Source organism: Podarcis gaigeae (genome assembly GCF_964106915.1).
Source record: "Podarcis gaigeae genome assembly, chromosome: 13".
Classification (NCBI taxonomy): domain Eukaryota; kingdom Metazoa; phylum Chordata; class Lepidosauria; order Squamata; family Lacertidae; genus Podarcis; species Podarcis gaigeae.
In genome coordinates, this window is record NC_139689.1 from 5,405,929 (window position 1) to 5,514,602 (window position 108,674).

Consider the following 108,674-nt stretch of genomic DNA (forward strand, 5'->3'; position numbering starts at 1 on the left):
TCCAAGTTCGCCCAATTCACATGGGGTGATTTTCGAGTTCCCCGGGTGCAGACAGGACCCACGGTGATACTAGTTTTTCCAGGTTTGTTCCCAACAGGGGTCACCTCACCCTCCTCCTCCGGAGCCAAGCTCTCCACCGCTCCAGATTTGGCCGGCCCCTCCTCCCAATCTTCTTCCTGCTGCTGTATCATGTGAACAGCAGGTGTGGAGGTAAGGACGGTGGACTTTTTCCCAGCCAACTGGGGACATGCTGCTTTCATGTGCCCCGGTTTTTTGCAAAAGAAACACAGTCCAGAACTCGGGGGCACTTTAGCACGCTCTCCCCCAGCTGCAACAGAGTCTTTAGCAGGTGTAGACAATCCCTTGCTGGATTCTTTAATGGGGGGGCGGTCCTTCCCGATGACGCTGTAGCTTTATACATATTACTCTGTCCTTTATTAACAAGATGGGTGCGGTTCAGCCAAAAAGATTCGGCAAGAGCAGTAGCTTCTGCTAGTGTCTTTGGTTTTTTATCAGCCACCAGGCTAACAATTTCAGGGGGCAGGGAGCGCATTAGTTGTTCAATCAGCATCAGCTGTTTGATTTCTTTCACATCCTCCACCCCTTCAGCCGCCAGCCACAGTTCGAAATTTTGGGCCATTTTTGCAGAAAAAACCGCAATGTTGTCAGTAAGCCCCCCCTTTTCCACTTTCCTGAAAGCTTTACGATAATGTTCAGGGTGCAAGCCATGCCGCTGCATGACTAGCCTCTTGAAGCTTTCATAGTCATTTATTTCTTCCAAAGGGAGATGTCCCATAAGTTCTGACAAATCACCACAAACTAGGGGCCGAAGCACAGCCATGTAAAGTTCTGGGGCTACACCCATGTCCCGGCACGTCACCTCGAACAAATTTAGGTAACTAAGGACATCAGTGGGGGGGTGGTATTTCTGGAACACCTTCCAGTTGAGATTACTTAAAGTCAGTCCTGGAGGGGACCGTTGGTTTTGATCTCCCCCCCTCCTCGGGACCAGTCCATACCTCGGCGCAGGCACAGGAGGCGGTTGCCCCTCGGCACGTAGCTGCTCCGCTGCCGTTGTTGCGTATCCACGCAGGGGTCTCTGGAAGTACTCCTCCTCCTCCTCCTCTGCCACGTAACTTCGCGCCGGCACGCGCACCTCTCGAGCCGCAACCGGCGAGTAGACTCTGCCTGGGCTGAATGAGCGCTGTCTCACCTTCCGACGGGCGTCAGGCGCAAGCTGTTCCCGACGGCAGTCTCCCACAGTCACATCCTGGAACTGCTGTGGCAATTCTTGATAGTCAGGTGCCATCCGGCTAACTCTTGGTCTCATGAAGTAGCCCATCTGGGGAAACTTCTCCCGGCAGCGGAATCCACCGTTCACCGGATCACGAACCCACTCAACATCATAACTCTCCGAGACATCCATCTCTCTGGGTTCTGCATAAACAGAATAGTTCTTCCTAGGACGGGTGGAGGCCCTCACCGCCTCCACCTCCTCACGAGGAGATAACTTTTGTTTACCGGGAGTGCCCCTCCCTCCGTCCACAATGCAGGACTCTCTCTGACCCTTCCGGATCACGCTGGCATCCACCAGTTCTTCCTCTGACCCTGTTTCCGAGTCATTTGAAAACCAGGAAGCGGATTTCACTCCAGGACTCACAGCTTTAGGGGGTTCGGTTTCCACCGGGAGAGAGCTGTCTTCTCCCTCTCCTCCCCATTGATCTAAAGTTTGCAACGATTGCTGCTGCGAAGTTGCGGAACTGTCCTCCATGCTCCTAACTATCACTATCCAAAAAAAACAAACCACCTGTAACCCACAAAAGATTCGTGCCAAGTTTAAAAAATCAAAGTGCCTTTCCACGGGAAGTCCAATCCCACCACGCTGCCAACATGTAGTAATGCTCGTCCCCCAACCTCTTGCCCCTCCCTTCTCCTGTCTCTGCTCTCCGGCCAGACCAGGACGCCCAGGACAGGGTTGGCGGACGAACATACGTTTTTGCAAAACAGAACAAACAAAACCCGGTAGGGCTGCCACCACTCCCTCTAATCCAGGGGATCCAGAATCACAACCCAGGGAGAAGGCCGTGACCCATTAGCCTGGCTGTCCCCTTCTCTACCAGCTGTATCCACAGACTTGCAGGCAGAAGTTCTACGGTATAGCGTAACCAAGCGTAAGGCTAGGACTTAGCTATTCCCTTTTGGAAAGGCACACAACTAAAACAGTTTCATCTTTAAAATGTTTATTTTAAAATAACATAAGAAACATGCTAAAATAGCAGGCACATCTTTTAGAACGTTACAGGTAAGAAAACAACAAAGCTACATAGACTAACTAAGATTACATACTTACAACTCTAACACAAAGATAGGATAGTTAATGTTCTTTAAGCCTCTGCAAGTAGAAGACGATCGAAGATCTCCATTTCAAAAGATGAATAGCGGCCTATAAAGCTGGAACCATAGAGCCGGGCATCTTTGCGATTTGCAGGGCAAAGGCAGAGAGGCCAAGAGCAGAGGATTCTCTGATCTTTTATTTCCAATTCGCAACCTGCGTCGTAACTTTCAAGCCAATCATAAACTCAAATTATTTTTTGAACGCACCAATGATCGGCTTGCTAGTCTATCAATTTACCTCTTGACAGCTGGGCCAATTTGGAATTCAAACTTTTAAATCAAAGGGTTTCCTCCCTTCTGCCAGAGACACATTCCCAGGCAATTCAAGGGCTGATAACAACACTGGGAGGGGGGATGTTTACATCATTGAACTCAGGTGTTAGATCCTTCATTAATCAAGACATCCTGGGTTCTAATAAACCTTTCAGCTGAGGAGTCAGTTGTCTAGAATTTTAAAGATACACAATTCCTTTCCCAGGGTCCTTGTGGCTGATGAAACTCCCACAAGGCCTCACTCTCTTTTGCTTGGCCAAAGAATAATTTTCTAAATATTCCTACTTTACTACAGATACGCTTCGAGATTCAGATTGTGGGAAGCCATAATTTCAAGATTATAATTTGGAAGACAATTTGATTTTTTTATTTTAGTTTTTTTTAGTTTTATTGGATTGTGATTTGATATGTTAATTGGATGGGTTTTTTTGGGAAAATTAATAACCGCTCTAACAAAAAAAATACATAATGTGTTGTGTGAGCAAGTCGTGGATTTGCACTAATTATATGTCATCGGAACCATTGGCTTCCAAAGATGTGTGTAATGCCTATGCAATTCTAAACCATTTAAGAGATTATTAATCCCCAGTTTGGTGAGGGTGGATGAGGTCCCATTGAGCAATCCCATTAACCTCCCCCTCTCCAACAAGAATGGTCTTGCCTGGTGGGGGCGAGTTTTGAACACCGCAGGACTGTTGTTGCGGCTGTTTCTTGGTGATTTCCACACTTCAGGCCTGCTCTTCGTACCCTCTGAGCTTTGAATCTATGCATTTTCCTGTTCTGAATGGTTGAGAAGAATGAGCGAGACCTCAGATTCGGTGCTGGTCCCGAGGGTTAACCGTGCGGCGAGGTCCGAGTCCAGTCCGAGGTCGAGGGTGCGGTATGGAGGCTGTCCGTCAAAGCTGTAGCTGGGTCCAAGGCAGGGAGTCATGTGAGGTCAGGAACTCTGGCAGAAGAGCAGGACAGGGTGCAGACAGGAACTGGCTACCAACAATGTTGCTCCCGCAACCTGGGACTGGGGCTGGCTGGCTTTTATCTGCCCTGAGGCATAGGGTGGCCCCGGTCCACAGGTGACTCGCCTCTCCTGGCCTGGAGGCAAGCACTCCTCCTGCAGGAACTTAGTTCCCTCCGCCTCTCTGCCCTGAGCCTCTGCAGCTCAGGAGAGGCTGGAGGGTTACTGGACCCAGAGGCAACCTCAGCTTCCTCTGACGGGGCTGAGAGTGGAGCACCTGCAGGCAATGGGTCCTCCATCATCTCAGGAGCCAGAGCAGACTCAGCTGGTGTCTGTACCTGAGGATCCAGCACAGGTGAGGACCCTTCAGGCTCAAGCCCCAGCCCCAGCTCAGCTGGTTCTGGAGGCAGGGACTCCTGTGCAGGCTGGGATTCCTCAGGTTCAGCCTCTGAGTCCGAATCCCAGGCTACCACAGATTCCTTCTTTGAGAGGGACTATTTATTTGTCCATTCTGATTGGCAATGTCTGCACCGACAGCCAGGACGTCTTCAGTCCCTCAGACTGGGAGTCTCTCTGCCTGGAGATGCTTGGAATTTGAACCTGGAACATTTCTGAAGGTATAGGAGATGTTGCACCTCTGAGCTGTGGTTCTTCCTCAAGAAGATGACCTAAAACCATAGGAAACTGCTTTACACTGGCTAGACCCCTGGTCCACTTGGCTCAGTATTGCCTACACTAACAGGTCCGTATAGCTAAAGCCATGGTTTTCCCAGTAGTGATGTATGGAAGTGAGAGCTGGACCATAAAGAAGGCTGATCGCGGAAGAATGGATGCTTTTGAATTCTGGTGCTGGAGGAGACTCTTGAGATTGCCATGGACTGCAAGAAGATCAAACCTCTCCATTCTGAAGGAAATCAGCCCTGAGTGCTCACTGGAAGGACAGATCGTGAAGCTGAGGCTCCAAGACTTTGGCCACCTCATGAGAAGAGAAGGCTTCCTGGAGAAGACCCTGATGTTGGGAAAGATGGAGGGCACAAGGAGAAGGGGACGACGGAGGACGAGGTGGTGGGACAGTGTTCTCAAAGCTACCAGCATGAGTCTGACCAAACCGCGGGAGGCAGTGGAAGACAGGCGTGCCTGGTGTGCTCTGGTCCAGGGGGTCATGAAGAGGCGGACATGACTAAACGACTAAACAACAACAACAGGCAGCAAAAATTTCCAGGATTTTTTCAGGCCAGGGTCTCTCCCAGACCTAGCTGGAGATGCTGGGAATTCAAACCTGGGACCTTCTCATGTAATGCAGGAAACTGTAGCCCCTTGCTCTCAACCTGGAGGGTCTGTGTGGCCAGTATAACTGGAGAAGCATGTGTAGGATGGGCTAATTCTCCATGGATTTATCAAATTCCTAGTTAAATCCATCGAGGCTATTGCCCATCACATCTTTGTGGGCTGTGGATTCCATCACCTGATGGCGAGTTGTGTGCAGAAATCCCTCCCTTTCGCCTTCCCTGATTTTCATTTCCTGATCAGCCAAAAGGACCTCTTGTATTCCTCCTTTTCCAACCAACAAGGACCTTGAACAAATTCAGATTCTTAGTCTGGGACTGCCAGGGTGATTTTGGGATGGCTGTTAATCTGTCAATGTCAGGTCTCTCAATTCCTCAATCTTAATTTCAGTTCTGCAGCAATTTGATATATATATATTTTTATTCTCATGAAAATTTGCTGGCATCTTAGTGTTTATTTCTCCTGATAAATGCATTTTTAAAAAAACTAACACAGCCGTACCTTGGTTTTCAAACAGCTTAGTTCTCAAAGGTTTTGGCTCCCGAACACCGCAAACCCAGAAGCAAGTATTCTGGTTTGCAAAAGTTCTTTCGGAAGCCGAATGTCCGACGGGGCTTCCGCAGTTTCTGAATGTTTTGGGAGTTGAACGGACTTCCGGAACGGATTCCGAGGTATGACTGTATACTTATTTTTGCAAAGCTATCCCCTCCAATGTAACACACTTCCCCCTAAAATAAACATGTTTGTTCTTGCTGGAAAACTGCCTTGCAAAATGTGGAGAGGTGCAAATTTCAAAGGCTAAATGTGTTTCGGTTTGGCGTACTGGCTCGAGAAGTTTGGATGAGGTGGTTTCTCATCAAAATGCAAACAAAATCAATTTTTTCCTCCACACCCACCGATGTTTTGGAACCCAGTCCCCCTAGGTCCTGTCTCAGGCTGCCCACAGAGGAAACCTGTGCAAAATATGAGCAAGCCAGGGCCGAACTGATATTACCCTTGCTGGTACCTTTCCCGGGAGAATCAGAGGCTCACTATGTCAGGTTCCTATTGGCAGTGGCGTAGCGTGGGGGGTGCAGGGGGGGCCGGCTGCACCGGGCGCAACATCTGGGGGTTAGGGTTAGGGGGCGCAAATCCATGGGTTAGGGGGTGCAAATTACTTGCCTTGCCCTGGGTGCTGACAACCCACACTACGCCGCTGCCTATTGGAAGACCGGACAAATGCTAGAACATTAGCAGTGGCCAAGTTTTTATCGGCGGTTGCAAGAACCAATGATCCTTATATTCTGAACGAAATGCTTGTTTAACCTGGAGGTAGGCTGTATGAATTGTGTATTGCTTTGTAACGATTTGCTGGGTCTCTGGACCGTAATAAAGGTTGTTGATGATGGAAACCTCTGGTGCAAAGTCAAGGAGAGACAGCAGAGAAGGATTTGGGCATCCTTCCTGGGAAGACTTTATTGTGGGAAACTTGTTTTACAGCCACCATTCCAAAAGGCACATAAGCATCTTGAGACGTTTATTAGCATGAAGCCACGTTAGCACTGTGCATCCTGCAGGCAAAACAAGCAGATGAAGGAGCGGAAACAGATAAATCGAAATGAAAACTTTGTAACACTAGAGTATTTTTTAAAGTTTTCCATCGGTTTCTCCCCCTGCCTCTCCCCCCATCTCTGTAAGCAGACATGTGAATTTTTTTTAAAGGACACCAAGGAGTTAAGCCCACCCTAAAGAAGAATAAAAGCTCCCCAAAATGTGAAGGTTGCAGGAAGGGGCAGAGGGTTTAGATGTTACTCCATTCTTCTCTGTGCCGTGCACAATGTTGTGCTGACCCAAGAGACTTTTACATTTGCTTAAAAAGGAAAAGCGCCTAGCCCTCATGAAACAAAACTGGAAATGTTTGAGCAGCGATGGAAGTAAATGTTCAGAACCAACCTGGGCTCGGCTTCCAGGAATCAAAGAGCACAGATTTTGTGTACCACCTTTTGCAAAAACCTTTCTCTGATATCCCCTAAACCAGGCATCCCTCCAGCTGTTTTGGGACTACAGTTCCCATCATCCCTGACCACTGGTCTTGTTAGCTAGGGATGATGGGAGTTGTAGTGCCAAACAGCTGGAGGGCCGAGTTTGGGGGTGCCTGACCTAAACTGCTTTGTCACCTGCACTGCACCCCTGCAGCTCAACCACCACCCTCTTTCGTGAAATCAGCAGGTTGCAAATTAAGCAGCGCTCAAGTCTCTTTTTTTAATGATAATATATTCAGACTGCAGACATTTGGCTTCCTGCTCCGGCCTTCCAAGTCGGCAGTCATGAGGGAAGCCTTTTTCCGGCTTGCGAAAGGTGCGTGAGAGATGGAGGTTATATGGAGACGCTGTTCTGGGCTTCGGCGGGATTCATGTAGAGGTACCCGATGGGGAGGGTCTTGTTCCTGGCCTCGATTTCCTTCGAGATCTCGGCCAGGCGTTCCTGGAAGGCGGCGATAAGCTTCCTCGGTGCTTCCTCTGTGAAATGTTCCTCAGGGTAGTAGCCCAGGGGTCTCTGAGGGAGAAAATTGTGGAGTACACATTACTAGGAACACAATAGGCAGACCTTACCTGGAGCCCTGGCTCAGCTAACACAGTATTTACTGCACTAGTTCAAAAGGAAAAAGAAAAAAGGAAGGCAACCTTTTTTTCCAGTCAAGGGCCACATTGCCCCAAAGTTAGCCTGCCCAGGGCCACATATTGGCAGGGGCAGGGGCTGAAGCAAAGATAGGCTTGTGGCTGCAACCTGCTCTGTTTTTGTCACCCTGCTTCCTCTCAAGGGGTGTTCACACATTACATTCAACAAATGGGCACACAATCATGCATGGAGACAGCTGACCTGGGTTCAGTCCACCGTGTGAACGGGCCTTCTGTCACCCCCCTTTCTCTCTATATGCCACCCCCTCAGTGCCGGGTTTACGTATAAGCTAAACAAGCTATAGTTTAGGGCCCCACTCTCTTGGCCCCCCCCCCAAAAAAAAATTAAAGGAAAAAACCTGGATGTACATTTTCAAAATATAAGATAAAAAACAAATGAAATAAAACCTACATACAGAAACGGCGTTTCTGTGCGCTGCTCTGGTTCGGCGGAAGCGGCTTAGTCATGCTGGCCACATGACCCGGAAGCTGTACGCCGGCTGAGCGCCGCAACCCCAGAGTTGTTCATGACTGGACCTAACTAGTTCATGACTGGCCAGGGGTCCCTTTACCTTTACCTTTACAGCAACAGTGTTTTGTGTTCTGTAGGCTCCTATGATGTAAGTCATGGGCCCCGCCTGCTAGCCTGCTCCCTAAAATATCACTGGTTTGCTCCTTTCTATATATAGGGTGCCTACATTCTGCTATTTATAATTGTTAGTAGTTTGCATCATATATTTACATCTATTATTATTTCATGTTACAGCAAGTTTCTAGAGACTAGATAATGAGTCTTTGTAAATGGTGTTTCTAAAGGAACATTTGTTATTGCCTAATGACAATGTGTTTGCATTATTAAGTTTGTTATGAATAAAAATCATTTTAAGTTAGAGCTTAATCATTATTTCACTATTAATATATTTCTTCTTAATTGCATTCACTCTTCATATACTTCTTCTTAACTGTCTTCCAGTTCAGCAATTACTTTGATAAAATACATATTTTGTTATGTGCAATTGGCTTTCGAGACCTATGAGGTCCATAAATGACCATAGAGGATATATTCGACACAAAAGTGACAATTTGTTGTTGACAAAGGACAGCTGGACATATAAAGGGCCCCGTTACCTTCAGTAACTTAGGGCATCAAGCCTAAATCTGGCCTTGTACCCCCTTAACACAACATACTGGTGAAGAGATATAGCAAGGTTGTGGCCACTGGGATGGGCGTTGTTGGATAATATTCCTGCAGGGGGTTGGACTAGATGATCCTTGGGGTCCCTCCCAACTGTGTAATTCTGTGTAGCATTATACTAGGGGGAACATGGAACTGCCATGATAATTCCACTTCCAGCCCCTTGTGGCAATGCCTTAGTCCTAGCATGGAAGCTCCATTTTGAACATTGTTTATTTACGCCGGCTGTCTAATTTAGCTTTGCAGCCTCTGATTCCCTGATTACAGGTAAAGGGACCCCTGACCATTAAGTCCAGTCGTGGCCGACTCTGGGGTTGCGGCGCTCATCTCGCTTTACTGGCGGAAGGAGCCAGCGTACAGCTTCCGGGTCCTGTGGCCAGCATGACTAAGCCACTTCTGGCGGACCAGAGCAGCGCATGGAAACACTGTTTACCTTCCTGCCGGAGTGGTACCTATTTATCTACTTGCACTTTGACGTGCTTTCGAACTGCTAGGTTGGCAGGAGCAGGGACTGAGCAACGGGAGCTCACCCCATCGCGGGGATTCGAACCGCCGACCTTCTGATTGGCAAGTCCTAGGCTCTGTGGTTTAAACCACAGCACCACCCACGTCCCTTGATTAAAAACCATTTAATCACTGCATTTTATCTCCGTCGCTCCCTGTTTCTCCTTTCCATTTGCTCTGCCCCCAGCACACTCACCAGGTCGCCTGGCTCATAGCTCACGATGGAGAGCAGCGTCAGCAGAGCGCAGGAGGAGTTGACTTCGGGAAGCGTGGCCAAGATGCTCTCCAAAGTCGCGGAGCCCTTCACCTTGGGCGGGGGCTGGCGCAAGGTGGCCGGCGTGTTGGGCATCCAGGCGGCAAAATCAAACTGTCGTGCGGTAGAAAAAATGGCAGCGTCAAGGAGGTGGGAGAAAATAGGTGGAGTCCAGGAAAGAGCAGGTGAGAAACCCAATGATAAAAGAATCGGTGTGGGAATTTGTCATGCGCCACAGAGACCGGTTGTGGGTGTGTTTTAGCCAGCCTGGTCTGGTTGTGGCCCCATTTCTTCAGAGGGCAAAATGATGTCTTTGGCAGAATCTACTATACGTTTTGATCACTGCAGATGGTGACAGCAGTCACGAAATTAAAAGACGCCTGCTTCTTGGGAGAAAAGCAATGACCAACCTAGACAGCATTCTAAAAAGCAGAGACATCACCTTGCCAACAAAGGTCCGTATAGTGAAAGCTCTGGTTTTCCCAGTAGTGATGTATGGAAGCGAGAGCTGGACCATAAAGAAGGCTGATCGCCGAAGAATGGATGCTTTTGAATTCTGGTGCTGGAGGAGACTCTTGAGAGTCCCATGGACTGCAAGAAGATCAAACCTCTCCATTCTGAAGGAAATCAGCCCTGAGTGCTCACTGGAAGGACAGATCCTGAAGCTGAGGCTCCACCAATGCCACCTCATGAGAAGAGAAGACTCATGCACCCTCTTGCAGTTCCTTGAAATTTTGCCTCTCACCCTTGTGCTGGACGTATTGCCACCACAGGGAAAGAGACACAGTCCAATTCAGAATTGGGTTTAAGGAAAGGGATGGGGAGAAAGAGGATCAGGTGAGGTCACATACCTGTCCGCTGTTGACAGCAGCATGCCTTGCAGAGGAGCAGAAGATGATCATGGTGAGGAACTTGATGAGCTCAGCTTTGGTTTCCAAGGTGGAAGGAACGCCTGTTGGGACGGACAGGAAGTTTAAGCTATTCTGCAACATGAAGCCGTGTCCTATAGGGATGGTCTGTGGGCAGTTCTGTCTATGGTTAGAGATGTGATGGAGCAGAGGGGATTGTGGAGAGGAAACAGGATGAAAGAGAGGGAGGGGAAGTTTGTAGGTGATGATGCTTTCAAAGCAAAGCCCTGTAACTGCTCGGCAACTCTTATGAGAATTATAACGTTTAAGATACAAAATGAATGTTCATAAATGCACCAGGCAAACACATACATAAATATATAAACCACATGTCTGAAACAGTACAGGAAAACGGTCCTAAAGCCATTTTGACTCTTTCAGTGACTTCAAATATTCCTCTGCTGTTTGGATGGAAGTGGGAAAAGTCTCCCTATTGTCTCTGTGCTCACAAATCCTGCCTTAAGGACACATTTGGGTATGAATAGGGTGAGCCTGTGACCTGGGCTCAGGAATAAAGTATTTACCATCACAAAAGAATGGCCGGGCTGCCCAGGTAAACCCATTAACAGGTTTCCTGCCAGACAGGATTCTGCTGTAGACCGCCCCTTCTGTCATGTATGTATGATGTTTTGGGGGTCGTCTACAGGGGATGTGGGTGGCGCTGTGGGTTAAACCACAGAGCCTAGGGCTTGCTGATCAGAAGGTTGGTGGTTCGAATCCCCGTGACGGGGTGACCTCCCGTTGCTCGGTCCCTGCTCCTGCCAACCTAGCAGTTCGAAAGCACGCTAGTCAAAGTAGATAAATAGGTACCGCTCCAGCGGGAAGGTAAACGGCGTTTCCGTGCGCTGCTCTGGTTCGCCAGAAGCGGCTTAGTCATGCTGGCCACAGGACCCGGAAGCTGTACGCTGGCCCCCTTGGCCAGTAAAGTGAGAAGAGTGCTGCAACCCCAGAGTCGGCCACAACTGGACCTAATGGTCTGGGGTCCCTTTACCTTTACCTTGGGCTACAGGGTGGGCAATTTCTAGAGTCTATATAAGGGCTTGTGCACCATTTTTCAGGGTTCTCCTCCCTTCTGCATGTGGTGTGTGGGGGACCCTGTTGCAACAGTTCCTCGAATAAAGATCAGGCTTACTAGCTGCTTTGCTTCTCAATATTCTCTGGTTTGCCTCTGTTATTTTCTCCTACCAATAGAGAACCTACATAAGGACTCCCTATGGGGAAAGGAACAGTTTTTTCTTATACCAGCAACCACAAAGTTCCTTCCTTCCCTTCCTTCGCCAGGAAGACCTGGAGGCACAACTGGGGGGTGCCCATGGCAATCACCCTTTCGGGCTGGCAAGGCACTTCCTGTTTCAGGCCCGGCTTCCTGGACCGTTGTCCTGTCTTGTCTGGCAAAGGGACCATGAACTATGTTGCCGGTATGTACTGAGTTGAATAGGATCCAAAATGCAGCTGTCTGATTGGGTCCTAGAACAATAGGATTCAGAATGCAGCAGTCTGATTGGTCCTAGAACAATAGGCTCCAGAATGCAGCAGTCTGATTGGTCCACAGGAGCCACCCAATCCAGCTCCAGGTGGAAGTGAATCCGTAACCTGATTGGCCTACAGGTGAATCCCGGAATTAGCCAATCACGTGGGGCCCATTGTGTAAATAATGTATATAAAGCAGACATTCTGGGGGAACTTCCATTCCTCCTCACCACTATGAGCTGAAGAAAGAGCATAAAATCCACTCTCGACTCTGAGTATATTTCAAACTAGTTGGACACAGAGAGGAGGGTTACCTGATTCCTTCCTGCCCAGGAAAGCTTCAGTGAAGATCTCATGAACCCAGGCTTGCAGTTCGGGGTCTCCCTTCACAGATGAGTTACATCTGTAGTAGAGACTGACGATTCCAGAGACGAACCTGGAAAGCGGAAGAATTCGAGACATTCATGAACCTACTAATAGGAGGAAATTGGCGCAGCACCTGGGAATTTGACACATGCTCTGGTTCAACAGTAAAGGGTTGGTTTTCCTGGGGGACAAGTGTGGGCTAAGAAAAGCTCCACCTGTTGATTTTCTGCCTTTCATGTGCATTTTAGAGGCACAGGGACCCTGAAAGTAGGGGAAACAGGGGGCAACAGGGAGCCCTAAGAGAGCATCAGAAAACCAGAAAATTGTACAGTGGGAATGGGGCACAAGGGTCATCTAGCCCAACCCCACTGCAACGCAGGAATCTTTCGCCCAACGTGGGGTTCGAACCCACGGCCCTGAGCTTAAGGGTCTCGTGCTCCACGGACTGAGCTTTTCCCTCACCCAGAGCACCTTGTCGCAAAGGTTTCTCCCAGACCATCTCAGGGAAAAGGCTTTGACAGAGATTCCTTTCAAATTGGCTGGAGGTTTTGGCCTCCTTTCAAGCCTAACACCTGCTCTCATCTTAATCATCACCCTTGATCCTTAATTAAGAGTGGATCTACTTTCCAGCTTTTGCTGAAGGCAATCACTTAAGCTGAACTAGTCTAAACAAATCTAAAAAGGTGTGTGTGTGTGTGTGGGGGAGGAATGTGATTTTAATACCTAATTTGCTTTCCGCAGTTAACTACTTCCTTTCCCTTCTCAGAGAATGAGGCCATCTGTCAATTCCCTCTGTTTCAGGGTTTATTGCGGGGGCAGAGTGCGTGAACAGATTGTTTCGGGATTCGAATCGGACCCAGAAAAACCTTCATCATGCAATTTGTCTCTAATATTCTCCTTGCTTCTGCTGCTTCTGAACCTACCTTCCTCATTTTGCCACATTAGGAAGAACTTCCTGGTCATGAGAACTATCAGACATTTTTTGTTTTTTTTAAATTATTATTATTATTATTATTATTATTATTATTATTATTATTACCCTGCCCATCTGGCTGGGTTTCCCCAGCCACTCTGGGCGGTTTCCAACAGAAAATTAAAAACACGATACAGTGGTACCTCAGGTTAAGTACTTAATTTGTTCTGGAGGTCCGTTCTTAACCTGAAACTGTTCTTAACCTGAAGCACCACTTTAGCTAATGGGGCTTCCTGCTGCCGCTGCGCCGCTGGAGCACAATTTCTGTTCTCATCCTGAAGCAAAGTTCTTAACCTGAAGCACTTTTTTTGGGTTAGCAGAGTCTGTAACCTGAAGCGTATGTAACCTGAAGCGTATGTAACCCGAGGTACCACTGTAAATACATCAAACATTAAAAGCTTCCCCAAACAGGGCTGTCTTCAGATGTCTTCTAAATGTCAGGTAGTTGTTTATTTCCTTGACATCTGATGGGAGGGCGTTCCACAGGGCGGCTGCCACCACCAAGAAGGCCCTCTGGCTGGTTCCCTGTAGCTTTGCTTCTCGCAATGAGGGAACCGCCAGAAGGCCCTCAGCGCTGGACCTCAGCGTCTGGGCAGAACGATGGAGGTGGAGACGCTCCTTCAGGTATACACATCCAGCCCCTTCTGTGCCCAGATCCCAGGCCCCAACCCGCAAAGGCTCACGTCTCTATGGCCTTCCAAATCTTCATCCCATCATCCCTGTAGTAGTAATTGGGCAAGGAGGCAACTCCTCTTTCTTGCAGGTCATCCGGGAGGCAGAGGGAGCTGTACGTAGAGGCCTCCGCACCTTTCGCAAGCAGCTTTATCATCCCGTCCCGTCCCGTCGCTGTTGCCTGCAGACCAACAGGGGGAAATGCAAGGATCACAAAGGCAAATTCCCTCTGGGGAATTGTATGGAAATGTAATTATGCACGCTACAACATCAGCAAGAATGGTACTTGCCCCGAAGTGGAAAGAAGTCCCAGTAAAGGAAGAATGGATACAAAAACTTTTTGGAATATGCAGAAAAATGTCAGAACTTACCAGAAGAATAAGAAATCAAGATAAAAAACTTTTAATAAAAGAATGGAAATGGTTAACTGAATATTTGCAGATAGATTGCAAACAGATGAAAACATTGGCAGGATTATTGTAATAACCTGCAGTTTCGTAAGAGTTTATATTTAAAGTAGATAATTAAAGGTGCAAATTAAATGAATTTGGATATGCAGAAGATATTTTTAAAAATTAATTTAAGGAACCGCAGAAAGAGGGGGAAGAAAGTCAAACTCTGAATGTTAAATTGATTGTGAAACGAGTGAAATGTATGAATTTGAAAAGTATAAATAAAAAACCTAAAAAATAAATAAAGGCAGATTCCCACTAACTGGAAGCACTTGCGGGCAGACACAGCCAACCGGACGCCCTGAGCCCAGCTGAGAACCGCCGTCCAAAGTGCCTAAAGGGTTCCAAGCGGCTGGTGAAGGCTGCCTAAAAGCCTCAACCAATAAGGATCGATGGGACCACCAACTGAACCATAGCTGTCAACTTACAGATTTGAAAATAAGGGACCAGCAGCCTCGAAAATAAGGGACCAGCAGCCAAAATAAGGGATTTTCCAAGCACAGGCATGTTCGACTTCTGAGCCCCTCTAAGCCAAAGGCAGAAAGCCCAGCCAGCAGCCAAACGAAGCCTCAGGCGGTGGTTCCCACAGCGCAGCAACCGGGCAAAGGGGATGCAGCAAGGAAAACCACCATCACCTCTCCGCTGGGAAGCGCTGAGCAAAGGCGAGTCCCCAGGCAACACGGCTGATTTGATTGGCACAAGGCATGCAAGCTCCACCCCCCAGTCGTTCTCAGGCTCCTTATTGGGTGAGCAACGCAGCCAAGCAACCCAGTTGGAGCCTCCCTCCTCCCTGGCCGGCAGGGAGGGAGGGAGAGGAGCTGCTTCCTTTGAAACCCGGGAAATTTAAGGGACATCATCAATAAGGGACGGCAGCGGGACACGGCGCTGGGATAAGGGAGTTTCCCGCCAAATAAGGGACGGTTGAAAGCTATGGACGGAACTACCCTCTGCTCCCAGTGTTGCAAAATGAAAACTCTGCTTTTGGACTCCAGTTTTGGGACCTTCAGATTTTTGGCAGGCCTTCGCTGTGTTTCCAGAACTGTGGTTAGCTCCCAGCCTGGTATCTGGATTGGCTGGGGCAAATTTGGGGTTGGCTTTTACTGAGTCCTCCAAGGGACTCAGTATCCAGTCCATGATCAGTCAGAGAAGGATGGGTGGAGGCAGGAACTAGTCAAAGCAAGGCAGATCTTTATTTTTCTGTTGCAACAAGGTTGTCCCCATCCTTACCCCCGTTGCAAGGAGGTGAGGACCCAGACAGGGCCGGATTTAGGTTTGATGAGGCCCTCAGCTACTGAAGGTAATGGGGCCCTTTATATGTCCAGCTGTCCTTTGTCAACAACAAATTGTCCCTGTTTTTTGTGTTGAATATATGCTATATGGTCGTTTACAGACCTAATAGGTATCTAAAGCCATTCACACATGCAGAATGTAGGCACCCTATATATAGAAATGAGCAAACCAGTGATATTTTAGGGAGCAGGCTAGCAGGCGGGGCCCATGACTTACATCACAGGAGCCTACACAACACACAACACTGTTGCTGTAGGTAGGTTTTGTTTTATTTGTTTTTTATTTTATATTTTGGAAATGTACATCCAGGTTTTTTTCTTCTTTAAATTTTTTGGGGCCCCCAAGAGAGTGGGACCCTAAGCTATAGCTTGTTTAGCTTATATGGCACTGGACCCAGCGCAAAAGTGTGTAACCGCTTGTAAAGATTTTAGAAATTACCCGACCCCTTAGTCATACCCGTTTCACAGTAAGAGGCGGTCTACAACAGAAATTTGAGAGTATTGCTTTTCTCCTGTCAAAATATCCTAAGATGCTTGCTAAATGCCTTTTCCTGTCCAGTTTGGGCCATTCTTTCGGGATGGTAAATATCCTAGTTCTTGAATCCATTGTCACAGACCTACCCCATTCATGTGAGAGGTTTATCCATTTACAGTCAAACCTCGGAATTTGAATGGCTCCATTGCCAAACATTTCAGTTCCCGAAGGCCAAAAACCCGGAAGTAAGTATTCTGGTTTTTGAATGTTCCTGTACAGGTTTTGGAGGGTTCTGCAAGTGAAAAGAACTATTGGGAAAGGTTTCCCCAAGATTTGTCTACTTCAGATAACATATCTGGAGTCGTCAAGAGAGTCAAGATAGCTTTGGGATTGCTCTGTGAACTCAGATAACATGTCTATTGGGGGGAAGGGATATTTCCTAATTTTGACGGTGGGAGGGTTGGTTTTCTGTGAAGTGTATGCCCCCTCTGTGTGCACCTTAAAATTTGTGTAATGGCTGTGACTGTTATTACGGGTTTCCATCTCTGAAGGACCTGGACATTCCACTGACTTCCTGCCAACATGGCGGCACTTCCTGTCCACCAGGATGCAGCTTTTTCCGACTCCTCTTCCTACATCTGTGGCAGCCTACCTGGGACGCCCAGCTGTCCCTCAGCTGCCATGGCCCACAAGCATCATTTTGGACACAAACCCATCCTGACTCGTTAAGGGGTCTCAGCCCAGCTCCAGCCACCCACCTCACTCCAGGTCCCAACTTATGGGGGTTGTTTCTGGCCGCTGGCTAGACACCTGATGTGGGACCAGGACCCAGGACTTTCTCCTCCTTTTGCAAATCTCTCTTACCTGATCAAATACCCCTCCTGGTTGGATAAGACTGGTACGGGCAAGGGTGTTGATGTGCAGAGTATAACGGGTGTGGGGTATCAGGAGCTGTGAGAAAGCGAGGAGGAGAAGAAACATGGGTTTAAGACGGGAAGGGAAGCATCTCCTGACGTCCTCCTCACACTCAAATGCAAACATTTCAGGTTCTCAAGTTTTTTTGCCATATTTCTGCCATTTTCTGCTAGGTTATGCATCTGTTCCGATTCACACATAAATCAAAGAATCATAGAGTTGGAAAGGACCCCTAGAGTCATCTAGTCCAACCCTTTGCAAAGCGGGAATCTCAACTAAAGCATCCATGGCAGAAAGCCATCTGGCCTCTGCTTAAAAACCTCCAAGGAAGGAGCAACAACAACCTCCCAAGGGAGACCGTTCCACTGTCAAACTGCTCTTACTGCCAGAAAGTTCTTCCTGATGTTGAGTCGGAATCTCCTTCCTTGTAACTTGAGGCCATGGGTTCGAGTCCTGAATTCCAGAGCAGGAGAAAGCAAGCTTGCTCCATCCTCCAAGTGAAAGCCCTTTAGATATCTGAAGATGGCTAAGGGAAGTAACAGTGCCACTGTATTCTGCTCTGGTCAGACCTCACCTGGAGTACTGTGTCCAGTTCTGGGCACCACAGTTCAAGAAGGACACTGACAAACTGGAACGTGTCCAGAGGAGGGCAACCAAAATGGTCAAAGGCCTGGAAACGATGCCTTATGAGGAACGGCTAAGGGAGCTGGGCATGTTTAGCCTGGAGAAGAGGAGGTTAAGGGGTGATATGATAGCCATGTTCAAATATATAAAAGGATGTCACATAGAGGAGGGAGAAAGGTTGTTTTCTGCTGCTCCAGAGAAGCGGACACGGAGCAATGGATCCAAACTACAAGAAAGAAGATTCCACCTAAACATTAGGAAGAACTTCCTGACAGTAAGAGCTGTTCGACAGTGGAATTTGCTGCCAAGGAGTGTGGTGGAGTCTCCTTCTTTGGAGGTCTTTAAGCAGAGGCTTGACAACCATATGTCAGGAGTGCTCTGGTGGTGTTTCTTGCTTGGCAGGGGGTTGGACTCGATGGCCCTTGGGGTCTCTTCCAACTCTATGATTCTATGATTCTATGATCTCCTCTCAGTCTCCTCTTTTCCAGGCTAAACAGATCCAGCTCCTTCAACCGTTCCTCATCAGGCTTGGTTTCCAGACCCTCATCATCTTGGCTCCCCTCCTCTGGGCAACTCCCAGCTGGTCAACATCCTTCTTAAATTATGGCACCCATGTTCAGTGTCGTAACATAGGCTTTTTAAAGAGATAGGATTTTTCAGTAAAATGAAGCTAGGAGACCTAGTCTTCCAAAGACGTCGTTGTTGTGTTATCCTATAAAAATGAGGACTAGGACCTTGATTTTTTTAAAGAGAGAGAGCAAAATGCTAGTTCTTCACAGTCACCTAAGGAGACTCCGTAGCTCATATGAAACCACCCTAGTACTCCTTTCCCCTTATGGGGTAGCCAAGAGCCTGCAGAGAGTCCTTATGTAGGTTCTCTGTAAGTAGGAGAAAAAAACAGAGACCAACCAGAGTATATATTGAGAAGCAAAGCAGCTAGTAAGCCTGATCTTTATTAAACTGTTGCAACAGGATCCCCACTCCCCACACGCAGGAGGGAGGAGGAACCCAGAACATTGGTGTGCAAGCTCTTATATAGACTTTTGAAACTGCCGACCCTGTAGCCAGACCCCCCAACCCCCCCATCATAATACATGACAGAAGGAGGCATCTACAGCAGAAATCCTGTCTGCCAGGAAACCTGATAATGGTCACTGATTGCGCTACCTGGGCAGCCTGGCCATTCTTTTGTGATGGTAAACGCTTTAATTCCTGAAACCAGATCACAGGCTCACCCTGTGCATTCGCAAATATGTCCCTCAGACAGGTAAGCAAAACACAACAGAGAGGCTTTCCTCATTTCCTTCCTCCTTGCAGACAAATGTTTGAGGTCAATTTGGGAGAGTCCAAATGGTTTCAGGAATGCTCTCTTGTACTCTTTCAGATATCAGGGGTGCGGGTGGCGCTGTGGTCTAAACCACAGAGCCTAGGGCTTGCCGATCGGAAGGTCAGCAGTTCGAATCCCTGCGACGGGGTGAGCTCCTGTTGCTCGGTCCCTGCTCCTGCCAACCTAGCAGTTCGAAAGCACACCAATGCAGGTAGATAAATATGTACCACTCCGGCGGGAAGGTAAATGGCGTTTCCGTGCGCTGCTGTTAGTCATGCTGGCCACAGGACCCGGAAGCTGTCTGCGGACAAACGCCAGCTCCCTCGACCTATAGAGCATAGCTGTCAACTTTCCCCCCTTTTTTGAGGGAAATTCCCTTATTCCGAATAGGATTCCTCGCAAGAAAAGGAAAAAGTTGACAGCTATGCTATAGTGCGAGATGAGCGTGCAACCCCAGAGTCGTCTGCGACTGGACCTAATGGTCAGGGATACCTTTACCTTTACTATTTTAGACATGTGGTATACATACATGTGTTTGCCTAGTAAATTTATGAACATATGCTTTATGTATACAGTGGTACCTCGGGTTAAGTACTTAATTCGTTCCGGAGGTCCGTTCTTAACCTGAAAATGTTCTTAACCTGAAGCACCACTTTAGCTAATGGGGCCTCCTGCTGCTGCCGTGCCACCAGAGCATGATTTCTATTCTCATCCTGAGGCAAAGTTCTTAACCCGAGGTACTATTTCTGTTAAGTTGTGGATGAACATATCCGACGACGCAGCGATTCTTCAAACAGCTCTTGTTTATTCACAGGCCAGAACAGAACTGAACTGAAGGGTTCAGCCAGCCTGCTTATACAGAGCTCCACTAGAACGCAACAGTAACCATTTTCTGTAACTATCCAATCAGTGAACGTCACTTTTGATCCCTTATTTGCATATGTGGACCAGAGTGAAAACTATCTACAGTATCCCCCTGCTGGCCCAGGGTGAGAACTTCAGTACATAACAATTTCTGGGTTAGTGGAGTCTGTAACCTGAAGCGTATGTAACCCGAGGTACCACTGTCTATGTGAGACCTTAGAATTCGTATGACACTAGTAGGGCACTGGGTTGTTCAGCTGTTAACAGGCCCCCATCGCAGAGGGCACCCTCATGTCTGACCACCCGCTGGGAGACTATCCCCTCAAGACCCCTTACCTTGTACAGAGGATGACACATTGGCAGTTGGCGAAGGGTGGCCATGCTGTAGACCTCACAATGGAAGTGCGCTTCGAGGAGGTGAGTGTTGACCTCGTGGACGTGGAAGTTGGACATCCTCACCCAGATCTTGGCAAGCGTCCAGTCCCACTTGGAGTCCGTGGGCAAGAAAATGGGGTTCTCCGGGCCTGGGGTCTGGTTAAGCTACCGGGAAAGAACCAGGGAGAAGAGGAGATCAGAGAGGACGTTGTCCTGTTTTATATACACCTGCAAGGCCGGGAACTGCCAGCAGAGGACAGCAAGCGGCAGGAGGGATCATAGATTCGTAACGGTGGAAGGGATCCCCCAGGGGTCATCTAGTCCAACCCCCTGCAATGCAGGAATCGAAGACGCCAACAGCTCCATGGGGGAGGAGAGGGCTTCCCTAGGGGGGAAGGGAGGGTTATAAATGAATGTTTTGATGTTGAATCCTGACAAGACAGAAGTACTGTTTTGGAGGGACAGGAGGTGGGTGGGTGTGGAGGACTTCCTAGTCCTGAATGGGGTAACTGTGCCCCTGAAGGACCAGGTGTGCAGCCTGGGAGTCATTTTGGACTCACCACTGTCCATGGAGGCACAGGTCAGTTCTGTGTCCAGGGCAGCTGTCTGCCAGCTCCATCTGGTACACAGGATGAGACCCTCCCTGCCCGCAGACTGTCTCGCCAGAGTGGTGCATGCTCTGGTTATCTCCCGCTTAGACTACTGCCATGCGCTCTATGTGGGGCTACCTTTGAAGGTGACCCGGAAACTACAACTAATCCAGAATGTGGCAGCTAGACTGGTGACTGGGGGCGGCCGCCGAGACCACATATCACCGGTCTTGAAAGACCTACATCGGCTCCCAGTATGTTTCCGAGCACAATTCAAAGTGTTGGTGTTGACCTTTAAAGCCCTAAAGGGCCTCGGCCCAGTATACCTGGAGGAGTGTCTCCACCCCCATTGTTCAGCCCGGCCCCTGAGGTCCAGTTGTGAGGGCGAGAAGTGTCCTGTTACCTGAATGGCTAAGGGCATCATCTGGCCTTTGGGGTTGAGGTGCAGCAGGCAGAGGGGGGCTGCCAGATACTGGCGCTTCCCGTTCAGTTTGCAGGTGGGGATGCCCTCAAGGATCTTGTAGTCGGTGATGAAGATGTTTCCTTTCTGTGGGAGAGGCAGAGAAAGAGATGGACTGGGTTGAGCGAGACGCAGTGAATCAATCAGTTATGTCCTGAGTTGAATAGGATCCAAAATGCAGCAGTCTGATTGGCCCTAGAACAATAGGATTCAGAATGCAGCAGTCTGATTGGCCCTAGAACAACAGGATTCAGAATGCAGCAGTCTGATTGGCCCTAGAACAATAGGATTCAGAATGCAGCAGTCTGATTGGTCCTAGAACAATAGGATTCAAAATGCAGCAGTCTGATTGGTCCTAGAACAATAGGATTCAGAATACAGCAGTCTGATTGGCCCTAGAACAATAGGATTCAGAATGCAGCAGTTTGATTGGCCCTAGAACAATAGAATTCAGAATACAGCAGTCTGATTGGCCCTAGACTAATAAGATTCAGAATGCAGCAGTCTGATTGGCCCTAGAACAATAGGATTCAGAATGCAGCAGTCTGATTGGTCCTAGAACAATAGGATTCAAAATGTAGCAGTCTGATTGGTCCTAGAACAATAGGATTCAGAATACAGCAGTCTGATTGGCCCTAGAACAATAGGATTCAGAATGCAGCAGTTTGATTGGCCCTAGAACAATAGGATTCAGAATGCAGCAGTCTGATTGGCCCTAGAACAAAAGGATTCAGAATGCAGCAGTCTGATTGGCCCTAGAACAATAGGATTCAGAATGCAGCAGTCTGATTGGTCCTAGAACAATAGGATTCAGAGAATCAATCAGTTATGTCCTGAGTTGAATAGGATCCAAAATGCAGCAGTTTGATTGGCCCTAGAACGGACTTCCGGGTCGGCGCCATCGCCGAATGGCGGGCTCCCTCCGAGCTCTGGAGGGAGCCGGCTTGGCAGGGGCTGGGTCCTACCGCACCGGCGATGCGGGGACCCTTAAAAACCACGGCCAGATTGAGGCCGTGGACATGGAGACTCGGCTGGCACCGTTAGCGCCCTCCCGACTCGTGAAGGAGCCTTTTTAAAGGCTACGGATCGGGTGCCGGGGAGAAGCGTGGTGCTTTGAGTTCTCTGCTATCCCTGCCGAGCGCAGCCGCATGCCATCCGGCGGAGAGCGCTGACTTCTTCTATTGAAAATTCGGCTCTAAAGAAGAACCCGTGAGTAATTGGAATATGGACTAAAAAAAAGGGATAAATTTTTAAAATTCGGAGCGAACGGGGGAGGTGGAAAAAAGGAAGTCAGCCTACCCCTAAATTGTAGAAGAGCCAAAACAAAGGACTGGACAACTAAGATCGAGTGTAACCTTATCTTGCCGAATCAGCAACTTCGCGAGGGAAAATTATAAGATTGAGCTGGAGGAGAAAAGTGGAATTGTTTTAAAAAAAAGCAACCCCCCCGGAATCCCTGGAGCGATTCGTGAAACTGCCTGGAGAAAAGTGATGGAGGTTTTGACAGCTGTCAAAGAGCTGTCAAAAAGGAAGATTAAAATAGAGACTTTGTTATGAGGACTTTGCCGGTTATATTTGTTACAAATTGAATACAAACTGTTTTAAATATCGGTCAACAAGCTACTTGGTCTGGTGGATGTGATTCTGGAAGGGAACTTTGTTACTGCAATCCACCTAGAGGAGCCGAGGGACATTGCATGTGTTTTTCACAGGAAATGTGAACAGTTGAATGGAACTTTCAATCTCCTGGGAAACTGCAGGAATGGAACACTATTTTGTCTACAGAGGTCTACACACTACAGGAAACAATGGAACTATTTGTTGGAAAATGAAAGGAACATGATATAATGCTTTGCTTCAAGAATAACAAACCTCTGCAGAGACACTAGAAACTTTTGGAAAAAGAACATTTCTGTGGGAGAACAGAGAAATAAAAAGGAGGAGAATGATTGATAAGAACAAGGAAACAACAAGAACTGGACAGAACTGGGGGAACATTTGGGATATTCAGGTTTGACAAGCTTATGGATACAAAATTGGAGTTTTTACTCCTGGATATAAAAACCTGGATAGAAGAAATGGGCCCTTATTTGATAGACTCCTTCTACGATTGGACATCCGTAATTAAAGACTGGCAAAGAATCGGAGGGATATAGTGTAATGTGGGAACTCCAGGAAGATATTAGAAGTGGAGGGATAGGGGAAACGCAAAGGGGAAAGAGGGGAGGGAAAATTGGAATCCAAAGGCTGTAAAATTATTATTTACATTTATCTTATTTTTATCTGTACTATGTTTGAAAGGGGGAAACCCGTGGAAGGGTATAGATCGATCTTAGGGGACGAGAATTTGGATAAATTGGGTTATTGACGAAGAGTGTAATTTGGGGATAAGAATTTGTTGAATTTAATTGCTTATTTGGAAGATTTGGAACACAAGAGGGGGTAGGGAGGGGAAGTCCTAGTTATTGGCAATAGATTGGATTTAATTTGCTTTGATTTGTTCTAATTTGGAAAACCTTAATAAAAATTATTATAAAAAAAAAAAATGATTGGCCCTAGAACAATAGGATTCAGAATGCAGTAGTCTGATTGGCCCTAGAACAATAGGATTCAGAATACAGCAGTCTGATTGGCCCTAGAACAATAGGATTCAGAATGCAGCAGTCTGATTGGTCCTAGAACAATAGGATTCAGAGAATCAATCAGTTATGTACTGAGTTGAATAGGATTCAGAATGCAGCAGTTTGATTGGCCCTAGAACAATAGAATTCAGAATACAGCAGTCTGATTGGTCCTAGAACAATAGGATTCAGAATGCAGCAGTCTGATTGGCCCTAGAACAATAGGATTCAGAATGCAGCAGTCTGATTGGTCCTAGAACAATAGGATTCAAAATGCAGCAGTCTGATTGGTCCTAGAACAATAGGATTCAGAATACAGCAGTCTGATTGGCCCTAGAACAATAGGATTCAGAATGCAGCAGTTTGATTGGCCCTAGAACAATAGGATTCAGAATGCAGCAGTCTGATTGGTCCTAGAACAATAGGATTCAGAGAATCAATCAGTTATGTACTGAGTTGAATAGGATCCAAAATGCAGCAGTTTGATTGGTCCTAGAACAATAGGATTCAGAATGCAGCATTCTGATTGGCCCTAGAACAATAGTATTCAGAATGCAGCAGTCTGATTGGTCCTAGAACAATGCAGCAGTATGATTGGTCTGCAGGAGCCACCCAGTCTGACTCCAGGTGGAAGTGAATCCACAACCTGATTGGCCTACAGGAGAATTCCGGAATTGGCCAATCACGTGCAGCACATTGTGTAAATAATGTATATAAAGCAGACATTCTGGGGGAACTTCCATTCTTCCTCACTACTATGAGCTGAATAAAGAGCATGAAATCCACTCTTGACTCCGAGTATATTTCACAATCCTACAGCTAGCTGTTACAGTGAAAATATTCGTGTTGCATTTCCCCCCTAACCATAGGCAGAATCATAGAATTGGAAGGGACCCTGATGGTAATCCAGTCCAACCCCCAGCAAAGCAGAAATATTGTTGCCAGCATGGGTATATACCGTATTTTTCCATCTATAAGACGCCCCCATGTATAAGACGCCCCTTATTTTGGGGGACTCGGATTTAAGAAAATGGGGGAGATGTATTCATGTATAAGACGCCACCTAATTTTTGACATTATTTTAAGGGAGGAAACCTAGTCTTATACATGAAAAAATACAGTATATATAATTTTTTATTGATTTTCCTGTTTTACAATTTAGAATACTCCTTTAAACATCCTTAAAATACCAATGACTTCCCTTCTTCACTTTCCAGGGTTCATTTTGCATATCATAAATCCTTGCATATTTTACAAAAACTAAACCGCTCAGTATTCCATTATTCCATCCATCAAAACTTATTTACACTCTTGAATTTATCTTAATGCTGCCAGCGTTTTCACGTGTACACAATTCCCCCCCCCCCATGTATTCGATAAACATTTTCCAATGTTCTTCTTGTTCTCTTATTCTATATGTTAAGTCTGCAAGCTGTCCATATTTCATCAGCTTAAGTTGTTATTCTTCTTTAGTTGGGATCTCGCTCCTTTTCCATTTTTGGGGCTAACAAAACACAGGCCGCAGTAGTGGCATACATGCTTTTTTGACACCTGGGAATTTCCATCTGAATTATCCCCAACAAAAAGGACTCTCTGGTTGTACTTTTAAACATTTTCTTCAATTCATTATGGATTATTTCCCAATACTCTTTTACCCTTTTACAGGTCCACCACATATGAAAGAACATTCCGCCCAGCGTAGCTCTTGAACCCGTGACCCGGAGATTAAGAGCCTTCCTTCCCTCCCTTTTTATGAAGATTACCCGCTCTGGGATCCCACAGCTAATTCTCACCTGGTCTCCTCACTGGCCCAGATAGGACTAATTTAGCCAGCTAGCCCTGGTGATCATCTAATGTTTATTGGATGGATTTCCCCCAAAACTGATTTTTGAATTCTGAAATTATTGTTACTCATGTATTTTATGCTGTTTTTTGTTGCATCAATTAAGTGTTTTAAATTTGTTGAGCCCGCTTTTCTGAACCGGGAAGGGCGGGGTATAAATAAATTATTATTATTATTATTATTATTATTCTCTACCAAATGAGCTATCTTGCTGAGGTCACTGTCATTTCAGTCTTACACCAGGGAAAACCAAGCCTGAAAGGCTTTCTCAAGGCCGCAGAGCGAAAAGGCAGGACTTGAACGCAGCTCTTACAGATCCAAAGTTCCATCCACCATTTTGCAGGGGCAGGTGGTCTTTTGCGATGATCAAACATGAGTGTTTACCTTCAGCTCCTCCTGGAGGCTGGTCGATTTCCCCAGGCTTCCAGCCACCATCTCCGGGGTCACTGGAAAGTTATCAGGGATCGCGGGGCAGTTCTTGATCACGACCGGATTCACACCGTTCAGATACTGGTAGCCAAAGAATTCATCGTCCATCCAGTGCTCTGTGACGTACTCTGAGGCAGAGTAAAAACTATTGATTATTGATTATCTAATTTGTATACTGCTTAACGTAATTTTTAAAAATCTTACCTGGTATGCCCCGCGGAGGACCGTAAGGTCCACAAATGACAACATTTTGGAGGTCCCAGGTCGCAAGATTGGTCTCAACTAGGGCCAGGGCCTTTTCAGTACTGGCCCCGACTTGGTGAAACACTCTGTCACAAGAGACCAGGGCCCTGCGGGACTTGACATCTTTCCTCAGGGCCTGCAAGACAGAGCTGTTCTGTCTGGCCTTTGGTTTGGACTCAGCCTCAAAACCTCCCCTTTTGGTTTTGATCTATGGGCTACTTTTAAAATGAGGCTGCATTTTAAATTGCATTTTAACCTGTATTTTAAATTGGTTCCCTCCCCCCCTATTATGTTTTTACTGTAATTTTACTGTGTTAGCTGCCCTGAGCCCGGCTCTGGCCAGGGAGGGAGGGGTATAAATAAATTTATTATTATTATTATTATTATTATTATTATTATTATTATTATTATCAGGTTAGGCAGCTTTAAAGGATTAGACAATTCAGGGAGGAGGGGGTCTGCCAATGGCTATTAGTCATTAAGGCTAAATAGAACCTGCTACTTTAGACGCAGTCTACCTTTCCATAACAGCTTCTGGGAAACGACAGCAGGAGAGGGCTATTGTCTCACGCCACTTGCCTGGGGACTTCTGAGCGGCCACTGCGGGTACAGGATGAGGGCATAGCTAGGCCTTTGGCCTGATCTACCAGGACTCTTCATGCAATCTCAGCTCTGTTCCTTTTTTATTTATTTAAAGGAATGTACGTACAAGGTAGACACATCACCTTGCCAACAAAGGTCCGTACAGTAAAAGCTCTGGTTTTCCCAGTAGTGATGTATGGAAGTGAGAGCTGGACCATAAAGAAGGCTGATCGCCGAAGAATGGATGCTTTTGAATTCTGGTGCTGGAGGAGACTCTTGAGAGTCCCATGGACTGCAAAAAGATCAAACCTCTCCATTCGGAAGGAAATCAGCCCTGAAGGACAGATCCTGAAGCTGAGGCTCCAAGACTTTGGCCACCTCATGAGAAGAGAAGACTCCCTCGGAAAGACCCTGATGTTGGGAAAGATGGAGGGCACAAGGAGAAGGGGACGACAGAGGACGAGATGGTGGGACAGGGTTCTTGAAGCTACCAGCATGAGTTTGACCAAACTGCAGGAGGCAGTGGAAGACAGGAGTGCCTGGCGTGCTCTGGTCCAGGGAGTCACGAAGAGTCAGACAAGACTAAACGACTCAACAACAACAACAACGTAGAAGGTGTGACCGGAAAGTTCGGTGAACGGTCACAGAAACCGGACAGCAGGAAATATTCGAAAACATACAATTGGCATTGGAAACCCACATAATGCTCACAATTGTGCAGGGAGATGAAGCTGTAATTCGAACATGGTTTCTGTGAAGGGTGGCAAACGTTGACAGAGTTTGTGACATATTGATGCGGGATCAGCGTTTCTGCGTCCGAATGATGGCGGAAGAATGGCATATTCCACGTGAAATTGCTACTGAGGTTACTGAGTTGTCCCACCCTCCATATTCGTCCAATCCGGCCCCACCAGATTTATTTCTTTTTCCAAAACTGAAATCTGCATGGAAAGGGCACAGATTTCCCAACATTTCACACATCTAAGCTGCTGTGACGAGAGAACTGAAAGCAGTACGAATAGAGGACTTCTCCAGAAGTTTCCAACAGTTCTACAAACATTGTCAACGGTGCATTGTCTCAGAGGGGGCTAGTCTGTAAGGTTGTACACTGGTACCTTGGTTTTCGAACAGCTTAGTTCATAAACAACTTGGAACCCGAATGCTGCAAAACCGGAAGTAGGTGTTCCAGTTTTTGAACTTATTTTGGAAGCCAAACATGCTCTGTTTTGCATCCCCCTGCATTTCCTGTTGCGCTGCTAATTTGCGTCCCTCCATTGTAATTCAAGCCTTCCGTTTCCAATTGCAGTGTTCTAAGGTGATATGTTCTAAGGGGACGCGGGTGGCGCTGTGGGTTAAAGCCTCAGCGCCTAGGACTTGCCGATCGAAAGGTCGGTGGTTCGAATCCCCGCTGCGGGGTGCGCTCCCGTTGCTCGGTCCCAGCGCCTGCCAACCTAGCAGTTCGAAAGCACCCCCGGGTGCAAGTAGATAAATAGGGACCGCTTACCAGCGGGAAGGTAAACGGCGTTTCCGTGTGCGGCTCTGGCTCGCCAGAGCAGCGATGTCACGCTGGCCACGTGACCCGGAAGTGTCTTCGGACAGCACTGGCCCCTGGCCTCTTAAGTGAGATGGGCGCACAACCCCAGAGTCTGTCAAGACTGGCCCGTACGGGCAGGGGTACCTTTACCTTTAAGGTGATATGTGGAGCTTATATTTGGTGCTTTAGTTTTTGCTATTTTGCTATTTTGCTATTGAGGCTTTTTCAGTTAATGTGTTTTTGTGACTGTGTGGATCCCAGTTCAGCTATTGATTGATTGATTGATTGATTGATTGACTGACTGCAGAAATGGATAAAAGCCCCCCATCCAAACAATGACTATCATCAGTGCAGGTAAGAATTTATTTTTGATTTTAATTTTTATCATCTACAATACTGTTTTATTTATTTTATAGTACAGTAATTAATTATTGCTTTCATTTTATAGATCAGTGGTCTCGTTAGATAGTAAAATTCATGTTCAATTGCTGTTTTAGGGGTTGTTTTTAAAAGCCTGGAACGGATTAATCTGTTTTGCGTGACTTTCTATGGGAAAGCGCGCCTTGGTTTTGGAACGCTTTGGTTTTGCAACGAACTTCCGGAACGGATTAAGTTTGAGAACCAAGGTACCACTGTATGTTCAAATATTTCTCATTTTCCGATTTCTGTGACCATTCACCGAGCTTTCCGGTCACACCTTGTATATTTAAAAGGAGTGCCGTGCATATTTAAATCCTCGAGTTAAATTATCCTTAGGCAGCGAGTGGCGGGAGTGGTGGCCAGGGAGAATGGTGCATTAGAAGTGCATCATTTATTGTCCACTTTTGGTCGGATCCAGCTGCTTTTTCCTGCTCAGGGCAGGGAGGAGACCCACCTGTGACAGGTGTTTTCATGAACCAGAAGACTCTGCGAATGTCATCCAGGTTCTTCCACGACTCCGCCAGGTTGTTGAAGCCTTTCAGCCGCATCTCGAGTTCCCTGAGGGGAAGGAGCACAATCAATGAGGGGGACAGCTTCGAAATCTAACAATGGCACCCTGCTTTTCTCCAACAATTGCACCCTACTTTTCTCCATATGGGGATGTGGGTAGCGCTGTGGGTTAAACCACAGAGCCTAGGACTTGCCGATCAGAAGGTCGGCGGTTCGAATCCCCGCAACAGGGTGAGCTCCTTTTTGTCAGTCCCTGCTCCTGCCAACCTAGCAGTTCGAAAGCATGTCAAAGTGCAAATAGATAAATAGGTACCGCTCCGGCGGGAAGGTAAACGGCATTTCCGTGCGCTGCTCTGGTTCGCCAGGAGCGGCTTAGTCATGCTGGCCACATGACCCGGAAGCTGTACGCCGGCTCCCTCGGCCCATAAAGCGAGATGAGCGCCGCAACCCCAGAGTCGGCCACGACTGGACCTAATGGTCAGGAGTCCCTTTACCTTTTCTCCATATGAGTCAACCACATCTTGCATGCTGTGCCCTATTTAATTCCCAGGAAACGCCAGCAGGTGGCGTTACTGAACAAAGCCAGGAGGGCGCAGGCATGCATTTGATTGGTCAGAAAATCTGTGATGCTTTCCTTAAAGCTGGATAATTCAATGTCTGTGGAAATGGAAGGGACTTATTTATAGGCATCTCTCAGTGGGCAGTTATGCCAGCGTGAACCATCAGAAAGTTTGGTATGTGGGGTTCGGCTAGCAATATGTCTTATTACCTGTATCTAACGATAAAATTTATTTATTCCTATTTATTTATTTATTTGATTTATCATAAGATCTCGGAGTGGTTCACAAGATAAAAATACAAGATAAAAGCACCGATAAATAGCTAAACCAGAAGCGGCAAAACACCACCCCTTCTCCCACAAACACATTTAGAAGTCTATAGAACAGTAATCAGCCAAAGGCCTGCATTTTTCACTAATAAAAATCATCGTTTTTTTCATGCACCAGTGCAAAAATCATATTGTCCTTTATTTCATGTGGTGAAGAAAAATGAACCCAAGAATATTAGAGGCTTTGTTTCTCTATTGCATTAATATCCCCATCTTTTCCTCCATCTCAAGGTGGTATACATGGTTCTTCTCCCACTCATTTAATCTCCACAACAACCCTATGAGGTAGGTTAGGCTTCACCCAGTAGACTGAGAGGCAGTGACTGGTTTCGGCCTCGGCCCAGTATACCTGGAGGAGCATCTCCACCTCCATCGTTCTGCCCGGACACTGAGGTCCAGCTCCAAGAGCCTTCTGGCGGTTCCCTCCCTGCGAGAAGTAAAGTCAGTGACGTAGTGTAGGTTGTCAGCACCCGGGGCAAGGCAAGTAATTTGACCCCCTAACCCGTGGATTTGTGCCCCCTAACCCGTGGATTTGCGCGCCCTAACCCTAACCCCCAGATGTTGCGCCCGGTGCGGCCGGCCCCCCCCCTGCACCCCCACGCTACGCCACTGAGTGAAGCTACAGGGAACCAGGCAGAGGGCCTTCTCGGTGGTGGCTCCCTCCCTGTGGAACGCCCTCCCGTCAGATGTCAAGGAAATAAACAACTATCTGACTTTTAGAAGACATCTGAAGGCAGCCCTGTTCAGGGAAGTTTTTAATGTGTGACATTTTAATGTATTTTGAATCTTTGTTGGAAGCCGCCCAGAATGGCTGGGGAACCCAGCCAGATGGGCGGGGTACAAATAATAAATTATTATTATTATTATTCACAGCCAAGTGGGGATTTGAACCCTGGTCTCTTCCCAGGTCCTAGGCCAGCGCTCTAACCACTACACCACCACCAAGTCTTTAAGTCTGTGGTGTCTAAAACTACCCATCTGTATTGTGTTTCCCTCCTCAAAGCAGCCTGGTCTCCTAAATTCACTGCCCAGAGTGTTGGAAATTATGAAGAGAGTGAAGGAGGCACAGAGCGCGGGGGCAGGAATTCCTCTCGGCGTTTTGCCGCTGTGAACCCTGAAAATTTCCTGAAAGGTGGGAGGAAAACTGCAGGTGGCTCAGCCAAGTCTCCATTTCCAAACCTCTCTGACCCAGGTGGACAGGTTAGGCAAGAGGCACTGATGGCTTCGCTGCTCTCAGGCAGGGCTGCCTATGCAGTGTGGGTTGAAAAAAGCGGAGGTGCCCTGGGATTGTGAAATGTGGCGCTCCTGGGGAACGGGATGGTTCACCTGTTTGCTTGGGATGGTGTGAGACGGTAGGAAGGAGCCTGCCGACTCCATAACAGCTCAGAGGCCTTGGCATGATCAAAGCACACAATGGGACGCAGCTCAAAGAGCAGTACAGTGGTTCCTTGGTTCTCAAACGCCTTGGTTCCCAAATACCGAAAACCCGGAAGTAAGTGTTCCGGTTTTTGAAAGTTTTTCGGAAGTTGAACGTCCGATGTGGTTGTCAGCTACAGTGGTACCTCGGGTTCAGTACTTAATTCGTTCCGGAGGTCCGTACTTAACCTGAAACTGTTCTTAACCTGAAGCACCACTTTAGCTAATGGGGCCTCCTGCTGCCAGTGCACCGCCACTGCACGATTTCTGTTCTCATCCTGAAGCAAAGTTCTTAACCTGAAGCACTATTTCTGGGTTAGCGGAGTCTGTAACCTGAAGCGTATGTAACCTGAGGTACCACTCTATTTTTTCTGGGGCGCCTGCACCAATCAGAAGCTGCGCTTTGGTTTTCGAACATTTCGGAAGTCAAACGGACTTCCGGAACGGATTAAGTTTGGCGTTTTGTGATTGCTATTTATTTTGCGTTTTTGTTTTTAGCCTTTTTCGGTTCATTTGTTTTTGTGACTGTGTGGAACCCAGTTCAGCTAGTGATTGATTGATTGATTGTGTGGCTGCGGAAATGGATAAAAGCCCCCCATCCAAACAATGACCATCATCAGTGCAGGTAAGAATTTTTTTAAATTTTAATTTTTATCATCTACAATACTGTCTCATTTATTTTATAGTAGAGTACATTGATTACTGCTTTCATTTTATAGATCAGTGGTCTCGTTAAATAGTAAAATTCATGTTAAATTTTTGTTGTAGGGGTTGTTTTTAAAAGTCTGGAACGGATTAATCTGTTTTGCATTACTTTGTATGAGAAAGCACGCCTTGGTTTTGGAATGCTTTGATTTTGGAATAGACTTCTGGAACGGATTAATTTTGAGAACCAAGGTACCACTGTATCTGTGCTACAAATCGGTTTCTGGTCCCCATTTTTTTTTTACTTTAGTTTTTTTTAACTAGTGGGGAGCACTTGGAACTTCTTTAGAAAACAAGGAATATTGGTATTTTTAAATGGGTAGCGTAATTTGTGAATTTGGACCAGCCGTGCCTAAAATCGGGTGAAGTTAGGTCAACGTCACGGTTTATTCCACCAAAGGGCACACGGCAGCGAAATATCCACGACTGCCCTGAGAACCCTCATGCCACATTTGGTGGGTATATCTCGATAGGCCGCTGAACCAGGGCAAAAAGTGGGGGATGCCATGCCAAAGTCAAGGTTCTGTCCGCCATCTTGAATCAAAATGGCCGCCAGCATCAAAAACATCGACAAGGAACACCACCCCACCTTGGAAATTATCGTGCTGAGTTTGGAGACAATATCTCGAGAGGTGTCTGAACCTGCACCAAAAACATGGATGACGCCATACTAAAAGTGATGTTTTGGTCCGCCATCTGAATTTAATTTCCGGCTTCTGACAAATTTGAGAGTGAAATCACGGCCCTCTCTCTCTCTCTCTCTCCAAATTATGAGAAAATTGAGCTCCCCTGCTCCCGATCCAAGCAAGCCCCACAGCCAAAGCAACTCACGATTTGACGGTGCGCATGGCAAAGACAGAGGACTTGGTGAACAAGTACTTCGAATTGGAATCCAGATCATCAGTGCTTTTCGCGTCGACGCACCTCGGCCAACCTGGGGCATACTCCTTCCAGCTGCAGCAAACAAAGAACAGCCCAGGGAGGGGAGGAGGGGGGTCACCCAGAAGGAAGTCCATCTTTGATCAACTCAGAAGTCAGCTATGGTAGGATCCTCGTGGCTCATAAGTGGAAATTACAGGAGACCCCAAGGGTAATGGAGTAGCAGGCTAAATTTTTTGAGTATACAGAATTAGCTAAAATGACTTATAAAAGTCGAGACCAAAAAGGGACAAAGTTTGAAGAAGAGTGGGGTAAATTTGTTGCATACATAAGAATTAACTGTAGAAGTCTGAAAACTGTAGCAGGGTTAACATAAATCCTGTGATGTGTATAGAAGGTAAATAAGAATCTGCAAGAGAAGATATATATTAAGAAAACCGAAGAAGGGGAGGGAGGAAGTCTGGGCGTGCATATACGCAGTGTAAATAAGATGACATAAAATGATGACTGTAAAAGATCAAGTTTTATTTATGTTTGTGAAAAATTCAATAAAAAGCATTTTTTTTAAAAAAAGTCAGCTATGGAACTCATTGCCACAGGATTATCGAAATGGACTTTTAGCCCTGCTGAGCTAATGGTATGATTCCAAGTCCGCGTGGCAGTTCATTGTGGACTTGGTCCTGTTCGCGTGTGCAAGCTTTCCGCGGTGCTCACGTAAAACCGTCTGCCTCAGAATGCCATCCCATCTTATTTATGGAGCAATTACCATTTCTGTGGAGAACCCAGTAGATTAAAAAACAAGAAGCATGGACTCAATAAATCCTGCCAGGGAAAAGCTCTCAATGAGCTTTTCTGCTGCTCCAGAGAAGCGGACACGGAGCAATGGTTCCAAACTACAAGAAAGAAGATTCCACCTAAACATTAGGAAGAACTTCCTGACAGTAAGAGCTGTTTGACAGTGGAATTTGCTGCCAAGGAGTGTGGTGGAGTCTCCTTCTTTGGAGGTCTTTAAGCAGAGGCTTGACAACCATATGTCAGGAGTGCTCTGATGGGGTTTCCTGCTTGGCAGGGGGTTGGACTCGATGGCCCTTGTGGTCTCTTCCAACTCTAGGATTCTAAGGTGGCCGCCAGGGCCAGTAAGGGATGCAACGTAGGAGAGAGGTCATGTCTTGTGGAGGGAGTTCTAGGAGCCACAAAGAGAGGCATTGGAGGGCCGCATGCGTTTCCCGAGGGCCAGAGGTTCCCTGCCCCCACCTCAGCCTAAAGGGATGTGATTTACTGACCCATAGGATTCCTGCCGTTTCTTTAGCTCTTCCTTGCGATGCTCCACGAGTTGGGGGTTTCCTTTGTCATCGGAAACCGTTTTGGCTGGAGGGGCAGAGATAGAGAGAGAGAGAAAAGGAGACCAGGTAAATGGTAATTAATCTAATGAGCCAAGTGAGAAGGGGGAGATACTCTTTGCTAGCAAATCCCTGCCACTAACATGCTGTAAAGGTAAAGGGACCCCTGACCATTAGGTCCAGTCGCGGACGACTCTGGGGTTGCGGCGCTCATCTCGCTTTATTGGCCGAGGGAGCCGGCATACAGCTTCCGGGTCATGTGGCCAGCATGACTAAGCCGCTTCTGGCGAACCAGAGCAGCGCACGGAAACGCTGTTTACCTTCCCGCCAGAGCGGTACCTATTTATCTACTTGCACTTTGACGTGCTTTTGAACTGCTAGGTTGGCAGGAGCAGGGACCAAGCAACGGGAGCTCACCCCATCGCAGGGATTCGAACCGCCAACCTTCTGATCGGCAAGTCCTAGGCTCTGTGGTTTCACCCACAGAGCCACCAGAGTCCCTACATGCTGTAGTTACTCCTGAATGATGTGCCCTCTCTACATGCCCAGAGATAACCATTCCAATTACACAGTTTCCATGGATGAATCCATGACGATTCTATGAACGTGTGTTTGTGCGCAAGAGAAAGCGAGGGAGAGCAAGATCTCTCATGCCTGGGAAGAAATTCATTCCCATTCACACATAAAGGCAGATTTTTTGTCTGATTTGCCCTTTCCTAAGTACAAACTGATGCGCAGTCGCCCTTCGAAATTTGCACTTCTCCGAGCTTTTGCAATGCAGTCAAGCAATGTATCCAAAAATGCACGTGTCAGAGAAAACAGCGTTGCGGAACTGTCCGTACAAGGCGAAACCATATCTACAGAGGGAGTATTTCACATTAACGTGAGTTTTCATGAGGTCTTGCATTCTTGCCCTAACTTGCAAACTGGAAGTTTGGAAATGTGGAGGGGCTGAACTTAAACCTGGAAAAATGAGAAAGCAAGCAAAATTGACATAGTCTCCCATCACGGATCGAGCTCCTCATTTGCCTGCTAGCTATAGTTCTAGTTGGGACGCGAATGGCGCTGTGGGCTAAACCACAGAGCCTAGGACTTGCCGATCAGAAGGTCGGCGGTTCGAATCCCCATTACGGGGTGAGCTCCCGTTGCTCGGTCCCTGCTCCTGCCAACCTAGCAGTTCGAAAGTGCAAGTAGATAAATAGGTACCGCTCCGGCGGGAAGGTAAACGGCGTTTCAATGTGCTGCTCTGGTTCGCCAGAAGCGGCTTAGTCATGCTGGCCACATGACTCGGAAGCTGTACGCCGGTTCCCTCGGCCAATAAAGCGAGATGACTGCTGCAACCCCAGAGTTGGTCACGGCTGGACCTAATGGTCAGGGGTCCCTTTATAGTTCTGGTTACCATTACCAAACCAGCTAACCAACCCTAACCCAAACAGCTTCTGCAGAATGAAAACCCACAAAGCTTTGGGTCTGCTTGGTTCAGTGAACACCCACCCCCAGTGGCGTAGCGTGGGGGGTGCAGGGGGGGCAGCCGCACTGGGCGCAACATCTGGGGGTTAGGGTTACGGGGCGCAAATCCACGGGTTAGGGGGTGCAAATCCACGGGTTAGGGGGTGCAAATCCACGGGTTAGGGGGTGCAAGTTACTTGCCTTGCCCCGGGTGCTGACAACCCACGCTACGCCACTGCCCACCCCCCAATCCCTGTGAAGGGAAAGAGGGAAACAGTACCTGCCCCCTCCCTCAGGGTCAAGGTGCAGGAGCCCTCCAGCCACTGGTAGGAAGGGAAGTTGTAGGTCTCCCCCTTTGGGGTTGTCACTCTGACGAAATTGCAGAACCAGTTGTCCGTCGGAAAGAATAAATAGGGCTCCTTGTGCAGGCGGATCAGATGGATGGGGCCCAGGTCCTGTTCGAACGGCACCTCGTAGTCGTCCACCTGGACACACAAAGAAGAACCTGGTCTGGAAGGGGAGCTGTGAAAGTGCTGCGCACTAGATTGCAAGAGAAGAAGAAGAAAAATACAGAGATTCTACTCCAACCACCCCTTCACCCAGCCAAAAACTTCGGGCCACCACTCAAGCAGAGCTCAGAATACAGGATCGAGGAGAGGGAGCTAAAAGTAGCTTTTCCTAAGGTCTCTCAGCTACAGTGGTACCCCGGTTCTCAAACGCAACCCGTTCGACTTCTGAAATGTCCGAAAACCGAGGCGCAAAGGGCAGCCTGCAAGTTCAATTGGAAAAATCAAAAACAACATGCCGCCCGACTGCTCAGGCACGTTTGAAAACGGAAGCAATTACTTCTGGGTTTTCAGCGTCGAAAAACAGAAACGTTCAGCTTCCGAGGCGCTTGAAAACCGAGGTACCACTGTCCTGGTATTGGAAAGCAGGAATTTGGCTAAATCGAATGAATGAGCAAATCCTTTCTTTCCTGCTTGGCTCCTAGGCCCTTGATTACTTTGATGTGTCCAAAGTGTCCCAAGTTGTCAGCATCCCCCTTAAACTGTGGTGAAGCATACAAGTTAAACAAATAAACGTGGTGGGCCACTAAGGGCCCAAAACGCCACATTTCCTTGTGTGGGGACTACAGAGTAGTACATGGGTAGGCGAACAAAGGCCCGGGGGCCGGGGCCGGCCCAATCGCCTTCTAAATCCGGCCCGCGGACGGTCCCGGAATCAGTGTGTTTTTACATAAGTAGAATGTGTTTAAAATGCATCTCTGGGTTATTTGTGGAGCCAGCCTAGAGTTTTTACATGAGTAGAATGTGTGCTTTTATTTAAAATGCATCTCTGGGTTATTTGTGGGGCATAGGAATTCATTCATTCCCCCCCCCCCCAAAAAAAAATGCAGTCCAGCCCCCCACAAGGTCTGAGGGACAGTGGACCAGTCCCCTGCTGAAAAAGTTTGCTGACCTCTGGGGTAGTGTGTTTAGAAATCTGGTTTTGTACTTAATTTTTCAGTGGAAGCAGAATTCCTTCCACACCATTACTTCCACCCCACTCAATTGGCGGGGGACGCTGTTCCCTGGTTCTCCTCAGGTGCCAAAATGTCTTGGACGGATCCTGTGTACATCTCCAAGCCAGTTAATTTATCTCTTCCTGGGATCTTCTGTGTCCCCTCCTCCTCCTCCTGGCCTTGTAGCAAATACCCTTAACCGTAATCTAGAGCAAACAGCATCCCTGTCCATTTGGGAAAGGACACATGAGGACGAGAAGTTGCTCAACAGCTCTTCCTTACGCTATGTAGGCCAGCCTTTGCAAACGAGGCCACTGAATTTATAGCCGGAAGATTGGGGACAGATGAAGTCCTCTTCCGCCCACTTCAACTGTGGAACTCCCTGCCACCAGCCTAGATGGCTTGAAAAGAGGATGAGGCAAATTCACGGGGGAGGAGAGGGCTGCCGATGGCTTCTGGCCACGATGGCTGTGCTCTGCTGCCAATGCTGGAGACAGTGATGTTTCGAAAGACCAGTTGCCAAAAAACACAAGCAGGGAGAGTTTTGCTCCCATGCTCATATCCTGGCCACTGTGAGAACAGGATGCCAGCCTAGATGCACTTTGTCCTGATACAGCAGGATCTTCTTATTTTCTTACGGCCCATGCATGCATAAGCTACCGTATTTTTCGCTCTATAAGACGCACCAGACCACAAGATGCACCTAGTTTTTGGAGGTGGAAAACGAGAAAAAAAATATTCTGAATCTCAGAAGCCAGAACAGCAAGAGGGATCGCTGCGCAGTGAAAGCAGCAATCCCTCTTGCTGTTCTGGCTTCTGGGATAACTGCGCAGCCTGCATTCGCTCCGTAAGACGCACACACATTTCCCCTTGCTTTTTAGGAGGGGAAAAAGTGAGTCTTATAGAGCAAAAAATATGGTAAGTTGGTGGCCTAGAAGTCACAAAAGGCCACCCATTTCTGCAGCACCCTCTCCCAGTCTAATAACCACCCAAGGACAATCTTTAGGGGTTCTGGAGAGAGAGAGAGTTGGATAGCTCTACCTCTCTTTCAAATCGGAACCAGTGAAGACGGTGAAGGTCCTGTGTGAGTGTCTGGAGGCGGTTGGAGGATGGATGGCGGCTAATGGATTGAGGCTGAATCCTGACAAGACATAAGTACTCTTCTTGGGGGGACAGGGGGCGGGCTGGTGTGGAGGACTCCCTGGTCCTGAATGGGGCAACTGTGCCCCTGAAAGACCAGGTACGCAGTCTGGGAGTCATTCTGGACTCACTGCTGTCCATGGAGGCGCAGGTCAATTCTGTATCCAGGGCAGCTGTTTACCAGCTCCACCTGGTACGCAGGATGAGACCCTCCCTGCCCGCAGACTGTCTCGCCAGAGTGGTGCATGCTCGGGTTATCTCTCTCTTGGACTACTGCAATGCGCTCTACGTGGGGCTACCTTTGAAGGTGATCCGGAAACTACAACTAATCCAGAATGCGGCAGCTAGACTGGTGACTGGGGGCGGCCGGCGAGACCACATAACACCGGTCTTGAAAGACCTACATTGGCTCCCAGTATGTTTCCGAGCACAATTTAAAGTGTTGGTGCTGACCTTGAAAGCCCTAAACGGCCTCAGCCCAGTATACCTGAAGGAACGTCCCCATCCCCATCGTTCTGCCCGGACACTGAGGTCCAGCTCCGAGGGCCTTCTGGTGGTTCCCTCACTGCGAGAAGCAAAGCTACAGGGAACCAGGCAGAGGGCCTTCTCGGTAGTGGCGCCCGCCCTGTGGAACGCCCTCCCATCGGATGTCAAAGAGATAAACAACTACCTGACATTTAGAAGACATCTGAAAATGCGTGACATTTTAATGTATTTTTAATCTTTGTTGGAAGCCGCCCAGAGTGGCTGGGGAGGCCCAGCCAGATGGAGAGGGTACAAGTAATAAATTATTATTATTAGTGTAGGGTTTATTCCTGAGCTCGATGTCCCACAACGTCAATGTTCCTGGCTCTTTATGAGGAGCAAGAGGTGCAGTCCCTGCTCCCTCAGAGCTTACAATCTCACATTTAATACCAGGTGGCAGAGGAGGGGGAGACAGCGAGGGAATCAGGGAGAAAGATGGATTTAATATTTGAGAAGTGCGTGGCGTTTTAGGCTCAATGGCAGGAGGTCAAGGAGAGCAGGTGTGCGGGTGTTGTGGCAAAGACTTCATTGCAAAGGAGGGTAAGGCATAAAAATTATTATTATTATTATAATTATAAGGCAGAGTGTTCTCGCACTCAGGACCCGTTTGCAGCTTCCCTTGAGGGGCATCTTGTTGGCGACTGTGAGAACAGCAGTCTGGACTAGGCTCCTGAGATATAACATCTGGGCTCTTCTGATGGTGTTATTTTTTATCCCCCCTCCCCCCCCCAGTTTTTGAAAGTTGTGCCCCGGGCTTTTACATTCTTGCATCAAAAGGGACGCTGTTAAATCTTGCAGACACAACTTCAGCCAATAATGTTAATTGCCAAATCTAGAAGTTAACTTGCCAGGGCAGGTGGGGTAGCGGCAGCGGGAACAGTCTCTGCAATGCTGGGCGTCTATGAGACCCAGGAAGGTCCATCAGGGCCAACACTGGTCACCAGTATTCCTTTTCTCTTTCCTTTCTCTTTTAAAATTATTACAGTACAGTGGTACCTCGGGTTAAGTACTTAATTCGTTCCGGAGGTCCGTTCTTAACCTTAAACTGTTGTTAACCTGAAGCACCACTTTAGCTAATGGGGCCTCCCACTGCCGCCGCACGATTTCTGTTCTCATCCTGAAGCAAAGTTCCTAACCCGAGGTACTATTTCTGGGTTAGCGGAGTCTGTAACCTAAAGCGTCTGTAACCCGAGGTACCACTGCACTGTATTAGAATGGCAATCCTGCTATGAAACAAAGAAGCTGACTCAGGCTGTGGCCAGTGGCCATTTTCTTTCCCCCAAAATGCCTGGCAGTCCTGAAATAATAATAATAATAATAATAATAATAATAATAATAATAATAATAATAATTTATTTATATCCTGCCCATCTGGCTGGGTTCCCCAGCCACTCTGGGCGGCTTCCAACAAAAGATTAACAATACAATAAAACGTCACACATTAAAAACGTCCCTAAACAGGGCTGCCTTCAGATGTTTTCTAAACGTCAGGTGGTTGTTTATTTTCTTGACATCTGATGGGGTGGTTTCCACAGGGCGGGTGCCACCACCGAGAAGGCCCTCTGCCTGGTTCCCTGTAGCTTTGCTTCTCGCAGGGAGGGAACCGTCAGAAGGCCCTCGGAGCTGGACCTCAGTGTTTGGGCTGAACGATGTGGGTGGAGACACTCCTTCAGGTATCCTGAGCTGTTTAGGGCTTTCAAGGTCAGCACCAACACTTTGAAGTGTGCTCAGCAACGTACTGGGAGCCAATGAAGGCAGAGTCAGGAACATTATGGGAAAATTAAAGATTTTTGGGTGGTTTGAGACTTGGCCAGTGCTGCTGGGCAGTTGATCCTAGCAAGAAGTGTGTGTGTGTGTGTGTGTGTGTGTGTGTGAGAGAGAGAGAGAGAGAGAGAGAGAGAGAGAGAGGGCGAGCAGGAGGGAGGGAGGGAGGGAGGGAGGAAGAGAGCAGGAGGGAGGGAGAGAGCAGGAGGGAGAGAGGGGGAGGGAGGGAGAGGGAGAAAGGGAGGGAGAGGGGGGAGGGAGGAAGAGAGAGAGAGAGAGAGAAGGAAAGAGAGAGAGAGAGAGAAACTCCCACTGCTTGCTAAGTTTACTGGTGCTGGTGAGCCTGCAGGGATCTGGCTTCAGGCCCCAGGCCCGTTGGCAGACCAACTCCGTGTTACAAAGACGTCTGCAAATGGGACCTGGAGCCTGGCCACATCGGCCCCCACTGAGTGGGCATCCCCTGCAGTCAACCGACAGGAGACAACCAGCCAGGTTGTGCACCCACAGCAGTGACCGGAAGAGGAATGACCTCTGGGCAAAGCACTGAGAGAAGAAACGGCGTGCTGCGTCTGCAGCAGCACAACCGGACTCCTTTCTCTGCCCCAGCTGCAACAAAACATGTCTCTCCCGTATTGGTCACAGCAGCTGCAGCAGGCGCCGCGACTCCCCAACAATTTGACACCACACTCCTTCGTTGTCTCCCGAGACGGACAGACGCCAACTGGGGGGGGGGGGGCTCCACCAAACGACACTTTGGCCAATCTCCACCAAACATGGCGTTTGCAGTTCCTTTCCTACAATCTCCTCCCGTTGAGACCTAGAAGCGACAGCGTTTGTCACCCCCAAACAAGAAGCAACCACTTGCCCGAATGTAAAAAGGTGAAAAACTTCTGGGAGATGATATATAATGAGATGAAAAAAATGTTGAAATATACACTTATAAAGAAACCAGAATCATTTTTACTGGGCATTGTAGGAGGTGATATTAATAGAAAGGAATGTAAGTTGTTTTTATATGCAACAACAGCAGCAAGAATATTATTGGCACAGAAATGGAAGCAAGAGGAATTACCGACGAAAGAAGAATGGAGGATGAAATTAATGGACGATGCAGAATTAGATAAACTAACAGGAAAGATTCAAAATCGGCGGGACCAGAAATTCACAGGAGACTGGTGTAAATTTACAGATTATTTGAAAAGTATTTGTGATGATCAGACTACGTTTGTAGGTTTGCAAGACGTTTTATGAGGAGAATTATTGGAACGATTGCCAAAATGGATAAAGGGGAGGATGGTTAGTTAAGATAATTAAAGGCAATATGAATTTAAGAAATGCGCATATGAAGTGGTTAAAACGGTGGATCATCAGAGGTGCTGATGGGGAAAAAAAAGATTGTATAAGAGGTGAAGTTTTGTGGTATGTATCATAATTTATATGTTAAAACTAATAAACATGATTATAAAAAAGCAACCACTTGCCCATTTACCCCGCCCCACGAGCAGTGAGGAGCGTTCACCTGAGATGCCCCCAGCCCCAAGAGGATGCCCGGTTTGCCACCTTAACCCCCCCCCCCCAGCCCTGATCTCCTCCGTTCTTGGTACTCACAGCCCCACGGACAAAATCTCTGCCCTGGTGGTCCAGGTGATGCTTGGAGCTTTCCCCGCGAGCCCCCACCAGCGTGATGGAGATGCTGCTGTAGGTGCCAGCCAGCAAGATGTCTCCGGTGGCCACCTGGACCTTGTAAGCAGCCATTTGGGAAGAGGCGAGACGAGGCTCCGATTGCACGGGTTTGTGCGGTGTCGGTGCCGAGGCAGGTATGAACAGCGTCACCTGCTCCTCCTCGAGGGCTGTTGCACCCACAAATACCCCGCCTCTCTCAACCCTCCTCCAGAGCCGTTTAGGCCACAGGCAGACGCTGTTGCGATGGGAAAGGTGTGGCTCAGATCGAATTCCCCGGGTCTTGGCTGCAAAAGTTCTGCTGTGACCACTTCTGGGCTCGGTGGCAACAATAAGACAGATTTGCTCCCAGAACAAAATGCAGAAACACCAAGGCAGAGACCGCACCGGCTGATTGTGTAACTACTGTTTCATAACTTTCTGGCTCATTGGGACATCGCTGCATCCCTGCAAACACACACAAGCAACTTGTTGCATGAAGCTCGCTGGCTTAGATGAGCACAGCAGGAGCAAAATGAATATTGCAATACTTTTTCACATTGTTGTCGCTGTTGCTGTCACAGAACTGTAAAGTTGGAAGGTGCCATCAAATGTCATCTCGTATGACCCCCACAGACAGCAACCCAACCCTTGTTTCAAAAACTCCAAAACAGGAGAATCCTTTCCAAGGAATCCGCTCCGCTATCAAACAGCTCTTAACATCAGAGAAGTTCCTCCTAACGTTTAGTCTAAATCTCCTTTCTTGCAACTTGATATTTGAATATGGCTATCCTAGGGTTGTCTTTGTCCATGGGGTTTTCTTGGCCGGGATACTGGAGTGGCTTGCCGGTTCCTGCTCCAGGTGGATCACATTTGGTCAAAACTCTCCACTATGACCTGTCCATCTTGGGTGGCCCTGCATGTCATAGCTCATAGCTTTTCGGAGTTATTCAAGCCCGTTTGCCACAGCAAGGCAGCAATCCGTGAAGTGAGAGCTGGACTATAAAGATCGCCAAAGAATTGATGCCTTTGAATTATGGTGTTGGAGGAGACTCTTGAGAGTCCCATGGACTGCAAGAAGATCAAACCTCTCCATTCAGAAGGAAATCAGCCCTGAGTGCTCACTGGAAGGACAGATCCTGAAGCTGAGGCTCCAAGACTTTAGCCACCTCATGAGAAGAGAAGACTCCCTGGAAAAGACCCTGATGTTGGGAAAGATGGAGGGCACAAGGAGAAGGGGACGACAGAGGACGAGATGGTGGGACAGTGTTCTCGAAGCTACCGGCATGAGTTTGACCAAACTGCGGGAGGCAGTGGAAGACAGGAGGGCCTGGCATGCTCTGGTCCAGGGGGTCATGAAGAGTCGGACATGACTAGACGACTAAACAACAACAACATCCTAGGATTGCCATGTTTCAAAAAGTAAAAACTAAGACACCCCTGTTGAGCTTTTTTTAGGAGGAGATTTTATTTAGGAAACCACCCGAACTATAGAGCTGTTTTCAGGAAGCCCGAAAGTTGTTGAGCTTTTCTTAAGACAAAGCACCCCCAAAACACAATTTTTCGATTGACTTGCCTAAGATCAGGGCATTGCCTTCCGGAAATCCCCCCCCCTTGCTGGACATCAATTCCACCTTTGAAATCCCGATAATGCCCAGTTTACTGCTTCTGACAATGGAGGGAGAACGCAACCGTTGTGGTTAGTCTTCTTCTTTGGCAATCACTTGTAGCCGAGTAAGATTGTCATCCATAAACACGGTTTTAACAATGAGTCCGTAAGTGACTGTGGAGGCCAATTCTGGACCCACACGTCCTTCCACAGTGGGGACATTGGTTTCCGGGCAGGAGTTGATCATAGTGTGGATTTGGCAAGCGTTTCTTCCTCTTAGCACGTTTCTCCCTTTTGTTCTGAGTTTGAGCGTCTTCAAAGTCCATGACATATTTGGTAAAGGCTGTTCTCCAACTAGAGCGCTCGCAGGCCAGTGTTTCCCAATTGTTGGTTTTATACTACATTGTTTTTAGGTTTGCTTTGAGACAGTCTTTAAACCTCTTTTGTTGACCACCAGCATTATGCTTTCCATTTTTAAGTTTGGAATAGAGTAGTTGCTATGGAAGACGATAATCAGGCATTCGCACAACATGACCAGTCCAACAAAGTTGATGTTGAAGAATTGTTGCTTCAACACTGGTGATCTTTGCTTCTTCCAGTTCACTGGCATTAGTTCGCCTGTCTTCCCAAGTGATGTGTATTTTTTTTTTAAATTTTTTTTTTAATTATTTAATTAAAAATTTTCAACTTTGGAATCTTTTGAGGAGTTGGAGATGGTGTTTATAAGAGGTCCACGTTCCACAAGCGTATAGTAAGGTTGGTAGTACAATAGCTTTGAAAACGAGCATTTTGGTTTTCCTGTAAATGTCCTCAAACACTCTGCACTTCAATCAGAAGGAAGCCACACTCGCAGAGCTCAGGCGATGCTGGATTTTGGCATCAGTGTTGGCGGTTGTGGAAATATAACTTAGCCTCAGTACATGCGCTTTCTCGGGCTATTGTACGTTCAGCAAACTGAGCGTACCCCAAGAATCCCTGCTCTGGGTTCATTTGCCAGGAATGGGAGACATTTCTCTCTCTATACCCAAATTTTAAGCAATTTTGAAAACACGAAAAAGAGGCCTGCAGTCAGAGGGGGGAGCAGTGGCGCCACCTGGTGGCTATGGAGTGTGATGTAGCAGGCGAGTTCCTGCTCAGTTTCTGCAGCTGGAGGGAAATTTGTCTGTAAAGGTAGCCTAGACGACTCCTTGGGATACAGGCAACTCCCCATTTTCATCAGTTGGAGGCATGCTGCAAACCCGGAAGTGGCATGAAAGGGGGGAAACAGCCCTAAAAGAGCGCAAATATGGTGCAAAAATAGTATCTAACAATCCCACGACCCTTTGCAAGTGCAACCTCAGGTGCCTTTGCACCAACCTTTGAGACCAGTGAAGAGTTGGGAGTTTGAGCAAGGAGGATGGGAAGGAGCAACTGTGGTGGAGTTTGGTGGCTTTTTGGTTATTTGAATGGTGTTCTCAATATACACAATTTCACTTAAACATGCAGGGCCTCAGATCACAACCCGTGCCTAAGTGAGGAGTTGCCTGTACAGTCGTACCTTGGATCTTGAACGTCTTGGATCCCAAACAAATTGGCTCTGAACGATCAAAACCTGGAAGTGACTGTTCCGCTTTGCGAACGATTTTTGAAAGCCAAACATCCGGCGGGGCTTCCGATTGGCTGCAGGAGCTTCCTGCAGCCAATCAGAAGCTGCGCTTTGGTTTCCGAACATTTTGGACGTTGAACGAACTTCCGGAATGGATTCGTTCGACTTCCAAGGTACGACTGTACTTGTTTCCCACAAGTGTGGAACCATTCAAACATGCATTCCCATAAAGGTAAAGGGTAAAGGGACCCCTAACCATTAGGTCCAGTCGTGACCGACTCTGAGGTTGCGGTGCTCATCTCGCTTTATTGGCCGAGGGAGCCGACGTACAGCATGACTAAGCCGCTTCTGGCGAACCAGAGCAGCGCACGGAAACGCCGTTTACCTTCCCGCCGGAGCAGTACCTATTTATCTACTTGCACTTTGACGTGCTTTTGAACTGCTAGGTTGGCAGGAGCTGGGACCGAGCAACGGGAGCTCACCCCGACACGGGGATTCGAACCGCCGACCTTCTGATCGGCAAGTCCTAGGCTCTGTGGTTTAACTCACAGCGCCACCCGCACACCTGCTTTCTAATCAGGTCTGCGAGGTCATTTTGTTTTTTTCCTAAGTTGCCTCTGACGATAGATGGATGGATGGATGAACCATCCCTTTAATGACAATCCTAGCCAGGTGTCCTCCATATATTTCAGACTGGCTCTCTCTGGTGCTGGTGGGAGTTGTATTCCAGCAAACTTGGAGGGGCACCAGGTTGCGAAAGGTTGCTGTGATTCATGTGTGGCCTGGCTCACTCAACCCAACCTAGCTGTTCTGCTGCCTCCCACAGCACGATTTCATCTTAACTACTCCTGCTCCTAATCGTTAATTAGGGCGCTGAGCCCTATTCCCACACACGGCTTGGTTTTGATTCATCCAAACCTCATGTGACTAGGAGTGCCTCGATTTCTCTGTCAACACAGGGAGTGACAAAGAATGGAAATGGCCTCTGTGAACCCAGGGTATATGTATATGTATATTAACTTATGGTCTGTGTGTGTGGTTTGGGAGCTGCACGGTCAGGGGAAAAACAATGCTGTCCAGGCTTGTAAAGACTGCGGAGAGAATAACTGGGTGCACTCTTCCCACCTTGGATCAAATCTATGCTTCCAGGTGCCATAAGAAAGCTGCAGAGATAGCGCAGGATAGTGCGCACCCCGGAAATGATCTCTTTCAGCTTCTGCCTTCTGGAAGAAGGGACAGGGTTAGAAAGACTAGGACTAGCCGCCTGTGAGACAGTTTCTATACAAATGAGATTTTGGTTTTAAATGCAGCGTAATATATGGAGCGTAATAAATGCAGCGAAATATATGGAGGACTCTGTGGGAGTATATTGTATTTAATTATGCGGTATCAGAGTTTTTAGCTGGTTAACCAAGCTGGGATATCTGGGATAGCAGGCTTGTTGGTTTTTGAAAGTCTGGCGTAGATTTTTTTCAATTTCATTGTTCTGTATGGGACAATGACAATAAAGATGGGGCAATGACAATAAAGATTATCGTATCGTAAGATGCAAATCCTTCACTTACAGGTTAGTGGTTAATTATTATATTGACTTTTTCTAAAGGAGAGGAAACGATGACAAGCTTCTCTTAAATTGCACGGGGCTGTTTGGCTTTAAATCTGGAATGTGTCCTGGACTCTATATAGCTGGGCCCTGAAATCACGATGGCAATCTTGCCCCGATCCGAAAGGATGCATCTCATTTTCATTTAGATTCAGTATGCAGAGGACTGTGTTTGTACACTTATTTTATTTATTGAGTCACATGTCATAGATCAGAGTTGGAAGGGACCCTGTGGATCATCTAGACCAACCCCCTGCAGATGCAGGAATGTGCAGCTGTCCCTTATGGGGAATCGAACCTGCGACCTTGGCGTTATCAGCACCACGCTCTAACCAACTGGGTTATTTGAAGAGCCTGTGAAAGTTAACATTGAAGCCAACCGATTGTACGTTAAGAACATAAGAAGAGCCTTGTGGGGTCAGGCTGATGTCCCAGTTTGGTCCAGCATCTGTTCTTGCAAGGGCCACCCAGAGGCCTCTGGAAAACACGCAAGCAGGATTCGAACACAATAAAGCCACTTCCGACCTAGAAAGGAGGTGGTGTTGCAGGCTTCACGCCCCCACCATGTGCGCAGGGGCTGGCTCTCAGCCTCCGTGCGATTGAGGGAATCGGCTGGCCTAGGGGGTGTGGCCTGCGCTATTTAATGCAGGCGCGGCCAGGGATCCCCCTCTTTTGCCGCTCAGCTGCTCCGGTTCTACTGGGGGGAGGCGGGAACTCACCACGCAATACTCTCCCCTCCTGTGGTTTCCAGCAACTGGTATTCAGAAGAGTTACTGTGGAAGCAGAGCATAGCCATCGTGGCCAGTAGCCAGGCGCCTGAAAATCTGAGAGGAAAGTGAGTGCGCTGCTCTGGTGCATAGCTGTCAACTTGCAGATTTGAAAATAAGGGACCAGCAGCCTCGAAAATAAGGGATCAGCAGCCAAAATAAGGGATTTTGCTATTGTAAAGAGTTACATACCGGTAGATTGGTAGCATTGACAGACGCTGTCAATCCGGCATGAGGTGGTTGTGGCGCCGCCGCGGCTGCTGAAGCGTCGCCCTTCTGTGTCCCTCCCCATCCCCTCCTCTTCCTCCTCCCCCAGGCCGCCTCCTCAGCTGCCACCACCGCTGCCGCGTCCAGGCTCGCGGGCGGTGTGGGCGAGAGTCGATCTCCCTCCCCCCCTCTCGGGCGGGGAAGGGCCGATGGAACTCCTCGCGCCAGGACGACGGCGCCAGCACGCTCTCTCTCTCGCCTGAGCCACTGCTTCCCTCCTGAGCCGGGCGAGCATGAAACCCGGGAAATTTAAGGGACATCATCAATAAGGGACAGCAGCGGGACATGGCGCTGGGAGTAGGGAGTTTTCCGCCAAATAAGGGACGCTTGACAGCTATACTCTGGTGGACTGTCTTACAACAGGGGTTGGCAGCCTAAGGCCCTTGGGCCACGAGCAGCCCATGGGGGTTGCTTAACTGGCCCATGGACCCCTGCCGCACTGGAAGGAGCGCCAGAAATCGTGTTTGCATATGCGCATGCGCACTCCGGCCCACTATGGCATCTGTGGGACCGTGAACCGGTCCAAGCCACAAAAACTTTGCCGACCCCTGGTCTACAATGACTTCCCAGTGATGGGCCTTCTTGCTACAGTCGTTTAAGCATTCACAGCCAAGACGACTATCCCCAACTCATGGCAAATTCAGCTAGGCTCAGTTTGGCATTTAACAGCTTTCTTGAAGGATTTCTGGGGTAAAGCTCATCTTCTGTCTGAAAGTTCTCTCCTACGTTATGATGCTGGAACAGACATGTATGTGCCTTTTTGTATTGTCTCCACCAAGAATTGTAGTTCCCGGCATCAGGCACAAGACAAAGCCCCTTGCACATTTTAATTGCCCCTCCTCCCCAAACTGTCGGGACGCGGGTGGCATTGTGGGTTAAACCACAGAGCCTAGGGCTTGCCGATCAGAAGGTCGGCGGTTCGAATCCCCGCGACGGGGTGAGCTCCCGTTGCTCGGTCCCTGCTCCTGCCAACCTAGCAGTTCGAAAGCACGTCAAAGTGCAAGTAGATAAATAGGTACCACTCCAGCGGGAAGGTAAACGGTGTTTCCGTGCACTGCTCTGGTTCGCCAGAAGCGGCTTAGTCATGCTGGCCACATGACCCGGAAACTGTATGCCAGCTCCCTCAGTCAATAAAGCGAGATGAGTGCCGCAACCCCAGAGTCGTCCGCGACTGGACCTAATGGTCAGGGGTCCCTTTACCTTTACCCTACCTTCCGAAACTAACATACCTTGGAATAGGTAAAGAGGGTTTTCTAGACATGAACAGGGAGCAGTAGGCACATTGGTAGCAAGCAATCGATTGAATAGAGAGGACACTCTACGATCACTTGCAAGCAATCCTATAAATGTAAAGATTGTAAGTCCCATTGGATTTCTGGGGTGTGGATGCAGCCTTAGTTCACAGAATCGACAAGAGAGTCTCAACGAAAATTACCGTTAAAAAAAGTTTGAAGGTGCCTTTCAGTTTATGTAACTTCACATTAGCCAGAGAGGAGTTCGGAAAAATCTTAAACACTGACGAACATCTACATGCTTAGTGCACTACATACAGAAGACAGAGGGTCTTGCCGTGTCTCGTTTTACATTCTGAGCCGGAGAAGAACTTTTGAGAGGAATCAACTCGTAATATAGCTTAGCGTTGTTACAAGACGGACCGACTTTGTAATGCAGGTCAGGCTGACATTGCTAAACACACCCGAGACCTAAATTGAGATGCTGTTCTCAATCTGAGGCGGGTTCAAGTAGTTGTAGGGGAGGGGTAACGACTTGTTCCTCTCGTTGATTTCCTCAGAAATCTTAGCCAGGTCGTTCTGGAAGTCCACAATGAGCCGCTTTGGCTCGTCCTCAGTGAAATGTTCATCGGGATAGTGGCCCAAAGGTCTCTGGAAAAGATTCGGGAGAAATCAGTGGTGAAGACCGTGCCTCAAACTCCCATTTAAGTTGCAGTGAACTCCTCACATTCGCAATCCTAAAACACAAATGTAAAACTCCTTGGACACCCCCACATTTGGAAATATTCAAAACAAAGTCAAGTTTTTGTCCTCGTCTGGTTTTTTAATGGGACTGCTAGGCCAAATGTAGACTGCCGTAATGCAGGGATGTTGAACTGGTGGTTCATGAGATGTTGCTTGACTACAACTCCCATTATCCATGATCACTGCCTATGCTGGTTGGGAGCTGATGGGAGTTGGAGTTTAACAACATCTGGAGGGCCACAGGTTTCCCGCCTATACTTAAATGCAGTCCCCCCGATGTGAGCCAATAAGAAATATATAGATTTGTCTCTTTGAGTTAATGATTTGAGTGTTTTATGACTTCGTAAGATCTGAAAGTTATCAATCCTTATATTCAAATTTGTAAGGGACCTTAATTTAAAGCAATCTCCAGACATACTGTTGAAACCCTTATTCTCCCCACAATAATTCATTTTAATTAACAATTGTATAATGATTGTGGGGGAAATAAGAGTTTCGATAGTATTGCCTGAAATGATTCTTCACGGAGTTTTGAAACAAGCATTTTAATGTTTGTGGTTCTCATCCATTTTTTCTCTTGTGTACCTTTTCTTTGTGGAATTTATTAGAATCCAAAGAAGAAATTGTTTTTTAGACTAATAATTTTGCAAAAATTCCATTTTGAGGCTGAAATTCAAGAGTTTAGATATAAACATGGAGCGCTAAGGGCAGATCCACAACATATGCCTTGGAAGTCAAACAGCTTAGTTCTCGAACATTTTGGCTCCTGAACGTCGCAAACCCGGAAGTGAGTGTTCCGGTTTGTGAGGTATTTTTGGAAGCCATGGGGCTTCCATGGCTTCTGATTGGCTGCAGGACCTTCCTGCAGCCAATCAGAAGCTGCGCTTTGGTTTCTGAATGTTTTGGAAGTCGAACGGACGTCCGGAACGGATTCCATTTGACTTTCAAGGTACGTCTGTATTCAGAACACATTTGACCAACATTTAAAGACATGACTTCCCTCAAAGAATCTTGGGAAATGGAGCTTTCCCCTCACGGAGCTACAATTCCCAGCACCCTTAACAAACTACAGTTTTCTGTATCATCTGGGGGAAGTCATGTGCTTTAAAGGTGCTTCGAATGTGCTTTCAATATATGGTGTGTATCTGGTCCTAAGTTTCTTCTTATTATTATTATTAAGTTTTTATTATTCATGAAAAAACACAAACAAAACAAAAAACTACAAATACATAATCTTACAATTACAAATTTACCAATTCAAAACCTGTATTCATCAAATAATAAAAATTATACACCTGTGTGGCTTCCCTCCACCTCAACTTTACATCCTTAAAACAATAATGTCTGTTTTACATTGTGTCTTTATACTAATCATTATCTATCCATTGTTAGTTTTGTTTTAGATTGATTCGTCTTCACATACTTAATCTAGGCATACCGACACATTACCTTTGGACCAGTGTTTTTTTCATATAATCCTCAAAACATTGCCATTCCTCCCTCAAATTCTGGTTAGACCGATTTCTTAATTTGGCCAATCCTATAAAATCACTTAATTTGTTTACCCAATCCTCCTTTGTGGGGACAGCCCACCAGATTAGAAAAGGTTATTTTTATACGCCACGGCCGCAGCTAGAGTTTTGCTGGCAAGGAACTGGAAGGGAGATCTGGCCCGAAGTTTCTTGACACAGAAAACCTGGTACCTAACCGAGAGCTTCATTCACTCCAAAACCTTACCGTGTCTCCTGCCTCGTTGCTTAGCAACCACAGGGAACAGAGGGCGATGCAGGTGGTGTTGACCTTGGGGAGGGTCTCCAGGACGGTCTCCAAGGTCTCTGTGCCCTTCATGGTGGGTGGGGGTCTTCTCATGGAGGGCGGGCTGTTGGGGATCCATGCACCATAGTCATACTGTGGGCAAGCAAAGGACCAAGTTAAATCAGGGCTAGCAGACAGTCCCCGGTTTTGTGAATAAGTCCCTGGACAAATTCCATCCCCGGAATGTCCCCGGATTTCATCTACCTCTGACAAGACAGAAGTCCTGTTTTGGGGGGACAGGGGCTGGGCGGGTGTGGGGGACTCCCTGGTCCTGAATGGGGTAACTGTGCCCCTGAAGGACCAGGTGCGCAGCCTGGGAGTCATTTTGGACTCACAGCTGTCCATGGAGGCACAGGTCAATTCTGTGTCCAGGGCAGCTGTTTACCAGCTCCATCTGGTACGCAGGATGAGACCCTACCTGCCCGCAGACTGTCTCGCCAGAGTGGTGCATGCTCCGGTTATCTCTCTCTTGGACTACTGCAATGCGCTCTATGTGGGGTTACCTTTGAAGGTGACCCGGAAACTGCAACTAATCCAGAATGCGGCAGCTAGACTGGTGACTGGGGGCGGGCAGCGAGACCACATAACACCGGTCTTGAAAGACCTACATTGGCTCCCAGTACGTTTCCGAGCACAATTCAAAGTGTTAGTGCTGACCTTGAAAGCCCTAAACGGCCTCAGCCCAGTATACCTGAAGTAACGTCTCCACCCCCATCGTTCTGCCCGGACACTGAGGTCCAGCGCCGAGGGCCTTCTGGCGGTTCCCTCATTGCGAGAAGCAAAGCTACAGGGAACCAGGCAGAGGGCCTTCTCGGTGGTGGCGCCCGCCCTGTGGAACGCCCTCCCATCAGATGTCAAAGCGATAAACAACTACCTGACATTCAGAAGACATCTTAAGGCAGCCCCGTTCAGGGAAGTTTTTAATGTGTGACGTTTTAGTGTATTTTTGGTCTCTGTGGAAGCTGCCCAGAGTGGCTGGGCAAACCCAGCCAGATGGGCGGGGTACAAATAATAAATTATTATTATTATTATTATTATTATTATTATTATTATTACTAATGTCCCCGGGAAACGCAGCAGGGGCAGTCTCAGCAGCCTGGAGCACCAGGAGCTGTTCGGACGTCCCCATATGATGGTGGTGCAGGGGCTCTCAGATGCAGCTTTTGATGGGGGGTGAAATCCCCAAAAAGGATGTTACTTTTTTCTGTATGCCACAACAGCTGCGAGAATATTGCTAGCGAAGAATAGGAAGAAACAAGATTTACCAACTATCAAAGAATGGCAGATGAAGATGATGGACTATATGGAACTTGCCGAACTGGCTGGGTGACTCCGAGACCAGAGAGAAGAGACGGTGGAAGAAGATTGGAAGAAGTTTAAAGAATATTTGGAAAAAATATGTTAATATTTAAATCTTAGAATAGCTCTGGAAGTGGATATAAGCTGTAGGGTTAGAAGTAGAAGATAGTGTATTTTAAAACAGTATTATGATAAAATATGAAGATTTTTATGGTAAAAGTAAGCGTGATTTTAAAAAAGGGCTAGAAATTACGATATATGTAAACTGCTAAAGATGAGGTAAAATGAAAATCAGAAAGGGGGGACTTGGGGAAGCTCACCTAACAATGTTTAGAAAAAAAATAAGGATAAGACAAGAATTTGTTTGTATTGTTTGTTTTTCTGTTTGTGTTGTTTAGTGGTGTTATAAAATGAATAAAAAAAATAAATAAAAAAGCAGGAGGGGGCAGGGATCTCTCAGTTAGGCAACAGGAAGCCTCCCTTCCCAGCTGAGGGATAATGTTATAGGATTTCTAAGGTCTTATATATATAAAATAAATGTTCATAAATGTACAAGGCTAACACATACATAAGTATATAAACCACGTGTCTGAAATGGTATCCTGAAGCCATTTTGACTCTCCCAAATTGACCTCAAATATTTCCTTGCAAGGAGGAAGGAAATGGGAAAAGCTTTCCAATTGTTTTTGGACTTTAGGGGCTTACACGTCCCTTTTCAAATACAGCCTGGCAAGTATCTGTTAAGCTTAGCAATATAAAGCTGAGCATACTATCAATACAAACCTAGACGGCATTTTAAAAAGCAGAGATATCACCTTGCCAACAAAGGTCCGTATAGTAAAAGCTATGGTTTTCCCAGTGGTGATGTATGGAAGTGAGAGCTGGACCATAAAGAAGGCTGATCGCCGAAGAATTGATTCTTTTGAATTCTGGTGCTGGAGGAGACTCTTGAGAGTCCCATGGACTGCGAGAAGATCAAACCTCTCCATTCTGAAGGAAATCAGCCCTGAGTGCTCACTGGAAGGACAGATCCTGAAGCTGAGGCTCCAAGACTTTGGCCACCTCATGAGAAGAGAAGACTCCCTGGAAAGATGGAGGGCACAAGGAGAAGGGGACGACAGAGGATGAGATGCTGGGACAGTGTTCTCGAAGCTACCAGCATGAGTTTGACCAAACTGCAGGAGGCAGTGGAAGACAGGAGGGCCTGGCGTGCTCTGGTCCATGGAGTCACGAAGAGACAGACATGACTAAACAACAACTATCAATATGCGTAGGTGTTATGTACTAAGCTTGGATCCTAGAACAATAGGCAAGTAGGATCCTAGAATGCAACAACTGATTGGCTTGCAGGAAAAGACCAATCGGGCTCCAGGAGGGAAGCAGAATCAGCCAATCAGAAGGGACTCATTGTGTGAATAATGTATATAAAAGCCTGAGGTTTGGGGGGCAATTCAATCACTGTTTACAAGCTGCAAGAAAGAGCATTAAATCACTACAGGACTCCGAGTATATTTCAGTAAGAGATTCAAAGGCCAGGCTACCCAGAAAATGCAATCAAGTAAGGCATGATCAGGTATCCTGGCAGACAGGAGAGAAGCAACACACTCAAATTTCTGCTGTAGACCACCTCCTTCTGTGATATATGTATGATGTTTTGGGGGGTGGCCTTGGGCTACAGGGGAGGCAATTTCTAGAGTCTATATAAGGGCTTGCACACCAGTGTTCTGGGTTCCTCTCCTCCCTCCCTGCGTGGGGTCCGTGGGGACCCTGTTGCAACAATTCCTTGAATAAAGATCAGGCTTACTAGCTGCTTTGCTTCTCAATATTCTCTGGTCGGCCTCTGTTATTTTCTCCTACCAATAAAGAACCTACATAAGGACTCTCTATGGGCTCTTGGGTACCTCATAAGGGGAAAGGACCAGTTTTTTCTTATAACAAATTATAATACGTGTTTCAGGAGACAAAAGGAATCTTCTGCATTTCCCCAAGAAGAGGCCAAATCTATGCTTTGCTGCTCAAGAGGGGAGTCAGGACAGGAAGGTACCGTATTTTTCGCTCTATAAGACGCACTTTTCCCCTCCTAAAAAGTAAGGGGAACGATGCCTTATGAGGAACGGCTAAGGGAGCTGGGCATGTTTAGCCTGGAGAAGAGGAGGTTAAGGGGTGATATGATAGCCATGTTCAAATATATAAAAGGATGTCACATAGAGGAGGGAGAAAAGTTGTTTTCTGCTGCTCCAGAGAAGCGGACACGGAGCAATGGATCCAAACTACAAGAAAGAAGATTCCACCTAAACATTAGGAAGAACTTCCTGACAGTAAGAGCTGTTCGACAGTGGAATTTGCTGCCAAGGAGTGTGGTGGAGTCTCCTTCTTTGGAGGTCTTTAAGCAGAGGCTTGACAACCATATGTCAGGAGTGCTCTGACGGTGTTTCCTGCTTGGCAGGGGGTTGGACTCGATGGCCCTTGGGGTCTCTTCCAACTCTATGATTCTATGATTCTATGTTTGTGCGTCTTCTGGAGTGAATGTAGACTGTGCAGCTATCGCTGAAGCCAGCACAGCAAGAGGGAGAGCTGCACAGTGCCTCTTGTTGTGATGTCTTAGCTGATCCTCCTTCATCCTTCCTCTTCAACAACATTTGATTCAGATTTTTTTTTTCTTGTTTTCCTCCTCTAAAAACTAGGTGCGACTTATGGCTGGGTGCATCTTATAGAGTGAAAAATACGGTAAGTGTGGCCTCTTACCTGACCAGAGTTGACAGCAGCGTGTTGCGCTGAGCAGGTGAAGATCACCATTGTCAAGAACTTGGTTAGCTCCTCCATGGTCTCCAGAGACGAGGGGGCACCGGACGTCTTCCTGTTCTTGAAGGCTTCCTGGAAGATCTCTCGGATCCAGGCCTGGAGTTCTGGGTCGCTCTGGACGCGGCCGTCACTCTTGTAGTAGAACCGGACAAGTCTGGCCACGAACCTGGGACATGAAGAAAGTGCATGCTGGGAGGCCTTGCCAGGCGTCGATCCAAGATGGCAGCTGCCCCACCTTCCAACCAGGTTCCCTCTAGGTCAGCGGTTCCCAACCTGTGGGTCCCCAGATGTTGTTGGACTACAGCTCCCAGCACCCCTGAGCTCTGGCCTTGCTAGCTAGGGGTGATGGGAGTTGTAGTTCAAAAACATCTGGGGACCCACAGGTTGAGAAAGGCTGCTCTAGGTGTTTACGGCTCCCATCCCTGCTGGCGTCACCTCTCTATGGCGGCCCAAATCTTCAGCCCATCGTCCCGGTAGTGGTAGTTTGCGACGGAGGCGACCCCGCGGGCCGCAATGTCGTCGGGGAGGCAGAGGGAGGCATAAGCCATGCTGTAGGTTCCTTTCCCCACAATGGGCACGATTCCTTTGTAGCCTGCTGAGGTAGCCTGGGGGTGGGGGAAAGAGTCAGACGTGAGTATTCAAAGGGTGGGACAGGACAGGGAGAAAAGGCATTTACAGTGGTGCCCCGCAAGACGGACTCCTCGCAAGACGGAAAACCCGCTAGACGAAAGGGTTTTCCGTTTTGGAGGCGCTTCGCAAAACGAATTTCCCTATGGGCTTGCTTCGCAAGACGAAAATGTCTTGCGAGTTCCTGCGGGGTTTTTTCCCTTCCCCCCCTTTTCCTAAGCCCTAAGCCGCTTATCAGCTGATCCGCTAAAAGCCGCTAAACCGCTAATAGCGCTAATCCGCTAAGCTGTCAATGGGCTTGCTTCGCAAGACGAAAAAACCGCTATACGAAGAGCCTCACGGAACGGATTAATTTCGTCTTGCGAGGCACCACTGTATCTTCAAGCTCCCTGCATTGCGAGAAAACCAGGTCATTAAATTTCGCTCCATTTCCAAATTGTGCTTCGCTTTTCTAGATGACAATACTGAAGAAGAAGGGTTGTCGGGCTCAGCCTTAGGGGGCAGGTGAAATAAGTTCCACAGCAAAATAAATTTGCAAGCAAGCCTTTCTCATTCTAAAGATAAAACATGGGATGTTTTATCTATATCGGTATTCTGAATTACGAGCACCGAAGGATTTAGATGGGAAGCTGGGGTGGGGGGGTGGGGGGACCAGACACTAAAAAGTGGAAATTAGCACACTGATTTGGGGTTGTTTGTTTCACTTTTCCTCTCCTTTCGGATCCAAGGATTGTAGACGTAAGAGGATGGTGATGAGAGGGTGAGGCAAATTTCTATATTATATGTTGTTGTTGCTACAAAGTTCTTAGCCGTGGACAATGCTGGATTCTGGTGTAACACATTTAGGTGCATGAGATTTAAGATCCCATGTTCAAAAATGTCCAAGTTGGAGAACAACTTGAGATACATTTACGAATTTGACCCTTTGGGCGCAGATTTCAGAGAAAATCTGCCAAACTGCAGACAGCATTTTCTGCATGGACATCCATCCCATCGCTTGCTTCTTTGTGCAATTTGAGCCGGTGGGGGCAGCTAATCTGGCTGTGGTGCCCCAAGCTAAAGCAGAAAGATGCACATTCTCATTCGGGTCTCAAAATCCATCTCTGAGAGCAGGCAGGAGGATGCACCACAGGGTCAGAGGAGGGGTGGGGTGTGGGCGGTACGCCCTGGGTGTCAACACTGGGGGGGGGTTTTACATTCGGCACACTGCCCGCCCACAACTCCCAAGCCTACCCTGAGCTGTCGGGAAAAGGGGTGGAGCTACACCGCCTTGCCGGCAGCCTTCCCCACTTTTCCCTTCGTTTTGAGAGCTTGGGGGAGGCTTGGGAGTCGCAGGCGGGTGGCGCGCTGTTGCCCCTGCTCCCAGGCTGCTTCCTGGGGGGGGAAGCCCCCCCCCGAGCTGCCAAAAGGAAGAAGGAAGGGACTGTTAGTTTCTGTTTGCCCCTGTGCAGTGCTTTGGAGTCACAAGACTCTGTTTACATTCCAGAGACATTCCAGGCTGCTGGAAGTCTCAGGGAAGACAGGAGACGGATATGACTTTACTGGATCCCTGTTCCTTTGTTCTTCAGTTGCTCTCTGCTCTCACAGAGAGAGGATGATTTCTTTTCTGTCTGCGTAGCTTAGAAAACAAAGCATAGCGATGTAGCCATAAATCTCATCACTTCCGCGTGCTGTTTGGATTCTCTGCGTAAGAGGAACATGCCTGGAGGCCTCATCAAAGGCTCAGGTTGTTAATCACGTCGGAGGCGATTCTGGAAGGTGAGCTTTATCAGCTCGGCAGAAAGAATGGAGATTCCGACAGGGAGGAAGGCTGTTGGCAAAGCAGTGTGGCTCCCTCTTTCCTCGCCCAGGAAGCAGCCCGCCGTGGGCGTCTCGCCCCCTGGGGCGCTAGCCTCGCCCCATGGCTCCGCCCCCAGATGCACAGTAGCTAAGCTCCGCCTCTGATGCACCAGACAGACAAGCAAACTCAAGAAGGGGAAAGGGGTCTTCTCTCTCTCTTACCAGGTCCATCATCCCGCCTTCCATGATGAGCCTGACTCTGGCCAAAGCGTTGATCTGGAGGGTGTATCGGAAGTGTGGGATCATGAGCTGCAAGGCGGGAAAGAAAACCTGTTTGTTAAGTTGTGGGTGAACATATCAGACGACACAGCGATTCTCCAAACAGCTCTTGTTTATTCACAGGCCAGAACAAAACTGAACTGGAGGGTTCAGCCAGCCTGCTTATATAGAGCTCCACTAGAACGCAACAGTAACCGTGTTCCAATCGCTGAACATCACTTTCGATCCCTTATTTGCATATGTGGACCTGAGTGAAAACTATCTACAGTATCCCCCTGCTGGCCCAGGGTGAGAACTTCAGTACATAACACTGTTGGAACCCTTGGCCTGGAGAGAGACTTGAAAGTCACACAGCCAAAACCTCCAGCCAAGGCACTCGAACCCCGCTCCCTTTCAGTCCCAAAACCAAGCAGCGTGATTGCAAAACTCCCAAGAGATCACAACGCAAAAAGCTACTGGGCTGTGCTCGACTCACGAGTAAAACAGGCCCAGCCTTGCGGCAAGAAAGATCCTTTCGCGGGGAACAGATTCTTGTCCTTCGCCCTCAGGCAGCGGTGCGCCCCTCCACCCTCATCCCGCCGGCACTTTCGAAGATGGAGTCGCTCCCGTTCGACCTTTGGGTTTCCCAGGGGCTGCCGCAACGGCAGGAGGGGGGGGTCCAGCGAAACCTTTTCCTTGCCTTTCCTCACTTGGCTGTGCGAACCCTAACGTGACCCTAGGGCCGGACGCTGTTCCTTCCCCACCCTGGCCGCCGACGTACCTTGAAGACCGGGTGGCACAACGGCAGATGCCTCAGAGTGCAGATAGCAAAGACCTCGGCCACCAGGTGTGTCTGGAGCAGGTGGGAGATGTTCTGGTGGACGTGGAAGTCGGCGTTGCGGACCCACATTTTAGCCAGGGTCCAGTCCCACACGGAGTCGCTGGGGAGGAAGATGGGGTTGTTGGGGCCCGGAGTTTGTCTCAGCTGAGGGAAAGAAGGAGAGGAGCTGGTGAAGGGGTGGTTGGGGTCGCTGAGGGTGGGGCAACAGGTTGTGAAATGCTCCCCCTCCAGCAGGTTTGGGGTTCAAGCCAAAGTGGCTACAGTGGTGCCTCGCAAGACGAAATTAATCCGTTCCGCGAGTCTCTTCGTCTTGCGGTTTTTTCGTCTTGCGAAGCATGGCTATTAGCGGCTTAGCGGCTATTAACGGCTTAGCGGCTTTAAGAAAAAGGGGAAAAACTCGCAAGAACTCGCAAGACATTTCGTCTTGCGAAGCAAGCCCATAGGAAAATTCGTCTTGCGAAGCACCTCAAAAAACGGAAAACTCTTTCGTCTAGCGAGTTTTTCGTCTTGCGAGGCATTCGTCTTGCGGGGCACCACTGTACTTTCTTTGCCAGAGCACGTTGTGTTTATTTTGGGGGAAGCCAAACCAATCCACTGCCAACAGCCTCAAATGCGGAGGAGACTGAGGCCACATTCCATTCAAGCGCTCCGATACCCCTTTAAACAGCCATGGCTTCCCTCAAAGGATTCTGGGAGCTGTAGTTTGCTAAATGTGCTGAGAGTGGTTGGGAGAGCCCCCCCCTACAAATCCCAAGAGGTATTGGTTGTCAAGCCACTCTGAGAGTTGTATCTCTGCGAGGGGAATAGGGGTCTCTTCACAATTCCCAGCACCCTTGACAAACTACAGTGGTACGTTGGGTTACAGACGCTTCAGCTTACAGACTCAGCTAACCCAGAAATAGTACCTCGGGTTAAGAACTTTGCTTCAGGATGAGAACAGAAATCGTGCTCCGGCGGCAGCAGGAGGCCCCATTAGCTAAAGTGGTACCTCAGGTTAAGAACAGTTTCAAGTTAAGAACGGACCTCCAGAACGAATTAAGTACTTAACCCGAGGTACCACTGTACAGCTCTCACAATCCTTTGAGGGAAGCCATGGCTGTTTGGTATCATATTGTTTTGGATGCAGGCTGTGGATGAGGCCTGAGAGAGAAAGAATGGTATGAATGAGCAAAAGGAGGAGGAAAGGAGAGGTTTTCGGGAGAAGTGTTCCTCTTTGTCTTTGAAAGCCTTCCTCTCACTATCTTGCTTATTCCACGCGGTTCCTCCGGCTGATGGGGCCAATTTGGCTGTGGGACGCCAGTTGCCAACCTCTACCATAAAGCAAGGGAAGCGGTGGCTCTGTGGGTTAAACCACTGAGCCTAGGGCTTGCCGATCAGAAGGTCGGCGGTTCGAATCCCCGTGACGGGGTGAGCTCCCGTTGCTTGGTCCCTTCATCCTGCCAACCTAGCAGTTCAAAAGCACGTCAAAGTGCAAGCAGATAAATAGGAACCACTCCGGCGGGAAGGTAAACGGCGTTTCCGTGCGCTGCTCTGGTTCGCCAGATGCGGCTTAGTCATGCTGGCCACATGACCCGGAAGCTGTACGCTGGCTCTCTCGGCCAGTAAAGCAAAATGAGCGCCGCAACCCCAGAGTCGGTCACGACTGGACCTAATGGTCAGGGGTCCCTTTACCTGCACCTTCAGAAAGCAGGTATGGGAATGCATGTCTGAATGGTTCCACACTTGTGGGAAACAAATACAGTCGTACCTTGGAAATCGAACAAATTCATTCTGGAAGTCCATTCAACTTCCAAAACGTTCGGAAAGCAAAGCGTGGCTTCTATTTGGCTGCAGGAAGCTCCTGCAGCCAATCGGAAGCCCCGGCCAATAAAGCGAGATGAGCGCAACAACCCCAGAGTCGTCCACGACTGGACCTAATGGTCAGGGGTCCCTCTACCTTTACCCTAAAGCAACAGAGGAGGAATTGGAAGGCCTGTGGCCAGGCTGCGGTGGCCAGAGAGTCAGGGAGTGGGCTTCAATGGGCTCAATTCTGACGTCCTGCCATGCTTACCTGGCTGGCTCCTTACCTGGATAGCTATGGGGAGGAGCTCCCCGGAAGGTGTCTGGTACAGGAGGCAGAGAGGGTCCGCCATGTACTGCCGCTGCCCTTGAATCGTGTTCGTCGGGATTCCCTGCAGGATCTTGTAATCCACGATGTAAACGTTTCCTTTCTTTTAGGGTCAGGGAGGAAGAAAAAACAAGAGCTAGTTTGTGTCATCTCTGCGCGATGGAAATAAGCTAGCCCAAAGCGGCGTGATAAGAACGCGAGAAGGTAAGAGTCTAGTCTGGCCCATCTGGTCCGGCATCCTGCTGCCACACTGGCCAACCGGAGGCCTCTTCTGGGAAACCTTCTGGGAGAAATGTAAAGTATTGCACTTGGGCAAAAACAATGAGAGGCACAAATACAAGATGGGTGACACCTGGCTTGAGAGCAGCACATGTGAAAAGGATCTAGGAGTCTTGGTTGACCACAAACTTGACATGAGCCAACAGTGTGACGCGGCAGCTTAAAAAGCCGATGCAATTCTGGGCTGCATCCATAGGAGTATAGCATCTAGATCAAGGGAAGTAATAGTGCCACTGTATTCTGCTCTGGTCAGACCTCACCTGGAGTACTGTGTCCAGTTCTGGGCACCACAGTTCAAGAAGGACACTGACAAACTGGAACGTGTCCAGAGGAGGGCAACCAAAATGGTCAAAGGCCTGGAAACGATGCCTTATGAGGAACGGCTAAGGGAGCTGGGTATGTTTAGCCTGGAGAAGAGGAGGTGAAGGGGTGATATGATAGCCATGTTCAAATATATAAAAGGATGTCACAGAGAGGAGGGAGAAAGGTTGTTTTCTGCTGCTCCGGAGAAGCGGACACGGAGCAATGGATCCAAACTACAAGAAAGAAGATTCCACCTAAACATTAGGAAGAACTTCCTGACAGTAAGAGCTGTTTGACAGTGGAATTTGCTGCCAAGGAGTGTGGTGGAGTCTCCTTCTTTGGAGGTCTTTAAGCAGAGGCTTGACAACCATATGTCAGGAGTGCTCTGATGGGGTTTCCTGCTTGGCAGGGGGTTGGACTCGATGGCCCTTGTGGTCTCTTCCAACTCTAGGATTCTATGATTCTATGAAACCTGAAAGCATTACCTGAGCCCAAAAGTGCTTTCCATTCGTGTGGTTTCAAGAAACTGGTGCTCAGAAGCAACAGCGCCTCCAGCCACAGCGGGAGCGCATGGCCACGAGGGTCAGTAGCCACTGATGCAAGTCGCCCAGATTGTGGGGGTCAGGTGGGATTGCTATGAGGAATTATGAAAAATGGAGCACACCATTGTGTCAGGGATGAAAGCACTGCTTTGACTGGGCTTGCGCCATTTGACATGAGTTCTGATTCAATCCCACAAACCTCTGCATCTCTGTCCATGTTTTCTACTGTCCATTTTCTACGCCTGACAGACACGTATAAGCATTCTGAAACACAGACCGGTTGCTTCACCAGGCATCCTGGGTCATAAAGATAGGAGGTAGCTTTGATGTAGCGTTTGTTAGTTTTGTTAATCTAATAATAGTAATAATTTATTATTTATACCCCGCCCATCTGGCTGGGTTTCCCCAGCCGCTCTGGGTGGCTTCCAACAAAACACTAAAATACAATAACTTATTAAACATTAAAAGCTTCCCTAAACAGGGCTGCCTTCAGATGTCTTCTAAAAGTTTGGTAGTTGTTTTTCTCTTTGACATCTGGTGGGAGGGTGTTCCACAGGGCGGGTGCCACTACGGAGAAGGCCCTCTGCCTGGTTCCCTGTAACTTGGCTTCTCGCAATGAGGGAACCGCCAGAAGGCCCTCGGCACTGGACCTCAGTGTCCGGGTAGAATGATGGGGGTGGAGATGCTCCTTCAGGTATACTGGACTGAGGCTGTTTAATCTTAGGGCCAGGAAGAGAGTTCAGGAAGAGAGTTCACAAGGAGATGTTAAATACTGCCTGTCCTTCCGTTCCTGTTACTGCCTATTTATGACCTCTGGGGTTTGCTAAATGCATTCCTTCTTGATTCCTGTTTTATTTAGCCTAAAACATGTATGCATGCTCAAAGTAGTCTTTGTAGTTAAAAGGATTTCTCTGATCTAACTTTGTACCCACGTGGTAGTTTTTTTTTAAATGCTCAGAGGACATCTGATTGATTCTTACAAGTGCTGTGTTAAAAGCTCTTTTGTTAATAAAAGGGACCTGCGCCAGGGTGTATCAGTTCATTATTGGCACTTCCTCCCAGAGTCTTGCTGGCCAAGCCTCGTGTGTATTTTATTAATCAGGGTCCAATCCTTCCTTGCCTTTGGAACTCAACACACATCCCCTTGGATGGGAGAAGTTTTCTCTGGCTGCTAAGATGCATCCAGCTTTGGCAGGTGGGACATCCCAGCCGCCTCTTGAGACAAGTTTGGAGCCTATTTTGCTGTGGAAATACGCAGCGGCTATTCACTCGGAGAAGCAAGGGGTGAAAGAATTTAGTCACCTGGATTTCCTCTTGTAGGGTGGTGGATGTCCCGAGAGACGCGGCAACCATCTCCTGGGTCACGGGGAAATTGCTTGGGATCTGGGTGCATTTATTGATCACCACGGGGTTGACGCCGTTGAGATACTGGGAGCCGAAGAAAGCGTCTTCTTGCCAGTGGTCGGCAACGTACTCTGGGGACGTAGAGAAGCTTCTTAAAAGACTCTCCAAGTCTGGGGAGGTGCTGTTTAGAAAACCACTTCCACCCTGCAAAGGAGGTGGTGTTGCGGGCTTCACGCCCTCACCACCTGCGTGGCAGCTGGTGCTCAGCCTCCACGCAATTGAGGGAATCCCCAGACGCGTCATCCCCTGGACAGCCAATTGGCTGGCTCGGGGGGGGGGGGGCGTGGCCTGCCCTATTTAATGCAGGGGCGGCTGGGGATCTCCCTCTTTTGCTGCCTCCAGCGGCTCCTGTTTCCCACCCTCCGGCCCTTTAAGGTTTTCGTCCTTGAGCTTGCTATGGACCTTGGTTGGTCGCCGTTGAGGTTGGCCTGGTAGGATTTTTTTCCACTTGGCAACATAGCTGTCAACTGGCAGATTTGAAAATCAGGGACCAGCAGCCTCGAAAATAAGGGATCAGCAGCCAAAATAAGGGATTTTCAGAGCACAGGTATGTTCTACTTCTGAGCCCCTCTGAGCCAAAGGCAGAAAGCCCAGCCAGCGGCCAAACGAAGCCTCAAGCGGTGGTTCCCACAGCGCAGCAACCCGGCAAAGGGGATGCAGCAAGGGAAACCACCGTCCCCTCTCCGCTGGGAAGCGCTGAGCAAAGGCGAGTCCCCAGGCAAGGCGGCCGATTTGATTGGCACAAGGCATGCAAGCTCCACCCCCCAGTCGTTCTCAGACTCCTTATTGGGTGAGCAACGCAGCCAAGCAACACAGTTGAAGCCTCCCTCCTCCCTGGCCGGCAGGGAGAGAGGGAGAGGAGCTGCTTCCTTTGAAACCCGGGAAATTAAGGGACATCATCAATAAGGGACAGCAGGGGGACACGGTGCTAGGATAAGGGAGTTTCCCGCCAAATAAGGGACGGTTGACAGCTATGCTTGGCAAATTGGCAGAAGCCACTTGGTTCTTTGCCTACCTCATAGCAATCGTCACAACTTTCTTGGTATTGGCGGTTAGGCATTGGTATTGGTATTGTTATGTAGATGGATGAGGGGAGGTAGCGCCATCACCTGCCCCTCATACTGAAGGGTAGTCTGCTAAAGGATTCCGGGGGGGGGGGGGATGGCCCTGTCTGAAGCCTATGGAGGTGAGGGCCTAAGGCACGCCCCCTATCGATGACCCCAGGGAGTTCCTTGTTGATGTGCATCAGCAGGACTCCCCCTACTGGTGGTTAACCCTTCCTGGACTTCAAGCGGACGAGCTGAAGTCAGATATAGTCGGTTAGGACTAATGCCTAAGCCAATACCGCTCATCACCTGTAACCAATAAAGTTGTGGCCTTATTTAGCCTGGAACTCGCCATGCAACTGGAGGCAGGGATGGGGTGTGGGGAGGGTATAACACAGGGCTCCTGGTCCACTCTCAAGCGTTAGATGGCAAGAGCAAGCCAGCAGAAAATCGCACCGAGCAAGTTGGAGTCAACTCTTTTTTCAAATGCAAAAACAGGATCTGCACAGGAGTGTCAGGAATAATGAGCACAGGAGCTCAGCTCCGGAGGTTCTTGCTCCCATGAAGCAGTTGCCAAGACTGAAGATTCCCGCCTCCCCACAGCTGCCTAAGTTCCCTCCTCTGTAGGATTCCCCCCAAGTAATTGGAGACTGGGCCTGCCTGCAGCCAACCAACCTCTCCTCTGCCCTTTTCACGCCTCTTCTGGTTCTGGGAGACAAGTGGGGAGGGGAGTGTGGTGGTCAAGTGGGATTGCTATGAGGAATTATGAACAATGAAGCAAGCCATTGTGTCGGCGATGAAAGCATTGCTTTGACTGGGCTTGGGTCATTTGACACGAGTTCTGATTCAACCCCACAAGCCTCTGCATCTCTGCCCCATTTTCTCTAGGCTTGACAAGTCATGTACACAGACCGGTTGCTTCACCAGGCATCCTGGGCCATAAAGGTAGGAGGTAGCTTTGATGTGGTTTTGTTAATCTTAGGGCCAGGAAACAGAGTTTCGCATGGAGGTGATAAAAATGCCTGTCTTTCCTTTCCTGTTTACTCCCTGTTTATGACCCCCTGGGTTTGCTAAATGCATTCCTCCTTGAGTCCTGTTTATTTAGCCTTAAACATGTATGCATGCTCAAATTAGTTCTTTGTAGTTAAAAGGATACCTCTGACTGACTTTGTCCCGTGGTGATTTTTTGAAATGCTCAGAGGAAATACAATTGGTTCTTACAAACACTGTGTAAGAGTTCTTTTGTTAATAAAACGACCTGGACAAGGGAGTGGCTATTGGCACTTCCTCCCAGAGTCATAGCTGTCAACTGTCCCTTATTTGGCGGGACAGTCCCTTATCCAAGCGCTGTGTCCCGCTGCTGTCCCTTATTGATGATGTCCCTTAAATTTCCCAGGTTTCAAAGGAAGCAGCTCCCCTCCCTCCCTCCCTGCCGGCCAGGGAGGAGGGAGGCTCCAACTGTGTTGCTTGGCTGCGTTGCTCACCCAATAAGGAGTCTGAGAACGACTGGGGGGGTGGAGCTTGCATGCCTTGTGCCGATCAAATCGGCCGCCTTGCCTGGGGACTCGCCTTTGCTCAGCGCTTCCCAGCGGAGAGGGGACGGTGGTTTCCCTTGCTGCATCCCCGTTGCCGGGTTGCTGCGCTGTGGGAACCACCGCTTGAGGCTTCATTTGGCTGCTGGCTGGGCTTTCTGCCTTTGGCTCGGAGGGGCTCAGAAGTCGAACATACCTGTGCCTGGAAAATCCCTTATTTTGGCTGCTGATCCCTTATTTTCGAGGCTGCTGGTCACTTATTTTCAAATCTGCAAGTTGACAGCTATGCCCAGAGTCTTGCTGGCCAAGCCCCATGTCTATTTTAATAATCAGGGTCCAGTTCTTTTCTTTGCCTTCAGAACACAACAGGGAGCTTGTTGCAGCAGGAGGGGAAGACACCCCTGACTCTTCACCAGCCAGACTCACCTCTTGGCCTCCCTCCTCTCCAGCCTCCACTCCTGCCTCCGATTCTGGACTGCTATCTGCCACATCCTCTTCCTGCTCACTAAGCCCTGTTGCCTCTTCAGCTTACAACACCATCTCTACCCAGTCTGCTCCCTCTTCTCCCTCTGACCACTCAACGTTGTCCCACCACCACTCCCCTGGCTCTGAGCCATCTTCCCTTGGGCAGCTGGTGACCCCCACCACTCCTCTGTGTCTAACCAGTTTGTGACAGAAGAGCCTGGCTGCTGGATCAGGTCCAGAGACTCACCCAGTCCAGCATCCTGTTCGCCCAGTGTCCAAGCAGATGGGAATCCCGAAAGCTGAGCACAACAACACTCTGCCTGTTTGCGATTTGCAGCATACCGCCTGCAGCGCTGAACGTACTGAGCAATATTTGGCAGGATCCTGTTTCCTCCTCAACTGTGCCCAGAAGCCTTCTGAGAAACAGGAACCCTTGGACTATCTCTGGACATTTTTTAACCTTGCAGGGCTCATGTACTTGTATCAGTGACAAGCTAGGTCTGAATCTGGGAGAGGAAGCTTCCCACTTCAATCTAGCCCCTTTCCTGGAAAGGCTACACCTGTTGAATTTTGGCCTGTAGAAAGCTGCAAGGCGGGGAAGGGCTGTGGCATCTCCTTTGCACACTGAAGGTCCCAAGTTCAGTACCTAACGGCATTTCCATTAAAGGTAAAGGGACCCCGGGCCATTAGGTCCAGTCGTGACCGACTCTGGGGTTGCGGCGCTCATCTCGCTTTATTGGCCTAGGGAGCCGGCGTACAGCTTCTGGGTCATGTGACCAGCATGACTAAGCCGCTTCTGGCAAACCAAAGCAGTGCACGGAAACGGCGTTTACCTTCCCGCCGGAGTGGTACCTATTTATCTACTTGTACTTTTTGACGGGCTTTCAAACTGCTAGGTTGGCAGGAGCAGGGACCGAGCAACGGGAGCTCACCCCGTCGTGGGGATTCGAACCACCGACCTTCTGATCGGCAAGTCCTAAGCTCTGTGGTTTAACCCACAGCGCCACCCGTGTCCCTTAACGGCATTTCCATTAGGGGCCTGGAATTTCCTGTGCCTGAAAACCTGGAGTGTCGCTGCCAGTCAGTTTAGACAATATTGAGCTAAATGGAACCATGTTATACAGCAGATTCCCACGTCCCAAAGATCCTGGCTGCTCCTCCTTCAAATGTGCCTGTTCTATCCTGGGCAAATTGCTTCAATCGTTTCTAAGAACGTCATATTTGATACCGCTCGTTCATGCGCAAAGAGGCACCTACCGGAAACGGGGGTCTTGTTGAACCAGAAAACCTTTCGGATGTCTTCCATTTTCTTCCAAGACTCCTGGCAGTCCATGAACCCCTTCAGCTTCACCTCCATCAGTCTACAGGAATCACAGAACCGTAAGAGTCAGAAGGGACATTGGAGGGTCATCTAGACCAACCCCGTGTGGTGTGGGGAGAAGGGGGGGGAGAGAAGAATGGGCGACAGCTGAGGACCATGGAGCTGAGTGCCAACAGCTGCTGCTTGTTGCAGGAATTTATGTATAGGTTGGGGGGGGTGTTGCCCCTCCAGCAGATATCATGCACATGCAGCCCACTACCAAAATCAGCACAATCACTTTTGTGACTTTTGTGATTTGTCCCCACAAAACACTTCATCACAGTTTCTTCCTATCTATTCAAAGGGCCTTTGCTGCATGATACCAAATATAAGAATTCACTGATAACTGTATCTATGTACTGGCTCAGTGGGAAAACTTCAGAAATTCATAGACATGTGTGCTCAGCTACTAAGCAGCCCCTCTGCCCGAGTGATAACCCCTGGCATCCTGATTCCTGAGTGCCAGACAGGTAGCCATTCCAGAAATAACAAACCCAGATGAAGACAAAAGGGTGTGATTAATTTGGCTGGGAAACATGGAAATAAAATATCTCATAGAATCCTAGAGTTGGAAGAGACCACAAGGGCCATCGAGTCCAACCCCCTGCCAAGCAGGAAACCCCATCAGAGCACTCCTGACATATGGTTGTCAAGTCTCTGCTTAAAGACCTCCAAAGAAGGAGACTCCACCACACTCCCTGGCAGCAAATTCCACTTTTTTGTTACACTTGATGGGTGTTTGGTGGAGGGCAAGGGGAACCATGGGGCAGGTTCCAGGATGCTCAGATTACGGCCACCAGATCTCCCCTTTCATGATGTAAAAGTGATGTATTAGTGTTGTAGTTTGGGGGGGGTGTAACATGGGGATTAAAGGTAAAGGTAAAGGGACCTCTGACCATTAGGTCCAGTTGTGACTGACTCTGGGGTTGTGGCGCTCATCTCACTTTATTGGCTGAGGGAGCCGGCGTACAGCTTCCGGGTCATGTGGCCAACATGACTAGGCCGCTTCTGGCGAACTAGAGCAGCGCATGGAAACGCCGGAGCGGTACCCATTGATCTACTTGCACTTTGACGTGCTTTCGAACTGCTAGGTTGGCAGGAGCAGGGACCGAGCAACGGGAGCTCACCCCCGTCACGGGGATTCGAACGGCTTCTGATCAGCAAGTCCTAGGCTCTGTGGTTTAACCCACAGCGCCACCCGCATCCCAACATGGGGATTAGCAGCTAATAAAACTTTGGGTTCTCTTTTGTAGGGGCTTCCATCTTGTTCCACCTGGTGGCAGGTGGGAGTCCTGTCGCGACAGCCTTCAATAAAGACCAAGCCTACTGGCTGCTGTTTTGCTCTGGTATTCCTGGCTGGTGTCCTTGTTTTTTGTCCAAGGGAGCCTTCAGATTTCTCCATTAACATGCTTCATAGCAATTATTTGCTGCTTCATAGCAAAGAATTAACAACTTGGGAATGGGGGCAGCTGGAGATCAGCTTACTAGGAATGTGGCTGGTCCTCAAACAGCAATCTTTTGCTTTTGGCATTGCAAATTACCACCCTGTCTTGCTGGCTGAACTGGAAACGGGGGCGGCTATCTTAGCTCAGGTCCCCTTGCGAAACAGACCTTGGGGCAGGAATCTCGCTAACAAAGTGGCACGGCATGCCTGTTTGCACAGTGACGGCCAGTGAAGTGTTTTCGGACTTTGGACTTAAATTGCAGAGTTGGAAGGGACCCCCCAGGGCTCATCTAGTCCAACCCCCTTTGATGCAGGAGACAGCCCGCGTGCATTATTCCATCCCATGACTTCAAAATGCGGTAAGACAGCCCTGCCGGGTGTTATTTTGTGGGGAGAGGAGGGTTGTTTTCATTCTGAGTTGGGCCCCAGACTCCTGCCCTCAATGCCTGTCCATTTCTGGTTTCCTCTCGTGAAAATTCAACAGAAAATTCAACGTTCAGTGTGGTGCAATGGTGTCAAGACCAGGACCTGGGAAACCAGGGTTCGGATCCCTACAAGGCTGTGAAGCTCACTGAGTGTAAGCTTGGGCCAGTCACTGCCTCTCAGCCTAGCCTACCTCACAGGTGTGGGAATTAGATAACAACAACAACAACAACAACAATAATTTATTATTTATACCCCGCCCATCTGGCTGGGCTTCCCCAGCCACTCTGGGCGGCTTCCAACCAAACACTAAAATACAATAACCTATTAAACATTAAAAGCTTCCCTAAACAGGGCTGCCTTCAGATGTCTTCTAAAAGTCTGGTAATTTTTTTTCCTCTTTGACATCTGGTGGGAGGGCATTCCACAGAGCGGGTGCCACTACCGAGAAGGCCCCCTCTGCCTGGTTCCCTGTAACTTGGCTTCTCGCAGCAAGGGAACCGCCAGAAGGCCCTCGGAGCTGGACCTCAGTGTCCAGGCTGAACGATGGGGGTGGAGATGCTCCTTCAGGTATACAGGGCCGTTTAGGGCTTTAAAGGTCAGCACCAACACTTTGAATTGTGCTCGGAAACATCCTGGGAGCCAGTGTAGGTCTTTCAAGACAGGTGTTATGTGGTCTCGGCAGCTGCTCCCAGTCCCCAGTCTAGCTGCCGCATTCTGGATTAGTTGCCGTTTCTGGGTCACCTTCAAAGGTAGCCCCACGTAGAGCGCATGGCAGTAGTCCAAGCGAGAGATAACTAGAGCATGCACCACTCTGGCAGTGAATGCTCAATAATAATAATAATAATAATAATAATAAATTTTATTTATACCCCGCCCTCCCCGCCAGAGCCAGTCTCAGGGCGGCTAACACCAATAAAATTTCAGTAAAAACATAATAAGAAAAAAAAATTAAAATACATTTTAAAGTGCAATTTAAAATGCAGCCTCATTTTAAAAGTCAAAACTGTAAGGGGAGGGAAATATAAGGGTCATAGATGAGGAGGGGGAGAAGAACCACACAGCCCATTTTGAGCTCCTTGGAGTAGAAGGTGGAATATAAACGCAACAAGCAATTTTTAAATGCATAATGCACTCTTTTTAAAACGAAACAAAACACAGTTTCCTCCAGTATAATGCATTTTGTGTGTGCTATTGTCAGTCATTCTTATGCCCACTTTCCCCTCGTAGATGCATGTTTGCGTACATTATTAGGGCAACTGCTCTAGAAAATTTGGGATGCATTTCTGCCTCTGACTGCAGCCGCCATCATATTTTGCAAAGAAGTGAGAGTTGCATTGGTTGCTGCAACGCCAATTTCACTTCTGAACCTGCCCACCCACTGGCCTGCGGCCCTCGAAATGCTGCTGAAGACTGGACGTGGCCCTCAGGCTCGGAAAAAATTTCCCTCCCTGCTCTTGCCTCGGTTGCAAAAGGACCGATAGCAATGGCGATAACCGGCTGCGATAACCCCTGTTCACCGATTCCAGTGTGTGGCAAAGCATCACAGCTCAGGACCCAAAGGGAGCAGACCAGCTTGTTCGACACCCAAAAACTCAAGACAGATAGAGATAGACATTTATATATATATATATATATATGCAGGTTTTGGTGTCCTCGGGTGTCTTCCCGTGTAAAAGTTGGGGTGTCTAGGCGACGTTTCGACGAGGTCTCACTCGTCATCTTCAGGCTGGTGCTTTCGGCTTCTTGTTACTGGAACAGAGCTCTCTGATACAGAGCGGGATCTCAATGTTTGAGTTCCTATAAATACTGTAGAGGGGGTGTGGTGTCTAGCCTCCAATGTTCTGGGCAGAGAGGAAGTTCCCAGGCTAGTGTGCCTTTTCTTCTTTTGTTCCTTAATTACTTGAGAGATACCTTGAGTGATTTCTTGAGTGATATCCTGAGTACCACTTAGGTGGGTCATTAGGTGTGGATTAGTTGCTAAAGTCTTTGTGTCTTGACCTCTTGAACTTTGTGAAGAGTTTTCCTGAGAAGATGGCTGTATTGCACTTAGTTGTGCTTTGGCTTGGCTTCGTGTATAGGGGCGAGCTGTGGTTTTGTGGCTTGTGTCAGCCAGATCTGTGTAGATAGAGAAACACCCTCACAACATGAACAAGCGTGACGACACATCCCGCTTGCCAGACATCTGGAAATTAGCCCTCTCCACAAAAACTGACACCAGATCCAGAGGCACACAGAACGCCAACACCAATCAACCACACCAGACCCAAACCCAGACCCTCTCCACAGATGAATTACTGACACCATCCAGTAGCCAATCCATGGTGGCACCTCCGGATGCTGCACCCCCCTGCAATCCCTACACAGATCTGGCTGACACAAGCCACAAAATGACCCACCTAAGTGGTACTCAGGATATCACTCAAGAAATCACTCAAGGTATCTCTCAAGTAATTAAGGAACAAAAGAAGAAAAGGCACACTAGCCTGGGAACTTCCTCTCTGCCCAGAACATTGGAGGCTAGACACCACACCCCCTCTACAGTATTTATAGGAACTCAAACATTGAGATCCCGCTCTGTTCCAGTAACAAGAAGCCGAAAGCACCAGCCTGAAGATGACGAGTGAGACCTCGTCGAAACGTCGCCTAGACACCCCAACTTTTACACGGGAAGACACCCGAGGACACCAAAACCTGCATATATATATATATATATATATATATATCCCGCCCTCCCCAGCCGAAGCCGGGCTCAGAGTGGCTAACAACAAGAAAAGTAACACAACATTCTAAAATCAATTCAAAATCAATGCTGGCTTTCCGCTTTTGGGACTCACGTGAGTTTTGACCGCAACAGAAAGGTGCTGAGCTTGGTAAAGGAAAACTTCACGTTGGTGTTCAGCTCCTCGATGTTCTCCACAGCCAGGCAATGAGGCATCCCTGGCGCAAATTCTGCCCACCTGGTTTTTAAAATCAAGATTTCAATGGGGAGAGGTTTGTTTTGTTTGTTTGTTTTTATTATTATTATTTGAAAAAGTTTTTATTGTTAAAATAATTCAGCGTTAATACACACATATTGCGAATATACAAACATACAAAGATACATTTCATACAGTCCTTAAAAATGTTCAAACATGCTTACACTCAATCCCACAGGTAATTCCTTTTCCCATCACCACCCCTCACCCCACCTTTGTGTTAGACTTCCAATCTACTCAATTGCAATTTCTTTCCACTTCTATTACTTTCTTTCACACACCTTTAACCCAATTTCATGCTTCTTTTTGTATTACACATTGCTATCCATCTTATTTAGTATTCCATTATTTAAAACAGAACTTGTTTATTCTAATAAGAGTTCTGATTTTTCAAGAGGGTTTTTGCAAGTATCCTTTAAACACTTTCCAGTCCCTATCTATCTTCTCTTTTGAGATCCTTGCAATTTCTCCCATTGTTTTGGATATATTGTAGTACTCCAATAGTACTCCAAGCCACTCTGTTTTTGTCGGTATTATACCACTTTTCCAATTTTCCAATTTATTGGGAATAGTACCAGGAAGTCTAAAGGAAGAAGACAAGACATTATATTTATTTGCAACAGTAGCCGCAAGGCTATTGACTGTGAAAAATTGGAAAAATTGGGAAAGTGTTTGTTTGTTTTAAAATCTCTCGCATCTGGTTTCTGCCGCTTCAGAATGCAGGTTAGAGACCCTGTGTTGGAACGGCCCTCTGTTCGAAATAAAGGCATGGTGTCTGCAACAAATTGTTGCAGTGTGGGGCGTTCCTGCTCGCCATCCCAGTCATTCGGCCTCCATTTCCCCTCCAGCCTGGTTTTCTATCCCCACGCCGGTAATATATGCATTATCAACTGAATATCTGGCATTTGGCCTAGCTGTACCCAGGCTGGAGGAGTTAGCTACCGCTCTGCGCAGGCTCCTAGACCTCATTGAGGATAAAGTTTGTTTTCCCACTAATCTTGTTGTAGTGGGTTCATGCGAAACAGCAGAAGACGAGATACCCTCTACAATAGCAAACCCCCTCCGAGTGTCCCTGTTTTCCAGGGGCAGTTCCGGATTTATAGAAGCCGTCCTGGTTTTTTATTTGATACCAGAATGTTTTGCTCTCCCTTAGAACAGGGGTGTCCAACTTCCAAGAGACTGCGATCTACTCCCACTATAAATAAACTGGCACTGATCTACCCATTGGATTGACCAGAGTTGTTGAGTTTTTTTAGGGGGGGAATCAATCAATGGAGATCACATGATCAACAGGATCGAACAGGGACAGCTCACGATCAACTGGTAGATTAGTAACTTATACAACCTTTAGAAGACATCTGAAGGCAGCCCTGTATAGGGACGTTTTTTAATGTTTAATGTTTTATTGTGTAGCTGGGGCAACTCAGGTGGGTGGGGTAAAAATAATAACATTATTATTACTGAATGAAAAGGTAAAGGGACCCCTGACCATTATGTCCAGTCGTGGCCGACTCTGGGGTTGCGGCGCTCATCTCGCTTTATTGGCCAAGGGAGCCGGCGTACAGCTTCCGGGTCACGTGGCCAGCATGAATAAGCCACTTCTGGCAAACCAGAGCAGCGCACGGAAACACCGTTTATCTTCCCGCCGGAGTGGTACCTATTTATCTACTCGCACTTTGATGTGCTTTCGAACTGCTAGGTTGGCAGGAGCAGGGACAGAGCAACGGGAGCTCACCCCGTCATGGGGATTCGAACCGCCGACCTTCTGATCGGCAAGCCCTAGGCTCTGTGGTTTAATCCACAGGAGGATATGCAATAGTTTGTCATCAGTCCATACCCAGGAAGAATGTTAAGTCCTTTCTGGGTTGTTGAGGTTTCTCTCCCTTTAGGGTTTTTACTCCCCCAACATCTTTTAATATAGATAGATGATAGATAGATAGATAGATAGATAGATAGATAGATAGATAGATAGATAAATAGATAGATAGATAGATGATAGATAGATAGATAGATAGATAGATAGATAGATAGATAGATAGATGATAGATAGCTTCTGCCAAAAATACTTCCTGCTTCTACATAGATGGTGCAATTTTGGCTAAGTGTCCCTAAGCTTTCTTATTTCTTCCTCCCTCCCACTCTTTTTGTGCTGTATCCTTTTATAAAAAACCGGAAGCTGAAAAGGGAATGTCTTCCTCTTTAGACTATCTATAAGCCGCTTGGGAGTCTTTTTCTTTCGGGGGATTAAAAAAGTAAAATCATTTCAATAACGCAGAGAGCATATTTTACATAAGGTTTGGCACTCAAACCCTTAATCGTAGAAACGGACTAGAACGTCCTCATCCCCGCACATAGAAAACTAGGTTAAAACCCTTCTCCCTGACATGCTAGATTTATAGATGCGGGGATTCTACATACACATCCCACATTCATGCTCCCCATAATCATTTGAGCTATTAAACTGCAATCTGGAGTAAATTGTTCCGGATGGGAGGCTCAGTGAGCTCCTTGGAAGTCAGTGAGGGGACTAGCTCTTGACAAGTGTGAAATCAAGATGTTTAAGGACTAGTACTACATAATTCACCCCCTTTTAAAAACAAAAAACAAATCTTTCAACTCTGTCCTTCTGGGGTGGGGGTATTGTTTAGAGTTTTTGTTGTTGCTGTTATCAATATTATTATTATTGTTGTACAGTGGTACCTCAGGTTAAGTACTTAATTCGTTCTGGAGGTCCGTACTTAACCTGAAACTGTTCTTAACCTGAAGCACCACTTTAGCGAATGGGGCCTCCTGCTGCTGCCGCGCCGCCGGAGCACGATTTCTGTTCTCATCCTGAAGCAACGTTCTTAACCTGAAGCACTATTTCTGGGTTAGCAGATTCTGTAACCTGAAGTGTATGTAACTTGAAGCGTATGTAACCCGAAGTACCACTGTATCTTTAGTCTTATAATGATTTATGTGGGAATTGTTCAACGGCGGCTGTGTGCTTTTCGACGTGTTCGACGTGTTCATGGCTCCTTTGGTTATTTTTGTAATGATGTAGGCCTCTTCATGTTGTAAACTACCTTGAGCTTGGCTTTTGCTACGGAAAAGGGGCATACAAATTAAATTATGAGGGTGGTGATATTTGGAGAACGCCAAACGAAGTGTAGGCAAGCACATTTTGTTCCGCCGGGTTTGCTGAAAGACTATTTCATTGGGAAATATTTACGCCGATCTGGCAGACATGCAGCAGCAACAAATGACTCATTGCATGTCAGGAGAATGGAAGTGAAGTGAATAAAAGTATTTAGGAGAAGCATTTATGTATGCAACAACAGCAGCAAGAATTATATTAGCACAAGCCTGGAAGACAGAAGAAATACCAACGAAAGAACATTGGCAAGGGAAACTTACGGAATATGCAGAACCGGCAAAATGAACAGATAAATTACACGAAAAGGATAGCAAAGACTTTAAGAGAGAATGGGAACCATTTGCAACATATATGAGGAGGCAACATAAAGAATTAGACTCATTGGCAGGGTTTGAATAAACAAACAAACGTAACTGTATATAACAAAAAGTAAGACTATATGTATTGGGAAAATTTTGGGAAACAACACGCAGGGTGAGTAATATGGAAACAAAACAAAACAAAACAAAGCAAAAAATAAAACAAAACAAAATAAAAACAAAACAAAAAATAAAATAAAACAAAATAGGAATATGAGGGAAGTCCAGGGGGGATATGGAAAATTGTTAAAGAAATATTGTTAGAGGATGTATACATGGAAAACCCAATAAAAATATTTTTAAAAAACAAAATAAATATTTAGGAGAAGCTGCTCTCTACAGAGTCGGGTCATTGGTGCATTGAGCTCAATTTTGCCCACACTGGCTGACAGCAGTGGCTTTCCAAGGTACAGTGGGTTACATACGCTTCAGGTTACATACGCTTCAGGTTACAGACTCCGCTAACCCAGAAATAGTGCTTCAGGTTAAGAACTTTGCTTCAGGATGAGAACAGAAATCGTGTTCCGGCGAAGCGGCAGCAGCAGGAGGCCCCATTAGCTAAAGTGGTGCTTCAGGTTAAGAACAGTTTCAGGTTAAGAACGGACCTCTGGAACGAATTAAGTACTTAACCCGAGGTACCACTGTATCTCTTCCAACTCAAAACAGGTACAGCTCTGAAGGCAAGATCTCCTCACCTGTACGCCTCCTGTCTCGCCTTCACCTCCTCTGCCCGGTGGTGCAGAAGCAACTGGTTTCCGTCATCGTCACAAACCAGTTTGGCTGGAAGGAGAGGAGAAACGGAGCGCTGTTGTTTAAAAAGACATTTGCATTTGAAACATGGAAACTTTCCACTGGAGAGGGTGGCTTAGCAGACAAGGGCCTGCGAGGTCAGGGTTCAAATCCCCACTCAGCCATAAAGCTCGCTGGGCCCCCTTGGGCCAAACACCCTCTCTTGGCCTAAGCCAGCCTCGCAGGGTTGTTGTGTAGATAAAAACAGGTGGGGGAAGAGAGAGCCAGATAAATAAGTCTGAGGTGGCTCTGAGCAGCGACAGCCTCACTTGACTATGATTATTAAAATTCTGACCCACCCTTTGCCAACAGGTCCCAGAGCAGTTTAAGACAACGGAAAATTCGGAATTGATATGCAAAACATGTTCGCAGGGTGGTTCTGGAAAATACACTTCTCAACTTCGATAAAATATTTGAGGGGGGAGCAGGTAAGCCCTGCCCTACATATTCAATCACAAACACACCATTTGAATGGCAAAGCCCAACAACTTTTGAAATATTTTCTGAGATATTTTATTGGGGGCGCCAAAGGGAACTCGTCCCCGAGGAGTTAGAAAGTGAGGCATTATATTATATTGTGAAATGTGAGAAAATGTGATAGTACGGAGAATTGGCAGACGTGCTGATGGAAGTTCAAAAGAAGAAGTTAGTCAGAATTAAAATTGATATAAATTTATGTTGGAAAAATTATGTTGCAAAAAAGAAGAAAAAGAAAAAAGAAAGTGAGGCATTGGGAGGGGCTGGCTAATAAATAATCGGCACGTAGCCAGTAATTGCATGCAACCAGTCGGGCAAGCCACACAGGCTAGCAATCTATAAATCGGTTGCGGGGAGAGTTTTTGAGAAGCTTGTGTACGGACTGATGGGCTGCGGGGCCGTGCAAACTGAGGCTACCTGGCAGAGTCACTTTGCCGATTCTCGAGAGCTTCCAAGTGGCGGATTGAAGTGCTCGCTTGGTACGCTTATATTGCTTGCTTTTTACAATAAAATCTTTAATCTTCTCGCTCGCTTGTGTTTGTGTATGACAGTGGTACCTCGGAACTCGAATGGCTCTGTTCTCAGACGCTGAAAACCTGGAAGTAAGTGCTCCGGTTTTTGAAAATCCCTCAGAACACAGATGTCCAGCACAGCTTCCAATGTTCAAAAGCCTAGCTGTCAAGCCGCACCTCGGAGGTCGAACGTTTTAGAATTCAAACAGTCGTCCGGAACGGATTACGTTCGAGTTCCGAGGTACCACTGTACTTCTGAATCTCATTTTTAAAGAACCACCGTGCATTGGGCAAGACGGGTGTCATTCTGAGCAGACCCGGGTCTTGCCGCCCTTGTAATTTTGCCCCCGAGTCCCTCTCTCACCCCATGGCATTGTGGGAAATGTAAACGGTGCGCAGAAACAACAGAAAGCTCCCTTGTACCAAGTGAAGACCAGGGCTGGATTTAGGTTTGATGAGACCCTAAGCTACTGAAGGTAATGGGGCCTTTTATATGTCCAGCTGTCCTTTGTCAACAACAAATTGTCACTGTTTTTTGTGCTGAATATATGCCATATGGTCATTGATGGACCTAACAGGTATCTAAAGCCCTTTGCACATGTTGCCCTGAAACCAGTCCATGCAGAATGTAGGCACCCTATATATAGAAATGAACAAACCAGTGATATTTTAGGGAGCAGGCCCGTGACTTACATCATAGGAGCCTACACAACACAGAACACTGTTGCTGTATGTAGGTTTTATTTTATTTGTTTTTATCTTATATTTTGGAAGTGTACAGGTTTTTTTTTCCTTTATTTTTTTGGGGGGGGCCCCCAAGAGCTATAGCTCGTTTAGCTTATATGTAAATCCAGCACTGGTCAAACCCATCGCTCTGCCTCACTCAGTACTGTCAACAACACAGCCCGGGCAAACTTCGTTCCCCAAGGTTTTAGGCGGGGGAGGGGGGGAGACATTCCCAGCCCTACCGGTGTGGGGGTGGCACAAAGGACCACAACATGTGCACCCCTGTGAAACCCTGAGTGCGCGTCTGATAGGGAAATTATGGTAGTGGCTTTAAGAAACTGCTGCCTTAAGAAACTGTTGATTCTGCAAGTTCGGGGCAGAAATACAGCTAATACGTAAATCACAATATATAGCACAAAGCTAGAACATAAGTTGCTACAAGAAGGAACACAGCACACAACAGAACGCAAATGGCTACACGGAACGCAGGTTCCCATAAACTACAGGGGCTTTTGCAACAGTGCGGAGGCCATGGGTGGGAATCAAAGCTGCATCAGCAGAAACAGCCGATGCTCATTGCGCAAGTGTACTAACCTGAAACGCATCTCACAACTTGAGTGAGGCAATGATGTACGTGACTGGATGATATTAAAATGCTTTGTAAAAAAAGTTATAAATACCCCCCTCTTGCCACAAGGAGGGGGTCGAGACTTGGTGGAACATACCCTGACGGATCAATAAATGGCCAGACTTCATCTCCTACCGGGTCCTGAGTTTTACAGTGGTACCTTGGTTTAAGAACAGTTTAGTTTAGGAACAACTTGGATTAAGAACGCTGCAAACCCAGAAGGAGGTGTTTTGGTTTGCGAACTTTGCCTTGGAAGCAGAACATGTTCCGCTTCCTGTTGTAAATTTTTGTAAATTGAGTCCTCCGCTGCTATGAGAAAGCACGCCTTGGTGAAGGAATGTCCGCCGGGTGTGGCGCACACTTCCACCCACAGGCAAAGCCACAGCTGTCTGAACATCATGCCCTCTATCTAACCTTTGCTCTCTTAGTGGTCTGCCGTGCCCTGTCTGTGACATTTGTCTCCTTCGTCATACATTGTACAAGAGGAGAGTGATGTGGTGCAAACAGGTGCCAAAATAACTTTGTACCAGCCCTTGATCTCGGGACTGGAAGATATGTAAAGGTCACAGTCCAAAATGTATCTGACTGGTTTTGCATATTGTGCTAATAAAAAGAGCCACGGCAGAGCTAGCTGGCAGCTTGCCTGTGCACAGTTCAGCTGCATTACCAACTCCCACCCCATGCCTTCACTTCACCATGGTTTAAGACCAGTAGCTCCCTTCGTGGCTCCCAGGGGTGATAGGATGCTAGGAACAAAGGATCAAAAAGGAAAAAAACCTAAACAACAAAACAGATCCCAAATGAGTCAGCCGGACCATCACAAACAAGACCCATCAATTTTAAAAATGAAAGATACATCCCACCTTGATATTCAGCCTCCTACGAGAGACAGCCTTTTGTCTCTTTTCTTTTGTTTCTTTTGAAGTGAGAGCTGGACCATAAAGAAGGCTGATCGCTGGAGATTGGATGCTTTTGAATTCTGGTGCTGGAGGAGACTCTTGAGAGTCCCATGGACTGCAAGAAGATCCAACCTCTCCATTCTGAAGGAAATCAGCCCTAAGTGCTCACTGGAAGGACAGATCCTGAAGCTGAGGCTCCAATACTTTGGCCACCTCATGAGAAGAGAAGAAGACTCCCTGGAAAAGACCCTGATGTTGGGAAAGATGGAGGGCGCAAGGAGAAGGCGATGACGGAAGACAAGATGGTTGGACAGTGTTCTCGAAGCTACCAGCATGAGTCTGACCAAACTGCAGGAGGCAGTGGAAGACAGGAGGGCCTGGCGTGCTTTTGTCCAGGGGGTCACGAAGAGTCGGACACGTCTAAACGACTAAACAACAACAAGAGACAGCGAGGACTTCCTTTCTGTGGAAGAATACGCCTTAATAAACCGTTTCAGGTCATTGCAGCCCTCAACTCAAAACGAAATCTTGGATAGACTAGACATACTCAGAAGCAGACTGGTCAAGAAGAACGAACACAATGAGACATCGGAGGGACTACATTTGTGGCCCATATCCCCTAACTGCCTAGTGGATAGGAGGCTCATTTAAATGCATAGATCCAGATCTCCAACAGCAGCCCCATATGACAAGGCAGGATCAAATCAGGAAGACAAACCTGGTTTAAGAATGCTTTGGTTTAAGAACAGACTTCAGGAACGGATTAAGCTTGTAAACCAAGGTACCACTGTACTTACAACAGACTTGGGGGTTTTTATAGGGTTTGACCCCTCCCAATATTTGGCGTCTCGGTGGTTGGACTTCAGACCTTCTGTATGCAAAGCAATGCTCTTCCTCTGAGCTACGAGGTGCCCCCGCCCCCCCCCCAGCCCTGCCTTTGGGGCCACAGTCTGGAATTATTTTCTGGAGGGAAGTGGGCCGACCAATGCCAGCCACCTCCAAGAGTTCACATACGATACATATTCTGGACTCACAGCTGTCCATGGAGGCGCAGGTCAATTCTGTGTCCAGGGCAGCTGTTTATCAGCTCCATCTGGTATGCAGGATGAGACCCTCCCTGCCCGCAGACTGTCTCACCAGAGTGACGCATGCTCTGGTTATCTCCCGCTTGCACATTGCAATGCACTCTACGTGGGGCTACCTTTGAAGGTGACCCGGAAACTGCAACTAATCCAGAATGTGGCAGCTAGACTGGTGTCTGGGAGTGGCCGCCAAGACCACATAACACCGGTCCTGAAACACCTTCATTGGTTCCCAGGACATTTCCGAGCACAATTCAAAGTGTTGGTGCTGAACTTGAAAGCCCTAAACGGCCTCAAAGGCCCAGTATACCTGAAGGAGCGTCTCCACCCCCATCGTTCAGCCCAGACACTGAGGTCCAGCTCCGAGGGCCTTCTGGCGGTTCCCTCATTGCGAGAAGCAAAGCTACAGGGAACCAGGCAGAGGGTCTTCTCGGTGGTGGCGCCCGCCCTGTGGAACACCCTCCCATCAGACGTCAAGGAAATAAACAACTATCTGACTTTTAGAAGGCATCTGAAGGCAGCCTTGTTTAGGGAAGCTTTTAATGTTTAATAGATTATTGTATTTTAATATTCTGTTGGAAGCCGCCCAGAGTGGCTGGGGAAACCCAGCCAGATAGGCGGGGTATAAATAATAAATTATTATTATTATTATAACCAACTGGGTGGGAAGAAGACATTATCCCTGTGATTTTCGGCAGAAGGGACTTGGCGACCTGGGAGAGTTCGCCCTGCGTCGCCATCCCAGCGAAGGCCTTCTCTGCAGGGATGCTACTAGCACCTCACCTGTCCCGTCTCTCAGCTCCAGGGTCGTGTACCCCTCGATCCACTGGTAGCAGGGAAAGCGGTACGTCTCTCCCTGTGGGGTGACGAGCTGGACAAAGTTGCAGTACCAGCTGTCCTCGGGGAAGAAGAGGTAGGGTTCCTTGTGGAGCTGGACCAGCAGAATCGGGCCCAGCTCCCCATCGCTGGGCACCTTGTATTCATCCACCTGCGGAAAGAAAAGGGACAGCCGCTAATTCGCCACTGAAATGTTTCGCTAAAATGTATAGGGCAAGAACTAAGGAGTGTTGGAAATGCAAAGAAAAGGAAGGTATCGTTTACCGCATGGGGTGGACTTGTAAAAAGGTAAAGGCTTTTTGCATTTATACATTTGTAAAAAAGCCAGAAGCCTTTTTGTTAGGAATAACAGGAAGAGAGATTAACAGAAGGGATTATAAACTTTTTCAATATGCAGTAACAGCAGCAAGAACCTTAATGGCCCAAAAATGGAAGCAAGAGGATCTACCGACTCTTGAAGAGTAGAGAATGAAACTTATGGATTACGCAGAATTGGACAAAATGACTGGGAAAATTAGATACCAAAAAGACCACAAATTCATCGAGGACTGGGGAAAGTTTACGGATTATCTGGAAAATAGATGTGATGTACAGATAACGTTAGTCGGTTTTAAAGAGGCTTTGTGATTGTTAAAGATGTACTGTAAAAGAAAAACAGAAGTGTTAAGTTACTATTAACTGGCAATACAAGACACGAAAAATGCGTACTGAATAAGAAATATGGATGATTGGTGGAGGAGCTGGTGGAAGTTCAAAAATTGTAAAATACGAGAATAAGATTGTGTTGAATAATTTGTAAAAGAAAATTTAATAAAAAATTATTTAAAAAAAGGAATATTAAATAATCTATAGCCTGGGGAAAAAAAGGCTTTTGGGGAAATGATATATACTGAGTTAAAGAAAATGTTCAAAAATACTTTTGTTAAAAAACCAGAAGCCTTTGAGCAGCGGTAAAGTGTCCAGCTTGTTTTACCTGCTTTTGAACTATGGGGGGATATATAAGACTAAAGCCTGCTGACTAGATATTGGAGATTAGACCCCAGGGGGCCAGATAGGAAAACCGTGAGAATTACTCTCGCTGTACATGACTGCAGCACAGAAGATAAGGCACAAGGCTCAGTGGGAAAAGGAGATTTTAAAGTAAGTACTGCCGTTGCTACCTCTGTCCCACTGACTCAAACAGCAACGGGGGGAATTGAGAGTTAAACGAGTGGGATTTGAAATAACGTAGCAGTTGATTACTGGACTGTATTATATCGCTAAAAGTGGGCAGAGAAAAAAGAAAGGAAAAGACTGAAAGGTGGAATTCTAAACAGAAACAACAAGAAGGACCAACGAAAGGAGAGTGGCAGATGAAGATGATGGACTTTGCAGAACTCAGAAACAGAAAAATCAGAAACAGGCATGATCAAATAAATTTATACCATATTTGAAAGAACATTGTAAGCAATAAACATCACTAGCAGGGTAGTCTGGAGACTTGCAATGAGAAATTTTCTACCTTTTTATATTTATTTAAATTCTGAGGTATTTCGTAATGAGTGTAATTAGAATTGGAAAACGTATAGAATGCTATGATATAAAGGTTAATTCTGAAATCTATGAGGCAGGAGGGGTCAACAACCTAAAGCCCATGGGCCACAAGCGGCCGACGGGGGTCGTTTAACCGGCCCACGAGCCGCCCCCGAACCAAGCCGCCCGCTCGGCGAGTCCCCGTGGGGATTCGCTTCTGCAGTGCTGGAAATCGCATCTGCGTAGATGCAGAAAATCGTGGGCACAATCCACAGAGGGATCTCTACTGGAATGAGCCAGCCCAGGCGAGGTAAACATTGCCGACTCCTGCTCTAGAGAGCCAGAGAGGTAAAGCAAATAATAATAATAATAATAATAATAATAATAATAATAATAATAATAATGTTGTATTATTTATACCCCGCCCATCTGGCTGGGTTTCCCCAGCCACTCTGGGCGGCTTCCAACAGAACATTAAAATACAATAACCTATTAAACATTAAAAGCGTCCCTTAACAGGGCTGCCTTCAGATGTCTTCTAAAAGTCTGGTAGTTGTTTTTGACATCTGCTGGGAGGGAGTTCCACTGGGCGGGTGCCACCACCGAGAAGGCCCTCTGCGTGGTTCCCTGTAACTTGGCTTCTCACCGTGAGGGAACCGCCAGAAGGCCCTCAGCACTGGACCTCAGAATCTGGGCAGAATGATGGGAGCAGAGACGCTCCTTCAGATAATAATGATGTGGTTATATATTGTTAAATGGAAAACAAATAAAAATTAACGTATTTTTCGTTCTATAAGACGCACCAGACCACAAGACGCACCTAGTTTTTGGAGGAGGAAAACAAGGGAAAAAAATATCCTGAATCTCAGAAGTCAGAACAGCAAGAGGGATCGCTACCCAGCGAAAGCAGCAATCCCTCTTGCTGATCTGGCTTCTGGGATAGCTGCACAGCCTGCATTCGCTCCATAAGACGCACACACATTCCCCCTTACTTTTTAGGAGGGAAAAGTGAGTCTTATAGAGCAAAAAATACGGTGTATATATATATATAAAGAATTACAGTGGAGAGACGACTTCCTCAGGCCCCCCAAAGTCCCTGCCTCCCCCCCACCCCAAAGTCCACCTCTCACCGCTCCAGGGGCAAAGTCCTTCCCAGTGTTGTTCAGCGTCTGCTTGGGGCTGCTGCCCCTCGAGCCCACCAGGGTGATGGAGACGGTGTCAAAGGTCCCCGAGCCCCAGAACGTCCCGGTTGCCACTTGGACCTTGTATGAAGCCATTAGGGTTCCTTCTTCGCTGCTGGACTCGGCCGGCCGTCTCCTGCAGTGGCTCTCCTCTTGAGGCTTCGTGGGCTAAAGGTTAAGTCCAGAGAGAGGTATGAGGGACTGGACGAACAAGATGCTTTCGGTGGAAACTGGGAGGTGGCTGCAGTAGATCTGCCAGATAGCCCCTCTGCGTCATGCGGGCCAGAGGTTATCAGCGAGGGGTGAAGAAATAGAGGGGGCCGCGGGTGGGGCTGTGGGTTAAACCACAGAGCCTAGGACTTGCCGATCAGAAGGTCAGCGGTTCGAATCCTCGCGACGGGGTGAGCTCCCGTTGCTCGGTCCCTGCTCCTGCCAACCTAGCAGTTCGAAAGCACGTCAAAGTGCAAGTAGATAAATAGGTACCACTCTGGCGGGAAGGTAAATGGCATTTCCGTGCGCTGCTCTGGTTCGCCACAAGCGGCTTAGTCATGCTGGCCACATGACCCGGAAGCTGTACGCCGGCCCCCTGGGCCAATAAAGCGAGATGAGCGCTGCAATCCCAGAGTCGGCCACGACTGGACCTAATGGTCAGGGGTCCCTTTACCTTTAACTCCCAGGGGGATGGCTGGGCAGGAGGCAGGGAGCCAACAGTAGGGGGAGCCAGAGGCAACTGCTGGTGGAGCCAACTAAGTCTAGATTCGACCCCGTCCTCTTCTTCCCCAAGGAGCAAGGAAAAGACTAAGGCTGGAGGAAGCTAGTTGGAAGAAGGCAGGATGGATCATAGCCCTGTTTCTCTAATGGTCCAGCCTCTGCTGACAGAGGGTCACACGTGAAACCAGTTTGAGCTTAACATTCCTTAATGGGGTGGTGCAAACCAGGACAGGATGAAGGCAGCTGGGTGCTGCAAATTCTTTAGCCTGAGGCACAAGTTCTCTAGAAGCTTCCATTTGCGAGGCCGAGCTTTATGGCCAACCCCCGCATCCTCTCCGTCTGAGGGTTTATGGTGCTCCCAGCGGCGTAGCGTGGGTTGTCAGCACCCGGGGCAAGGCAAGTAATTTGTGCCCCTAACCCCTAACCTGCCGCCGCTGCCAGCTTCTTCTTGCTGCTGCCTGGGCTGGGGTATTTACGGTAAGGTAGCCACGGCGGCGGCGGGTCCGTGTCAGGTGATCTGAGGCAAGTTGCCGCTGGCGCTGCCACCCAAATGATGCCGCTTGCCCGGAGGAGGAGGAGGGCAGAGAGGCGAGGAAAATGCAACATCGCCCAGCAGCTGCAGCAGCAGCGGCGGTGGCGGGGCTGTGAGGAGGGGCTGCCTGGCGCGCCCTCCGCGGCCCTGACGCGCGGGGACCGTGGCGAGCGCTGAGAGCCGCTGCCTGCCGGATGCCTTCAGCCCGGACGCGCACACAGCTCATCGGTTCCGCGAGACATGGGGCTCTGCTACAGCCTGCGCCCGAGGCTCTTCGGTGACTCCGGAGGCAGTGAGCGCCCCCCCCAGATGTTGCGCCCAGTGCGGCTGGCCCCCCCTGCACCCCCACGCTACGCCACTGGGTGCTCCTTTAAAACCCTAAAGGGCTTCGGCCCTATATACTGAAAAGAGCATCTCCACCCCCCATCGTTCTGCCCGGACACTGAGGTCCAGCTGCTAGGGTCTTCTGGCTCTTCCCTCCCTGCGAGAAGTGAGGTTGCAGGGAACCAGGCAGAGGGCCTTCTCGGTGGTGGCGCCCGACCTGTGGAACGCCAGGAGCTGCCCAAATTTTATCCAATAAAGTTTTCTGTGAGAAGCTTCCAATCGTTCTCATTATACTTTTTTTTATTGTCTTGATTTTGTCGCACAGTTTGTTTTACATCTTTTCCCATATATTCCTCTAAGCTGTTTATTCCATTTATTTATTCTATACAAGTATCATTCAATTCTGCTAGGATGGTATCATTTTTACAATATAGTTTTATATATGCCTTAAATATTTTCCATTCTCCGTATACTTTTTGATTTAAGCCTCTCCTGATTTTTCTGGTCAGCTTTGCTAATTGGAAATACTCTATCATGAGTGGTTGCCAATCTGTTATTGTTGGTGTTTTTTCGCATTTCCAGCTTCTGCCTACAAATATTCTTGCAGCCGTGATTGTGTACATAAACAGTAAAGGTAAAGGGACCCCTGACCATTAGGTCCAGTCATGGTCGACTCTGAGGTTGCAGTGCTCATCTCGCTTTATTGGCCAAAGGAGCCGGTGTACAGCTTCCGGGTCATATGGCCAGCATGACGAAGCCTCTTCTGGCGAACCAGAGCAGCGCACGGAAACGCCGTTTACCTTCCCGCCGGAGCGGTACCTATTTATCTACTTGCACTGGTGTGCTTTCAAACTGCTAGGTTGGCAGGAGCAGGGACCGAGCAACGGAAGCTCACCCCGTTGTGGGGATTCGAACCGCCGACCTTCTGATCGGCAAGTCCTAGGCTCTGTGAGTTAAAACCCGCGTCCCCACATAAACAGTGGTCTTGCCCAAATTTTAAGATCCTGCTTTCTGCTGAAAGGACGGAAGAGTTACCTGCAGCTCTTTCTGGAGATGGGTGCGATTCTCCAGGGAAGCGGGGCCCCTTCCTTGGGCCCCCAGAAAGCCAGCAGGGAATCCAGAACATCGGCGGGCCCCATTCAGAGGCCTCCTCCTCCCAAGGAAAGCCCCCATTTCCCACCGGGCGGCATCGTAAGCTACGGAGACAGGAAAATGTTTGTTTAAATCTCCTTGGCGGCTTGCTGGCCATTTCTTGCTTCAGGCAGACACTGCGTTTATTGATTCGGGGCGGGAGAGAAGAGGCACTGGAATGCTCCACAGAGTACAGGGCCAAATGTTTGCAAATAAGCGACCTCCAGGCAGGCAGCTGTCATCCTGACACTGTGACCCAGGATTATAAGAAATTTAAGGTCTTATATATGTAATAAATCGCCGAAGAATTGATGCTTTTGAATTATGGTGCTGGAGGAGACTCTTGAGAGTCCCATGGACTGCAAGAAGATCAAACCTCTCCATTCTGAAGGAAATCAGCCCTGAGTGTTCACTGGAAGGACAGATCCTGAAGCTGAGGCTCCAATACTTTGGCCACCTCATGAGAAGAGAAGACTCCCTGGAAAAGACCCTGATGTTGGGAAAGATGGAGGGCGCAAGGAGAAGGGGACGACGGAGGATGAGATGGTGGGACAGTGTTCTCGAAGCTACCAGCATGAGTTTGACCAAACTGCGGGAGGCAGTGGAAGACAGAAGTGCCTGGCGTGCTCTGGTCCAGGGGGTCACGAAGAGTCGGACACGACTAAATGACTAAACAACAACAACAAATATGTAATAAATGTTCATAGATGTTCCAGCCAAGCATGTACATAGATGTGTGGACTGCGTGTCTGAAGCAGCACACAAAAACAGCCCTGAAACCATTTTGACTCCCAAGCTGACCAAATGTTTCTCTGCAAGGAGGGAGGAGGTGAAAATTCGTTCTTAACCTGAAACTGTCCTTATCCTGAGGTACCACTAATGGGGTCTCTTGCTGCCGCCGGAGCACAATTTCTGTTCTCATCCTGAAGCAAAGTTATTAACCTGAGGTACTATTTCTGGGTTAGCGGAGTCTGTAACCTGAAGCGTCTGTAACCTGAAGCATCTGTAACCCGAGGTACCACTGTAATTACCATTTCAAAGGAATGCGCAGACTGCCAGGAGAGGCAATCAGATAAGGCATTATCAGATAACCTGGCAGACAGGAAAAACAACAACATTCAAATTTCTGTTGTAGACCACCTTTTCTGTGATGTAGGAATTATGTTTGTGGGGGGTGGTCTTGGGTTACACCCCTTCTGTGATGTATGTATGATGTATGGAGGGGTGGTCTGGAGCTCCAGGGCAGGGAATTTAAAATTAAAATAAGGGCAGGCACACCTTGGTTCTGGGTCCCTCCTCCTTTCTCCTGGGTGTGAGGGGAGCACCCTGTTGCAACAGCTTTAATAAAGATCAAGCTTACTAGCTGCTTTGCTTCTCAATATTCTCTGGTTGGCCTCTGTTATTTTCTCCTACTGATAGGGAACCCACTTAAGGACTCTATACGGGCTCTTGGATAAGGGAAGAAGGGCAGATTTTGTTTATAACACCCACATCCTATTTTATCGCTGCTTCCCCATGCTAGAGGTGTCGTGGCTCCCACCGGCGATGAACTCAAACTCAGGGGGTGGTTTCCACCAAACGCTTTGATGCGCAGGGCCTCGCCGCACGTATTATGCAAACCGCTGCCCAGTGGGCAGTGCGCATGGCTGCACAAATGCAGAGCAGGCGACAGACATGGCTACTCAAGCAAAGGCCCTGATCCATCCGCGATGTGCACCCGGGAACCCCCAAAGAGGCGGGCACAACTTTGCACGGCTGGCGGCTCCTATCTTCAGCAACCTGGCGAGTCTCTGAGAGGCCCGAACCAGCCTTTTCCCCACATGGAGGTGTGGCAAGGGGAGGAGCTTCCCCTGTTGGATTTCTGCCTGCCACACAGCTGTCACAGGCGCAGGGTTTCTGCCGGGGAGAATAGCGGATGCTCAGATTAAGTACGCAATTGCCCTGGGTGTGGACCACCAGGCCGGGATTATTCCTTAGGGCATGGGTAGGCCAACTAAGGCCGGGGGCCGGATGTGGCCCAATTGCCTTCTAAATCTAGCCTGCGGACGGTCCGGGAATCAGCGTGTTTTTCCATGAGTAGAATGTGTCCTTTTATTTAAAATGCATCTCTGGGTTATTTGTGGGGCTTGCCTGGTGTTTTTACCTGAGTAGAATGTGTGCTTTTATTTCAAATGCATCTCTGGGTTATTTGTGGGGCATAGGAATTTGTTCATTATTATTTTTCCAAAATACTGTATAGTCCGGCCCCCCACAAGGTTTGAGGGACAGTGGACTGGCCCCCTGCTGAAAAAGTTTGCTGACCTCTGCCTTAGGGCATGGGTAGGCTAAGTAAGGCCCGGGGGGGCCGCATCTGGCCCAATCGCCTTCTAAATCTGGCCCGTGGACGGTCCAGGAATCAGCGTGTTTTTACATGAGTAGATTGTGTCCTTTTATTTCAAATGCATCTCTGGGTTATTTGTGGGGCATAGGAATTTGTTCATTTCCCCCCCCCCCTTCAAAATATAGTCCAGCCCCCCACAAAGTCTGAGGGACAGCGGACCGGCCCCCTGCTGAAAAAGTTTGCTGACCCCTGCCTTAGGGCTCCATGCTGTTTTTTTCCCACCACAGGGATGTTACCAGAGACCATTGACCTGCTCCTGGAGCGCTGCTGGCGCAGAGGATTCTGTGGGCGCCCTCAAATCTCTTCCAGCGCTCCTTCACCTTCCAGAATACCTTCAGCCTCATCTTCGAGGTCCTTGGAAAAGAGGAAGAGAAAGGGTAGGAATCCAGGCAGGTTTTTCCAGGAAGCAAAATGCCACACATTCCTAACCTGGGGGCGGATGTCGGATGTCAAGACTGCAACCCGCCGTTTTATTTTTGCACAGGAACATGGAAAAGCGCCCAGCACTGATGCAGACTGTTAGTTCAGGACTGGTAACAGGGGCCGGCAGCAATTCTGCTTTCTGAAGACTTTGCCAGGATCAGGCCAGTGGCCTACCTGGTCTAGCATCCTGTTCTCACAGTGGCCAAGCAGATGCCCTATAGGGGAACCCACAAGCAGGATGCGAGCACAAGAACAACACTTTCCCCCTTCTGTAACCTTAGATGGTCCTCTGACCGTAGAAGCAGGGCAGAGCCATTGTGGCTGTATTATTATTATTATTATTATTATTATTATTATTATTTTATTATCATCATTGCTAGGAACCATCGATGCCCCTCTCCTTCATGAGTCTGGCGAATCCTCTTTTTAAAGCCATCCGGGTCGGTTGCCATCCCTGTGGCAGGGAGTTCCATAGTCTAACTCTGTGCCGCGTGAAGAAGCACCTTTTTAAACTGTCCCAAATCTTCCGACATTTCTTGCAAGTGAGCCACCTCTGAACCAGTCCTGGCCCAAATTACAAAAATGAGGGTTCTGGAGCAGATCTGTTCTAAGCACCTTTTCACGCCGAAATCTTAAGCATGCTTCCCAAGGAGTTTGCCGCATGGAGCAGGAGGGAGGGCTTGGGGCTCGTCCGCAGGTACCTTTCCTCCACATTTTCCAGGCGTGGTCTGTGTTTTAAAGCTCCATCTCCGACTTCTCTTTCATTTTGTTTTTTTTTTTTAGCTCCAGAGCTTTCCCCACGGAAATCTGCTCTTTACCGCAGAATTGGAACAAACAGCAATACGCAGAAAGCCCAAATTGCCGTTTGTTGTGCTTTAGCTTTAAAGAGCGGGTTTTCACAGGAAAAGCTCCGGAGACAGGGAGAGCTCATAAGAGTTAGAAGGGACCCTGACGGTCATCTAGTCCTACCCTGTGCAATGCAGAAATATGCAGTTGTCCTGTCTGGGTATTGAACCTGCAATCCAGGCATTATCAACACCACGCTCTAACCAACTGCCCTTAGTTCGGGTAAGCCCTTTGCTCAGAGTAAACATGCATAGGATGACTCTGCAAGGAGGGAGGGAGGATGAATTCAATTCAGTTCCCATTTAAAGCTAAACTTTTTCTTTCTTTCTCTGAAGCAATGCAGCCGTTCTTGAAAAGCTCTCTGAACTTTGCAAAACAGTTCTCCCACCAAGTACAAAAACACATCTGCTCATATGTAGAATATAACATACACAAAGCACATTATATCAGAGGGGAAATGCAAAAATGTGCATATTTAAGGGAAACCAGATACAAACACATATTTAGACATTTAGAAAGTTGATGCGAGTCTTCACCAGTTTTTAGCTTATTAACTTTCCCCAAACCCTAAATCTTCTCATATATATATATATTGCTTTTTTGTAAACCTCTTTGAGAAATTTGCACTGTAACACTGATGGCTTTCTCCCGGACGAGTCCCAAACAAGTGCAGGAATTTGGAGAGACAAACTTTCCTAAGAGTAGAAACAATGACAGCAAGCAGCACTTACGTATCAACGCATCCTCAAGCGCAAAGCTGTGCCCTTTCCCAGCTGCGGCACGCAAGGCACTATTCTGAGACACAGGCCGTGCGGGAAAAGGTTGCACTTTTTCTATTTCTGCCTGCAATAAAAGCAGCCTGGCTAGAATGCCGTGCTGCTCAAACTGCTCTGAATTACTGCAGCTTAGAATGGAGCCTTTGCATCATTGGACAATGTCAACACATCCCGAGCAAAACTCCTTGTGGTCTTGAGCCTTGACGGGGGAAACACTGGACGGCTAAAAGGGTGAGTATTATTTCCTTATGGCATTGACATCCCTTTTCTCTCTCTAAGGAATTCAGCGGCAGCATCCACGGTTTCCTCCCTCCTCAATTAATGGCCGCAACAACCCTGTGAGGCAGGTTCGGCCGAGAGGCAGCGACTGGCCCCAGGCCACCCAGCGAGCTTCATGGCCCAGTGGGGATCTGAAGCCTGGCCTCTCAAGTCCCGATCCAACACTCTAACCACTGCACCACACTGCCCCGCCGATCACCAGTCTTCGCTTATACAAATCTGTGGTTCTAAGCCTCTTTTTTTGCATTTTCCAAACACACATGCATGCACGCATGCACACCTCTGTGTCTGGCCAGTGGGTTTAGCTGCCACGATGAGGACTAGAATATTGCACAGGCTGTGGCTGCTCTTTTTGCAAGGAGCCTTCCCTCCACACCAAAGACCTTTTGGCAACTGGGGCAGAGAAAGAAAACAGGCGATCGTGGTGAGGAGAAAAGATGACAGAGGGAGGGGGAACCCCCTAAGGACCAGAATCAAATGCACCCTTTGGTGCATTGCAACCTCTGAGAGGCTACGCTGGGGACACAGAGGCAGGACCCCCTGAGAATAGAGAGGATCTACAGAGCTTCCCTGCCTTCTCACCCAGCTGGAGACCGGTGCCCTCTATGAATTGGGCTGCAGTGATGCGGGAGAGTTTGCCCAAGTTTGGGGAGGGGGCTAAGTGGCTTTCCCTCCCACCCCCAGGCCTCCCCAGGGTGCTCACCCGTCTCTGGCTGCCCTGATCAAGAAGGCAGAGTGGGCCACACCGGCTGGGGCAGTCAGGCAGCAAAGGCGAACGGCTCCGGGATGCACCGAGATATTTTCTCCTCCTCCAGCTGGCTTTCCACTTTGCTTCCTCTTTGGGGTAGGTGCTGGGAGGAGCTGTCCCTGCTCGAGGGAGTGGCAGAATTCGTGCTTTCACTAGCACTCTTTGGAGAGGAAGGCGCGTTCTCCGTGGCGCCCAGCCAAGCAGACGGCACAGACCTCTCCAGCAGGCCCTGGATTCCATTTTTTTAAATAAGATATTTATTAACATTTTTAGAGGTACAAAAAGAGAAAACAAAAAACATCATTTTAAACAAAAAAATATATAAAATACAAAAAAGAAAAAGAAAAAAGAAAGAGCAGACAATTAAAATCCATGAAGCAAAAAGAAAAAACAAGGAAAAATACAACAAATCTTCCCATTACTTATATTTCATTAGCTTATTTCCCTGACCTCCTCGCACCTCCCTTTTTTGTATTCTAGATCGATTATCCATTCCAGCAAATCCTTTCCCTCTTTTCAAATTTTTGTCCTGTAATTTATCTTGATATTGATATAACTTTACTTTCCCTCCTTTCACCAATTTTCCTGTGTTTTCCTAAATCTTTGTAACATTTCTGCTAAAATCACATAAATTCATTTCAACGTCATTCTAACATTCATTAATTTTGCAATGTTTCTGTAAATAGTCTTTAAATTTCTTCCAATCTTCCTCCACCGACTCTTCTCCCTGGTCTCGGATTCTGCCAGTCATTTCCGCCAGTTCCATGTAGTCCATCAACTTCATCTGCCATTCTTCCCAGGTGGGTAGATCTTGTGTCTTCCAATACTTTGCAATAAGTATTCTTGCTGCTGTTGTTGCATACATAAAGAAAGTTCTATCCTTCTTTAGCACCAATTGGCCGACCAGCAGGCCCTGGATTCCAGGCCACGAGGTGGGAAGAAAAACTGAGGCGGGGGCCCTTGTGGATTCAAGGAACGAGGTGCCCACAACCCTGTCTTGCTCCAGGAAACTGGGTCTGTCAGAAGGATCGGCAGGGCAGGTGTGGATTTGTACGGCAGGGCGAGGAACAGGAAGCCACCGAGGGGCAGAAATGGCAGGTGGCCTTGCCACAAAAGGAGCCACGACTGCAGTCCGTGGCGGCGTGGTTCCGATTTCCCGGTCTGCGAAAGAGGGAACTGCTGAGCGCTGGACCGCAGAGGTCAGCCTGAGGTCCTTGTCTTTTGGGTGGACAAAAGCATCTTCCTGAAATGTCTGCAAGAGGTTGAGAAATTGTACAGCTCCTGCCTGGTTTGTTTTTTAAACTGAACAGGATCAGGCGCCCCACCAACAGAGACTGGGGGCTGCAACGGTTTGAATTTCGGATCAGGGCCCGGGAGAGGCCAGGGTTTGAATCCGCTCTCTGGGTGGCGTCAGGGCCGGTCACTGCTTCTCAACTTAGTCTACCTCACAGGGTTGTTGTGAGGTATAAAGGCGGAGAATCGTGAGCTCCTTGGAAGAACAAATATGTGTTTGTAATCAATCAGATCAAATCAAAATACAGTGGTACCTCAGGTTACATACGCTTCAGGTTACAGACTCTGCTAACCCAGAAATAGTGCTTCAGGTTAAGAACTTTGCTTCAGGATGAGAACAGAAATCGTGCTCCGGCGGCGCAGCGGCAGCAGGAGGCAGTGGCGTAGCGTGGGGGGTGCAGGGGGGGCCGGCTGCACTGGGTGCAACATCTGGGGGTTAGGGTTAGGGGGCGCAAATCCACGGGTTAGGGGGCACAAATTACTTGCCTTGCCCCAGGTGCTGACAACCCACGCTACGCCACTGCCAGGAGGCCCCATTAGCTAAAGTGGTGCTTCAGGTTAAGAACAGTTTCAGGTTAAGAACGAACCTCTGGAACAAATTAAGTACTTAACCCGAGGTACCACTGTACATAAAATGAGGCAGTGCCCCACCAATCTCAGCCAGCTCCTCCTGCCTGCTTCAACCTCCTCAAGTCTCCATGTTCCCAGAGTTCTTATCCCAGGGTTCTTATCAACTATTTTCGGATGGCAGACACCGTGGCTTTTTGAAGGAAGCTGGCATTTGGCTTGTTCTCAGTCCCCGTCTGAGGGACGCATGTGAAAGCAGCATTCTGACACTTTAAGCCATGGGTAGGCAAACTAAGGCCCGGGGGCTGGATCCGGCCCAATCGCCTTCCCAATCCGGCCTGCGGACGGTTTGGGAATCAGCGTATTTTTACATGAGTAGAATGTGTCCTTTTATTTAAAATGCATCTCTGGGATGTTTGTGGGGCACAGGAATTTCCTCATTTATTTATTTTTTCAAAATATAGTCCGCCCCGCCCCCCACAAGGTCTGAAGGACAGTGGACCGTCCCCCTGCTGAAAAAGTTGGCTGACCCAACTGTCTATGGCTTCCCCCAGAGCATCCTGGGAACTGTGGTTTGTTAGGAGTCCTTTCGCAGAGCTACATTTCCCAGAGTTCCCTGGGAAGAGGGATTTCTCCTTAAACCACGCTGACAGTTGTAGCAGCTCTGCGAGGGGTATAGGCTCTCCTCCCTACAACTCTTAAGCACCCTGTTATTTACTGAGTTGAATAGGATCCAAAATGCAGCAGTCTGATTGGTCCTAGAACAATAGGATTCAGAATGCAGCCGTTTGATTGGTCCTAGAACAATGCAGCAGTATGATTGGTCTGCAGGAGCCACCCAATCCAGCTCCAGATGGAAGTGAATCCACAACCTGATTGGCCTACAGGTGAATCCCGGAATTAGCCAATCACGTGCAGCCCATTGTGTAAATAATGTATATAAAGCAGATACTTTGAGGGGACTTTCATTCCTCCTCACCACTATGAGCTGAATAAAGAGCACAAAATCCACTCTCGACTCCGAGTATATTTCACACCCTTAAACTACAGTTCCCAGGATTATTCGGGGGGAACCGGTTTAAAGTGGTCTAAGGGTTCTTGAAATGTACGGCGTGCGTGCGGCCTCCTCCTGCCTAATAGCAGAGCCGGCCCCCAGTGGGCAGCACCTGGGCAGGCTACAGTTGCCTGCAGTCAAGCTGCTTCTCAGGGATGGCAGAGATCTCACCCAGGCGAAGAGCCACAACCGATACCTGAGGCCAGGTGTTCAAGGAAAGCATCAAACGTCAAAGCACTCTCTCTCTCTCTCTCTCTCTCTCTCTCTCTTCCCAAAACCAGGCCCCAACACTAAGCAAAATTCAATGAGCAACTTGCATCTGGTTATATGTTACCCGGCCTGCTCAGACAAGCATTATTTTCCACTGCCTTTCCCGACTCGACTTCTCAAAATGCGTTTGCCTTTTGAGGCGTGTGGGTTTTTTTCCTTCTTCTTTTGTTTAAAACTGTTTCACAACGGCCCTTGTTTACATGGAAGACGTGTCAAACTGTCCTGACACGCAAGAACCTTTATGGTGGCAGGGCTGTCTCTTGGAATATAAAGGGGGGCGGGAGCCCTTTGCATCCACCCAAAGTTTTGTCAAATTCAGACACCAGCGTCCCATAAAACTCAGTTTGTCCTCAGCTAGCCTCCTCCAGCCTGTTTCATAGAATCGCAGAGTTGGAAAGGACCGTGAGGGTCTCACCCTCTGCAATATACAGGAATCTTTTTGCCCAATGTGGGATTCAAACCCAGGACTCTGAGATTAAGAGTCTCGTGCTCTACTGACTGAGCTACAATGCAGTCAGACACTGGCAAGCTGCAGTAGACCAGCCACTTGCCACCAAGGCCTGCGGTTAAAGGTAAAGGGACCCCTGACCATTAGGTCCAGTCGAGGCCGACTGGGGTTGCGGTGCTCATCTCGCTTTATTGGCCGAGGGAGCTGGCATACAGCTTCCGGGTCATGTGACCAGCATGACTAAGCCGCTTCTGGCGAACCAGAGCAGCGCACGGAAACGTCGTTGACCTTCCCGCCAGAGCGGTACCCATTGATCTACTTGCACTTTGACGTGCTTTCGAACTGCTAGGTTGGCAGGAGCAGGGACCGAGTGACGGGAGCTCACCCCGTTGCGGGGATTCGAACCGCCAACCTTCTGATCAGCAAGCCCTTGGCTCTGTGGTCCCAAAATGTATGTTGCATTGGCCGGGAATCGAACCCGGGCCTCCCGCATGGCAGGCGAGAATTCTACCACTGAACCACCAATGCATCTGTGCAGCCTGTGGTTAGCAACCCGCAAACACCTGGGTGAACAGACAGGAGCCAGCAACACATCAATGGCAGCACTTTCAGAGCAGTGGAGATTTTAATCTGTGCGCCATAAATAAATAAATAAATAAATAAATAAATAAATAGGGACTGGTAGGTCAGAAGTAGTGATGTATGGAAGTGAGAGCTGGACCATAAAGAAGGCTGATCGCTGAAGAATGGATGCTTTTGAATTCTGGTGCTGGAGGAGACTCTTGAGAGTCCCATGGACTGCAAGAAGATCAAACCTCTCCATTCTGAAGGAAATCAGCCCTGAGTGCTCACTGGAAGGACAGATCCTGAAGCTGAGGCTCCAAGACTTTGGCCACCTCATGAGAAGAGAAGACTCCCTGCAAAAGACCCTGATGTTGGGAAAGATGGGGGGCACAAGGAGAAGGGGACGACGGATGACGAGATGGTTGGACAGTGTTCTCGAAGCTACCAGCATGAGTTTGACCAAACTGTGGGAGGCAGTGGAAGACAGGAGTGCCTGGTGTGCTCTGGTCCAGGGGGTCACGAAGAGTCGCACATGACTAAACAACTAAACAACAACAAAAGGTCGGAAGGCAGGGAGCCCAACAGCGGGTGGTGCCAGAGGCAGGGCCACCTGATTCCGGCTCGGTCCCCATCTTCCTCTCTTCTGGGCTCTACAAGGGCAACATTGAGACTTAAGGAGGAGGAAGGTGATGTCAAGTTTCACCACCTTGGGCTGCTTGCGTGTAATAAGGTAGGCAGGCAGACAGAAACTGGCTGGGGTTAGGCTGAGATTAATGGGACAGCACCCTAACAGACCAGCTCTCTTGGCTCCCGGTTGCTGGAGAACAAAGACTCAAAAGAAAGATTCCTTTAATGTTTAGATCACTGCAGTCAACATCCAAATCGTCCGACTTCAGGCAACGCACTGGGTGAACCCTGAACAAACGCAGGTGCTCCTACTACCTGAGCTCTAGAAGCCAATCCGAAACGGTTGCATTCCTTTGCTACCCTATATTTATGAATGGGGCAGGCCAGGGTATTGGTGGTGGGATGACGATGAATGGCCAGAGGGAGAAGAGGGAGCAGACTGGGGGGAGAGGTGCCGGAAGCTGAAGAGGCAACAGCTCACCGTGAGCAGGAAGAGGCTGTGGCAGAGAGCAGTCCAGAACGAGAGGCAGAAGGGAAGATGAAGATGATGGATTACTCGGAGCTAGCTGACCTGACTGGAAGAATCTGCAACCAGAAAGAAGAGGAATACCAAGAAGATTGGAAGAAATTTAAAGACTATTTCAATAAATATTGTAATATAAAAAAATAGATAGCACTTGAAAGTGCTTAGGATTAAATAGGCCTAGGATTAAAATAGGATTTATTAAATAAAAGAGGGTTAGAAAGTAAGAAAAGGGAATAAATTAGACAATAACCATAAATATTTTGGCTAAAGAATGATATTGGAAAGCTGTTACATACAGATACAGTGGTACCTCGGGTTAAGTACTTAATTCGTTCCGGAGGTCTGTTCTTAACCTGAAACTGTTCTTAACCTGAAGCACCACTTTAGCTAATGGGGTCTCCCGCTGCTGCTGCGCCACCAGAGCCCGATTTCTGTTCTCATTCTGAAGCAAAGTTTTTAACCTGAAGCACTATTTCTGGGTTAGCGGAGTGTGTCACCTAAAGTGTATGTAACCTGAAGCGTATGTAACCCGAGGTACCATTGTACAAGGAAATTCAGAAGGGAGGGAATAGAGGAAGTGAACAAACATGTAAATAAGTACAGTATGGGCTTTTAAAGGATTAAGTTTGCTTTTACTGTTTATTTCTTTTATGGTGGTAGACTGTACTGTTTTCCTTTTTGATGCACTCTTTATTTATTTTTATTTTCTTCTTCCTTTTTGTGTTATATGTTCTGATAGGTGCTATAATTGTGAAAAACTTAATATTTTTTTGGGGGGAAACACAACAGAATGAGAGGCAGAAGAGGAGACTGGATGAGAGGCTGAAGAGGATGGGAGCTAAGAGGCAGAGGTGAGGCAGGCTGGCGAAGAAGCCAGGGGGGTCTCCCCCTCCTGCTGTGACTAGCTCCCCTCCGTCCTGGTCTCCCAGAACCAGAAGAGGTATGAAGAAGGAGGAGCAAAGGCAGGCACAACAATGTAGTCTCAGCTTGCTTCGCAACGATCTGGGAGAGGAGGAGAGTTTCAGAGCTGTGGGAAGGACAGTCTCATTGGGGCAAGTGTTAAGTTGTGGGTGAACATATCAGACGACATAGCAATTCTTCAAACAGCTCTTGTTTATTCACAGGCCAGAACAGAACTGAACTGAAGGGTTCAGCCAACCTGCTTATATGGAGCTCAACTACAAAGCAACAGTAACAACTTTCTGTAACTATCCAATCACTGAACGTCAGTTTCAATTCCTTATTTGCATATGTGGACCTGAGTGAAAACTATCTATCCCCCTGCTGGCCCAGGGTGAGAACTTCAGTACATAACAGCAAGATCGACTGAGAAGAGTTGCTGTGCTCGCCAGGCCTGGACTTTTGAGCTGTTTTGGTTTGTTGAACGAAGAGAGTTAACTAATGTTCTGCGAGTTATTGCTGAGCGGCTCCTGTCACCCACTCCTGACATCAAAAGCCTTCTCCTCCATTAATTTGCCCATTCCTCTTCCAAAGCTGCCTAGGTTTGTGGCCATCTCTGCCTCCTGTGGGAGAGAGTTCCAAAGGTTAACAACAAAAACCCTCGCTGGTTTTGCTGCAAGAGATTAACAGAAAACCATGGCTAAAAAAGCCACCTCTATTGGTCTGTCACCCCCCCCAAGCGTATTACCTGGGTTATGAAGGCGCCCAAAAGACGTTAAAGCAAAGATTATGGGATAATGGACACAGTGACTTGCAATCTCGATCACACACAGTCTGTAGTCCGCAGGCAGTAGGAGTACAATATGGGTATGTCTTTAAGTTAACATCTTACATTAAAAACCTGACAGTACCAAACTATCGAAGGCTTTTCACCAAAGCCAGACTAAACGTTTTTCCTTCTGCAGTGTTGGATGGCAGGTTGAGAGGAGTTCCCTGCCAGGACAGACTTTGCTCGTTGCTCAAGACATCAGTTCTATAAAACATATTTTGTTACACTGTGCAAAATATGAGCAAGCCAGGGCTGAACTGATATTACCCTTGCTGGTACCTTTCCTGGGAAAATCAGAGGCTCACTATGTCAGGTTCCTATTGGAAGACCGGACAAACGCTAGAACATTAGCAGTGGCAAAGTTTTTATTGGTGGTTGCAAGAACAAAATGCTTGTTTAACCTGGAGGTAGGCTGTATGAATTGTGTATTGTTTTGTAATGATTTGTTGGGCCTCTGGACCATAATAAAGATTGATGATGATGAAATTAACAAGGCCACGCCTCGAGAAATCACACCGGAAATTAATGTGGCATGCAAGCAGGGATAGGATTTGTAAAAAGGCACTCTAAGACTTCCCCAAAAGGGGGACGACGACGACAAGGGCAAGGGCAGTGAACCAGGAAACAACCACAAATGGGGCCAGCTGCAAGTCCGTCCTGGTGACTCCTGGGCCCTGTCTCTGTGACATTGGGGGGGGGGGTGCAGAAGACAAACGTCCTGTCACCCTGTTTCACTTCCCTCCAGGCTTGCGGCGGAAGAAAGCTTTCTTGGGAAAGTTTATTTTCGTGAAAGCTGTGTTTTCTCACGAAAGGCACCGAGTGCAGCGGGGACGCCAGGCGAGGGCTTGGGGGGGCAGACGTCCAGCCCTCACCCCCTCAGCAGAAACGGCGTAAGGGACCCCAAACACTGCAAGGCTCATTTTTTTTAAGTACAGTGGTACCTCAGGTTACATACCCTTCAGGTTACATATGCTTCAGGTTACAGACTCCGCTAACCCAGAAATAGTACCTCAAGTTAATAACTTTGCTTCAGGATGAGAACAGAAATCGTGCTCCGGTGGCGCAGGAGGCCCCACTAGCTAAAGTGGTGCTTCAGCTTAAGAACAGTTTCAGGTTAAGTACGGACCTCCAGAATGAATTAAGTACTTAACCCAAGGTAACGCTGTATTAAAAATGTGTTGAACTGAAGCGTGAGGCCATTTCAGGGGTTGCTGTCAATAAACCAGACCAAGTGCCGTCGGTTCGCCTGCACTCTTCCAGATAAGCCACCTTTGGCAAACAGATTGATGGCAGCACCTGCCGCTCTGAACCTTCCTCCCTCCCCCTCCGGATTACTGCAATGCCGTCAACTTGGGGCTGCCCTTGGAGATGTCTCAGAAGCTGCCCCCAGCTCAGCATACGGCCGCTAAATGGTTAAAACCTGCCCTATACATTCAGAGCAGTATCGCAACGCTTTAAACGGTCCTGGCTTCCCGCAAAGAATCCTGGGAACTGCTGCACTTGCCGTTTTAGAAAACGTTTTGTTGTATTTTTGTCGGTCTCACAGTACAATGGTACCTTGGTACTGTAATGGCTTGGCTCCCGAACGCCGCAAACACAGAAGTGAGTGTCCGGTTTGTGAATGTTTTTTGGAAGACGAACGTCCAACGCTTGAGTGCAGGAACCTCCCGCAGCCAATCAGAAGCTGTGCTTTGGTTTTCAAACAAAGGAGTCAAACAGACTCCCGGAACAGATTAAGTTCGAGAACCAAGGTTGCTGTTGTCGTTTAGTCGTTTAGTCGTGTCCGACTCTTCGTGACCCCCTGGACCAGAGCACGCCAGGCACTCCTGTCTTCCACTGCCTCCCGCAGTTTGGTCAAACTCATGCTGGTAGCTTCGAGAACACTGTCCAACCATCTCGTCCTCTGTTGTCCCCTTCTCCTTGTGCCCTCCATCTTTCCCAACATCAGGGTCTTTTCCAGGGAGTCTTCTCTTCTCATGAGGTGGCCAAAGTCTTGGAGCCTCAGCTTCAGGATCTGTCCTTCCAGTGAGCACTCAGGGCTGATTTCCTTCAGAATGGAGAGGTTTGATCTTCTTGCAGTTCATGGGACTCTCAAGAGTCTCCTCCAGCACCAGAATTCAAAAGCATCAATTCTTCAGCGATCAGCCTTCTTTATGGTCCAGCTCTCACTTCCATACATCACTACTGGGAAAACCATGGCTTTAACTATAGGGACCTTTGTTGGCAAGGTGATGTCTCTGCTACCACTGTATTTTGAATGATGGCTGATTTATTGTGGACTGTCTGCATATCAGAATCGTAGAATCCTGCATGCGGCTATCCCTGGATGGGCTCAAACCACCAAACGTCTGCTTAATAGCCAGCTTTTGTGATGTTTTCTTGAAGTTACTGCATTATTGACACCCAGAAGGGACCAAAAAACCCTGAATTGGAGCGTTCATGGCATAGAGAATTTTCAGCAGGCACAAACTGTATTGAAATAGGGCCTCTGTACACTTGCCCTGATAATACTATCGCGAGCACAGCTTTTTATCAAAGCACAATAAACGGGGTGGTTGGGAAAGCTCGTTAACTCTCTCTGCTGTTGTTGTGGCTGGAATGAATTTTATGGGGAGATAAGGGATGGGAAACAGGTAGTTTATGACTGATCTTATCTCTTCCTGTTTCTTCTGCTGGTGAAAGAGCTTACAGTATGTAAATGGCCTGGAACTGGGCCCTCCGACAGCTTGATATGTTCCCAAGAAGGGTGGGGTAGCGGGTAGATCTGAGGCAGATCAAATGTACACAAAGCCACCAGATTCCTAGGAAGACTTTGGCAGAATAAGTTACCTGACAAGGGAGTGCTCATTTTGCAAAACTCAAGAGCTCCTTGTTGTCGCACACAAATGTCTTCTGAATGGCTTTTGCCTCGGGATCTCGCCGATTTCTTAAGCGGATACCCACTTTCTACTCCTGGGAGAGGGGAGAAGGGGTGCTTGTGGCCTCCAACATTTCTCTGATGAAAACAGGGACTTTAGGCTTCTCCCGTTTGATCTCGCTGCACACATCTGTCACCTTGAGCCAAGTGCAACCTCTCAGCCTAACCCTACCTCGCAGGAATGTTGTAAGGGGGAAATGTGTGAGGGAAGGGATCGCGTGCAAAAACCTTCCACAGATAAATAGAATGAAATAAAGTTTTAGCTGTAAGCAGCCCTGAGTCCCTGTCAGGGGGGAAAGGTTGGAAAGGTTGGAAATAATAATAATAATAATAATAATAATAATAATAATAATAATGGAAACTGTAAGAATGATCAAGAGCATACCAGAAAATCCGACTGAACTCAGAGAGAGTTAGTTCTGAGTAAAAATGCTTAAGATTTAAGAAGGCTGTGCGGTCTTTACCCAGTTACCTGGGAGTAAGCTCCATTTAATACAGAGGGACTTACTTCTCAGTAGACAGTGTAAGGTTCCATTTACAATAAAGGAATAAACACTCCATGTGCTTCCTACGAAATGGCTGGCTGCTGAAACATCACAATTAAAGAATTTAAAATGGATTGGTAACCTTTTCCTTTGAAATTATAGGAAGGGCTTTGAATGCCAGCTTCGCCATTTCCTTCATTTTTTTCCGGGGGGGGGGGTGTACACAGGGGTACACATACCCCTAAACATTTTGTGAATCTAAGTTTGGCCTCGTTGAAGGCCAGTATTTCAATATGAGTAGGAAAATGAGAGTACCTCTAAACGTTTTTGGGTTTTTTTTAAAGAAAAAAAGCACTGGGTGCAGGGATTTTTTTGTCCTCTACAGTTCTATGGGGTGCAGGTGGCACTGCGGTCTAAACCACAGAGCCTAGGGCTTGCCGATCGGAAGGTTGGCGGTTCAAATCCCTGACCGTTGCTCGGTCCCTGCTCCTGCCAACCTAGCAGTTTGAAAGCACACCAGTGCAAGTAGATAAATAGGTACTGCTCCGGCGGGAAGGTAAACGGTGTTTCCATGTGCTGCTATGGTTTTGCCAGAAGCGGCTTAGTCATGCTGGCCACATGACCTGGAAAAACTGTCTACGGACAAGCACCGGCTCCCTCAGCCAGGAAAGCGAGATGAGCGCCGCAACCTCAGAGTCGTTCGTGACTGGACTTAACTGTCAGGGGTCCTTTGCCTTTACTTTTTATTTTTTTTACAGTTCTATGAGTCTATGGCCACCCCTTTAGCACCATGAGCACAAATAATCATCAATGTGCAATGAAATGGATTTCTCTGGAGAGATATCTTTGTAGCATTCTGAATGCTGAATTTTCTTTTCTTTTCCCGCGATCATTTGGATGAACGTGTCTTGAACTGGGAACGGAAGATGAACCAAACTACAGTGGTACCTCGGGTTAAGTACTTAATTTGTTCCGGAGGTCTGTTCTTAACCTGAAACTGTTCTTAACCTGAAGCACCACTTTAGCTAATGGGGCCTCCCGCTGCTGCCGTGCCGCCGGAGCACGATTTCTGTTCTCAACCTGAAGCAAAGTTCTTAACCTGAAGCACTATTTCTGGGTTAGCGGAGTCTGTAACCTGAAGCGTATGTAACCTGAGGTACCACTGTAGCTCGTTTGCTTGCAAAGGGACAAATGCAGGCCAGAATTAGTTCCTTTTTGGAGACGCCAAACCAATACTTCCTTTGACGAACGAACTTCCCCAGTGCATTCTGGGAAATGTAGGTTTGTGAAATGGAACTGGGTCAAAAATGTTTTTTTTAAAAAATGAACTTTTTGTGGTTTGGAAAATGATGAACAAATGTACTGCAAAGTGCAGAATGTTTAACAGGAAGATGTATTTTTATTTTATTTTGAGGACCTCACAATAAAATTGTTGGCTTCCAGCCTCCCCACAAAACAAATCAGTATAAGTGCTCAGGAAAGACAGGATTTAACCTAACCTCTGCGTAAACTTTGTGTGATCAAATCAGGATGAATGCTAAATATATAGGTGGAGGAGCTTTGAGGTTGTGTGCCAACGTTTCTGAACTAGACCGACGAAGGGTCTGACTCTGTCCCAGCTGCTTTCCTGTGCTCCTGTCTTTTTGTCAGCCACGGAAACAAGAGCTAGATAGGCCCTGAGACTTTATACCTTCCATTTCCATTGTTTTGCTAATCAGAAAGTCGATAGGACAAACACCGGTACAAAATCGACAGCGGCAAAAACCCCCAGTGTATTTTAACCTCCGACATTACTTGGTAAACAGTAGGCTAGGGGAACGAGGTTAGGCTGATGCAAAGGCCTCGAGAGAATTACGGTAGCAGAGTTTCGCATGCCGGGAAACGGAGAAAAAAGGGAAAGCGCAAGCATTAATCACATTTCTGGCAGAAGACCATCGGCGAGAGTTCAGGGCTGGGGCAAGGCGAGGGTTTGGGCTGCAATCTCTGAGCACATCCAGAATAAATCACACACAAACACTCTCAACATGGCTTCTTGCACAGTACAATCGCATCTGACTCAGGGGTTTGGTTCCCAGGGCCTCACAGATGCAAAAATACCGTATTTTTCGCTCTATAAGACACACTTTTTTCCTCCTAAAGAGTAAGGGGAAATGTGTGTGCATCTTATGGAGCGAGTGCAGGCTGCGCAGCTATCCCAGAAGCCAGAACAGCAAGAGGGGTTGTTGTTTTCTCTGCGCAGCGATCCCTCTTGCTGTTCTGGCTTCTGGGATAGCCGTGCTCAGGTTAGTGGGAAGAACGTTCCCCCTGCCCTGAAGAGGCTTTGCGTTGCTTTCGCAGAAGCCAGAACAGCAAGAGGGATCGCTGCACAGCGAATGCAGCGTTCCCTCTAGCTGTTCTGGCTTCTGGGATTCAGATTAATTTTTTCCTGTTTTCCTCCTCCAAAAGCTAGGTGCATCTTATGGTCTGGTGCATCTTATAGAGCGAAAAATATGGCATGTCTATTTGGACTGCTCCCCCCCCCCCCGAGCATCCTTCGCTTTCTGGAGTCGGGATGCAGAGTGGGTCTCAAGGAAGGAAGAGAGCTGAAAAGCTCTTTCTGCATGGGGTTGGTGGGGGGGTTGAAGATGGCTGCTGAATGCCTGAAGCTGGGTTTTGAGCTCTAAGGCCAACTCTAAGGCAAGTTTCTGCTCTATAACCAACGCTTAGCATTTGTTTCCATCCTCTCTTCCATTTTATTTCTAAACTCCTTTTAGTGCTTCGTTTTGTTGTTTTCATTTATTGTTTTATCTCATTGTTTTATTGTTCTAACTCCCCTAAACAGTGAGGCTGCATGAAGCTGGGCTGGGCTGAGTACCGTATTTTTCGCTCTATAGGACACACTTTTCCCCCTCCAAAAATTAAGGGGAAATCTGTGTGCATCCTATAGAGCGAATGCAGGCTGTACGGCTAAGCCAAAGCCAGAACAGGGAGACGGAGCGCTGCGCAGCGCTCCGTCTCGCTATTATAGCTTGCGGACGGCTGCTCTGCGGAAGCTTCAAAGGCTGCGCTCCGGGGGCTTCAGGCAGCTATCTGCAAGCCTTCGGAGCGCAGCAGGAATTCCCGCTGTGCTCGGAAGGCTGGTGGATAGCTGCCTGAAGCCTGGAGAGCGAGAGGGGTTGGTGCACACTTTGCTTTGCTTCGCTGGAGAGGCGCTGCATAGTTTTCCCTCTCTGCGCAGCCCCTAAGCAGGAGGAGAAATGGATGGGGTGTTGAGCAGAGAGGGGGAGTATTTTTTTCCCCCTGTTCTCCCCCTCCTGTGGTCCGGTGCGTCCTATAGAGCGAAAAATGCGGCACTTTGCTAGGCAGTGCCAAACGCAAGTTTCGAGCCAAAGTTTACAAGATACTAGTTATAAATTAAGGAAGAGAATCATCTTGTTTAGCAGAAGTGTTGACGAGCGAGCCCAGGGGGCAGCTGCAGAGTCTCCAAAACGCTCCCTTCTGCTGAGACGCCTGACTCGTAAATTCAAGTCACCACATTTAGAGAGAATTGATTTCTGCAAACTGCTGACAAATAATCATCATTATTATGGTACTTACTAGAAAGAACTGTAGGGACACGGGTGGCGCTGTGGGTTAAACCACAGAGCCTAGGACTTGCCAATCAGAAGGTCGGCGGTTCGAATCCCCGCGACGCGTGAGCTCCCGTTGCTCAGTCCCTGCTCCTGCCAACCTAGCAGTTCGAAAGCACATCAAAGTGCAAGTAGATAAATAGGTACCACTCCAGCGGGTAGGTAAACGGCATTTCCGTGCGCTGCTCTGGTTCAGCAGAAGCGGCTTAGTCCTGCTGGCCACATGACCCGGAAGCTGTACGCTGGCTCCCTCGGCCAGTAAAGCGAGATGAGCGCCGCAACCCCAGAGTTGGCCACGACTGGACCTAATGGTCAGGGCTCCCTTTACCTTTACCTAAAAAGAACTGCATGGAGTTTTCCTGACACAGAAAGAGCTCTTGAGCTCTCTGCCTTGCTTGCATTTAACATGTGGGATTTGAACCATGCACAGGTTGAAATCATGTCAGTTGAACGTGTGTTAAGA

General features: G+C 48.0%; 2 protein-coding genes across 3 annotated transcripts; both read right to left on the minus strand.

Moving 5' to 3' along the window:
- Nucleotides 1-6,335: 6,335 nt before the first annotated feature.
- LOC310828828 (hydroperoxide isomerase ALOXE3-like) lies at nucleotides 6,336-43,095 on the minus strand. Its single transcript, XM_083706749.1, has 14 exons — nucleotides 42,674-43,095; nucleotides 36,416-36,620; nucleotides 34,630-34,714; nucleotides 33,299-33,421; nucleotides 29,402-29,505; nucleotides 26,124-26,296; nucleotides 21,219-21,362; nucleotides 20,187-20,390; nucleotides 16,985-17,071; nucleotides 13,916-14,085; nucleotides 12,208-12,329; nucleotides 10,367-10,467; nucleotides 9,459-9,629; nucleotides 6,336-7,441 (listed from the first exon to the last, which is right to left on the minus strand). The coding sequence occupies exons 1-14, from the start codon at nucleotides 42,818-42,820 to the stop codon at nucleotides 7,262-7,264; spliced, it is 2,016 nt and encodes a 671-aa protein (XP_083562875.1). The 5' UTR covers nucleotides 42,821-43,095; the 3' UTR covers nucleotides 6,336-7,261.
- Nucleotides 43,096-47,692: 4,597 nt separating this feature from the next.
- LOC310828796 (polyunsaturated fatty acid lipoxygenase ALOX15B-like) lies at nucleotides 47,693-94,362 on the minus strand. Of its 2 annotated transcripts, XM_083706662.1 has the most exons (16): nucleotides 94,079-94,362; nucleotides 91,302-91,405; nucleotides 88,576-88,736; nucleotides 85,923-86,141; nucleotides 83,227-83,431; nucleotides 78,026-78,110; nucleotides 73,695-73,817; nucleotides 68,888-68,991; nucleotides 64,486-64,658; nucleotides 62,019-62,162; nucleotides 59,893-60,096; nucleotides 59,076-59,162; nucleotides 56,883-57,052; nucleotides 56,391-56,613; nucleotides 52,269-52,439; nucleotides 47,693-50,438 (listed from the first exon to the last, which is right to left on the minus strand). In XM_083706662.1, exons 2-16 carry the CDS (start codon nucleotides 91,393-91,395, stop codon nucleotides 50,259-50,261), a joined length of 2,343 nt encoding a protein of 780 aa, XP_083562788.1. In that variant the 5' UTR covers nucleotides 91,396-91,405; nucleotides 94,079-94,362; the 3' UTR covers nucleotides 47,693-50,258. The 2 variants fall into 2 exon arrangements, with proteins under 2 accessions (XP_083562788.1, XP_083562787.1); XM_083706661.1 differs by lacking the exon at nucleotides 94,079-94,362 and having other exon boundaries at nucleotides 91,302-91,489.
- Nucleotides 94,363-108,674: the final 14,312 nt, after the last annotated feature.

Coding starts and splice junctions, on each gene's coding strand:
- LOC310828828 (XM_083706749.1), bottom strand. CDS start 42,820: ATGGCTGCTTACAAGGTCCAGGTGGCCACCGGAGACATCTTGCTGGCT. Junction 21,363..26,123: donor GCCTCCAGGAGGAGCTGAAG/GTAAACACTCAT, acceptor CCTCTCCCACAG/AAAGGAAACATCTTCATCAC. Junction 9,630..10,366: donor CTGCTGTCAACAGCGGACAG/GTATGTGACCTC, acceptor ACCGCACGACAG/TTTGATTTTGCCGCCTGGAT.
- LOC310828796 (XM_083706661.1), bottom strand. CDS start 91,473: ATGTGTGGCATTTTGCTTCCTGGAAAAACCTGCCTGGATTCCTACCCT. Junction 83,432..85,922: donor AGGACTTTGCCCCTGGAGCG/GTGAGAGGTGGA, acceptor TTCTTTCCGCAG/GTGGATGAATACAAGGTGCC. Junction 64,659..68,887: donor CAACAAGACCCCCGTTTCCG/GTAGGTGCCTCT, acceptor CTACGTCCCCAG/AGTACGTTGCCGACCACTGG.